Below are 131,865 nucleotides of genomic sequence, written 5' to 3'. Positions count from 1 at the left end.
AGATAAAATCTTCCGAGCTCTTAGCATGGACATAGGCCCTGTTAACTATAGAGCTGGAAAAACTCCTAGACCTTAAGAGGACAGTCTCCACCGCCACACCGTCAAGGACAGACAACCCAGGTCTGGGTATCAGCCAGGATCCTGAGACAACAGGTCCGGTCGTAGAGGTAATAGCCTCGGAGTGTTAACTGAAACACTCCAAAGATCTGAGTAATAGTGCCGTCTGGTCCACGCACGAGCTATCAGCAGGAGCGCGCCTCCTTCTTGCTATTATTGGAGGAAGAAGGGATAACGGAGGGACGAGGTACACAACTTGGAAGGTCCACTGGACCAACATACATCTACCATAAGAGTCTCATCTCTGAAAGGCTCCACTTGTTCACCAGAAGATTGAACACCTCCTGATGAAGAGGACATTTCCCTGAATGCACGTCCTGACAGCTGGGAAAGCCTGCTTTCCATCTGAGGATTCCTGAATGAACACTGCCGATGACGGCAGGGATATAGCCTTCCACCCAAGCCAGAATTCGGGACACCACTGTTAGTGTCGCCCGACTTCGGGAACCTCCTAGGTGGTGTACATAAGCCATCATGATGGCGTTGTCAGACTGTACCTGCACGGTATTTCCGTGGAGGACCTGTCCTGTATGCTGGAGAACCTTGAATACTGCTCTGAGTTCTCAGATGTTTATGGGAAGCGCAAAAACTACTGGTGTCCGCCTGCCCTGGAACAAGTGTGGACCCGTCACTGCTTCCCAGCCACGGATACTGGCATCCGTCATCAGAAGGACCCTGTCCGCAATCCCAAAGGGGGTGCCCCTTGTTTAGGTGAGCTTTCCGCAGCCACCAGGCTAGAGAGAGACAAACCTCCGGGGAAAGCACTATTCACTTTATCCTATGAGGCAACCCATCCCATCTGGAGAGGATCAATTTTTCTAGAGGTTCAGAATGACACTGGGTACTCTCCACCATGTCGAACAGCGACACCCTGGAACCCAGGAATCACATTGCCGAGTGAATAGACACTCGGCGACTCTGCAGGCAATTGCGTACCTTTGCCTGTAATGCAGAGATCTTTTCCTCAATCACAAAGATCCTCAGATGTTGGGATATGGAGCATCCTCTGTGAAGAATCAGAGAGGACCATTTCCAGTGTATCAGTCAGCCCTAACGTAGCAACACAGATATTGTCCGTTGCAGATGGCACTGAAGTATCTCTGGAGACTCTGGTAACACCAGGAGGTCGCCCGGATTGGGTAACAAGCGGACCTCCTGCATCCGCAGGTGGGCTACCATAACTGCCATGACCCTGGTAAAACTGGAAATACTTATCGACCACTGCAAACCTGAGGAAAAACACTGGTGTTATAAGAAAATAGGGACAATCAGGTAGTCACCCTGAATATATCCAACGACACCACAAAATTCCCAGGCTCCATTGAATGATGGAATGCAGGGTCCCCCTCTTGAACCAAGGAACCCTTAAGAATTTGTTGAAGGATTCGAGGTTGAGGATGTCCAGGTAAGACCCATTGGGTTTCTGTACCAGAAAGACGATGGAGTAATACCTCGTTCCCCTTTGGGGCAACGGAATAGGTACTATAACTCTTGCCTGGAGCATAGAGTGTAATGGAGCGTACACACGGTCAGATTTGTCAGATTTGTCAGACTTGTCAGATTTGTCAGATGAACGACTGAACGATTAAACGATTTGGACGATTTGACCAAAGTTTTGAACGATTTGAACGATTTTTAACTGCATTAAAATGAATGGAATCGTCCAAGTCTGACTGCAAACCCATCAGATGTCAGATATCGTTATCTGACAAACGGGAACGCGCATCGTTGATCGTCCATCGTTCAGGCATGTCAGATATGAACGATTTTTCATCAGATATAAACGACTGAACGATTTTTAAATCGTTATCGTCCATATCTGAAGAAAAAATCTGATCGTGTGTATGCACCATTACACCCTCAAAAATTACAGGGCCTTGTCTTGAATTGACAGAAGACCTGTAACGAAAAACCGTCTGGGAGGCGTTTACGGGGAGGAGAGGACATACCTTCAAGAAAATACTTCTCTTACCCCAGTGGCCGTGGAGGCCAGACACCAGCACTGGGCGAACTGGAGAAGCCGGCCTCCAACTCTGGGGTCCCCCGAGAGGAGGCCCGTCCCATGAGGCTGAAGGCTTATAGTCCAACTTGGGAGTAGGACGTCTTGTACTCCAAGCCTGTTCTTATGGTTGAGCAGATTTCCTGGCTACTGACTGTCTTGGAAAGTTATATTTTAGACTTACCCATGCCTCACAGGGCCGAAAAGACGAAGCCCCAGACCCCGATGGGACTGTAGCCGATGGCAGACACGCAGACGTAGCTGCTACCTGCGGGGCCACAATTGTGTCCAGAAGAGGGCCAAACAGGACCTATACCGTAAAAGGCAAAGCATACCAAGTGGAATCTGCGTCCGCTTTCCAAGAGCGCAACCACAGGGAGCGGCGAGCCGCTACTGCTGCCGAGGAGATTCTGGAAAGGAGCAGGCTATATGTAAGACTGTCTCATTATGAACGTAGCTAAGTCTCTGAGAATTTGCCACTATCCACCTGCTCTGCTGGTGGATAGTGGCAGAGTCAGTGTGCAGAGATCCAGTTACCTACCCAGCGCTCCATGGCTCTGGCCCCCCAGCACACGGCCATAGCCGGCCGGGAAGCCCCTCCAGCAAGGCAATAATTTGGATTTTAGATATATTTGCACCTTGCAATGTGTAACCTCCCTCAAGGAGGACCTGGAGGGCATGGGCAACGTAGCACTCCTCACTAGGCGTGTAACATGAGAATCTACCCATAAAGGTAACTCCCATTCGGAAAAATAATTATCCGCAAAGGGGTATGCAAAAGGTCAACCGTTTTTGAGGCTGGAACCGCTTACCCGGATTTTCCACGCCTCCTCTAAATGATCCACCTGACCAGATAGAGGAATTACAGTGGCAACACCCTTATCCTTAAAGAAGGCATATTTGGATTTAGCCACAGGGGATATGTAATAACCAAAGCCGCACGGACTGTCCGTATAAGGCCAGGTATATAGACTTTAGATCCAGACTACACCTCCTTTGCACTAAGGGGCTCGTGTCTGAAGAAGTCAATAATGTCACCGGCATCAGACGTCATGGCCTTACCCGTCTGAGACCCGAAAAGCCGTTTAGAAGGCCGAAATGGTGACTCCCCCTGTAAAACGTCCATCAGGTGCTATACCATTTGGACAATAAATTCACCCACACAGGCTCATGCGAGACCTGGTGGGGCGAAAAACAGGATACACTGGGGTACCATCAACTGTCCAGGGACCCGTGCATGTGATGAGACCACCACTCGCTGCGATAACCCCTATGGGGAAACGCAGGAGGCGTTGCCCACAAGGGCTGTAAGCATCTTAGCCAGTCGAGGGCAGTCCCCTTTTTGTGCAGGCACAGTGACAGAAATGGGGCGTGATATATAATACAACATGCCCTCCATAAACCCTCAGCGTCTACATATCCCTCCGCTAACTGCACATGATATCAGTACATTATAGCTGGAAGAGGATATCCTCGTTCACTTTCAGACATGAGGAGTGTGAACGGAGTGTATGTGACCTCCCACACAGAAAAACCACGTTTACTGTGAGGTAATAAACACCCTGCAACACTGCACCGCAAGGGCTGTAGCAGAAGAACAGGGATAGGAAAAAGGCTGACAGTCAGAAATGAAAGTACAGGCAAACAGCGCTAGCATTTAAGTCACATACAATGCACCGATAACATCCTGCATTACAAGCACTGCGATCAACTACACAGACCAGAGCCTGGTAGGAAACAGTGCTGCATACACTGACCTTGATTGAAGGAGAGGTATGCGGGAGACCCGGACCGCAATGGCACCTGTAACAGCTTCCAGCAGCTTTTGTCATTCCCAGCACATGTAGTGAGAAAATGGCCACCGAGGAGCAGAGAGGAGGCGGGCCTGGGGGAGGAGCGCTGACACAGCCCGCTCAGACCGCTGTGGAATGGCACTGTGCAGCGGGGGAGATGCTGGCTGTGAGACAGGGAAGGCGTTCTCCCCTGGCCTGCTATTAACCCCTGGGACGCAGCGCTGTCCCGCACATGCTGCGGTCCGCTGTCCCTGGTGGTCTAGTGGAAGGTGCAGGATCAGTACCTGGCCCCACACACAGCCGGTCCCCAGGGAGCCCCCTGCCTGGGAACCAAAAAGGACTGTGATACCGGCGGGTGCCCACCGCGGGACCCCGCCGCTTACCTTGTCCCCCGTGCAGCTGTGACCCCAGCTACCAACCAGCATCCCCGGATCGGTACCGGCGTTCTGGTAACGGCGGGGTATAAGAGTGACAGCATGGACGTCAATACTGACTGTCGTATGCTGGAGCACTCTAGTTGTGCAGCCACAGCTGCGAAGAAATCTTCAGGGGCCTTGAAAAGACCCCCCTCTGTATGGTGCGACTGGTCCGGCCAGGCACCGACGAAAACTGAGTGGCCTGAGGCTCGGGGGCAGGGTATAGGAGAGGGACCCCAGTGCATCCTGGGAGGCTGAAAATTTAACTCTGTGGTGCCTGGATGTCTGTCACCATCGCCGATACCCTATGGACCCTGCAGTAGAAATAAAATACATGTATAATTACACTGTCTTTAAGTAAAAGCATTGTAATTTATTTTAGAATCTGTAGTCGTGTGAATGATTTAATTTCTTATAACAAGTAAGGTTTATAAATAAATATAGAACAAATCGCGTTATCAGTGTATAGGAGATACGCCATAGCTCTTCAGTTTCACTTTTGGGATTCTCATGGCTCTTCACTTTCACTTTCGAAGTCTGAACAAGCACATGACCTCAACATTCCAGGAGTTAAGGAACATATTGTTATTATTAAGCACTTCAGAAATGTAAATTTTTCAGCAGCTAAATACAAAGAAGCAGGTGGAAAAAGGCTTATACTACTAAGTGACGTACGCTGGAGTACCATGACCGACTTCATCAAGTGCAGGAATTGAAAGGATTTTTGACGTAAGGTTTTGTACACCAAAACACACAACAGATTGGGAAATGAAAAAGCAGCTAAGCTGGTTGCAGAGCCTTTTCTGTTGAGGACAAACGTGAGGATGTGGACAAAGACATGTACATGTTTGACTCAGACTCAAACAACTTAATGATTAAAATTCAGAGCCTAACTGTACTACTTGATGCAACTGTTTAGTGTATATTTATTCTATTTTGTTACATGAACAATTTTTGACATGAGAACAGTATTACTAAAACAAGGTGTAGACATCTAAAATGAAACAGTTTACTTAAAAACAATTTTAATAAAAAAAAAAAAAAATCGGATTTAAATCAAATAAATCCGATTTTTTATGTCAAGGGTTTTAAGATCGGTTTGGGGGTACTCGCAGGTCCTATTTTCGCATTAGATCTTTGCTATAGCTGAATTGGCTCCAGTTTTCAAATTAATGAAAAATTATAAAATTCTATTATTTTCTCCATTTGAAGTACCTTTCTAGTCTAGGCCTGCTTTACTTAAAAAAGCAAAACTAAAGGCGCGTATCCACTAGGCGATATTGGCAGGCGATTGCACGATAATGTAGTTATCGTGCAATCGCCCGCAAATCGGGCAGGTAAATGACAAATACCACCAGCGATGCGCGTGCCCGCTGGTCATTTTTGCTATCTATCATCGCCCGTACATGTTGGACAACCTGACGATCCAGTCAGGTTCAGCATGTATGGGGAACAATAGAGACCACCTACTGTTCTCTTCTTGCTGCCGTCGGACATCTCTGAAATACACGGGAAAGGAAACAGTCACAGCCTGATGACGCCGGACACTCACAACATGCGAGTGTCCGGCGTCATCAGGCTGTGACTGTGTTTCCTTTCCCGTGTATTGCAGAGAGGTCCGTGTCTTGATCTCATGCTGCCTAGACTGAACGAGTGAACGTTCAGTCTCGGCACATCACTAGATATACAAACAAGAGCACGATTGCAAAGTCGTAATCGTGCTCTCGTTTGTATATCTAGTAGTGGATATCCGCCTTAAGTAGTTTCTGTTAACAACTACCCTCTTTCAACAATAACAAGAATTTGTTTTATTTGTGATAACGTAGCTGGTAGTCATGTGTAAGACACATAACACATTCATATCTCCTCACCAACGCTGGGAGGAGGTGTCGTAGTGCACTGCTGAAAAAAAAAAATAATTTCCTACTTCTGCCTCTCCATGTCAAACTGGGTTTAATGAAACAATTTGTAAAAGTCAGGCGATTGTTCCACGTATATTTGTCGAACATTTCCATCTTAGAAATTGAAAAAAAATGAAAGGCAGGAATTTTTGAAGGCCCACAGATACGGAAACTGGTGAAGGATCCAAATTTTACCACATCTATGACTAAAACCAAATCTGAAGCATGGCTGAGTTATGTGTCTGTAATTAAACAATTTTTTAGGCCATTACAAGACCGAAAACTATCATGAATTAGTCCACAACATGCTAAAATGTTTTGAGAAGGTAGGTGCCAACATGAGTATTAAAGTACATTTTTTGAACAGCCATTTAGATCACGTCCCGTCCAATCTAGGAGATTTAAACAAAGAACAGGGTGATCGGTTCCACCAGGATATTCAGGTAGTAGAAGAAAGATGTCAAGGAAGGTGGGATCGTCACATGATGGCTGATTACTGCTGGTGGCTGCATACTGCCCGCAACAAGAATATCAAAGAAAATCCTGAAAAAAATGGTTCTCATAGCTTCCTAACACTTATGTATGTAATTATCTTTTTATAACATTTTTCTGTATCAAATTTAATAAGAATAAAAAATAATTAAAGACATATGCATATCTCAAAAACTAGAACCAAATTGAAAAATAAGCATGGCATATTCACGATCAGGAGCACAAAATTAATCGAAAACGACTCTTAAATCCCTGGCAACAGATTGACTGTTCCCCAGTGTAATTGATGTTCATTCTTGTGATTTACTGTATTTTGTTTGAGTTCAATGAGTGCTGACATAGTCACTGATTCTTGTATCAGTCTGTAGCGCTGTGATGTTACTTGGTTAATAGCCAAGACATATGAGTGGAGTAATAGAACCAGGGGAAATGGAGCAGGTCCATTTTTACTTTCTGGGAGGTGTCTGGGTCACTCAGGCCAGGTGCCATCCTTTCTGTAGGTAACATCACTTGGGCTACACAGATGGGATTCTGTTGTATAATGCTCTGATGCAATTGTATAAGAATACAGAGCTTGTTTAATTAAGATTTCTAGGAACTATTTTGTGTCAGAGCAGTGGTGTCAACTCATTGCGGATAGCGAGAAGGTTAGTTGTTCAGGCAAAACCCCGGAATATGGAAGAAAAGTGAACAAAGACTCGGACCACGGAATGATTGGGGGGTGGTTTCAGTATTTCACAAGGTAATTGTCTCATGTGAGTTTCGCACACAATTTACGAAGTATTGTCTGCAACACAAAAACAGCCAGTGAGTGTTAGTGCGAGGACAGAGTATAAAAACCTGACTGGTTCAATCAGATAGGAAGGTGACTGGAAAGCAAATAACCGATAAACCAGTGATATGCAGAAGAGCGTATCTGAGTCTATGTAGTGCGCACGGGTTCACCAAAACTGGACAGTTGAATATTGGGGGAAAAAAGGATAAATCCATTATAAGTATAAATTCAACACTGTGTAAATGCCACAGCAGACCGAGTGCATCTCTTTGGCCACAATGTCTCATCTCCTGTCCTCAGGGAACAGGACAAGTTTCCAGGTCTCATACAGAGTTACAAGTGAAATAATTATCCCCACCTATGGATCCAGCCTTCTCCCCAGGGCCATTTTCATGGACACTTCTCCAAGATGGGTACACCCTAAACAACTGTGTACCCAGCTATGCGACCCGCGATCCCAGGCCTAAAATATAGAGCGGTCTGTACATACTGGGTGATCTGGTGCCCGACCACTCGATACACCGGCCCCCACCACAAGGGATAGTCAGGTGCATCGCCTGATATTTCTGCTTGTACAAAAGATCAGGCGATGCGGCTGACGACCCCACTGGACCGCACACTACACTGCACGCTATTGACTATTTGTTGTTCTGATACATCGGAATCGGCTAAGACGTTAGCAGTGTAGGGGCCATTACACCAGCTGGCAATTGGAGACCGTTGGGACTTGCGGAGTACTGCACGGAACCATCTCCGCCGGAAAGAGGATTCCAGCTTCCGCCGCGTTCACAGCACATGGACAGATGGAGCAAATGTGGACTGTGGGCCCGATTCAGAGCCGCTCGTAAGCGGCCGCTCATTCGCTCCAAACGATGTTCGCACATCTGCGCATGGGTCGTAATGCGCAGGCGCCAGTCAGTGCGGTCGGAAATCGCGTGCTCGCAAAATAGTGAATGCCTGCTAATTTAAGTGACAGAATGAGGCGTTTGTGGGTGGTAACAGGGGAAGGTGCTTGAAAACGGGGAGTGGAGATCCGAACGCAGGCGTGCCAAACTGTCAAAACGGGCGTTTTAAGGGTGTGCATAATTAATAAAGCAGCATCATCGACCACGTCACTTGGTTGTCTCTTAGCCTGAACTGCTCGCATGATTGCGGTAGGAAAATGCTACCACAAGAATAGCGAGCAGTTCATACGCCTTTCGATGTACTCGATTAATCTAATAGCGGAGATGACATATGATGCGAGCGGCCAAGGGGCGTCTTTACAAAATAGCGAGCGCATGTTTCGTTCGCTCGCTCAGACAGAGGCGTCAACAGACCGCAAAGAGCGAGCGCTCAATTTAAATAGCCAGCCCCTTTTTCTGAACGAGCGTCCGGCTCTGAATCAGGCCCTCAGAGAGGACTTTTTGAGTCTACATTTATATCCTAAGACTGGAGACAATGCACATGCATGTAATGGGTTTGCCAGTGAAGTTTTGTTTTATTTTCTTTAGTGGTGGTTCCACTTTTATTCTTGATTTGCTACCTACATTGATCATGACATGCTTCACTTTTCAATGACTGTCCCTATTCTAGTGTCTCCCTGCTGCTTGTGATCGTCTAGACCACATGTTCCCAAACTTGGTCCTCTGGACGGAATCGGTATGAATTACCACCGGATCGTCCCAAGGTAAGTATTAACTAACCTCCCCCCCTAACCCTCCTTAGGGGTGCCTAATCCTAACCCCCCCTTCCCCGCCGACTAAACCCAAGTCCCCGGGGGGGTGCCTAACCCTAAGTCCCCCCCAGGAGTGTCTAACCCTCCTATAGCCTAACCCTAACTTCCCAGGGGGGGTGCCTAACCCTAAGTCATCCCCCCCCTTGGAGCCCTAAACCTAACCCCCCCCCCCCCCCACGACTGTCGGCAGTGGCGCCCGGCATCACTTCGGTCGGGATGCCGGGCACCGGCAAAATGACGGGCGTCTAGATTTAGACATCTGTCATTTAACCCTTGCCGGGATAAAGCAATCGGGAAGCCGACTGTCGGGATTACGTCCGACGGCTTCCCGACTGCATACCCTCAGGACACCAAACCGTTCATGATTTCCAGGTCTCATAGAATCACAGTGTAACAACTCCTTCATACCATATTTACAGATAACAATCTGCAAAAAAAAGTGTTACATAGGAGCTTCAGGCCAGCAGCAGACGCAATCCTCAGCCACAAGAACAGCAGTGCTGCACAACCTATCTTCCAGGCACCCAAGAAGTGATCATATAGCTAAGATAAGACCGCCGAGGAGAAGACATCTGTAGGGAGTATTCCTTTCTCCCCCAGGCCAAGTGCAATGATAACCTCCTGTCCATAAGAAAAAGTCCTCTCACCCCTTCCTTCCTGGTGAGGGTTACATACAGCCATGGTCAAAAGTTTTGAGAAAGACACAAGTATTGGTATTCACAAAGATTGCTGCCTCAGTGTTTTTAGACCTTTTTGTCAACTTACTATGGGATACTGAAGTAAGATTACAAGCATTTCATAAGTGTCAATGTAATTGTCGATAAAAGCCTTTAAGTTTATGCAAAGAGTCAATATTTGCAGTGTTGACCCTTCTTTTTCAAGACCTCTGCAATCTGCCCTGGCATGCTGTCATTCAGCTTCTGGGCCACATACTGACTGATGGCCGCCCATTCTTGCCTAATCAATGATTGGAGTTTGTCAGAATTTGTGGAATTTTGTCCACCCGTCTCTTGAGGATTGACCACAAGTTCTCAATGGGATTAAGGTCTGGAGAGTTTCCTGGCCATGGACCCAAAATTTCGATGTTTTGTTCCCCAAGACACTTAGTTATTACTTTTGCCTTATGGTAAGGTGCTCCATCATGCTGGAAAAGGCATGGGTTGTCACCAAACTGTTCTTGAATGGTTGGGAGAAGTTGCTCTTGGAGGATGTTTTGGTACCATTCTTTTTTCATGGCTGTGTTCTTAGGCAAAATTGTGAGTGATCCCACTCCCTTGGGAGGTTAGGTTTAGGCTAGGGGAGGGGTTAGGTTTAGGCACTTAGAGGGGGGATTAGGGTTAGGCACTGGGGGGGGGGGGAAGGTTAGGCACCCTTAAGGGAGGGTTAGGGGGTAGAAATAGGTTAGTATTTACCTGGGGAAGATCAGGATTTCCTCCTCTGTCGGGATGCCGCTGTCGGGATTCAAACCTCCGGGCATGGGTCCTGCGGTAAATCATAACGATTCCCTCCTGGTTGACCCCCTACCTCTCTGGCTCCTCTCATGTCTCCTCCCCCCCCCCCCCGTTTCCACTAGGTGTTCCCCAAGGTTCTGTTCTGGGACATCTCCTATTCTACCTCTATACGTTCTCTTTAGGTGAACTTAGCAGCATAGAGATATTGGAGGTCAAAAGAGTTGATAATACTCAGCCCCACCTGTCCTCTCCTGACCCCTGCCCCTCTCTCCTCACTCGTATCGCCAACTGTCTCTCTGCTATCTCTTCCTGGATGTCCCAGCGCTTTCTTAAACTTAATATGTCTAGGACTGCCCACAACTTCATTATCTATTAACTGCATAACTATCTCCTCTAGCCCCCAAGTGCGCTGTCTTGGAGTTATCCAGGACTCCTCCCTCTCCTTAAAACCACAAATTCAGCATCTCTCACAGTCCTGTCGCTTCCATCTCAAAAATGTTTCCAGGATCAGACCCTTTCTCACCCTGGAGGCAACAAAGACCCTCATCCACTCACTGGTCATCTCCAGATTGGACTATTGCAACCTCCTCTTATCTGGCCTCCCTGACTCCCACCTCTCTCCAATCTGTCCTCAATGCTGCTGCTCGGCTCATCTTCCTCTCCAAACATTCTACATTTACCTCCCCTCTCCTACAAACCCTACATTGGCTCCCCTTCCCCTCCCAGAACCCAATTCAAGGTTCTTACACTCACTCACAGAACCCTCACCCAATCCTCTCCCATTTACATCTCTGATCTCATCTTACTTCACACTCCTACCCGCCCACTTCGCTCAACAAATGAATGCCGCCTCTCTTGCCAACTGATCACTTCTTCCCACTCCTGCCTCCAAAACTTTGCCCGTGCTGCTCCCCACCTCTCCCTTTCAGACTCCGCACCTCTCTACAAATCTTCAAACAAGCTCTCAAGATCCACTACTTCATCAATGCCTTCCAGCACATATCCTAACCTACTGCTCCATGCTTCTTCCTCACTGTCTGCCCCTCCCCTTTAGAATGTAAGCTCTCACGTGCAGGACCCTCTTCCCTCATGTGCTTCTCCTTCCCTTGCTCATACGATCATCTACTCCAAACTCCCCACAAGGGCACCTAACATTTGGTTGCTGACGTCCTGCTGTTTTTGTTATGATCGCTATTGCAGCAATGTTTATAAATGATGTCCTTGTCCTGCATTGTTTTGTACTGTAAGTTGATGTTTTCTTGTTTGCTCATTTGTTTATGTACTTTGTGAGGCACTGCAGAACCCTTGTGGCACCATATAAAGGATAATGACAATAGTGTATGTTATTATATAAATTAATATATGTGTTTGAAAGAAGGAAACAGCAGTGTCGTTTATTAAGTTTAAAAAAAAAATCTTTGATTTTATAGCACTATTTGCATATTTTGTATACATTTCTGCAATTACAACATATACACTTTTATTCATTTGGTGTTTAAAAGGATTAGAAGTTGCTAAATAGTCATTACCATTAAAATTAAACAAAATAATAATAATTAAACTAAGTGTTGTTTGTACATTACTTCTGCAATTCGCATTTACACCAGTATCGCTAGCTACTCAATTTTTGATTGAACAGACACATGACACAATGTTTCTGCCAGTGGAAGGTCTGGATATCGGCAGTATCGATTTTCAAGCACACAGATCGATAATTTGCATTTGTAAATAGGGTCAGGTTATGGTTAATGCCCACACACTATACAATATGGTGACATTGTAACCGACGTCTTTTGACAAATCTGAACGACTGGATAATTGAAAGTGGTTTTTTTTGCGTTTGTCCAAAACCATCATGCCTACCGATTATTGGCTGATCGGCCCGATAATTCTACAGTGTGTACCTAGCTACAACAGTACTAATAAAATACATTACTAGTGGTTCTATGCAGGTAATGGAGCCCCCAGGTGACCACTAACTGCATGCAATCTATACAAGCCTGTGGCCCAGTAAGTTGGTTCAACAATATGCTTCAGTGCTTTTGGTTATTATATCCCCCCCCCCCCCCACTACATCCACGGGATTAATCACTCATAAAACATCATTATTGGTACCAGCGTTTTATTAAGATTTATTTACAAGTAAGCGACATCAGGTCCCTTACAGACCACAGTTCTGGCCAAGATAGTTTAGCTCCATTGCTGAAGCTACAAAATACAGAGATAAAAAAAAACAAAAAAAAACCAATCACATATAAATCACAGGCACAAACATAATTGGAAAGAGGCAGGACTTTGTCATGTGACGGGATCAGCAATATGGACTTCTGAAGAGGGCACCTCTTTCTCTGGGCTGAGATGGGAGAATCAAGAGAAACTAACTTTACATGTGCAGTAACAAAGGGCATATTTCTACTCAAATTCTGATTCCTAGGGGAGAGAACTTTGGTTTTACAATGGGTTATGCTGGTGTCTTTTCATCAAATCATTACTCAGCTTTGGGTTTTGGGCGTACAATCAATATTTGAAAGGTTATGCCAGTTTTTGGCACATGGCTTAGTGGTTTAATCCTACGACCCCTATTAAACCATCTATGATGAAGTAGGATAGCCCACATTGTGAAAGCAGAAGTAATGTCCTTTAGCAGAGAGAGGATTCCGGAACGGCTGGAGAACCCCCGCCATTTGCTCCTACTACAAAAGCATACCTGTCTCACCGGAAATAGAGCTTTGTGGCTGGACTCTGCGTCTTGGGACTACATGGCTTTCAGTGGTCAGTGGGTCAGCCCCTTAAACAGATGCTTAAGGAGATCTTCCGTTTTAGGATTTAAACAAAGTCTCTCCGTCACGGATACAAACAACTGTACAAAGAATGAGAACCATCGCGCCTTCCATAAACCACAACACGAAATTTTCAAAGCAAGCTTTCACCTACAAAAGCAACAGACTCCTTCAGCTCAGAATTACAGAACACATTAGTCATGCAATAAAAAAAAAAAAATAATCTTCAGAGTTTGCATGGGTAGTACAAGTAGACATATTTGGGCGCTTGCTTATGGCCACAAGAATTTTCATTTATTTTATTTTTTCAGTTCTGGAATACTTGGATAATGAGGCATAACTGTATTGACACCTACAACGTACTAGTGGAGGCGCTGCAAAAGTTGGATGTTAAGGTCATGTTCTCCTTCGGTAACGCGCCCAAGGCCTGGAGGGCTGCAGCGGCCGCTGTGGCCTTGGCCAGTTTCTTGGAAAGGCTCGATTGGCTTGGCTGACATAAAACTCCATTGACTGTAACCTGCCACAGTAGAAGAAAATAATGTACAGGATTGTGATGAGAAATTACAAATTAATTTAAGAGTAGGAAATTCATACATGTAGACATGATTTGTCAATTAAGAGATTTTCATTTTTCTCACTCCCTTACATCTGTATCAGTCACCACATTTCTCAGTAGTTCCTTTAAAGGATGAAATTAGCTCACCAGTCTAAAAGGAAGTAACCAAACCCAACCCCCACCTGTTTCCCAATGAAAAGCAGACAGAGCTTTGATAGGGCCCAAATAAATTGTTCTAGGCTAGTGCATTCATAGCGCTCCCCAAGCACAAATGTCCATCATGCAAGTAGTATGGCTTTCATTTTAGACAGCACTCACCATCTTCGTGTCCGCTATGCAATACAGAGCGCATGCAATACAGACAGCATCCATGTGACCGCTGTACAATACAGGGAGCATGAGTGGTCACCTTAAAATAAAAAACATTATACAGACCGCTCAGATTGAAGGGGCTCAGTTCGTGATTGTGCCACGGCGGGTGGTTAAGTGCACGTACCACATGCCAGTCCAGGCTACACTATGGAGGAGGAGCAGCGAGTTCTGTTAGTAAGTAGCCAGCAGCTCTACCTGACTCTGCAGTGTCAGTGTAAAAAAATTAGCAAGGAAGGAGAAGCGGAGGAGTGTGGCCAGGGGCATGGGAGAGACAGATCAGTCGTGGCTGATACACAGCACAAAATTAGAGGGTTGCTGTTCCCTGCCGAGGGGCAGCCACAAGTGTTTAGAGACCAAATCACCCCTGTTGGTGCCTCTCCAAATCCTGCCGCCCTAAGCTGCAGCCCAACGGTTGATAAGGCACGGTTTGTGCAAAATGTGTTCAACCCCTCTTAATTTATTGGAGAGTTGTGTGAATGAGGCCTCTGATTGTTTAAGCAGATAGTACTTACCCTAAAAAGAAACCGTCTGCGATGCTCTGGGCCGGTGTCATCCACGAGCACGAAATCAGGCGGAGACCATTTCTTCTTATTGCAGAGCTCCATCAGAACAGAGATGGGATGTTTTCCTGAAAATATTAGTTTTTTAGTTACTTGATGTCTTCCAGACATGTTGGGATATGGACGCTGGCATCACACGCTAACGCTTTACATTTTACGGTGTCACAACCAAAACCATGCTCAGGTATCTTACATTAAAGCATAGTTGTACCTTTAAGCAACATAGTAACAGTTACTACCTGATGATTGACAGGTGAAGTGCTATGAGCCTGTAATAGCTCTGGGACTGTCAGTCATTGTCACGTTGTGGAGACAGCAAAAACAGGAGTCAAATTGAACAGGCATAGGCAACGAGAGAAAATTTTGCCAAACCAGAGATCCATTAAAGTGAAGCCATTTGCAAATGTTCTTGATGTAAAAGAAGGAATTGCCATTTCAAATTAAGTTGAACACATCCACTAAAAGTCTGGCAGAATACTGCTTCATTGTGTATACAGCAAATCTGGAAGTGTGCGCGATAATTAACTGCGGAACAACTCACCAGAAAGATCCTTCATTGCTGGTAATGCCAGTTTGTTGGAGGCTTTTTCTCCGTCTGCTACCAAACCTAGGAGTTAAACACATAATATATTACTGTATGATCTTGTCCTCCAGTCTTCTAATGCTAAAACTCTAGCACTCAGCTTTATCACCATACGGCAGACAAGTGAAGACTTAATGAAATGGAGTGGGAACTGCTATCCTACTTGTTCGGCAAAGCTAAAAGTCATAGTAAATTGATGGGCCACTGGTTCCTAGTAATTTGATGAGCTGTATTCTCCGCAATGTCACTGGCTTCTAGTAGCTGGATAAGCCGCATTCTCAGTGATGTCACTTGTTCCTAGTAACTGGATAAAGCCGCATTCTCAGTGATGTCACTGGTTCCTAGTAAAAGGATGGGCCACATTCTCAGTGATGTCACTTGTTCCTAGTAACTGGATAAAGCCGCATTCTCAGTGATGTCACTGGTTCCTAGTAAAAGGATGGGCCACATTCTCAGTGAAGTCACTGGTTCCTAGTAATTTGATGAGCCGTATTCTCTGCAATGTCACTGGCTTCTAGTAGCTGGATAAACGACATTCTCAGTGATGTCACTGGTTCCTAGTACCTGGATAATCCGCATTTTCAGTGATGTCACTGGTTCCTAGTAATTTGATGAGCTGTATTCTCCGCAATGTTACTGGCTCCTAGTAATTTGATGAGCTGTATTCTCCGCAATGTATCTGGTTCCTAGTAACTGGATAAACGACATTCTCAGTGATGTCACTGGTTCCTAGTAAAATGATGGGCCACATTCTCAGTGATGTCACTGGTTCCTAGTAACTGGATGAGCCACATTTTCAGTGATGTCACTGGTTGCTAGTAAAATGATGGGCCACATTCTCAGTGATGTCACTGGTTCCTAGTAACTGGATAAGCCGCATTCTCAGTGATGTCACTGGTTCCTAGTAACTGGATAAGCCACATTCTCAGTGATGTCACTGGTTCCTAGTAACTGGATAAAGCCGCATTCTCAGTGATGTCACTGGTTCCTAGTAAAAGGATGGGCCACATTCTCAGTGATGTCACACTGGTTCCTAGTAACTGGATGAGCAGCATTCTCAGTGATATCACTGGTTCCTAGGAACTGGATAAGCCGTATTCTCAGTGATGTCACTGGTTCCTAGTAACTGGATGAGCCGCATTCTCAGTGATGTCACTGGTTCCTAGTAACTGGATGAGCCGCATTCTCAGTGATGTCACTGGTTCCTAGTAACTGGATAAGCCGCATTCTCAGTGATGTCACTGGTTCCTAGTAAATGGATGGGCCACATTCTCAGTGATGTCACTGGTTCCTAGTAACTGGATAAGCCGCATTCTCAGTGATGTCACTGGTTCCTAGTAAAAGGATGGGCCACATTCTCAGTGATGTCACTGGTTCCTAGTAGCTGGATAAGCTGCATTCTCAGTGGTGTCACTGGTTCCTAGTAAAAGGATGGGCCACATTCTCAGTGATGTCACTGGTTCCTAGTAAAAGGATGGGCCACATTCTCAGCGATGGTACTGGTTCCTAGTAGCTGGATAAGCTGCATTCTCAGTAATGTCACTGGTTCCTAGTAATTGATGGACCGCATTCTCAGTGATGTCACTGGTTCCTAGTGATGTCACTGGTTCCTAGTAACTGGATAAGCCACATTCTCAGTGATGTCACTGGTTCCTAGTAATTGATGGAACGCATTCTCAGCGATGTCTCTGGTTCCTAGAAACTGGATAAGCCGCATTCTCAGTGATGTCACTAGTTCCTAGTAATTGATGGACCGCATTCTCAGTGATGTTACTGGTTCCTACTATCTGGATAAGCCGCATTCTCAGCGATGTCTCTGGTTCCTGGTAATTTCAGGAGCCGCAGGTTCTGTTTCGTCACTGGTTCCTAGTAATTTGATATCGCTGGGAATGAAGCCTGTCACTGGTTCCTAGTGAATGCCTAGTATTCAGTCAGTGATGTCACTGGCTCTTATTAATTTGATGGGCAGTATTCTAACTGAATACTAGTGAAAACCTAGTATTCAGTCAGTGATGTCATAGTTTCCTGATTTATATGCTGTATTCTCCATACAGCCGTTTTCCCCAGGGTACCATGGTTGTTCTCAAAAGTCTGTGCTGTGCGAGGCTGAAGAGGGGTGATGTGAGTGGGAAAACAAATCAGGAGGTCCAATCAGCTTCTGATTGGTCCTCGCACTCAGCCTTTTTCACAGCCATTTTGAAGTGGTGTTGAAAAATGATAGCTGGTCCTCTATTTAGCTCCACGTTGGTTTTATCCCCACAGTTTCAGCAGGTCAGTTAAACGTGGTGTCACTGTAGGTAGTAGTGACTAAGCGATTTATTAATACTTATAATTGTACAATCTTTACACCAAACTCTTATAAAGCACTTGTGCACGTAACGTACCTTTGCGATCAGTCTTAAAATCAACAAGTATGGGATTAACGTTTCCTTTATTATGACGTCCGAGCCCTTCTCCCTCTCTCCATCCCATCTTTCTCATCAGCAAAGCCCCTCTCCCCCCAGTTACGGGTGCAGCCTTTAGGAACTGATCCTAGAAGATCGACAAAAGAGAAAGAAAATAGCCGGCCGAAGTGTTAATGTAGGTTTTAAAATGCCCCAAATCCACTATGTACAATACTGCGATGCAGATTTTTCCGACCCCCTGACCAGTATTCTCTATAGATGTGTGCAAGTTACCAGCAATGTAAAACGCTTATCCCATGCAGAAAGAGTACACAGCTAAACCAAGTTATCAAAATGGTACTGAAAAGACTGCAATACAGACGTCCCTATCGTAAAAACAATCCTGAAAAGGGTGACGGGTTAGTCCTCTAAAGTTGGGCTTCCACACAAGGGGAAAAAAAAAAACAAATGGCAGAAGTTTATTTACTTTTACTACTGTACAATCAGGATTGCTTTGAAGGTAAACCAGCACGCTATTTTTACAACGCAAAGTAAATCACAGTTGTAAAAACTCTTGAAATGCTTACATACCTATGGGTCTGTGGCTGCAGTGTGGTGATAGTGGAGCAGGCAGTGACCGCGGACACAAGGCAGCTACAAGGATTTGACCCTGCAACAAGTTTCCACACAGAGTGGTAAAAGTTCACAGGTGACTTTTGTGAACTATCCCCTCTCTTGTAACCAAGTGCTTACCCCAAGCAGATAGCTGTCCTACCTCCATCCTGACACCTGAGTACTGGGCAATGGCTAGTCTGTCATCAGATCATCCTGGACTGCGGCAAGATACATACGTCTATAGACAGTAACATGTTTCCCCCAAGTTAGTGAGTTATCTAGCAGCACTATGTCACTGTAACATTGCACAATGAGGTTAATCTGCAACGGTGAAATTAAAAGCGTTTTTTTTTTTTTTTTCAGACATCAAAAAAGTGTACATGGCTAGTAAGGCACCTGGCCTCTGACCTGTCACGTCCAACCATGTCGGACTTAACAAGATCATGCAGAAGAAACTGTATCCATGCTGGATTCTCCTTCGCTTTGTACACCCGTGGGTTTACTTACTTACTTATGGGTTCCATTCGCCCTCTCAAGGCCAGGACATTTTCATAAAAGAAGGGCTGAGAGTGACATTCACCCCAGCCATAGTCACGCCAAGGTCCGATCCCGCGTTAGAACCTGCTTTGTAATGATAGAATTTTCAACATCAAGGTCTGTTTCACTGTGCCTGGCAGAGCGCAGAACAAAATGCAAGACAACAACCGCACCGCTCTGTCCGTGAGCTCGGTGTATGTCACGTCACATGTTAAGAGGCAGGAATGTCCTGGACGTAATGTTATCGTACTCCAAATCAGATCGCTCTCTTCTCACAATTACCAGTAGAAGCCAGACTCTGGGATAGATCACAGCAATGTCTGGCATGCAGAGGGGAGAGCCGAAAACCGCTGTAGCAGCACAGGAACGGTCCTCTGGTGACGCGATCAGCCTCGCCGGGTGCACAGCCTCCCCACGGTCCAATGGCACGTGGCTTCTCCTTCACCGGGCTCAACCTAGCAAGTCTTCTGCTGGCCAATCCTCTCCTTTCCTGAGCAGCGACATCTCCACTTCTCTACATGCCATCAGTTGCTGTTCTACACCCAAAGTCTAGCCTAAGGCCAAGGACAAGGGATCTGCTGTACAAATGTATATGGCGGGAATTAGGGGCCTGTAACCGGTAATTTCCGGACACATTTGGAGAGTAAACTCCTAGGCCAACTTTCATGTATCTTTGGCACAAATGGTAAATCACTTGCTTTATCCTAACATCTTTAGAGGAATTTCTGTCTCTTAACATATGAGCTACATACACCACAAAAGGAACAGTGAAACAGACAGGATTTGGGAAAGACAAGAATTCATCATTTAACCAGAGGGAAAAAGTTAGGATGGAAAATCTTAAGTCACAAAATAAGTGTACTATTGTGAGACCTAGTGCAAACATGCTCCGATGTTGTAAACAGAGCAAGATTACTTTTCCGCCTCATTACTCCAATACTACACTTCCCTGTGATGTAACTGTAGCTAAACATACACGTGTGCTGCCCTTAACTTAATGTGATAGCAGAAAGCACTGGCCATTCCCTAAGCACTAGGTTAGCATGTACTGTATAACTCTATGATAATCACAACGGTTTGCTTGATATGTACCTTTTTCAGCCAGGCTTGGGGGCCGCTGTTGCTCATTTCATCCGCTGTCAGGACCTGTGCTCCAGTGCTCCCCGTGAACTGACCGGGAATTGTAGTAGGCCAAGCCCAGGCATCAATCTATGTAGGACAAACAAACAGAAAGGATAAGACGGCGACTTTTTCGGTATAAAATTGGGAACTGGAAACTCCAGTCAATACCCCCAAATGTTATCCACACTACGAAAACTTCCAGGAGGCAGAAACTCTTTGTAATAAATGTCAATGTTTAGCACCTGTCCATACAACGTTCTGTCATTATAGCAGCCTTACTTTCTAACTCACAGCAACTAAATTACAGGTTTCTCTAGTAAAATATAAAAAAGTAAACAAAAAAAAGTGCATTTTACACTGAAGTGCCAAAAGTCATGGGACAGATGCCCTGTATCGTGTAGGATTCTCTTTAGCCTGGCGAAGTGCAGCAACTTGACGTGGCATCGATTCCACAAGTGGACGGAAGACCTCGGGAGAGATGCTCACCCATGCTTTCTGGATAGCTTTCCCACAGCTCCATGATATTTGTAGGTGCTGGATCTTGGGGGCGAATGGACCTCTCCACCACGTCCCATAAATGGTCAATTGGGTTCAAGTCAGGCGAACATGGAGACCACAGCATTCATCATAACTCTCTAGAATACTCTTTGAACAGATTCTGGACAACTTGGGACTGATGATGCAGTGAATTATCCTGCTGGAATATTTAATTTTTGAAGTTCATGAAGGGCTGCAAATGGTCATCAGGCAATGCAACGTAGCTGATACCAGTAAATTATGTATAAAGGAGGACCAGCGGACTCAACCCATGCCACGTAAGCACACCATTATGGAACCACCACCAGCCTTTACGGTGCCTAGTTGACAACTGGGGTCCGTGGCCTCATGGGGTCTGCGCCTCGCCCCAAACCTACCACCAACCTAAAACAAATTGAACCGTGACTCATCGCACCACGCCACATGTTGCCAGTCTCCATGGATCCAATTAGCGACTTCATGAGCCCAGGTGGGGCGTTGTGTCAGTTGTTGGAATGTTGTTAACAGGGGCACTCAGGTGGGTCTTCTGGTCCTATATCCCATGGAAGCTAAAGAACGCTGCACTGGATAGGCATCTGGCACCTCCTGCATTGAATGTGGATGTAATTTGAGCCAGTGTTGCTTGTCAGTTACCACGGACAATTTTGTCCAGAGGCCACTGCTCACGATCATTAAGCTCCAGTGGTCGGCCACTGTGCTGTCCACGGTGGGTGGTAATGCCTCCCATGAGGTATGCCTGGTAGACACGTGACAATGTAGAGGAATGTTGAATGTTTGCACAACTTCGGAAAGGAATGTCCCATCCGTCGGGCACCTAGTATCATGCCCCGTTCGAACTCCGATAATTCACGCTGCCTTGCCATGAGCAGCCTCACTGACTAAGGAGTGGTCAGCTTACAACTGATGCAGGTCTGGCCAGTTCCAAGAAATCACGATGACGCCACCTACTCTGCTATCCCATGACTTTTGGAACTTCACATACACAAGCCCTGTATAACACTCAGATCCAGGCTTCTTTCTCCGTATTATGCATCCCGCCCAGTCCCAGGCCTCTCTCCGCATCCCGCCCAGACCTCTCTCCGCATCCCGCCCAGACCCCAGGTCTCTCTCCGCATCCCGCCCAGACCCCAGGTCTCTCTCCGCATCCCGCCCAGACCCCAGGTCTCTCTCCGCATCCCGCCCAGACCCCAGGTCTCTCTCCGCATCCCGCCCAGACCCCAGGTCTCTCTCCGCATCCCGCCCAGACCCCAGGTCTCTCTCCGCATCCCGCCCAGTCCCAGGTCTCTCTCCGCATCCCGCCCAGTCCCCAGGTCTCTCCCCGCATCCCGCCCAGTCCCCAGGTCTCTCTCCGCATCCCGCCCAGTCCCAGGTCTCTCTCCGCATCCCGCCCAGTGCCAGGTCTCTCTCCGCATCCCGCCCAGTCCCAGGTCTCTCTCCGCATCCCGCCCAGCCCCAGGCCTCCCTCTGCATACTGCCCAGCCCCAGGCCTCCCTCTCTCTGTATACTGCTCAGCCCCAGGCCTCCCTCTCTGTACACTGCTCAGTCCCAGGCCTCCCTCTCTGTACACTGCTCAGTCCCAGGCCTCCCTCTCTGTAAATTGCTCAGCCCCAGGCCTCCCTCTCTGTAAATTGCTCAGCCCCAGGCCTCCCTCTGTATACTGCCCAGTCCCAGGCCTCCCTCTCTGTATACTGCTCAGCCCCAGGTCTCCCTCTCTGTATACTGCTCAGCCCCAGGTCTCCCTCTCTCTGTACACTGCTCAACCCCAGGCCTCCCTCTCTCTGTATACCGCTCAGCCCCAGGCCTCCCTCTCTCTGTATACCGCTCAGCCCCAGGCCTCCCTCTCTCTGTATACCGCTCAGCCCCAGGCCTCCCTCTCTCTGTATCCTGCTCAGCCCCAGGCCTCTCTCTCTGTATCCTGCTCAGCCCCAGGCCTCCCTCTCTGTATTTTGTTAACTGTTTAGCCCCAGGTCTCTCTCTGTATTCTCTATATTGCTCTGTTTCAGACTTCTCTCTTATTGCACCAGGTGTGATTATCCCTGTGTTCTGAATACCCCTCAGCTCCGAGCCTCAATCTCTCTATAAAGGCAGCGATCGCAAAATACACACTATAGTGCGTTTTTACGCAGTGCAGGAAATTGAGGGACCCATTTTTAAAACTGATCAGGTCCCACGCGACGCGCTGTGGGCAGCGCCGCAGCAACCAAATCACCGGTGGCAGCGTTTTCTCAAGTCAGCGGCGTCTCCTCAACCAATAGCTGCCAGCAGCATCTCCTCAGCCAATCGCTGCCGAAATTGTCTGATCCAAATGCCACCTATCGCAGCCTTCCTTCCTCAAAGCCCGCCAACCTGCTCAGTCTGCAGAATATTATGCAATGCCAGTAACCCGTTGGGAGTCTCGATCCTGCCGTGCTCTGATTAACATTATAGTTCATTTCCCCGGTGTGCTGTCCCCCTTTGTCTTCTTCTTAGTTTTACCCCTTTCTTTGTCACTTGTCTACCCCCCCTCCTTCTCTTTGGCCCCATTGCATTCTACAAGTGGATATTATTTGCCCAGAACCTCCAGTGCGGCAGTGTGTATCACTGCTAGATTGGCCTGCTCCCTGGCCAGTTTATAATTTGCTATACTACTATGCTGTTGGGCTGCTATTACATGTTTAGGCATCACTAACTGTGCCAGATTGGTTGTTCTCACCTGCTTCACCCTATGGCGTTACTGTTCATTTAATGCTATTGTTTATTCCCTGAGCCTGCTGCGTTTGTTTCTATTCCCTATGGGGGCCGATGTATGTGCGTGTGTGTGTGTGATTTTTTTTCCCTTTAATAAATACAATACTGCTAATAGTAATAATGGGACAGGAGAGAGCTGCAGGTAGACAACAGTGACCCGGCCGGGGGGCTCCCAGCAGGAAGAAGGAGGAAACCATTGCCCCAACTGCTATCTACCGTTGCCCTCTTCCTATCCCCAAGTACTGCCTGCCCCTAGCCCCCTTCTTACCCCCTTGCACTGTCACAACTGCTGTTGGCACCTACCCTCCTCTACCTCAAGCTCTGCCTGACCTTACTCCCCTCTTGCCCTAAGCTCTACCCCAACTTCTCTCTGCCTTTACCGCCAGCTGTACCCCAACTGCTGCACGTCCCCTCAACCACAACTGCTACCTGCCCCCAGCAGTGTCCCAACCGCTGCCTGCCTTCACCCCCCATAATGTGCGGTGGGACCCAGAAACTGATTCAGCATGATTTACCAGCGGTTCTAATCCCGACAGCGGCAGCCCGACAGAGGAGGAAATCCCAATCGTCCTTAAAGTATAATTAACCTAATCCCCCCCCCCCAACCCTCCCTTAGGGGTGCCTAACCCTAACCCCCCTCCCCCAAGTGCCTAACCCTAATCCCCCCAACCCCCCCCCCCCTTCCCCGCAGCCTAAACCTAAGTTCCCTGTGGGAGGGGGTGGCTAACCCTAATCTCTCCCCCTGAGGGTGCCTAACCCTAACCTCCCCTTTCCCTAGCCTACACCTAACCTCCCGGGGGTGGGGGGGTGCCTAGCCCTAAGTGCCCCCCGGGAGCCCCTAACCTAAAACTCCCCGCCCCCCCCCCTCGACTGTCCGCGCCCGGCTTACCTTCGATCGATAAGCCGGGTGTCGGGCTCCCGGCGTAGGTCGAATGATAAGCGTTGGGATATCGACGCCCGTCATTCGTGCCTTGCCGGGATTAGACAGTCGGGAAGATGGTGGTTGGGGTTACGTCCGTCAGCTTCCCGACTGCTTCCCCCAGAAACAGTGGTTTAGGACCCACATTTTTTTTCGCCCAGTGCGTTCACTGACAGTATCCCTCTATACTTATAGAAGCCCAGTTGCTCACAGTATTCTGTATATCCCTCAGCTCCAGGCCTCAATCTCTCTATACTGTCTCTCTCTTTTGTATATGGTCCCAGTTGCTCACAGTATTCTGTATACTCCTCAGCTCCAGGCCTCAATCTCTCTATATGTATAGGAGCCCAGGTGCTCACAGTATTCTGTATACACCTCAACTCCAGGCTTTTCTCCCACTGCCTCCTCAGGATATACATTCCTTATATACAGACTCCAGTGTACTGAACACCATTCATACTATGTACACAATCAAACAACACCCTAGTGACCATTGGTGGACAATAGGACAGCAGACAATGGATATCCGCAATGCATAATGGACTTAGTTTTCCATCACTCACATACTAGATCATCAATACGTTATCTGCATGGTTCCGCATACAGCTGCCACTCCTTAGGAAGCAAACTGCACAGCTCTAACAGACCTAGTCATCAATTCAGTTTTGCTGAAGCAGGGATTTCCCAAGAACCTGTCCTGTTGAAACTACAGAAACTAACAGTTGAGAAACCTGGCGTTCCATATTCTGCAAGACCTCCTGAAACGAGAGCTCCATGGACACTGAATATAGTTCTGCCTCCTTTCCCACTTCATCAGAGTCTAACACATGTTGTATTAAGGTTATGATCCACAGGTACTGTCTACGTGCTCTGAGCTGTATAAACCAGTGTTTAGTGTAACAGCAGCCATATTATCTAGTGTCTAAGATGGTTAAAAGGGCCAGTTATACTGTGGAGCTGCAAGGTTTAATTGGTAACATAGGTGAGGTCAGTGTGAAACCAAGTATCAATGGCTCCTTCTCCACAAAGAGCCAACAGTGACCAATCATGTCCACTCATTTTCCTATTAGTTTAAAATATGAAAGCAGACATTTGATCGGCTTATCACCCGTACACCAGATTTTTATATACATTTAACATGCATGAACATCAGGCACAGACATGCGGCTATGAATAGAAACATAGAATTTGACGGCAGATAAGAACCACTTGGCCCATCTAGTCTGCATATTACCTCAACCCTTACTGATCCTTACTTCTTCTGAAGGATATCCTTCTGTCTATCCCATGCATGTTTACATTGCTCTACTGTCTTAGCCTCTACCACCTCTGATGGGAGACTATTCCACTTATCCACTACCCTTTCTGTGAAGTCATTTTTCCTCAAATTTCCCCTGAACCTACCACCCCCCAGTTTCAGAACATGTCCTATTGTTAATACTTCTCTTTCTATGAAGAATGTCTCCAACCTTTACCTTGTTAAAACCCTTCATGTATTTGAACGTTTCCCTTCTCTGCTCCAAACTATACATATTAAGATCTTTTAGTCTTTCCTGGTACGTTTTGTGGTGTAGACCTTGCACCATTTTAGTTGCCCTTCTTTGTACAGTCTCTAATGTATTAATATCCTTCTGGCGATATGGCCTCCAGAACTGAACACAGTATTTGCGATGAGGACGCACCAATGACCTATACAATGGTACTATCACTTCATTCTTTCTGCTACTGATTCCTCTCCCTATGCAACCAGGCATCTGACTTGCCTTCCTCATTGCTTTGTTACAATGTTTGCTTGCCTTTAAGTCACCTGAAATAGTGACTCCTAGATCCCGTTCCTCTTCAGTAGTTTGCAGTATAGTGCCATTAATACTATATTTTAGCCTTTGGATTTTTGAGACCCAAGTGTATGATCTTGCATTTTTTGGCATTAAACTGAAGTTGCCATGTTCTTGACCATTCCTCTAGTCTACCTAGATTAGGGGTGAGCGGGTTCGGATTTCTGAAATCCGAACACCCCCGATCCGAGTCAGGCTCGACTTTTCCCGCCTGACTCGGATCTGAAATCGAGGCAAAACGTCATCATCCCGCCTTCCGGGTCTCGGGGATTTTGGATTCTATATAAGGTACACGCGTCGGCGCCATTTTCTCACTCGACTGCGGACAGTGAAGAGGGAGGGGGGGAGTTAGGGCTGGCTGGGCTGTGTAGTGTAGTGCAGTGTAGTGTTGTGCTGCTGTTGTCCATAGGGGCTGTGTCCACTCCAAAGTCCTGTGTAGTGTCCCAGTCCTAAAGGGGTGCTGTAGTGTTGTCCAGAGGGTGCTCTGTCCATCAGGGGTGCTCCCCCCAAGTGCAAAAAATAATTTTTTTTCTGTGTTTGTGAATTGTGTGCGCAGTAGCCGCACGTGCATCAACAAAGTAGCGCCAAGCGTGCGCCCGTGTCCAATAAGTAAAAGGCCGGCTGCCTTGTCCGTTAAAGGGTGCTGTAACCCCCAAAGTACACTCCAAACAAAAAAAAATATATTTTCTGTGTTTGTGAATTGTGTGCACTGTGGCTGCACGTGCATCAACAAAGGAGCAGCGCCAAGCGTGCGCCTGTGTCCCATAAGTAAAGAAGGGTGGTGTAACCCACAAAGTGCACTACTCTCCAGCAAAAATAAAAAAATATTTTCTGTGTTTGTGTGCGCCTTAGCCGCACGTATATATCAATATAACATAAATGGAGGACCAAACTTTCTCCGATAAAAATAAAATAGGGAAAGATCAAGAACCACTTCCTCCTAGTGCTGTTGCTGCTGCTGGGAGTTGTTCATCATCCCAGAGAGGAAGTAGGAACATCACTACTTTTACTAAACAATTGACCCTCCAACAGTCCTTAGCGAGGAGGATGAAGTAGGACAGCAGTCATCCTGAAGCAAACCGTATAACTGAGGCCTTGGCTGCTATGTTGGTGTTAGACGTGCCTCCGGTATCCGCCATTAGTGCAGTGGGATTTAGACAATTGATGGAGGTAGTGTGTCCCCGGTTCCAAATCCCGTCTAGATTCCACCTGCATCCTCAAAGCAGCAGCGACAAGCGTGCGTCTGTCTGTTAAAGGGTGGTGTAATCCTCAAAGTGCACTCCACAAACAACAAAAAAATTATTTTTTTTTCTGTCTTTGTGAATTGTGTGCACTGTAGCTGCACGTGCATCAACAAAGGAGCAGCGCCAAGCGTGCGCCTGTGTCCCATAAGTCTGTTAAAGGGTGGTGTAACCCCCAAAGTGCTACAAAAAATAAAAAACATTTTTTTTCTGTGTTTGTGACTTGTGTGCGATGTAGCCGCACGTGCATCAACACAGTAGCAGCGCCAAGCGTGCGCCTGTGTCATAAGTCAAGGGCCGGTTTGGACATCTGGTCACTGCATATGATACTGTCCTCAAAGCAGCAGTGACAAGCGTGCGTCTGTCTGTTAAAGGGTGGTGTAACCCTCAAAGTGCGCTCCACAAAAAATAAAAAATTCTTTTTTTTTCTGTCTTTGTGAATTGTGTGGGCTGTAGCCACACCTGCATCCTCAAAGCAGCAGCGACAAGGATGCGTCTGTCTGTTAAAGGATTACATCGGTGACAGCATCCAAGTAGGCATGTCAGACAGTCCGTACCTGTACTGGCAGGAAAAAGAGGCAATTTGGAGGTCCCTGTACAAACTGGCTCTATTTTTTGAGTTGCCCCCCCCTCCAGTGTGTACTCCGAAAGAGTGTTTAGTGCAGCCGGGAACCTTGTTAGCGAAAGGCGTAGGAGGTTGCTTCCACAAAATGTGGAGAAGATGATGTTCATAAAATTAATTATCAACTCTTCCAGGGAGACCAGCCTCCAGAACGTACAGAGGGACCTGTGGTGGTGAATTCCAGCGGGGACTAATTAATACTCTGTGAGGATGAGGATGTACACAACACTGAAGAGGGTGAGGAATCGGTGGATGAGGAGGATGAGGATGACATCTTGCCTCCGTAGAGCCAGTTTGTGCAGGGACAGATTAATTGCCAGCTTGTTCTGTGGGGGCCCAAACGGACCAATCATTTCAGCCACAGTCGTGTGGCAGACCCTGGCGCTGAAATGATTGGTTTGTTAAAGTGTGCATGTCCTGTTTATACAACATAAGGGTGGGTGGGAGGGCCCAAGGACAACTCCATCTTGCACCTCTTTTTATTCTTTGCATTATGTACTGTTTGGGGCCTAGTTTTTCAAACTGCCATCCTGTCTGCCACTGCAGTGTCACTCCTAGATGGGCCACGTGTTTGTGCCGCCCACTCGTGTCACTTAGCATAGTCATCCAGCTACCTCGGTGCAACCTTTTGGACATAAAAACACTATTGTGAGGTGTGAGGTGTTCAGAATAGACTGGAAATGAGTGGAAATTAAGGTTATTGAGGTTAATAATAGCATAGGAGCACAAAAACTCACAAATTCTGTGATTTTAGCTGTTTTCATGCTTTTTTTAAAAAAAATACAGATCCAAAACACAAAACCCAGAACCCAAAACACGGAAGAGTGGTTTTGGCAAAACCAATCCAGATCCAAAACACGAAGAAAGATCCAGATCCAAAACACGAAAAGTGGCCGGTGCACACCCCTAACCTAGATCATCAATCATTTGTTTTACTCCTCCTGGTGTGTCTACCCTGTTGCATACCTTTGTGTCATCTGCAAAAAGGCATACTTTCCCTTCAATACCATTTGCAATTTCACAAATAAAGATATTAAAAAGCACTGGTCAAAGTACAGATCCCTGAGGTTCTCCACTGGTAACATTTCCCTCCTGAGACTGTACTCCGTTTACTACAACTCTCTGTTTCCTATTCTGCAGCCATGATCTTATCCATTCAACTATCTTTGTATAAAACCCCATGCTTTCCAGTTTGTTTAACAGAATCGTATGTGGAAGAGTGTCAAAAGCCTTACTAAAGTCTAGATAAGCTACAGTATATCTATGGCCCCCCCTTTATCTATTTCCTTAGTCACCCAGTCAAAAAAGTCAAAAAGATTTGTTTGGCATGATCTCCCCCCAGTAAATCCATGCTGTTTGGGGACCTGCAAATTGGTGGATTTGAGATAATCTACGACTCTTTCTTTTAAGAGTATTTCCATCAATTTCCCAACTACTGATGTCAGGCTCACTGATCGCTAGTTACTTGTCTCTTCCTTGCTTCCACTTTTGTGCAGTGGGACAACGTTTGCTCTTTTCCAGTCCTCTGGAATTACTGCAGTAGCTAGTGACTGGTTGAATAATTCTGTTAATGGTGTTACCAGGAGGACCCCTTTAAGCTCTTTTAGTATCCTTGGATGTATCCCATCAGGCCTTATTGATTTATCCACTTTCAGTTTGGAAAGTTCTGCTAGGGTCTTCTCCGTAAATGTGTTTGTTCCTACCTCATTTTTCTGATTACACCTGCAACTTAACTGTGGCCCCTTTCCCTCTCCTTTCAGTAGTGAATACTGAACAAAAATAATTATTAGGATGATCAGCTATTACATTGTCTCCCTCAACAAGACTCCCTCTTTCAGTCTTTAGTCTTTTTATTCCACCTTCTGTTTTTCTACTTTCGCTTATATACTTAAAAAACGTTTTGCCCCCTTTACCCACTGACTGTGCCATTTTCTCCTCAGCTTTTGCCTTTGCACATCTGATTACTTTCTTAGCCTCCTTCTGTTTTACAAGATACTCCTCTTTGTCTTCATTACTTTGCGTCTGCTTGTATTTCCTAAAGGCCATCTTTTTTGCTTTCACAATACTTGTTACCTCTTTCCCAAACCACACTGGCTTCCTTTTCCTTGTGGTTTTTCTAACCCTTTTGATACAAAGGTCTGTTGCCTTTAATATTGCACTTTTTACATTTTCCCACCTCTCCTGCGCGCCTTTCATGTTCCTCCACTCTGTCAAAGATTGGCTTACACATCTTCCCATCCCTGCAATATCAGCCTTCCTAAAATCTAACACCTTTGTTTTTGTATGGGGTGAGTCAGTATCTGTCTTTATTCTGAACCATTCTGCTTGATGATCACTGGATCCCAGGTTTTCACCAAATTTTACATCAGATATTCTGTCTCCATTTGTAAGTATTAAGTCTAATATTGCGTCTTTTCGAGTGGGCTCCCTCACCAATTGCTGGAGGGAGGCTCCCTGCAATGAATTCAGGATGTCCCTACTTCTAGTGGAACTTGCCACAGACACCTCCCAGTTTATATTGGGTAGATTAAAATCTCCCATGATTATAACCTCTCCTTTTAATGCCATTTTAGTGATGTCCTGCAGTAGTTTATTGTCCAGTTCCTCTTCCTGACCTGGTGGTCTGTAGATCACCCCAATACGAAGAATCACTTTCTCCCCTGTTTCTATAGTCACCCAAAGGGACTCGTTTTTTTCTTCAATACTATGTATTAACGTAGCAATTATGCTTTCCTTGATATACATTGCTACTCCTCCGCCTATTCTTCCCATTCCGTCCTTCCTTAATAAAGTATATCCCGGTATAGCTATGTCACAGTCATGATTTTCATCGCACCATGACTCCGTAATAGCCACAATATCCAAGATCATCCCTTGTCATTATTACAATTAGTTCAGGGATTTTATTTCCTAAACTCGTAGCATTTGAACACATTGCTCTTAGACTTTTATTTGTTTACTTATTTCTCCTGTTCCTAGGTATGTTCATGTTCATCTCTCTGCCTGTGTGTATTTGGTTTTGTTCTGAATCATTTTCTGTTGCTGTGGATATGCTTCCTGATCCATTTGCCAGCAGAAATAATACATCCTTTATTGGGGGAGCAGATTTCTTTTTTCATGTTTGGTTCACTGTCCCCCTCTTCTACTTTAAATAGTTCTTGATGAAGCCTTCAAACTGTTCACTCAGTATTCTAGTTCCTTTTGAAGATGGGTGCAGGTCATCATATTTGTATAAGCTTCTATCGTGCTAGCTGGCATGGCTATGGACTGTCAGTCCAAATCCCTCCTCATAACACCACTTCTGTAACCAAACATTGAAGTTTCTGATACAATAATTTCTATCTTCTTACAACTAACGAGGGCAAAACTGAAGGGACCAAAAAAAATATGTGCAGGGTAGTATCAGCCTCTCTAGTGCACAACAGTGTATAACGCCCATGTGATAACATTAGGGGGAATACAGTATTTATTACTTCCATACTACAGTTATGCCATTCACTCCATGCCGAACAATCCCCATGATGGTGGAAGCACCGAGGGTTTACCCTGTAGCTTCCCCTGCATACAGTACATGGCGCTTAGAAGCACTGAGGGCTTATCCTGTAGCTTCCCCTGCATACAGTACATGGCGCTTAGAAGCACTGAGGACTTATCCTGTAGCTTCCCCTGCATACAGTACATGGTGCTTAGAAGCACTGAGGGGTTATCCTGTAGCTTCCCCTGCATACAGTACATGGCGCTTAGAAGCACTGAGGACTGACCCTGTAGCTTCCCCTGTATACAGTACATGGCGCTTAGAAGCACTGAGGGCTTATCCTGTAGCTTCCCCTGCATACAGTACATGGTGCTTAGAAGCACTGAGGGCTTATCCTGTAGCTTCCCCTGCATACAGTACATGGGGCTTAGAAGCACTGAGGACTGACCCTGTAGCTTCCCCTGCATACAGTACATGGCGCTTAGAAGCACTGAGGACTGACCCTGTAGCTTCCCCTGTATACAGTACATGGTGCTTAGAAGCACTGAGGGCTTATCCTGTAGCTTCCCCTGCATACAGTACATGGTGCTTAGAAGCACTGAGGACTGACCCTGTAGCTTCCCCTGCATACAGTACATGGCGCTTAGAAGCACTGAGGACTGACCCTGTAGCTTCCCCTGCATACAGTACATGGTGCTTAGAAGCACTGAGGACTGACCCTGTAGCTTCCCCTGCATACAGTACATGGCGCTTAGAAGCACTGAGGGCTTATCCTGTAGCTTCCCCTGCATACAGTACATGGCGCTTAGAAGCACTGGGGGCTTATCCTGTAGCTTACCCTGCATACAGTACATGGTGCTTAGAAGCACTGAGGGCTTATCCTGTAGCTTCCCCTGCATACAGTACATGGCGCTTAGAAGCACTGAGGACTTATCCTGTAGCTTCCCCTGCATACAGTACATGGTGCTTAGAAGCACTGAGGACTGACCCTGTAGCTTCCCCTGCATACAGTACATGGCGCTTAGAAGCACTGAGGGCTTATCCTGTAGCTTCCCCTGCATACAGTACATGGGGCTTAGAAGTACTGAGGGCTTATCCTGTAGCTTCCCCTGCATACAGTACATGGCGCTTAGAAGCACTGAGGACTGACCCTGTAGCTTCCCCTGCATACAGTACATGGCGCTTAGAAGCACTGAGGGCTTATCCTGTAGCTTCCCCTGCATACAGTACATGGCGCTTAGAAGCACTGAGGACTGACCCTGTAGCTTCCCCTGCATACAGTACATGGCGCTTAGAAGCACTGAGGACTGACCCTGTAGCTTCCCCTGCATACAGTACATGGGGCTTAGAAGCACTGAGGACTGACCCTGTAGCTTCCCCTGCATACAGTACATGGGGCTTAGAAGCACTGAGGACTGACCCTGTAGCTTCCCCTGTATACAGTACATGGTGCTTAGAAGCACTGAGGACTGACCCTGTAGCTTCCCCTGCATACAGTACATGGCGCTTAGAAGCACTGAGGGCTTATCCTGTAGCTTCCCCTGCATACAGTACATGGGGCTTAGAAGCACTGAGGGCTTATCCTGTAGCTTCCCCTGCATACAGTACATGGTGCTTAGAAGCACTGAGGACTGACCCTGTAGCTTCCCCTGCATACAGTACATGGCGCTTAGAAGCACTGGGGGCTTATCCTGTAGCTTCCCCTGCATACAGTACATGGGGCTTAGAAGCACTGGGGGCTTATCCTGTAGCTTCCCCTGCATACAGTACATGGTGCTTAGAAGCACTGAGGGCTTATCCTGTAGCTTCCCCTGCATACAGTACATGGTGCTTAGAAGCACTGAGGGCTTATCCTGTAGCTTCCCCTGCATACAGTACATGGTGCTTAGAAGCACTGAGGGCTTATCCTGTAGCTTCCCCTGCATACAGTACATGGTGCTTAGAAGCACTGAGGGCTTATCCTGTAGCTTCCCCTGCATACAGTACATGGTGCTTAGAAGCACTGAGGGCTTACCCTGTAGCTTCCCCTGCATACAGTACATGGTGCTTAGAAGCACTGAGGGCTTATCCTGTAGCTTCCACTGCATACAGAACATGGCGCTTAGAAGCACTGAGGGCTTATCCTGTAGCTTCCCCTGCATACAGAACATGGCGCTTAGAAGCACTGAGGGGTTATCCTGTAGCTTCCCCTGTATACAGTACATGGTGCTTAGAAGCACTGAGGGCTTATCCTGTAGCTTCCCCTGCATACAGAACATGGCGCTTAGAAGCACTGAGGACTGACCCTGTAGCTTCCCCTGTATACAGTACATGGTGCTTAGAAGCACTGAGGACTGACCCTGTAGCTTCCCCTGCATACAGTACATGGCGCTTAGAAGCACTGAGGGCTTATCCTGTAGCTTCCCCTGCATACAGTACATGGCGCTTAGAAGCACTGAGGGCTTATCCTGTAGCTTCCCCTGCATACAGTACATGGCGCTTAGAAGCACTGAGGACTGACCCTGTAGCTTCCCCTGCATACAGTACATGGCGCTTAGAAGCACTGAGGACTGACCCTGTAGCTTCCCCTGCATACAGTACATGGCGCTTAGAAGCACTGAGGGCTTATCCTGTAGCTTCCCCTGCATACAGTACATGGCGCTTAGAAGCACTGAGGACTGACCATGTAGCTTCCCCTGCATACAGTACATGGCGCTTAGAAGCACTGAGGGCTTATCCTGTAGCTTCCCCTGCATACAGTACATGGCGCTTAGAAGCACTGAGGGCTTATCCTGTAGCTTCCCCTGCATACAGTACATGGTGCTTAGAAGCACTGAGGACTGACCCTGTAGCTTCCCCTGCATACAGTACATGGCGCTTAGAAGCACTGAGGGCTTATCCTGTAGCTTCCCCTGCATACAGTACATGGCGCTTAGAAGCACTGAGGACTGACCCTGTAGCTTCCCCTGCATACAGTACATGGCGCTTAGAAGCACTGAGGACTGACCCTGTAGCTTCCCCTGCATACAGTACATGGTGCTTAGAAGCACTGAGGGCTTATCCTGTAGCTTCCCCTGCATACAGTACATGGTGCTTAGAAGCACTGAGGACTGACCCTGTAGCTTCCCCTGCATACAGTACATGGGGCTTAGAAGCACTGAGGACTGACCCTGTAGCTTCCCCTGCATACAGTACATGGTGCTTAGAAGCACTGAGGGCTTATCCTGTAGCTTCCCCTGCATACAGTACATGGCGCTTAGAAGCACTGAGGACTGACCCTGTAGCTTCCCCTGCATACAGTACATGGCGTTTAGAAGCACTGAGGACTGACCCTGTAGCTTCCCCTGCATACAGTACATGGCGCTTAGAAGCACTGAGGGCTTATCCTGTAGCTTCCCCTGTATACAGTACATGGCGCTTAGAAGCACTGAGGGCTTATCCTGTAGCTTCCCCTGCATACAGTACATGGCGCTTAGAAGCACTGAGGACTGACCCTGTAGCTTCCCCTGCATACAGTACATGGTGCTTAGAAGCACTGAGGGCTTATCCTGTAGCTTCCCCTGTATACAGTACATGGCGCTTAGAAGCACTGAGGACTTATCCTGTAGCTTCCCCTGTATACAGTACATGGTGCTTAGAAGCACTGAGGGCTTATCCTGTAGCTTCCCCTGCATACAGTACATGGTGCTTAGAAGCACTGAGGACTGACCCTGTAGCTTCCCCTGCATACAGTACATGGTGCTTAGAAGCACTGAGGGCTTATCCTGTAGCTTCCCCTGTATACAGTACATGGCGCTTAGAAGCACTGAGGGCTTATCCTGTAGCTTCCCCTGCATACAGTACATGGCGCTTAGAAGCACTGAGGACTGACCCTGTAGCTTCCCCTGCATACAGTACATGGTGCTTAGAAGCACTGAGGACTGACCCTGTAGCTTCCCCTGTATACAGTACATGGTGCTTAGAAGCACTGAGGGCTTATCCTGTAGCTTCCCCTGCATACAGTACATGGTGCTTAGAAGCACTGAGGACTGACCCTGTAGCTTCCCCTGCATACAGTACATGGTGATTTTAGGAGCACTGGGCTTCCCCTGCATACAGTACATGGTGCTTAGAAGCACTGAGGACTGACCCTGTAGCTTCCCCTGCATACAGTACATGGTGATTTTAGGAGCACTGGGCTTCCCCTGCATACAGTACATGGTGCTTAGAAGCACTGAGGGCTTATCCTGTAGCTTCCCCTGCATACAGTACATGGTGCTTAGAAGCACTGAGGGCTTATCCTGTAGCTTCCCCTGCATACAGTACATGGCGCTTAGAAGCACTGAGGGCTTATCCTGTAGCTTCCCCTGCATACAGTACATGGCGCTTAGAAGCACTGAGGACTGACCCTGTAGCTTCCCCTGTATACAGTACATGGTGCTTAGAAGCACTGAGGGCTTATCCTGTAGCTTCCCCTGCATACAGGACATGGCGCTTAGAAGCACTGAGGACTGACCCTGTAGCTTCCCCTGCATACAGTACATGGTGCTTAGAAGCACTGAGGGCTTATCCTGTAGCTTCCCCTGCATACAGTACATGGTGCTTAGAAGCACTGAGGACTGACCCTGTAGCTTCCCCTGCATACAGTACATGGCGCTTAGAAGCACTGAGGACTGACCCTGTAGCTTCCCCTGCATACAGTACATGGCGCTTAGAAGCACTGAGGACTGACCCTGTAGCTTCCCCTGCATACAGTACATGGCGTTTAGAAGCACTGAGGACTGACCCTGTAGCTTCCCCTGCATACAGTACATGGCGCTTAGAAGCACTGAGGGCTTATCCTGTAGCTTCCCCTGTATACAGTACATGGCGCTTAGAAGCACTGAGGGCTTATCCTGTAGCTTCCCCTGCATACAGTACATGGCGCTTAGAAGCACTGAGGACTGACCCTGTAGCTTCCCCTGCATACAGTACATGGTGCTTAGAAGCACTGAGGGCTTATCCTGTAGCTTCCCCTGTATACAGTACATGGCGCTTAGAAGCACTGAGGGCTTATCCTGTAGCTTCCCCTGTATACAGTACATGGTGCTTAGAAGCACTGAGGGCTTATCCTGTAGCTTCCCCTGCATACAGTACATGGTGCTTAGAAGCACTGAGGACTGACCCTGTAGCTTCCCCTGCATACAGTACATGGTGCTTAGAAGCACTGAGGGCTTATCCTGTAGCTTCCCCTGTATACAGTACATGGCGCTTAGAAGCACTGAGGGCTTATCCTGTAGCTTCCCCTGCATACAGTACATGGCGCTTAGAAGCACTGAGGACTGACCCTGTAGCTTCCCCTGCATACAGTACATGGTGCTTAGAAGCACTGAGGGCTTATCCTGTAGCTTCCCCTGCATACAGGACATGGTGCTTAGAAGCACTGAGGACTGACCCTGTAGCTTCCCCTGTATACAGTACATGGCGCTTAGAAGCACTGAGGGCTTATCCTGTAGCTTCCCCTGCATACAGTACATGGCGCTTAGAAGCACTGAGGACTGACCCTGTAGCTTCCCCTGCATACAGTACATGGTGCTTAGAAGCACTGAGGGCTTATCCTGTAGCTTCCCCTGTATACAGTACATGGCGCTTAGAAGCACTGAGGGCTTATCCTGTAGCTTCCCCTGCATACAGTACATGGCGCTTAGAAGCACTGAGGACTGACCCTGTAGCTTCCCCTGCATACAGTACATGGTGCTTAGAAGCACTGAGGGCTTATCCTGTAGCTTCCCCTGCATACAGGACATGGTGCTTAGAAGCACTGAGGGCTTATCCTGTAGCTTCCCCTGCATACAGTACATGGCGCTTAGAAGCACTGAGGACTGACCCTGTAGCTTCCCCTGCATACAGTACATGGTGCTTAGAAGCACTGAGGACTGACCCTGTAGCTTCCCCTGTATACAGTACATGGTGCTTAGAAGCACTGGGGGCTTATCCTGTAGCTTCCCCTGCATACAGTACATGGTGCTTAGAAGCACTGAGGGCTTATCCTGTAGCTTCCCCTGCATACAGTACATGGCGCTTAGAAGCACTGAGGACTGACCCTGTAGCTTCCCCTGCATACAGTACATGGTGCTTAGAAGCACTGAGGACTGACCCTGTAGCTTCCCCTGTATACAGTACATGGTGCTTAGAAGCACTGAGGGCTTATCCTGTAGCTTCCCCTGCATACAGTACATGGTGCTTAGAAGCACTGAGGACTGACCCTGTAGCTTCCCCTGCATACAGTACATGGTGATTTTAGGAGCACTGGGCTTCCCCTGCATACAGTACATGGTGCTTAGAAGCACTGAGGACTGACCCTGTAGCTTCCCCTGCATACAGTACATGGTGATTTTAGGAGCACTGGGCTTCCCCTGCATACAGTACATGGTGCTTAGAAGCACTGAGGGCTTATCCTGTAGCTTCCCCTGCATACAGTACATGGTGCTTAGAAGCACTGAGGGCTTATCCTGTAGCTTCCCCTGCATACAGTACATGGCGCTTAGAAGCACTGAGGGCTTATCCTGTAGCTTCCCCTGCATACAGTACATGGCGCTTAGAAGCACTGAGGACTGACCCTGTAGCTTCCCCTGTATACAGTACATGGTGCTTAGAAGCACTGAGGGCTTATCCTGTAGCTTCCCCTGCATACAGGACATGGGGCTTAGAAGCACTGAGGACTGACCCTGTAGCTTCCCCTGCATACAGTACATGGCGCTTAGAAGCACTGAGGACTGACCCTGTAGCTTCCCCTGCATACAGTACATGGCGCTTAGAAGCACTGAGGACTGACCCTGTAGCTTCCCCTGCATACAGTACATGGCGTTTAGAAGCACTGAGGACTGACCCTGTAGCTTCCCCTGCATACAGTACATGGCGCTTAGAAGCACTGAGGGCTTATCCTGTAGCTTCCCCTGTATACAGTACATGGCGCTTAGAAGCACTGAGGGCTTATCCTGTAGCTTCCCCTGCATACAGTACATGGCGCTTAGAAGCACTGAGGACTGACCCTGTAGCTTCCCCTGCATACAGTACATGGTGCTTAGAAGCACTGAGGGCTTATCCTGTAGCTTCCCCTGTATACAGTACATGGCGCTTAGAAGCACTGAGGGCTTATCCTGTAGCTTCCCCTGTATACAGTACATGGTGCTTAGAAGCACTGAGGGCTTATCCTGTAGCTTCCCCTGCATACAGTACATGGTGCTTAGAAGCACTGAGGACTGACCCTGTAGCTTCCCCTGCATACAGTACATGGTGCTTAGAAGCACTGAGGGCTTATCCTGTAGCTTCCCCTGTATACAGTACATGGCGCTTAGAAGCACTGAGGGCTTATCCTGTAGCTTCCCCTGCATACAGTACATGGCGCTTAGAAGCACTGAGGACTGACCCTGTAGCTTCCCCTGCATACAGTACATGGTGCTTAGAAGCACTGAGGGCTTATCCTGTAGCTTCCCCTGCATACAGGACATGGTGCTTAGAAGCACTGAGGACTGACCCTGTAGCTTCCCCTGTATACAGTACATGGCGCTTAGAAGCACTGAGGGCTTATCCTGTAGCTTCCCCTGCATACAGTACATGGCGCTTAGAAGCACTGAGGACTGACCCTGTAGCTTCCCCTGCATACAGTACATGGTGCTTAGAAGCACTGAGGGCTTATCCTGTAGCTTCCCCTGTATACAGTACATGGCGCTTAGAAGCACTGAGGGCTTATCCTGTAGCTTCCCCTGCATACAGTACATGGCGCTTAGAAGCACTGAGGACTGACCCTGTAGCTTCCCCTGCATACAGTACATGGTGCTTAGAAGCACTGAGGGCTTATCCTGTAGCTTCCCCTGCATACAGGACATGGTGCTTAGAAGCACTGAGGGCTTATCCTGTAGCTTCCCCTGCATACAGTACATGGCGCTTAGAAGCACTGAGGACTGACCCTGTAGCTTCCCCTGCATACAGTACATGGTGCTTAGAAGCACTGAGGACTGACCCTGTAGCTTCCCCTGTATACAGTACATGGTGCTTAGAAGCACTGGGGGCTTATCCTGTAGCTTCCCCTGCATACAGTACATGGTGCTTAGAAGCACTGAGGGCTTATCCTGTAGCTTCCCCTGCATACAGTACATGGCGCTTAGAAGCACTGAGGACTGACCCTGTAGCTTCCCCTGCATACAGTACATGGTGCTTAGAAGCACTGAGGACTGACCCTGTAGCTTCCCCTGTATACAGTACATGGTGCTTAGAAGCACTGAGGGCTTATCCTGTAGCTTCCCCTGCATACAGTACATGGTGCTTAGAAGCACTGAGGACTGACCCTGTAGCTTCCCCTGCATACAGTACATGGTGATTTTAGGAGCACTGGGCTTCCCCTGCATACAGTACATGGTGCTTAGAAGCACTGAGGACTGACCCTGTAGCTTCCCCTGCATACAGTACATGGTGATTTTAGGAGCACTGGGCTTCCCCTGCATACAGTACATGGTGCTTAGAAGCACTGAGGGCTTATCCTGTAGCTTCCCCTGCATACAGTACATGGTGCTTAGAAGCACTGAGGGCTTATCCTGTAGCTTCCCCTGCATACAGTACATGGCGCTTAGAAGCACTGAGGGCTTATCCTGTAGCTTCCCCTGCATACAGTACATGGCGCTTAGAAGCACTGAGGACTGACCCTGTAGCTTCCCCTGTATACAGTACATGGTGCTTAGAAGCACTGAGGGCTTATCCTGTAGCTTCCCCTGCATACAGGACATGGGGCTTAGAAGCACTGAGGACTGACCCTGTAGCTTCCCCTGCATACAGTACATGGCGCTTAGAAGCACTGAGGACTGACCCTGTAGCTTCCCCTGCATACAGTACATGGCGCTTAGAAGCACTGAGGACTGACCCTGTAGCTTCCCCTGCATACAGTACATGGCGTTTAGAAGCACTGAGGACTGACCCTGTAGCTTCCCCTGCATACAGTACATGGCGCTTAGAAGCACTGAGGGCTTATCCTGTAGCTTCCCCTGTATACAGTACATGGCGCTTAGAAGCACTGAGGGCTTATCCTGTAGCTTCCCCTGCATACAGTACATGGCGCTTAGAAGCACTGAGGACTGACCCTGTAGCTTCCCCTGCATACAGTACATGGTGCTTAGAAGCACTGAGGGCTTATCCTGTAGCTTCCCCTGTATACAGTACATGGCGCTTAGAAGCACTGAGGGCTTATCCTGTAGCTTCCCCTGTATACAGTACATGGTGCTTAGAAGCACTGAGGGCTTATCCTGTAGCTTCCCCTGCATACAGTACATGGTGCTTAGAAGCACTGAGGACTGACCCTGTAGCTTCCCCTGCATACAGTACATGGTGCTTAGAAGCACTGAGGGCTTATCCTGTAGCTTCCCCTGTATACAGTACATGGCGCTTAGAAGCACTGAGGGCTTATCCTGTAGCTTCCCCTGCATACAGTACATGGCGCTTAGAAGCACTGAGGACTGACCCTGTAGCTTCCCCTGCATACAGTACATGGTGCTTAGAAGCACTGAGGGCTTATCCTGTAGCTTCCCCTGCATACAGGACATGGTGCTTAGAAGCACTGAGGACTGACCCTGTAGCTTCCCCTGTATACAGTACATGGCGCTTAGAAGCACTGAGGGCTTATCCTGTAGCTTCCCCTGCATACAGTACATGGCGCTTAGAAGCACTGAGGACTGACCCTGTAGCTTCCCCTGCATACAGTACATGGTGCTTAGAAGCACTGAGGGCTTATCCTGTAGCTTCCCCTGTATACAGTACATGGCGCTTAGAAGCACTGAGGGCTTATCCTGTAGCTTCCCCTGCATACAGTACATGGCGCTTAGAAGCACTGAGGACTGACCCTGTAGCTTCCCCTGCATACAGTACATGGTGCTTAGAAGCACTGAGGGCTTATCCTGTAGCTTCCCCTGCATACAGGACATGGTGCTTAGAAGCACTGAGGGCTTATCCTGTAGCTTCCCCTGCATACAGTACATGGCGCTTAGAAGCACTGAGGACTGACCCTGTAGCTTCCCCTGCATACAGTACATGGTGCTTAGAAGCACTGAGGACTGACCCTGTAGCTTCCCCTGTATACAGTACATGGTGCTTAGAAGCACTGGGGGCTTATCCTGTAGCTTCCCCTGCATACAGTACATGGTGCTTAGAAGCACTGAGGGCTTATCCTGTAGCTTCCCCTGCATACAGTACATGGCGCTTAGAAGCACTGAGGACTGACCCTGTAGCTTCCCCTGCATACAGTACATGGTGCTTAGAAGCACTGAGGGCTTATCCTGTAGCTTCCCCTGTATACAGTACATGGCGCTTAGAAGCACTGAGGGCTTATCCTGTAGCTTCCCCTGCATACAGTACATGGTGCTTAGAAGCACTGAGGGCTTATCCTGTAGCTTCCCCTGTATACAGTACATGGCGCTTAGAAGCACTGAGGGCTTATCCTGTAGCTTCCCCTGCATACAGTACATGGCGCTTAGAAGCACTGAGGACTGACCCTGTAGCTTCCCCTGCATACAGTACATGGTGCTTAGAAGCACTGAGGGCTTATCCTGTAGCTTCCCCTGCATACAGGACATGGTGCTTAGAAGCACTGAGGGCTTATCCTGTAGCTTCCCCTGCATACAGTACATGGCGCTTAGAAGCACTGAGGACTGACCCTGTAGCTTCCCCTGCATACAGTACATGGTGCTTAGAAGCACTGAGGACTGACCCTGTAGCTTCCCCTGTATACAGTACATGGTGCTTAGAAGCACTGGGGGCTTATCCTGTAGCTTCCCCTGCATACAGTACATGGTGCTTAGAAGCACTGAGGGCTTATCCTGTAGCTTCCCCTGCATACAGTACATGGCGCTTAGAAGCACTGAGGACTGACCCTGTAGCTTCCCCTGCATACAGTACATGGTGCTTAGAAGCACTGAGGACTGACCCTGTAGCTTCCCCTGTATACAGTACATGGTGCTTAGAAGCACTGAGGGCTTATCCTGTAGCTTCCCCTGCATACAGTACATGGTGCTTAGAAGCACTGAGGACTGACCCTGTAGCTTCCCCTGCATACAGTACATGGTGATTTTAGGAGCACTGGGCTTCCCCTGCATACAGTACATGGTGCTTAGAAGCACTGAGGACTGACCCTGTAGCTTCCCCTGCATACAGTACATGGTGATTTTAGGAGCACTGGGCTTCCCCTGCATACAGTACATGGTGCTTAGAAGCACTGAGGGCTTATCCTGTAGCTTCCCCTGCATACAGTACATGGTGCTTAGAAGCACTGAGGGCTTATCCTGTAGCTTCCCCTGCATACAGTACATGGCGCTTAGAAGCACTGAGGACTTATCCTGTAGCTTCCCCTGCATACAGTACATGGCGCTTAGAAGCACTGAGGACTGACCCTGTAGCTTCCCCTGTATACAGTACATGGTGCTTAGAAGCACTGAGGGCTTATCCTGTAGCTTCCCCTGCATACAGGACATGGGGCTTAGAAGCACTGAGGACTGACCCTGTAGCTTCCCCTGCATACAGTACATGGCGCTTAGAAGCACTGAGGACTGACCCTGTAGCTTCCCCTGCATACAGTACATGGCGCTTAGAAGCACTGAGGACTGACCCTGTAGCTTCCCCTGCATACAGTACATGGCGTTTAGAAGCACTGAGGACTGACCCTGTAGCTTCCCCTGCATACAGTACATGGCGCTTAGAAGCACTGAGGGCTTATCCTGTAGCTTCCCCTGTATACAGTACATGGCGCTTAGAAGCACTGAGGGCTTATCCTGTAGCTTCCCCTGCATACAGTACATGGCGCTTAGAAGCACTGAGGACTGACCCTGTAGCTTCCCCTGCATACAGTACATGGTGCTTAGAAGCACTGAGGGCTTATCCTGTAGCTTCCCCTGTATACAGTACATGGCGCTTAGAAGCACTGAGGGCTTATCCTGTAGCTTCCCCTGTATACAGTACATGGTGCTTAGAAGCACTGAGGGCTTATCCTGTAGCTTCCCCTGCATACAGTACATGGTGCTTAGAAGCACTGAGGACTGACCCTGTAGCTTCCCCTGCATACAGTACATGGTGCTTAGAAGCACTGAGGGCTTATCCTGTAGCTTCCCCTGTATACAGTACATGGCGCTTAGAAGCACTGAGGGCTTATCCTGTAGCTTCCCCTGCATACAGTACATGGCGCTTAGAAGCACTGAGGACTGACCCTGTAGCTTCCCCTGCATACAGTACATGGTGCTTAGAAGCACTGAGGGCTTATCCTGTAGCTTCCCCTGCATACAGGACATGGTGCTTAGAAGCACTGAGGACTGACCCTGTAGCTTCCCCTGTATACAGTACATGGCGCTTAGAAGCACTGAGGGCTTATCCTGTAGCTTCCCCTGCATACAGTACATGGCGCTTAGAAGCACTGAGGACTGACCCTGTAGCTTCCCCTGCATACAGTACATGGTGCTTAGAAGCACTGAGGGCTTATCCTGTAGCTTCCCCTGTATACAGTACATGGCGCTTAGAAGCACTGAGGGCTTATCCTGTAGCTTCCCCTGCATACAGTACATGGCGCTTAGAAGCACTGAGGACTGACCCTGTAGCTTCCCCTGCATACAGTACATGGTGCTTAGAAGCACTGAGGGCTTATCCTGTAGCTTCCCCTGCATACAGTACATGGCGCTTAGAAGCACTGAGGGCTTATCCTGTAGCTTCCCCTGCATACAGTACATGGCGCTTAGAAGCACTGAGGACTGACCCTGTAGCTTCCCCTGTATACAGTACATGGTGCTTAGAAGCACTGAGGGCTTATCCTGTAGCTTCCCCTGCATACAGGACATGGGGCTTAGAAGCACTGAGGACTGACCCTGTAGCTTCCCCTGCATACAGTACATGGCGCTTAGAAGCACTGAGGACTGACCCTGTAGCTTCCCCTGCATACAGTACATGGTGCTTAGAAGCACTGAGGGCTTATCCTGTAGCTTCCCCTGCATACAGTACATGGTGCTTAGAAGCACTGAGGACTGACCCTGTAGCTTCCCCTGCATACAGTACATGGCGCTTAGAAGCACTGAGGACTGACCCTGTAGCTTCCCCTGCATACAGTACATGGTGCTTAGAAGCACTGAGGACTGACCCTGTAGCTTCCCCTGCATACAGTACATGGCGCTTAGAAGCACTGAGGACTGACCCTGTAGCTTCCCCTGCATACAGTACATGGCGCTTAGAAGCACTGAGGACTGACCCTGTAGCTTCCCCTGCATACAGTACATGGCGTTTAGAAGCACTGAGGACTGACCCTGTAGCTTCCCCTGCATACAGTACATGGCGCTTAGAAGCACTGAGGGCTTATCCTGTAGCTTCCCCTGTATACAGTACATGGCGCTTAGAAGCACTGAGGGCTTATCCTGTAGCTTCCCCTGCATACAGTACATGGCGCTTAGAAGCACTGAGGACTGATCCTGTAGCTTCCCCTGCATACAGTACATGGTGCTTAGAAGCACTGAGGGCTTATCCTGTAGCTTCCCCTGTATACAGTACATGGCGCTTAGAAGCACTGAGGGCTTATCCTGTAGCTTCCCCTGTATACAGTACATGGTGCTTAGAAGCACTGAGGGCTTATCCTGTAGCTTCCCCTGCATACAGTACATGGTGCTTAGAAGCACTGAGGACTGACCCTGTAGCTTCCCCTGCATACAGTACATGGTGCTTAGAAGCACTGAGGGCTTATCCTGTAGCTTCCCCTGTATACAGTACATGGCGCTTAGAAGCACTGAGGGCTTATCCTGTAGCTTCCCCTGCATACAGTACATGGCGCTTAGAAGCACTGAGGACTGACCCTGTAGCTTCCCCTGCATACAGTACATGGTGCTTAGAAGCACTGAGGGCTTATCCTGTAGCTTCCCCTGCATACAGGACATGGTGCTTAGAAGCACTGAGGGCTTATCCTGTAGCTTCCCCTGCATACAGTACATGGCGCTTAGAAGCACTGAGGACTGACCCTGTAGCTTCCCCTGCATACAGTACATGGTGCTTAGAAGCACTGAGGACTGACCCTGTAGCTTCCCCTGTATACAGTACATGGTGCTTAGAAGCACTGGGGGCTTATCCTGTAGCTTCCCCTGCATACAGTACATGGTGCTTAGAAGCACTGAGGGCTTATCCTGTAGCTTCCCCTGCATACAGTACATGGCGCTTAGAAGCACTGAGGACTGACCCTGTAGCTTCCCCTGCATACAGTACATGGTGCTTAGAAGCACTGAGGACTGACCCTGTAGCTTCCCCTGTATACAGTACATGGTGCTTAGAAGCACTGAGGGCTTATCCTGTAGCTTCCCCTGTATACAGTACATGGCGCTTAGAAGCACTGAGGGCTTATCCTGTAGCTTCCCCTGCATACAGTACATGGCGCTTAGAAGCACTGAGGACTGATCCTGTAGCTTCCCCTGCATACAGTACATGGTGCTTAGAAGCACTGAGGGCTTATCCTGTAGCTTCCCCTGTATACAGTACATGGTGCTTAGAAGCACTGAGGGCTTATCCTGTAGCTTCCCCTGCATACAGTACATGGTGCTTAGAAGCACTGGGGGCTTATCCTGTAGCTTCCCCTGCATACAGTACATGGTGCTTAGAAGCACTGAGGGCTTATCCTGTAGCTTCCCCTGTATACAGTACATGGCGCTTAGAAGCACTGAGGGCTTATCCTGTAGCTTCCCCTGCATACAGTACATGGCGCTTAGAAGCACTGAGGACTGACCCTGTAGCTTCCCCTGCATACAGTACATGGTGCTTAGAAGCACTGAGGGCTTATCCTGTAGCTTCCCCTGCATACAGGACATGGTGCTTAGAAGCACTGAGGGCTTATCCTGTAGCTTCCCCTGCATACAGTACATGGCGCTTAGAAGCACTGAGGACTGACCCTGTAGCTTCCCCTGCATACAGTACATGGTGCTTAGAAGCACTGAGGACTGACCCTGTAGCTTCCCCTGTATACAGTACATGGTGCTTAGAAGCACTGGGGGCTTATCCTGTAGCTTCCCCTGCATACAGTACATGGTGCTTAGAAGCACTGAGGGCTTATCCTGTAGCTTCCCCTGCATACAGTACATGGCGCTTAGAAGCACTGAGGACTGACCCTGTAGCTTCCCCTGCATACAGTACATGGTGCTTAGAAGCACTGAGGACTGACCCTGTAGCTTCCCCTGTATACAGTACATGGTGCTTAGAAGCACTGATGGCTTATCCTGTAGCTTCCCCTGCATACAGTACATGGTGCTTAGAAGCACTGAGGACTGACCCTGTAGCTTCCCCTGCATACAGTACATGGTGATTTTAGGAGCACTGGGCTTCCCCTGCATACAGTACATGGTGCTTAGAAGCACTGAGGACTGACCCTGTAGCTTCCCCTGCATACAGTACATGGTGATTTTAGGAGCACTGGGCTTCCCCTGCATACAGTACATGGTGCTTAGAAGCACTGAGGACTGACCCTGTAGCTTCCCCTGTATACAGTACATGGTGATTTTAGGAGCACTGGGCTTCCCCTGCATACAGTACATGGTGCTTAGAAGCACTGAGGGCTTATCCTGTAGCTTCCCCTGCATACAGTACATGGTGCTTAGAAGCATAGAGGGCTTACTGGGGCTATACAGTGTGACCAAATCCACATCTAGCAGTTATAAAGAGTGACCAGGTCCAAGTCCCTTAGAGTTATAGTGTGTGACCAAGTGGTCATGTGATCATGAGAAAACTATTATAAACATTTTGCTTGACATTACTAATACACATTGGACACAGTCTGGCTACTCCTAGAAATACAGTCTGACCACATCGGAGACAAGACATGCAGGGTAACTGACCTGCTCCTGTGCGCGGTTCAGCATAGACAAAGCTTCAAGGTCAAACGGATTCCCTGTGAGCCTGGTCTGGGCCACAGCACGTTCATTCATTGCAGAAGTGATGTCCACTGGCTACAATAAAAACAAAAAAAAAAGCTGTTTAAAAAAAGGCAGAAAGCAGCCAGTGATCATACAGTGTAACAGAATACAGAGCTATGCAGTAACACGTCCCCACAATTATTAGTGAATAGAAGAGTGCTGTATGTGTTGTGCCACCTCCCTGCACATGTAAAGCTACGGAGGAATGAACAATAGATGCCAGCAATGGCACACAAAGGGGCTGATGGAGAGTGAACACGACGCCGAATGCGTAGAGGAAGTTACCGAAATTAGCGAGTGTCCGTAATGCCGACGTATCCATACAAGATTCTGATACGACTGTAGAGGCTGTATCAAGGGGAAAAGGGACAGACTGGCAGATCTGCAACCAGACTCCTATACACCTGTCCAAGCCGCGCCATCTGCAAGCTCTCCAGCATTAGCTACCCCGCCTGTTTTTCAGCGAGCGCATTTACGCCTGTAGGTGGGGAACGATTGCAGTCAACTCAGCACCAGCCCCAAGTTATTCAAACACGGAAAATTCGGAAATATGCAATTCACCCCCCCTCCCTCATGAAACAATCTTCCACATATATGATGATGCCGGACACAGAAGAGGCACACAGCAACATATAGAGACCAGGCTCACACAACAACTGCATAATACATTTTGATTGAGTACTAGAATAATCTACAAGCTGCAGGCCACAAGCGTATTCAATGCTTCTCCTATTTCCATATTGCTTTAGGACAAATCTTTTATAACGCATCGTTTTCACTGGCGTTCGCTTCATTTCAATGGCGCTGAAGGAAGTTGAAGAGTGAAAATAAACAGATTTCACTACTCTTAAGCGGAAATTTACTAAGGTGCAGGTTTCCAAAAGTGGAGATGTTCTCCATAGCAACCAATCACAGTCTGGCAATTGTTTACAGATGTATCCTCATACACTGTGGTTTCAGTCGCGCCAAACAGCCCTCCTCTGTGCGCCAGATCCTGTGCACCTTGACCGTGCCGCGCGACTTTTTCGCTGTAAATGTGCCTCATAATATCACAGACGACAACTGGAAGCAACAAAACTACTGTTAGATTACAGTGATCACTTTGATGCGTGACCTTGGTACATCTGTGTGCGAATGAGTCTGAAGCTGCACGCGATGCGCTATGCTTGCAGAGTCCACGGCTTTCTCACACGCCAAGTTATGTTGCGCTTCATCTGCGACTTTGTACGTGTTTCAAACTAATTCCTGTGCAGTTAAAGTCAGAGCCGAGTGTCTCTAGGGCACGGTGAGTGTGGTTTTGCTGCATCTGTGATGCGAATAAAGCTGGGTATACAGTTTGCCGACACAGCAGCTGCTCAGGTAAGCTATACAGACTTACCAATCGGCCGCTCGATGTGTGTGCCCAGACGTCACACGTCCAGCTGAGGTGTCAGTCACCGGTGGTCCCTGCAGCAAGTGTATGGGCGGTCAGCTGACCATCTGTACACACAGCCAGGTGCGCAGATATATCTGCAGATATATTCGGCCATCAGCTGTGCTGCAGAGCAGATGAGATACGTTTGCGAAGGACATCGTTCACAGACATACTGGGGATACTCACCCGCCGCCGTGCTCCCAATATATCGGCCGTTCAATTGAACGGTCGATATATCGCCAAGTGTGTACCCAAAAAAGAAAAAACCCCAATAAGTTACCACACGCAGAGCGGTTGAGTCACGCCGGGGATCCCGCACCGTATTCACACTAGGTGGGACACATTTGTATCTGGTCCATTCTATAAAATGACAGCTAGTGTCAGATTGGAAGCTTTGGACAACAACTGCACTTTTGTAAACCAACTCTTTAGTACATCTACTCCTTAGACTACGAGCACATTAACAACTTCCACTCTGTTCTTTCAGCTGTACAGAGATGCGGAATCTCACATAGATGGTAAGGCAGGTGACAGAGCAAGGATCAATCCTCCAATTCCCGTCACCTGCTTCGCGGAGCTGACCATGTAAGTGGTGCTGAAGACTCTCTACATGCAGGATTCCCTCTCCCCTCCGTTCAGCTGTACAGGACTGAGGAGGAACAGAATTAACACTGATGTGTATGGAGGAATCTCTTCCCCGATTCCTTAGATGACACATCGAGAAAGACATCTGAGCATCAGCAATTTTGCAGTCAAGAACGTTCTTAAATCTGTAAGTGAAATCTCCCATAAACTCATTGTATACAGTACTAAGGCACAGCTTGACACCACCTTCATGCATACAATTGTCAGCCTTTTCCATGGCATCCATACAAACACAAAACAGGAAAAAAACATTTTATTATTATTGTGAAAACATGTTTATACACCATATACAAATCTAACATCGCAAAAGGACAGATTTCATTTAAATACTTGATTAAAGCATCTAAAAATAATGACAGCAATGAATCTTCAGGGATAGGAGTCGCCCAACTAAGCATAGATTTAAAAAAAAAAAAAAAAAAAAAAAAAAAAAAAAAATTTTATTTTATTTAAGCGATTTCAGATTTCTTGAGCTGTTTGATGGATAGCAATGCTCAAATGGAATGGGGGAGGAAAGCTCCACATGGCCACCCAGGGGCACAAGCCACAGGCCGATCCACTAGTAATGCATCAATTGTGCTATAGGCCACGGTCTTGCTCAAAGGTCATCTTCAGGTTTCAGTCTTCTTGCAGAGATCGAGGAGAATTCTGGACAGCTCCACATTCATTGCCCAAATCGCCTCATAACTCAATTCTGTCTCCACACTATTAGGCAGCTGGGATGGTGTCCTTTCTGTGACGTTCATCCATGTCCATGACATAAGGCCACAGCATGAAGAGAAATCTTCCCAATTCTCGAAGATCTTCTTCAATGGTGAAATACATGCAATATTTTATATATATATATTATATATATATATATATATCCAGAGTATTTGCCAATATAGGAGAAAACAGAGGGCACTCACCAAAGTAGTGACGCTTTTTTGGTTTAATCATAGAGAGACAATCCAAGCAGCATCATAGTATCCTCATCAACGTTTCAGTCCCGTGAGACCTTTGTCAACACTGCAGCATATTATGCATCATATAGCCAACAGCAGCATGCTTGTCACACACAGTTGAAACGTTGATGAGGATACTATGATGCTGCTTGGATTGTCTCTATATGATTAAATGAAAAAGCATCACTACTTTGGTGAGTTCCCTCTGTTTTTTCCTATATTGGCAAATACTCTGGATTTATAGAAGGACCGGTTTACTGGTTTGGGAGACTGCACCGCGCTGCTGGGACTCTATGATGTGAGTGCAGGAACATACATACATATACAGTCAGGTCCATAAATATTGGGACATTGACAGAATTTTCAGATTTTGGCCTCTATTCACCACCACAATGGTTTTGAAATGAAACAAACAAGATGTGCTTTAACTGCAGACTTTCAGATTTAATTTGAGGGTAATTACATTCAAATCGGGTGAACGGTGTAGGAATTACAACAGTTTCAATATGTGCCTCACACTTTTTAAGGGGCTAAAAGTAATGGGACTATCAACTCAAAAGCTATTTCATGGACAGGTGTGGGCTATTCCCTCGTTATTTCATTATCAGTTAAGCAGGTAAAAGGTCTGGAGTTGATTCTAGGTGTGACATTTGCAATCAGTTGCTGTCAACTCTCAATATGAGATCCAAAGAGCTGTCACTATCAGTGAAGCAAGCCATCATTAGGCTGAAAAATCAAAACAAACCCATCAGAGAGATAGCAAAAACATTAGGTGTGGCCAAATCAACTGTTTGGAACATTCTTAAAAAGAAAGAACGCACCGGAGAGCTCAGCAACACCAAAAGACCCGGAAGACCACGGAAAACAACTGTGGTGGATGACAAAAGAATTATTTCCCTGGTGAAGAAAAACCCCTTCACAACAGTTGGCCAAATCAAGAACACTCTCCAGGAGGTAGATGTATATGTGTCAAAGTCAACAATCAAGAGAAGACTTCACAAGAGTGAATATATAGAGGGTTCACCACAAGATGCAAACCATTGGTGAGCCACAAAAACAGGAAGACCAGATTAGAGTTTCCCAAACAACATCTAAAAAAGCTATTACAGTTCTGGAACAACATCCTATTGACAGATGAGACAAAGATCAACTTGTACCAGACTGATGGGAAGAGAAGAGAAGGAAAGGAACTGCTCATGATCCAAAACATACCACCTCATCAGTGAAGCATGGTGGTGGTGGTGTCATGGCGTGGGCATGTATGGCTGCCAATGGAACTGGTTCCCTTGTATTTATTGATGATGTGACTGCTGACAAAAGCAGCAGAATTAATTCTGAAGTGTTTCGCGCAATATCATTTGCTCATATTCAGTCAAATGCTTCAGAACTCATTGGACAGCGCTTCACAGTGCAGATGGACAATGACCCGAAACATACTGCAAAAGCAACCAAAGAGTTTTTTAAGGCTAAAAAGTGGAATGTTATGCAATGGCCAAGTCAATTCCCTGACCTGAATCCGATTGAGCATGCATTTCACTTGATGAAGACAAAACGGAAGGGAAAATGCCCCAAGAACAAGCAGGAACTGAAGACATTTGCAGTAGAGGCCTGGCAGAGGCATCACCAGGGATGAAACCCAGCGTCTGGTGATGTCTATGCGTTCCAGACTTCAGGCTGTAATTGCCTGCAAAGGATTTACAACAATGTATTAAAAAGTGAAAGTTAGATTTAGGATTGTTTAGTTTGTCCCATTACTTTTGGCCCCTTAAAAAGTGGGAGGCACATATAGAAACCGTTGTAATTATTACACCGTTTGTTTCATTTCAAAGACATTGTGGTGGTGAATAGAGGCCAAAATATGAAAATTCTGTCAATGTCCCAATATTTATGGACCTGACTGTAATATATATATATTAAAGCAAATTGGGCACTCACCGTTCAGTAGAAAAATGCTTTAATAGCTCAAATATCATACCAAAGACGACGTTTCGGTCCCAAAAGGACCTTTGTCAAGACAGTTCACTATCACACAGCTACCACCAGGCAGACCCATGGGTAGCTGTGTGATGGTGAACTGTCTTGACAAAGGTCCTTTTGGGACCGAAACGTCGGCTTTGGTATGATATTTATGAGCTATTAAAGCATTTATCTACTGAACGGTGAGTGCCCAATTTACTTTATTGGATTTTGGACTTTATTGTCTCTAATGGAGCACCCTGGACTTTACACTCTCTCAAGTGAATGCAGCTTATCTGGATTGTTATATATATATATATATATATATATACATATATATATACACACACATATACATACACATATATATATATCAGAGCAATAAGGCTGCGGCCCTCTTAGACTGGTTATCGAATAAATGTATTGAATGGTGTCACATAATCAATACTAATGTTTCGGTTCACACCTTGACAAAGGAGCTTAGTGCTCCAAAATGTTGGTATTGATTATGTGACAGCATTTATTCGATAACCAGTCTCAGAGTGCCGCAGCCTTATTGCTTTGCTTTAAATCCATTCGTCGCTGAGGGCACCGGAGCCAGCTGTCTTCTAAAGGAGGAGTGCCGCACCGCACCGCACACAACTTGTGTATGTAGTAAATAAAATAATTTAAAAAAATAAAAATAATAAAAAAAATATATATAATCAAAATATCAAACTCGGCACGCACTTTCCAAAAAATATATTTTTTATTGGATATATAAATATATATTTATAACAAATAAGTAAAGAAATATATATAATTTTTTTATTTAAGTGAGTGCAGAGTGTATATGATATATATATATATATATATATATATATATATATATATATACACATATAATAATTCTACTTGTGTCACTTAATTTAGGTTCACCCATTCCTTGACTTGTACTCTCAGAACAGTGTGTGTGGTATTTTTTTTTTTTAAAGTGGATTCGCAACCAGCGAGAACCAATAGGAACTCTGCAAAACAAAGTGCAATGTAAGATAATTACCTGGTACCAGACAATAATTAGCTGGTGTTTTCTTTTAATGCCAGTTGGCTAAATTTAAAATAATAACCTGTGTATATTTATTGAATGAAATCTATTCCTTGAAATAAGACAAGAAGTTAAGCTAATATGAAAGATATTTATGCAAAAAAAAAAAAAACACAAACAACTTAAGTCAACAAAAACACCCTTCTGAAAGGGTGTGTAGACTTTCTAAAGCAAAGCATGTTATTTTCTTTCAGTCATCTAGTGATGTGATAGTAGTGTAAAGTGATATTGAAGTGTTGCAACAGCCATTTTAATTGACTGATTTACAAGCAGGCCAGACTGCTCACCTTACATGGGCCAAGAGACTGGACGAGATCCAGTTGGACCAATGGGGCTGTTCGTGCCCGTCCAAAACAGGACTGCACACATAACAGACTATAAGTATCAACCACATTTACCAAGATGCCCAAATATGATCCAAACGAGTTTGATCAGATTAGTATCACAGTGCAATATCTAGGTTGTGTCTCCAGGATTAGATTTGGTGCAATAATCCACAATCTTTGGTCCTCTTTGAAAAGACTTCTAAAAGTGGTTCAACATGTGCTTAATGTACAAAAAAAAAAAAAAAAAAAAAGTGTATTTCGCAATTTAATTCCTACTCCATTTATTTTATAGAATAAATATATATATACTTTATTAATCTGTATTTATAACTGTCTGCTGTTCTGTGAAAGATGTAAATGCCCATGTTCTATCCTCCGCTATGTGAATTTCCTGAGCACCTCTTTGCGGTGCAAGGGAAAATGTGAGATGCAGATGGCGGCGTTCCTACCGTTTTTCCCGCACTTTGAGACCAACGTCACCAATTTAATTGCCCTGTAGGGCATAGGAATGTAATTAGTATGTTTAACAAATCAAGCATATAATAAATAAAGCCTATAAAAACTTTATTATAATGCATTTTAGATATGAAATATGCTGGTTCCCCGGAATACTGCGGCAATATGCGCCTTGCTTACCTTTGCACATTAAGTCCAATATCTTGTTATGAACAGCATTAGTTCCGCCCCTTCCCTGCTTCCCCTCACTCCCGATACGAACAGGGCTAAAGATAAACAGTCTGATCAGAATCCTCCAGTCTAGAACTCAAATTTTGGTGTTGCACACTAATGGAAAATACATTTGCACAGGCTACCCTAGCAGACATGCAGTATAAGCAAGTTATGACTGTCAGCTATAGCACTTGTTTGCACTAATTTATCATTGCAGAGGAGGACCTCATAAAATCGCTATAAATGGCAGGTAAGGGAGGTCATCTCATAGTCACTGGCCAACCATGAGATAAGCTGTATTGTGGTTCTCTGGGGTCAAGATTTAAATAATGCAGAGAGATAGGAGAATGCAAATTTAACCGAACCGGTAACTACCTGCAAACAGGGCTGTATATACCATATAGCCACGGAAGTCAAAAATTATCTCAGGTAGCTCTGTCTTTGGCGCACCACAGACAAAGTTTTGGGTTAGCTCAGCAAAAGCCAGTATTGTGCAAGATGAATTGTAATTAGCTAATTTAAGGTATATTCAATCACAATGCACAGAGCAGGGTCAAGGCTAAAGTCCTGCGTACAATGCAATCACCGTCATCTATGGACACTGATAAATAGATTGATCACTTGTGTATACAAATGCACAATTTGTAAAAAACAAAAACCATCATTACTAAGGCAAAAGAAATATTTAAATATGCCCCAAATTCAAGATTAAATTTTTTTTAGAAAAATTAAATAAAAATAAAACAGCATTGGATCTCTGTTTGCACCAATTATACTAGTAGCAAAGACAGCAAATGGAAGATTAACCTTTATATTCTCCAAGCGAGAGGCTGTATGTGGATAGACTAGTTACATGTGTGCACGCTACTCCAATGTGCTTACTCTTTTAGTAGCAAACAACAAAAGACAGAAAAATACTGAAATACTCAACAGAACATATTTTAAAACATGCAGAGAAGGTAAACTATATATAAATATATATGTAAAAAAAACGCTTACTTATCTTTATTTTAGGATTTTATTTGTTCCCCTCCTGCCCCAGAGTGACAGCGGCATTGGATCAGCACCATCCACCTGCATTACGGATCACACCTGGTCAGAACTTCTGAGCGCAACCGCGGCCTAAACTACACTAAGGAATCAAGCTCTGAAGTTATGACCTGATTGGAGGAAGAAAAATAAAATCCTGAAATAAAATAGAGCTTTGAAAATATATATATATTGAACAAAGGAACATATAATAGTGTGAAAATCAAATGATGCACTAAGAAGCACAATCACTTAAACTGAATACTGGAAATGCAATGCTTATTCAGTAAATCAATTTGTCTGACTGTTGTGTAATTAAATATACTTCCTGCGCACGCCCTGGACTGAATTACAGCTGTCCGTCCTGGACTAAATTACAGCTGCATAAAGCTGTAATTCACACAAGAGAAAAAATATTTTTACTCCAACTTCCATTCAGCAAAAGTACCATCAAAACCTCAATTTAAATACTTTGCTGATACTTCCTTAAAGCCCTACAGTTCCCCTAGCCAGCGCATCATCTTTTTTTTAGCGTGATGGGACAATGTTTGTGCCTCAATATTACTCAACGTAGTTACAATGTAGGTTGAGATGTATTAAACCTTTTAAAAGAAGCCAATTGGAGGTGTTGCTCATAGCAACTAGATTCTAGATATCATTTTATACTACATTCTATAAATAAATATAAACTTATTGGTTGTCATGGGCAACGTCTCCACTTGTCCTGTTTAGAGGGTTTGATAAAACTCTCCCATAGTGTTCAACTGGTCTCCGATATCTCCAACTGGGGAATAACAAACACTCATGTTGACAACTCGTCTGTGGTTATACGATAGATATGTAAGAGTCTCTTCTTCAATATCCTTGTTAACGTGAATATTTTCTCTATGTATCAAATGGAGTCTTCCTATTGATGTAAGTCTTCTATTGTGTAGTGATAATTCAGCTCAAAAAGAAAAAGAGGAAAAGCATATAGTGTAGTATGTTCTAAAAACCATACATTTTATTCATAATCATAAAACATGAAACGTTAGGGAATAATCCCAAAAATCCAACAAACATATGGACTTTCAAAATAAGTGCATATGAAATCCTCCTTAAGGAGTTGCGTGTACCCGTACCTTGGAAGCTCCAAATTGGGAGCAATGGTAAAAGCATATAACAGGGGAGCTCCGGATATCTCCACTTCGTCCTTCAGATGGAAATGAGGACGCCTGCAGTTACCATTGGTTCCTTTTTCCACCAGCTATCAGGGTAACTCTGGGTGTTGCTCTTTATGATGTGGACACAGTAGGAACCTCTAAATCACCTCCAACGCGTTTCAAATACAACAGGATTCTTCCTCAGGGCTGTGTGACACATAGCCCTGAGGAAGAATCCTGTTGGATTTGAAACACGTTGGCGGTGATTTAGAGGTTCCTACTGTGTCCACATCATAAAGAAGAACACCCAGAGTTACCCTGATAGCTGGTGGAAAAAGGAACCAATGGTAACTGCAGGCGTCCTCATTTCCATCTGAAGGACGAAGTGGAGATATCCGGAGCTCCCCTGTTATATGCTTTTACCATTGCTCCCAATTTGGAGCTTCCAAGGTACGGGTACACGCAACTCCTTAAGGAGTATTTCATATGCACTTATTTTGAAAGTCCATATGTTTGTTGGATTTTTGGGATTATTCCCTAACGTTTCATGTTTTATGATTATGAATAAAATGTATGGTTTTTAGAACATACTACACTATATGCTTTTTCTTTTTGAGCTGAATTATCACTACACAATAGAAGACTTACATCAATAAGAAGACTCCATTTGATACATAGAGACAATATTCACGTGAACAAGGAGACTCTTCCATGTTTGTGGGAAAAACATAGGACTCATTTATCCATATTAACACATTGTGAATTCTGAGCATCCACAGCGCCTGTATATGTTTTATTGTTTTATATATATATATATATATATTGTCTTTCTTACAGTAGGGGTACTGTTATATTAAACAGAATAGGCTGCAGGTGGAAAGGGCACCAACACTCTCCCAGCTTTTTAATACGATATGTAAACCTGCTGCTATCGAGTGTAAATGAATAACGGTACAATATGTCACTCTTTTCTAGTGTAAAATAAATGACATTTTTACAATAATGTCCCTATTCCAGAGCACATTTTTCAGGCTTTTGTAGTTGAGAAAGAGCGCTGATGGTGTTTGAAGTATCACTAAAACTCAAAAGGGGAATGTTCAGGAATAAAGCATTAAGTATTGACCTGACTTTCCATTCCAACGGTGTTAAACAGTAAAATGACTAAAAGTATTACCTCCCCAACTCCAGTGCAGAGAGCCGAAGCCACTTCCCACATCTTAAAAGGATCTGATGAAGGTCAAAAAAAGAACGTGAGGCTGCAGTCTGTTGAGCTGCTCTAACATCAATGGCCCCGCCCCTTTGTATGACTCCACCAATCCACATGCTGTATTTGTGCAGATATGCATGTCACTATCTGCCTCTGCAGTTAGAGAAGCATCTAATTATTAACATTGCAAACTGCTGCACAGGGGCGAGAGAATGATAGATTTGTTTAGTATGAACATGCCAATTTACTTTAGATATATCACCGAGCAGTTATTTGCTCTTGAAGACAGATGGTCCAGAGAATTTAAGATATGAAGAGTTAGAGGAAAGTTGATAGAAGAAGGACAAGAAGAGGGAAAACATGGAGGTTAAGACATGGAGACGTGTGAATAAGTCCTGTCAACTATTACCCTCTAATGTCGTTCCTAAGTATAGGTTTAAAGCAAATGCTAAGATTAAAGCTATGCCTGACTAGTGAGTTCTGCCTGTGATTAGCCACATATGACCACACCACGTGGGATAGACTACGCGTTTCGCATGGCATGCAGCATCTATCCCTGTATCTGTCGGAAAACAGTCACCCGGGAGCGATGTTCCCACAGGGTCCAGTTATTCCATCTACGTTGACAAGTCATGTGATCAGCCACAGGTCAAAAATCATTAGCATAGGCCTAAGATCCATCACGTCCCCTTTAATCGGAAACAAATCTAAAAAGTGTGTGCATGATACCGGCATACATTCATCAGTAATGAGAAAAGAGAGGACATCAACCAAATGTTTGGACCATCTCTTTATTCATATTCAAAATTACACTTCCAGGAAAAATGAAACATTTACAAGAACTTGTTATTTGGTATCTGACATGAATCAGAAATTAATTCTCAGAAAAAGTCCTCATGATGGAATATACTGATGTCGGCTTAGGTTGACTTTCTCTCCAATATAAATTGCACATTGAAGGACTGTTCTTAATTCTGGTGAGTAGGAAAGTGGTGCTATAGGATACAGCCAACCCGATGACTGATTACATTTCCCAAATTGCAGAGAAAAATGTAAGCTAGAAGCCGATTGGTTTCTACAGGCTACAGAACATATCCCTGTGCATCTGTTTTTATAAACAACCCCCACTGTGTCCTGCCTATACCAAGAATAGCTGTTGACAGAAATATATATATTTCTTTTTGTTGGTGCTCAAAAGTCCCATACAAAGCATTTAGTTCAATTAAGATTAATAATCAACAGCTATAATGGTGACAGACCCGTGGGATGTGGAGAAACGTGATGTCTTATCAAATAGTTATTAGTTATTTAAAACAACTCGATGACATTAACACCCGATAACTCAAGTCAACATAAGCGGATGTATCCATTACATGAGTAACATCTCCCCAACATAACAGACAAAGTGGATGGACTGAAAATAGGGTGCATATAGCCACACAAAACCTGTCATAGCAATTAGTGCTTTTAAAAGGTTGTATGCAGACAGAAACGACAAAATTTAGGGTGATATTCACACAGTTCTTCACAAACAAACAAAAAGAAAAAAATAATATATCATACCCCAGTAAAAATAAAACAATTTTTTTATGTTTAAAATAAAAAGCACACTAATAATCAGCCCATTATTCAACTATTTTCATACATTTTAAACATAACAATATGTATGTACAGCTGTATCTGACTTCATATTAAGTCAATTTACAATAGAAACATATGTACAAGCAGCGTTGGCTGCTCATCTACCAGAAGTGTCCATAATGAAAGGCACTGCTTACTCTGGCAGTTAATGGATACCCAGAAATCTTGTTGTGAAATTGCCTTGAGTACGGCTTTTGCGTTCTCGGTTTATTAGAAACGTCACCTGCCATTTACAAACGGTAGAGAAATCGTGTACTTCATCATCTTCGATCATTTGTACTTAACGCAAAAAGCCACCACAAATCTAGCTATGAGAGTTTCTTGAAAACAGAACAAAGTTAATTATAGCACACACAGGTGCATTAGTACATCAATGAAGCAACTGGACAGGCCACAAAAGGATCAACATCGTTTAAGAGATTTGCTGAGAGCGTGTAATCCAAAAACAGTGCAGCCTTGAAAACCACTATGAAAAGTGTTCTGGTGTCTGCGGACTCTCATTACGGGTTAGAAAGTGCCATTTCAGAAATGTACTCAAATGTTGCTGAATTTTTACATTCATGAAGCATTGTCTCGAACAATAAGACTGTCCATGTAACGGTGAGCACATCTTTACATTAAAGTGTCCTACTGCTGGTGTGATAATGACACTCAGACTTAGTCTAATAGCAATGGGGGGGGGGGCTTTTTAAACTTAATGAAAAATTAAACTGGGATTGACACGGCCTCGACTAGTTGTCGGGCAGCATAATTGTGGAGGACTAGAGGGGTCTACTGTGTGTCCGCTATAGTTCAGGGTGTAAATGTAGCTTCAAATATTTTAAGTGCAAAATAATTAAGCATAATCCATTCTCCTTTGGGTGGCAGCAGGGCTAACAGTGAGTTCTTACTTGAACCAGGTTCTTCAGTTTTCTTTTGGTGCATTAAGGAAACTTTCTCTTGACCACAAAATGTGAATCACTGGTTTGAAAATGGTTTTCTTAACTTGTCCCATAAAGATCAATGAAAAGGGACCCAAAAAACTGAGCGAAAGAAAAGTACAGAGCGTTGTTCCACTTCAGTGTCTATTAACAGTGTAAGTGATCACTGTACCCTTTCCAAAATGCAGATGGAATAAGGGTACTTCAAGTTCTCCATTCGTAGAACTTTCTTCATATATTGGAAGGAACTAACACAGAATAATACAAAGTTCTCCCTGCTTAACCGCCCATGTTTGAGACATCTTCACTTTCTAAATCAACTTGAATGGTTCATTCGGGACATTTGAGCCTTCGGGAAAATTTGACATCACTATTAAGTCTTTTTTTTTGTTGTTTTTTTTTTTAATTTTATTTAGAAACATTCTATACCGACATTCATCACAAAAATAATCTGTTACCCAATCTGTAACATCACATGACCAGTAGGCAATTTCCCTATCTTTTTAAAGTGTAGGTCCGCATATGCATGACCACATAATTCACGCCGATCTAACGCCCTGCCCCAAAAAAAAACACTCCAGCTGCATGCGATCAGTAGGCAAATAGCTTGACAGCCTTGCCAAGAGTAGGAGCAACATATATTGTAGCTTAAACACTGCTATGTACTTATAAACCATATGCTCAATAGTGTCTATAAGAACTAAGCTACTCTCCCCGCCTCTTCTAATTATAAGAGTAGACAGACAGGGCTTTATGCAGAAATATGCGGAGTATCAGATTAAACCAAGCAGTCAGTGATGAACAATGAAAACGGTCTGAAAAAGCACTTTTGTGTTGAAAGTGAAGATCCATGCAAAAAAGGAGGGACTTAAATCAAATCATTACATAAAGTACAGGAAAGAACCCAGATAATCTTTCATACGGGTATTATATACTGACGACCGGTATTTGTGAACAAGCATTGTGAAATTGCAGTAGCCAAAACAGGTCAAGCGGCAACTTTATTCAAATTTAAAAAGAAAAAGAAAAAAAAAGTTTCAATTATTATACTTCCACTTAGTGATAAACTGGTTACTGACTTTGTTTGTGGATGTTCGATACCATTACAGGGTTATGTGGAGAGATGCTGAGTGAGCTCACAACTTTGCACAGAAAAGAAAGAAAAAAAAAATATATATATATATATATGTCTATACGTCCATTGATTTGATGAACTGTACACTGTTTCTGCCCATCTGGGAGCTGGACGTCTCTGCGTTTTCCTGTAGTTGCTAGGAATCAGTCCTTAGGGCTCTTTAATGACCAGTTTGCAACCAATCAGAACTCAGGATCTGGAAGCATTAGGTCCATATGAGGCCATTAAAGAAGGGAGGGGTCTCAGCCCATCAGTACGTTGGTTTGGCAACAGGTATCTAAGTGTGGTTAATCCACCTTCCTCAAACAATTCTAGAACTGTAAAACAAGAAAACGCCACATTGCAAGATGTATTTATAAAATGTATGAATGACACACATCTAGAAACAGAAAACACTTGGGTATGATCTATACATAAACAAGGTAAAAGTTAGGCTGATTAAACGCATCATTTATACAACACCTGAAACGTAACAGTTGCACAAATCGGCTGCAGGAACAATCATTTGCACAGAGCGCCAGTATAAGTGAGTGGTCTTATTTCTATAACACAGTATAATTATATCGTCCACTGCAATAAACACATTTGCTCCATCATTCATCCGGTATATCATAATATGTCAAAGGAGAAATTATACTTTGAAGTGAAGATTATATACTATTTTATTTAGTCACATGTGGAGAAAATCTGACATTTCTATGCTTCATGAGTCATAATAAACCTGGTAACTTTCAGATACGTGAATATGTAGATAAAACCCATGCTTTTGTATCTAAATTTATACTGAAAAAGTCTTATTTTATATTGCTCTGAATATCTAACGCAACAGAGTTTTCTTATCGCCCTTAAGACACACACCTGAAAGATTGCACTGACAATCCAACAGTCTCTACGATTGTCTGAGAGATGAAAAGATCTTCATTACATCATCTTTGCAGCGTACACACTACGGAATTATCTGAAAGCCCTAAAGACGGCCAAAGATGACGTTATAGATAAACATCGGGCAGAACGGTCGGACCGATCAGGCACGCGCTACAAAATGTGCGCCAACATCGGCTCATTGCTTTGGATAAATTAAGAGTGCAGCAAACCAGATCAGGCCCGACTGGTTTTTATAAACGATAAAATCGGCACTAGGTGCTGTGTACACGCTGTGCGACAATCGGAATGACCAGCCGAAAATGGTCTGCTCGGTCCCGGACTTTTGCACAGTATCTGACTACCTTTACTGCTCTTCGCAGCCTTTTGTTCAGATCACTGCAAGTACTGAAAATAGAACTAGCTAAGAACGATTTTAGTGCAATAGATTGAAGACGTTCAATTTGCATTAACAAACGTCAACTTTGTGTTGTAAAGTAAAATGTATGAACACAGACAAGGCAGCGTCCCAAACCGAATCCACACAAATTCACAAACATTACTGAAACAACATTGCTTACCATCATTTTACCCAACACGTAAACCACACTAAGGGCGGTATTCAATTAGTTTTGCTTCCTCGAGAAAGTTTCGCCTGCCCGACTTTTCGCCTACATCGCGTGTTTTGGGCGCGGAAACTTATCCTGCGCGCCCCCGCTATTCGCCCTATTCAATTCCAAACCACCCCGAAAACGGCAAGCCGCGAAGTTGGAACAGGCAGAAAGTGCTGTCAGAAATGGGGAAATCAGCCTGAACCCCCCAAAAAGATGCACTAACATGGGGGGAATCAATGTAGATGTGCCCGAATAGCCCTAATAAAGCTGTTTGGAGCACCTAAGTTTCAATAGCTGATTATTAGCGTCTTTGCACAAGTGGTGAAGAATGGTATTAAACAGTATTTTTTGGTGAAAATTAGTCGTCCTGTCAAATTTGGGGTACCTGAAAATGGGTGCTAGCCTATTTTAATAAAAGTGAAATTCCTCAGTCATAAAAGCATCCGCAATCCCAAAAATACTTGGTGCCTTCTTAGAGCACCCCCAGAACCTTATTTCGCTAGTTTTTGAAATAATCCCCCCACTTTGTGCTTTTTCGCTTCCAAAATGAAAGTTCTTTTTTGGGGTGTTCTTAAGTTTTCCCCTGAGATTTTTGACACAGTTTTCTTTTGGGGGGGGGGGCGGGGGGCCCTGTCCCAAGGGTTTTGAGTGGTTTCCCCACCTTTGCACCCCAAAATAAAAACGTTCCACTACTTTTCTCCTGCTATACAGAGGCGAATCTTTTTCGCCCATTACATTGCATTGACTTTCCGCGTTTGCGAAACCCGGCTGGAATTGAATACGGAGATAATTTTCCTCCATGCGAAAAGCCGAGATCAGCGATACTTTTCCGCGGATATCGGCTTTTTGCGTCTAATTGAATACGGCCCTAAGTTGGATAGTAAAGTCACCTAGCTTTCATGTCATGCTGGACAGACTGCAGCGCACAAATAACTCATTTATTCTACTTGTACAGATCTTTAAAAAAGAATGATGTGAATAAATAGCGCAGGGGAAATATTCCAGGTCTAATCACCACAAAACAGAATACAATGTGGTGGAGCTCTTACCTGTGAGGGACCTGTATTTGGGAAAACGTCGTCCTTCCCTTCTTCTGTCTTTTTATCGACGGGAACCCATTCGCCGTACACTTTATCGGACTCTTTTTTCCTGTGCTGAGATCCGGAGGAAACTGGGAACTCCTTCGTCAGAGTCACCTGAGTTTTCGGAGCCGGTTTTAGGCTGGGATTCTACAAAAAGCAAAACCAAAATCAGTTCTGCTACAATCAATGAGAAAGTGGTCGCATAAATTAAATAAAACCAACGGTTTAAGACTACAAGATATCGCGGCACCCTAAAACTAAAAAGCAATCAGGGGGGGCATCATTTCTTTAAAAAGGTGGCCTTAAGGTAAACGTCATTGTTAGTCAATGGAGACTAACAATGATGTGAGCGATTCCCACTATATATGTTCCTCTGTCAAAAAAGGTTTTCCCAATATTAGATTTTAGCAAATCAGTTCAAAAATCTATTTGTAATGTTCTGTTCAAACCAATGTCATCAGATTTGGGACACAGCGAAGGTGGGGGGCAGCCAGAGAAAAGGGAATCATTACTGCCGCCTGCAGATGATTGCAAGCTCCTTAAAAACAAAACAAGAAAATGGTGTGAATGAAGAATTAATTTGGAAGAAGGTTGTGTAATGAAGGCATTTTTAGACAGTAACAAAAAAAAATAAAATAAAAATAAATATACACCGTAACACATTTTATTAATATAAATAGACATATTAATATGAAAGAAAAAAATAATCAATTCTGTATAATTAGCACCGTGGTTACACTTTGGTTTATCTGGACGAAACGCGTCAGTGAGGAAACGCTATGTAGGGCGTACAGAGTAGGGGAAACTTTGGTAGCATGGAGCGCAAAGAGGAACTTTAATACACGTAATGATCACCGGCACAAGGATTTTCACAAGTGGACCTTGAAGCGCAAAAGAAGCCCAACGGTCGTGGAATGTAAAGTGAATCACCCAAATAATTTATAGGAACATCTGGTAAATAAGCAGATTATTATCTGTGCTTATATCGCCCAGGAAATATACTATATAAAGCTTTTTAGACAGTGTTCATTCTAGCACCCTGCGACTGTCACTACCTGTGCAGTTCCTCTTTCGTGCCTGGAGTGTTTTGCTCTATGCTCTGGTGCTTCTAGCACATTCAGCGGATGCAACAAACTCCTGAGATACAGAGGAGAGTGCTAGAAGCACCAGAACAGAGTGTGACAACCCAGGCAGGAAAGAGGAACTGCACGGGTTGTGACAGGTGCAGGGTGCTAGAATGAACACTATCAAAAGCCAACAACTTGTGGGGACTGGCTAACATTTAAGTGACATGTACTGTTCTGCCTTGTGCACTGCATACATATATTATTATTGGACTTTATACAACGTCTGCCTATGTGCGATGACATTCATTTCACCACTGGATTTACAAGCGCTTTAAATATTTACAATCAATATTTTTTTTGCAGAAAAAAAACTGACCCATTACATATTGTCGCGCGTAAATATGTAACAAATATATAATATACAATAATTTGGTGCATCGAGTGCCAACAGCAATGCTACTTATTCAAAAGTGATTCATTTATATGAAGTCAACTATTGTACATTAAAGTTGTTTATTTTTTTTCCTTCATTACACAATTCAGCCAAATAATTTTTTTTATACAAACACTTAAATTATTTTTTGATTTGTTACTAAGGTTGCAATTACCTGGTGCAAAGTCACAATGGGAGAGATTCAATAAGGCGCGATATGAATAGCGCCAGGAATGCGTTCCAGGAGCTATTTAGTTGTCCCCATTGCGCCCTGCACTTAACTCAGGAGGAGATTATTTTTATTACATTTTATTTGTAGGGTGCCACATTGGGGACCGTAGTGTCGTACAGTGGGGTAATGCAGGTTAATTAGCTGCACTGAGTTGCTATAATAGATTGCATTTTGCCGGATCTGATTTTTACTTGGCATGTTCTTTAAAGATGGGTTAAGAGATTGATGTGCATGTATGTGTATAATCTATGTTTCAGTGCTCTAATTTCACATTCGTTATACACACACACTGTATAATATACTAGTTGGGATACCTGGCGTTGCCTGGGTTGAAGACTGGACACTGCAGCCTTTATTTGTTTACACTGTCCTCGCCTATAGCCCCATTCCATTGATCATAAAAAAGCACCCCATTGTTTGCTAACATTCATGCGAACAGTGGGGTAACTACCGTGAGTGCAAGGGTTGCGGCTGCTATGGTGCCCGAGCTGCCTGTGGCCCGCCGCTTCCCCTGCAATCAGTCTCGAAAGGTGGGCTGGTCAATCTGGGCCGACGAGGGGGGCCCGGGTGGCAGCGGGGTTGATTTGGTGCCGGTCCGCCAGCTGATTACAGCTGGCGCACCGGCAGGCAGAAAAGGAAAGACAGCGCCGCCGAGGCAATCAGAGCTCGCGGACTAGCAACCAAACAGCAAAGGCAGCTCCTGAATGGCTGCCAGTCCGTGAGCTCCGATTGGCTCGCGACTGTCACCAGATTCAAACTGCGCTGCCTGTCCATGTCTGTTGCTGCTTGCCAGTGCGCCAGCTGTAATTAGCTGGCGACGCCAAATCCACAACTGCTGGCTGCTGATGGCATTGGGTGAGGCGAGTTGCTGGGGGGTATAATATGTAAAGTTCATTACAGTGTGGCATAATGTGTAAGGGGTACTTCTATTGTGTGGAATAATGTGTTATATGGGGCACTACTAATATGTGGCATAATCTGTAAAGGGCATTACTGTGTGGTATGGTGTGTAAGGGGCATTACTGCATAGAGTAAGGGGCATTAGTGTGAGGCATAATGTATAAGGGGCACTACTACTGCATGGTATAATGTGTACTGTGTGGCATAATATAAAAGGGCTCTGTGTGGGGGCATATCTATGTGTTTTTTACCTATGGCAGACCCTTTTAAGATCTTGCTATGTAGCCCCCAAAGTTCTAGTTACGTCCTTGCATGCAAACAGAGGGCTGACTAGATTTAATATGAATTTGCATTGGTCATTAAGTTTGACACGGGTGTGGTATAAGAGATAGACAGTAATTACTTAGAAAATGTCTAGATAGACACCAGATGTTAAGACAGTCAATAGTTAGACAAGGATAAAAAAGTTTGACATGGAAAAAAGTCAGACACACTAAAGTTAGACATGTAAAAAGGTCGACAGGGTCAAAAGTTCGACATGAAAATGATCGATACAAAAATGGTCAACAATTTTTTCGTTTTGGTTTGTTTTTCAGCCCTAATCTTCATCCTAACCCTCCCCTTGGTATATCGGGGCATGTTGTGACTATGCATAGGGGTTTATGATTACTACATACTCTTACTACCATGTAGTTTGAAAGAATTCTCGCTTCTTCATGATGAAGCTCTTTTATACGGGTGACATTGCTAAACAATGTTTTAAACTGTACACAGCAGTAATGGTTATGATAACATTTTAAACAAAATTTTCTTGTTTTAAAATGTGAATCTTCACACACAGCAATGACCAAATATTTATAAACTAAATTAAACAAAGGTCTGTTAGCCAATTAATTGCCTCATATTTTTCCCAAAAACCGCTCAGAAATTGTTGCGATTTTTTTTATAACTGAATCAGGTCAAGAAAATCTATTTATAAAACTTATTAAGCACAATTTTAATAAAAACATTTTTTCTATAATATATATATATTATTATTTATTTATTTTTAAACACAACATTAATATCGATCTAATTTTTCAAATATTGGTCCATGTATATGTGTCGATCGCGACTTTACGACAGACAATGGGGAAGGGTGCAGGGTTGCAGAGTGACGGGAGGTCCCTCTGCCAAAGGCAGCTGCTGGAAAGTTGCCTTTCAGGAGCCGCCCAGAGGGCGTTTCTGACTGGTCGCATTGTTTGCACCCATATCAGGTAACGCACAGCCTGGCATGGTTGCAAACAATGCGACAATGCCAGCAAGTGGTTAAATCAATTTAATCTAGAGGAGATAGTAATATTTGATTTCAAAGCCTTTCACTACTTCAGGGTCAGTGGTTCTCAACCTCAACCCTCACGTTTTCCAACCAAGTCGTGTTTTGAGGATTTCTGTCTGTGGAAGTAGGTGGGATAATTACTGACCCAGCAACGTAGATTAACTCAAACAACACTGGGTGAATGGTTCACTGGCGCTTTCCTCTTATTCTAATTACAATATGGCACTGAAGACAAAGATGAACTAAATCCACTTTAATAAACACATCAACCCTCCAATAGGGCAAACAATCTTTTAAAAATACAAAAGATTTTCTGAAATCAATAATCCAGATAAAAACATAAATAACATAATCATGAATAAAATATTAAACTTAAAATAAATATATTGCTTACATACACGATGCTTCTATTACTTAAAGTGCTAGCTGTATGTTCACTGTGCAATAAAGTGTCTGTGCATATGGAATAAACAACTTTCAATTTTGAATAAAAAGGAAGAATGTTTTACCATCAAAAATACTTTTTCTTTTCAGTATTATTTGTTGTAGGTCCACTTTATATATAAAGTGTCCGTGCATACAAGATAAAACATCAATCAACTAGATTCATACCATTAGGAAAAGAATGGGGCCCCTTAACCTTCCGGACCTAGGAACTCCGGAGGGCTGGACAAGGGGAAAGATGTAATGGGCCCCAAAAGCTTATACCAGATGGTTGCAATCCTCAGTCACTGCACCAACGCGTTTCGACCGTCTCCTGGGTCTTTATCAAGGCTTAACTGACCTGTGACTGAAGTGGGCTTCAATACTCTCCAAATAGCTCACTTCCTGTTTGGGATATTCCCACCGGAAGTGGTATTAAAACACATAAATATAAAGTAGGTGTTGCTATGACGTCCCTCTATCTATGGCGTCCCATGTAGAGGATAAATACATGTTGTGTTTATGTAAATACAATACTTATAAACTTAAATAAATCAAAACAAAGTGATAAACCGGAAGTGACCTCACTTCGGGTAACCACGTTAGTCCGTTCCTGAAAGGATCCCCTCTTATTTCTGCATGTGGCTTGCAGGCCACCGAATCTCCATGGTGATGGGGAAAACTGCTTGTCCTCCCTAAGTAGGACTCCTCTCTTCCTGCTCACTGCCGCCCAACTGAAAATGGCCCAACTGAAAATGTGTGCTTCCAATCACGTGGTCCCGTTGCTCTGCCCATAAGCAATATGGCGATCCAACCCTCTATATCCATTTAGCAATAGGACATAAGGTCACTTCCGGTGGACACCGGAAGTTCGGTGAGCGACGGGACCACGTGATTGGAAGCACACATCATTTTCAGTTGGGCGGCAGTGAACAGGAAGAGAAGAATCCTACTTAGGGAGGACAAGCCGTTTTCCCCATCACCATGGAGATTCGGTGGCCTGCAAGCCACATGCAGAAATAAGAGGGGATCCTTTCAGGAACGGACTAACGTGGTTACCGGAAGTGAGGTCACTTCCAGTTTACCACTTTGTTTTGATTTAAGTTTGTAAGTATTGTTTTTACATAAACACAACATGTATTTATCCTCTACATGGGACGCCATAGATAGAGGGACGTCATAGCAACACCTACTTTATATTTATGTGTTTTAATACCACTTCCGATGGGAATATCCCAAACAGGAAGTGAGCTATTTGGAGAGTATTGAAACCCAAATCAGTCACAGGTCAGTTAAGCCTTGATAAAGACCCAGGAGACGGTCGAAACGCGTTGGTGCAGTGACTGAGGATTGCAACCATCTGGTATAAGCTTTTGGGGCCCATTACATCTTTCCCCTTGTCCAGCCCTCCGGAGTTCCTAGGTCCGGAAGGTTAAGGGGCCCCATTCTTTTCCTAATGGTATGAATCTAGTTGATTGATGTTTTATCTTGTATGCACGGACACTTTATATATAAAGTGGACCTACAACAAATACTGAAAAGAAAAAGTATTTTTGATGGTGAAACATTCTTCCTTTTTATTCAAAATTTAAAGTTGTTTATTCCATATGCACAGACACTTTATTGCACAGTGAACCTACAGCTAGCACTTTAAGTAATAGAAGCATCGTGTATGTAAGCAATATATTTTTTTTAAGTTTAATATTTTATTCATGATTATGTTATTTATGTTTTTATCTGGATTATTGATTTCAGAAATTTTTTTGTATTTTTAAAAGATTGTTTACCCTATTGGAGGGTTGATGTGTTTATTAAAGTGGATTTAGTTCATCTTTGTCTTCAGTGCCATATTGTAATTTATAATAAGGGGAAAGCGCCAGTGAACCATTCACCCAGTGTTTGCATTGCTAGATTTGTCCTCCAGGTGAAAGGAATTTGAGTGGCTCTAGGCTGCAAGAGAAACTTTGGTTTCCTATGCCCAGGAGCGCCTTTTCTCACTTTTCCACATTATCTGTTTAAACGTAGATGAACTCACCTGCACATGAGTTGAGATAAAGAAATCCACAAATCATGATTGGGGGTACATGAGCAATGGAGCCAAGAACTCCCGTTCAAGGTCATAGCACTAGTAGGGATCTTAATAGTACAATTTAAGTGAAGGTGTATTTCTCATTTGACAAAATAAACTAAAATAATGCAAAACTAAAAAAAAAAAAAAAAATAGCACACAGATTAAATAAAAGGAAGGTCAGTTTTAAAAGTTCTGCTGTTTAAAAAGAACACTATAGGCCAAATGTACCTGCGAGTTGTGGCCAGTGCCGATTGGCCATTTAGCGTAGAGAGTTAAAGCCAAGCTAGTTTTGCCCTTAAATATTGTGCTAAATCACTGAAATCTCAGCACTTGCCGCAACACGCAGATCATAACATTTGGTCCTATAAAAGGCATTTGGAAAGAGGTTGCATGATTGAGGTCCCTGAACAGATAAGAAAAAGCCGACTGAACCCATCCAAGGACATGGGCACACGGTGTGCAGGAGCTAAATATCCAATCAGCTGGCACAGAGAGCATACCCACAGTACAGGTGTACATGGATCTAGCGGACATGGGCTCTACTCTGCAGGTTGCAGAACTACATTAGGAGGAGGACGTTTCATGCTAAAAATACAGCGATTACTGATAAAAACAAGAGATATGGTAAGAACTTGCCTTTGTTATCTCTGTTTCTACGGTCCATAGGTTTGACCTTGGGGTATAGCTGGATCTGGATCCACGGGCACCAATCAGTTAAAGCTTTTGCTGCTCCCAGGATGCACTTGGGTCCATCCTCCTCTATACCCCGCCCCCGAGCCACAGGCACCTCAGTTGGTAAGCAGCCAAGGCCGAAGGAGGAGACTAAACAGAGAGAAGGAAGACTGGAACACACAAGGAACCATACTCACAGAAATGGGAGACGGAAAACCGGTGACCAGCCACACAGCCCATATGAAGCCAGGTGCGTCAGGGCGGGTGCCCTGTGGACCCTATGGACTTCGTAGAAACAGAGATAACAAAGGTAAGTTCTTACCATATCTCTTGTTTTCTACTTCAGGGTCCATAGGGGGTCCACAGGGTTGACCTTGGGGATGTCCCAAAGCAGTTCAACTAAGGGCGGGGACGCTCCTGTGCAGAAAGGAGAACCCGGCGCCCGAAGGATGCATCCTGAGAGGCAAAGGTGTCAAACGCATAGAACCTCAAAAACGTCTGAATGGAAGACCAGGTGGCCGCCTTACACAGCTGAACAGCAGAGGCGCCACATCTAGCAGCCCAAGAAGGACCCACAGACCGAGTGGAATGAGCCTTAACAGAGGCTGGAACAGGTAAACCCTCCTGTGCATAAGCCTCACAAATAACAGAACAAAGCCAATGGGCTAAAGTTTGTTTGTTGGCAGGCCAACCCCTCCTGTGAAAACTAGAGAGGACAAACAAAGAATCAGACTTCCTAACGGAAGCAGTCCGGTCCACATAAATTCTGAGAGCACGGACTACATCCAAGGAAGCCTCACCAGCTGAAAGATCAGGTGACTGAAAAGCTGGCACAACAAGTTCCTCTAGGGTTTCGGCTGCAGCTGTGTCTGCTCGTCGGTCCTTGTGGCTGTGGTCCTAGAGAGCTGACGCAGACTCTAAAAAGGGTCTGGAGGCCTTACCTTTTAATGGGAAGTTGCTATTTGGTCCAGACTCGAACAAAATAGTGGATACTCTGGCTAAATCCAAGTCAGCCTTCCTCCCTTTGGCTTCAGCACCTGCTAAGGTGAGGAGCTCCGCTTTTCGGTCCTTTCGGGTTCAAGGTAAGGCCAAAGGTCAGTCCTTCCCGAGGCAGTCCGCAATTGACGCCAGCACCTGCGAAAACATCGCCCAAGGAGGATCCTGCGCCGCAGGGGGTTTAGAGGGGCCAGGCACTAGCTGGCATCGCCCGCACAGACCACCCTGTGAAAAATTCTCCCTATCAACCCCTGCCGAACAGCGTCGACAGGAAACCGACACAGGAGGCACGGAGAGCTCAATCTCATCAGACATGACACAATAAATTTGCAATAAATATGTATCACCGAGAAGAGGTGAGGTGTATAACACCTGCGCACTCCCAAGTATGCAACACAAACAGCCCACAAAATGGTACTGTGTAGCACACCGCTGTATGTGACTGACCTCACAAATACTTTGATTTATATAAGTGAGGTACACAGAAAGAACGCCCCTCCCCCACACACCTGCGGGCCGTAGGAGAAGGAAAGGGATAGGTATAAGATGACAGTCAGCAGAAAATTAGCACAGACAGGCAGCACTAGCAAAAGTCACATACCATGCAGGAAGAAAATACTCACTGCACCTTTAGCTACAATCAACCTCCCAGATTCAGTGTCTGGGAGGTCTATAGCGCTGCAAACACTGTCCTTTTGCAGGGGAGAGGCTCACAGGGGGACCGGTCCATGCACCGCCTGGGAGATCTGCGTTTGCCACGAGAAGATGGCCGCCGGAGAGCTCTGAGGAGGAGTGGCCGCAGGAGGAGCAGTTCAGCGACGCCAGCACGCATGAGAGAAGGCGCGCTGAGCTGAGGGGAGGAGCCGCTAAACCAAGGAAGGCTGCCTCCCCTGGCTAGTGATTAACCCCAGGGACGCTGGTTCCTTTCTAGCAATTATTCACTGATGGTCCAGCGGTCACGCGGGGTATTCCTAATGAGGGGGAGCCCGCCGCCGCTACTAGTGCCGCCGGTCTGTCCGCGGCTTACCTGTCCCCGTGACTGCGGCAGCAGTCTGTGGGAGGTCCCGGAGCCCTGCTAGTACTGACTCCGGGGTCCCGCTGCGATCCCGAGATCAGTACTGGCGTCGCAGCGCCAGCGGGGTTGTTGGAGCGGCAGCGTGGACGTCCAAATGGACAGTCTGATGCTGCCGCTCTGAAGAAGTAAAAATAAATAAACAAAATCTTTTTAAAGGCCAGGGTGACCAGACTCTGGCCAGGCACCAACTAAAAACTGAGGTGCCTGTGGCTCGGGGGCGGGGTATAGAGGAGGATGGACCCAAGTGAATCCTAGGAGCAGCAAAAGCTTTAAATGCGTGGTGCCCGTGGATCCAGATCCAGCTATACCCCAAAGGTCAACCCTGTGGACCCCCTATGGACCCTGAAGTAGAAATAACCTCTTATTGCTTTCTGTAGTACTATTCACATTAGAGTCTTTAAAAAAGAATCCAGAAGCTGATAAATGAAAACTTGCTCCACTTTTCTTTCTTCAGTTTAAGAGGGGTATTCAATATGGGTGTTTTTTGCGGTAATATCGCACTTTTTAACGTTTTTGCGTTAATATCACTTGTTTTACTTTTACACCCTATTCAATTTCAAAGACTTATTGCAGTTTTGATAAGTCTTTGATAAAAAAACGGTGATAACTTTTCACCATTGAATAGGTGTCGAAAAAAAGTGCAGAATTCGGGTTTAGGGGTGCAGGCTTAAAAAATATAGTCTGCACCCCTGAGATTGACATTTAAAAAAGAACTGTGTCAAAAAAAGTTTTAAAAAAAATAGGGACACCCCAAAAAATTAATTTAAAAATTTGGGTGCAGAAAAAAAAAATGGGAAAAAATTGTTTAACAATAGGGAAATAGGTTCAGGGCTATTCTGCATGTATGCGGCAGATGTTTTCTAGAATAGAATTATAGCGGCAGGTGCACAAATACAGAATTTTAAAAAAATTACTTTACGGACACCAAAATATGCTAGTGCCCATTTTCATGTACCTCAAATTTGATGGGACCACTAAAAAAAACGAAAAAAATTACCTAAGTGCTCTTCTGCATCACTTCTTCAATGTCGGGAAAAAAAACACCTGCTGCGGCTATTTAAATCCCCGACTTTCAATTAAAGGCTAAAACGGGGGTACCCATAGTGATCCCCCATGTTTTTACAACTTTAAGGGGGTCTTACAATTATTTTAAGGAAAAATGTGTAACTTTACGCAAATACAACTTCGGAGTTGCCCGTTTTCGTTAATTTTATATTGAATACGGGGATAAGCGGGAGCGCGCACCATACCTTTAAGCAGAAAAAAATCTCCGATATGAAACTTTAACTTCACCAGGGAAGCTAACCTTTCATATTGGATACCCCTCTAAGTTTTTTAAATGTAACATAATTGTCATCTAATTTTTCTTAAATACATATTATATTGATGATAAATGAAACCAATGTGTTTATCAAACTCACTAGATGCACACTAACAGTCCAGGCTTTAAGCACAGATGGCTTGACCAAAATGACTAAGGTACTAATATAGCCACATGTGATCAAGCGTGGATATCCTTAAAAGCTGGCAAGCTGGCTTTTTTGAATCCGTTGCAATGCAGTGTCAATATTCACTGTGCAAACTGGTATTTTTCCCAAAAATTTATTTAGTGTTACTACAATTAGTTTTTGAAGAGGCAATCTTATTTGTTCATTTGGGTAAATGAATACTGTATGCTAGTATGTACGCGACAAATTAATATAATACACCTGATTTAACTAAAAATAAAACAACGGACTGTTAGGGTGCACCAGGAACCAAGTTTAAGAAGCATTGAATTAGACGACTAGGATATCTACTTACCATTAAGCTAAAGGAAATCGGTTTATGTTCACTGACTTTAAATGGATGATTATAAAAAGGTTGGTCTCCTTCCTCCTCATCGGAATCGTGAGGCTTATTCACAATCACATCATCTTCTTTGCTCTGAGCAATTTGCTTACATTTCTTTAAAAGAAAAAAAAAAAAAAACTTAACGTAAAAATGTAAAAAATAAAAATAGTACACAGGGCAATTATAAAAAAAGAATTTAATTATTTAGCTGCTTTATTAGATTATAGTTATTACTCATTGGTTGGTGTAGAACACTAACTGCTATTAAAATTGAGATGTCACAATATGTTAGAGTGGCGATAACAACAGAGAAGAATATTTACGAACAATACTACAAAATGTACATTACAATCACACCAACCAAACAAGCTATATTTCAGGGGATGCGGTCAGAATACCGGCGCAGGAATCTAGACACCTGGTAGAAACCCGGCGCTGGCATCCCGGGCGCCGGAATCCTGAAGCTAAGTACCGGGGTTAGGGGGAGGGTTAGGCACCATGGGGGGAGGGTTAGGTTTAGGTTGCGTGACGTTAGGTTTAGGCACTGGGAGGGGGGGGGGGGGGTTATGGTTAGGCACCGGGGAGGGAGGGTTAGGAGGGAGAGACGGATGGTTAGCATACGACCGACCAAGTGTCAGTATTTTGACCCAGTCGGGATACTGGCTTTGGGATTCTGACCGTCGGGATCCTGAATGCTGGGCATCCCGTACCCATCCCATTTTTTCAGTGTAGAGCAGGATAAGAGAAGAAATGCATGATTGATAGATACACATTTCCATCCTTTAGGTTAGTGAATAAACTCTAATACTGATGCAGTTTTGTATATATAGGTCACTTCTATGTGACTTGAGCACAAGCAAGTCTTCGTTAACCAAACGTAGAACTCAGATAACTGGATTTTTGTATACTCGCCATAAAATACTTTCCCCGTAAACCATCCATAATGCACTGCGGAGTGTGGGTTAGAGGTGCTGGCACAGGAGTAGGCACTGAAAGGTTAACTAAAATAGCCACCCCCCCCCCCCCCTCCCCGAGGGAATGAGGGACTGGTGAGTATGCCTGTCGGATGGTAGCAGTACACCAACACTTGGAGGCTGACTAGCCACGCTTGGGTACATCCACTAGAATCAATAGACTATCAGTATGTTGAATAGGAGATGTACAATTTAAATAGAGTCACAAAGCATGAACTACATAGAAAAAGGCAGAGTAGAAGAGGAAGACGATCCCGGCCGGGAGAATGTCTTGGTGCAAATAGAATTTCAAAACCACCTTAGGTAAAAAGGATGGTTTGATATGTAATACCGCTCTATCTGAATGAAAACAATCGTGCCTTATTACAGGGCATTTAAAGAAAAAACTGAGGTATGGTGGAAGCGGAAAGGGTTACGGGGGCGGAGCTATTTTATATAACCTTTTAGTGCCAGCCCCTCTAACCCACAGTCAGCAATGCAGTCCCCCAGACTGGATGCATGAGGAATAACTGATGTACACCTAGCTGAGTTTAAAGAACAATATTACATTTTACAACAAATTTAGAACAAATAATTTTCCCTGGAACATGCAGTCTTTTGAGTCTATGACATATCTTGATTTATACTCCCCAAATAGGGTCTTTATGAGTCCTATGCTGCAACTTTTACAAACTTTCTAAAAAGAGTGGATAAGTGAACAAGAGGGGGTGTTGCCTCTAGCAAACAAATCAGCTTCCAGCTAGCATTTTTCAAGCAGAGTCTTATAGGGGGCATCCACTAGACGATTTTATCCCTGTCCAACCTCTTAACGATTTTCCCTTGAAATTTGATCTTCCACTCTGAACAATTTGCAAAAGATTTGCAAAGGATCTAACGATAAACTATGGTGTTTCAATCTGTGATTGAGAGCTTTCAGCTATAGTGGGCAGATAGTGGTTCATCGTTTGATCGTTCAGCATGAACGATGTGTAAACGATGTGTAAGCAATCAAGTGAAATTGACCTGCATGTTCAGTCGATGGAGGAGACGATCAAACGACCAGCGGGAGCGCGCATCGTACATAGTTAGAAACAATCACTGCACAATTTGCAAACGATTTTTAAACGATTGAACGATAACGTTATCGTTCAATCGCCTGCTAAAATCATCTAGTGGATGCCCCCCACTAGTTTTAGGTAGAAGCTGGTTGCCAGGGGTACGTCTCCTCTCTAGAAGCTTTAATAGTGCAACACAGTCTCTGTGGTTTTATAGAATAGCTGAGATTTACAATTAAAGCTTGATCCTTAAAATAGTTTGGAGGGGCAGTTTCAATTAGCCGCAGTCTAGGTTGCACAAATTTTATTGTGGCAAAAAAAAAAAAAGACGGCCACGGGTTTTTGCTATTCAATAAGAAAACCGCATTAAGAGCCAGATTCAGAGATTTACGCTAATCCGATCGCAGCAATTTCGCACGGAACGCAGCTGCCAAAATATGCTGTTTCCAAAGCTTACCCAAGCATAGGGACACCCACTGCTGCCTTCTCATAGCTGTCTGACGACGAGCAATTGCTTAAACATCGGTAACATTGGCGCAAATCGGGAAGCCACGCAGCTTGTAAGTCAAGTCTACCCTAATTTATGCACGCCCATGAAACTGCAACCAACCGTTACCTCCCCAAAACGCTGACTACCTGTCACTCACTTTGCGAATTAATTTTTTGAGCGAGTGCAGTCGCGAAACAATCTCAGCTTACACGCACGTGCAATGGGGAACATTGGCTTGATTTGCGCAAAAAATATCAGCACTGCGTAAATCTCTAAATCGGGCCCTAAGTTAATACTAGTTTCAAAGAGAAATCACAGCTTAAAGATCGCAACTATTCAGTAGGTGATAACGGCGTAAAAGTCTTTATTTCAATGCAAAAATGTCAGGACACCTTGCGGTACCTCTGGCAAAGCTCTCCTAAAGAATGTAATGTTTAAAAGTGTAACGTTCAATATCAGCAGGATGGACGCTACTTGAAGCCTCTAACTGATATTGTGCAAACTGTTCCGATTATTTGTTTTTAAAATTATCACGTGATATGCGCGGACTATTAACGCAAGGTTTCACCATATGCAACTCATGGCTAAATGAATTTGCCCCATAAAGATAAACCTTTGGGATTGGTATAGTATAGTTTAAAAATCACACTAAATTTTTTTTTGTCTGCTGCGGTAGATTTAAAATGATTGTGTGTGTTCCACCAATGACCAATCCTATATTGTCATATTAGATTTTGTTATACAGATTGAGCATGGAACGCTCGCTCTATTTTGATGCAAGCGATTGGCTCTGAATGCTCGTGGTTGTCCTCTCTTTTACATAGCCCAACAGTGGGTGTTTGGACGTTGTAGGTCTGTACCTCGGTAAGTTCTTGTATTGTAACACCATAGGTCCTATGGGTAATTTTTTCATCAGTCGTCGTAGCGGGCGTAGTTACAGGTTTCAAGCTTAGTGGCAACGGCACGCCGGCCTTAGCGCACATGGCAGCTGCATTCGCTTTAGCTATTTCCAGGAGCTGTGCTTTGTCTGAGAAGAAAAGAGAGAGACACCTTTTTGTAGCATTCACGCAAAGTTATAATGGTATTTTATTACAATGTGTTCGACTGTCCATTTGAGCAAATAGTGCTTGGTGCTGTCAAAGTCAAATAATTGGATATGTTCGCTCTACAATTATTATCCGACGATATAGTCATCTATGATCTGATGATGAATTACTAGGATGCTACTTTGCGTCGGAGCAATCCGATGCACTAAACTGCGTATTCACAACACACATACGCTGATGCACATAACGCACACAAATACATACATACATATATATTAGTGTTCAATCTAGCTCCGGCGGGAGGCAGGGCCGGAGCTAGAAAGGGCATGCCCGTGCGCGCGCCGAAGGCGCACGCGCGACCGGGAAGGGGCGTGGTCATCGAAAAGGGGGCGTGTCTATAAGACGTGTCCCCTTTTCGTCACTCTTGGGGGCGTGCCCGGCACTTACGGACACGCCGGGCAGCCCCCAAGCCCTGCAGACAGGGAGAATATTCTCCGGCGGTGACCGGGTCACCGTACATTTCTTCACCCGCGGGACACTGCGACCCGCGGGTGAAGACGGTTCCCGCAGGCTGTTAGGGTAGGGCGTTTTTTGCCTTCCAGAAAGAGGGCAGGGCGCCGCGCCCCGCTAAAACAGCCTAGCGGGAACGCTATATATATATATATATATATATATATATATATATATACATATATATATACACACACACATACATACATACATACACTAGGTTCGAGTTTGCACGTTGAGTTCGGATTTTTCCCTCCAAAAAAACGGAACTCAGAAAGAGGCTAAACGTCATCTTACATGGACGAACATCATCATTCCTGTCCAGGAATGATGATGTTCGTCCATGTAAGATGACGTTTAGCCTCTTTCTGAGTTCCGTTATTTTGGAGGGAACAATCCGAACTCAACGTGCAAACTCGAACCTATCCGAGCCTGCACATCCCTAATACACACACACACACACACACACACACACACATACACGGACACTCATATATGTGTATGCACATACTTACACATGGACGCTCATCTGTATATATTCACGTACATACACAGACGCATATTTGCTATTTCAATACACAGATGCACATATGCAAACGCATACATATAGAATGGTTATTATCTATAATGTGTGGGAACCAGAGTTATTAAAGGTATTTTTAGCTAATAATTATGATGTAAGATGTACTTAAATGAGATCTAAGGTTCAGATTATAGTGGACATGTCATGTTTGGTATCATACTAAATCCCTGTTTATTTGCAGACATCCGTTTCTATCGGCAAAGAAGTCACATCATGCGTCCGCTAGTTATGGATTATAGGGAGTTATTGGTTAGAATGTTATTACTTGTATGCAGTGTTGTAGCCAGTATTAACCAGTTGTTTCGGCGGGAAACTACACAATGTGACCGTTGGAGGACTGAGACATGCCCCTGATGACACCGTATGAACCGACCAATGACCGAATTGATCAGAAGCAAGAACCAATAAGAACCTGTCAATTTGTCCCTTTGCTAACTCTGAAACCTGTAAGGTATATAAGCTGTGTGCTGACCTCAGTGTACAGGTATCTTCTTGCGACCACAGACGTCTGGATTGATGACTGTATACTGGGACCAGTGCGCACGCGTATGTATCGAGCTGTACTTTATTATTGCTTTTTACTCTAATTGTTAAATCTTACATCGTGTTACCCCTTTATACATAAATAACTTTTATGCTTTGGAACCATACGATTGGACTGGAAAGCAATTCCTTCTTAAGCGACTTGTAGCGCTAAATAGCGACTTATAGGAATCAATAGTGCCTAAAGTGGATAACTACTAAAAGATCCCAGAAAAAACTTCATCCCAAGCAGGCATCTGTAGGTCAAAACCTCAAGGTCTTCCCAATCAGCCCTGATTGGCGTCTCTAGTTTCCTACTGAAAAACAGACAACCCACCAGCAATAGGGAAAGCTGGGTAATTACCAAAAATAATGTTTTAAGTGGTGCCTGAACTAACTAAAATTACAATGATTTGATATAATTGATATTTTACGAACTCTTTATTGGAGATGCGTGTATGTTAGGGAGTCCTGATTGAAGCCTGAGATGTGCCACATAATTACCTACAACAACCCTTTTCAAAAGACATGGACACCATGCTCTCCTCCGACAGGCTCCATTAAAATTAAATCATAATTGAATTAAGTAAAGAACATCTATTGAGAATCAACCTTATTGGCCAGGTATACAAGGGGCGAAAATTAGTTGTGTCGCCCCCCTCCCACGCGCCCGACAAGAGCCATTTCCATTGTTGCGCCTGCCGGGCGCGATCAGCTGTCGGCGGACCATTTCAGCTCGCACTCACCGGGGGGTACGAGCTGAAATGGGCGAAAAGTTACCTGTTTGGGCTCCCAAACGGCACTTTTCACGATCGCACCAAGCACTTTGGTCGGTGGTAGCCATTTTACACGGCTAAACCCTACCTCTATGGGCGCATTCAGCTAAATAACATACATCAAGTTGAATAGCGCCCCGCGATCTCCTGTCACTTTAGATGCGAGATCGGGCGCGCTAAAACAACTACTTACATAAAAGAAGACACAACATACATAAACAATACACTACAACACATAAATAATGCAAAATCAATAAAACACTCCTCTAAATAAAGGACATCCTAATTAAAGCCGTAATACAATACCAGTCCAAATATTCTCTACTCAGGTATTTAACAAAAAAGAACTGGCTGAGGGGAAGAAAAAACAAACAAACAAACAAAAAAAAAAAAAAAACTTTAAATGACTTGATGTTTTTACAGTCAGCGCCTATTTAAAACTTATCAACACAACTTTATCAAAATAAATTATGCTCCTTTCTGCAACCGCTGGGTATACACAGGGGCCTGAGCAAAGCTGAACTCACTTTTTTAGGGGGCAGAGGCGCTGTGTGGCAACAACCACGGCAACCAGCAGTGACCGGCACACACTGGGCGAGGAACCGCGGGTGCAGAGGAGCCAGCAAGGCCCTCAGAGTGGAGTTTGCTGGAAGATTCTCTTCCGGAAGCTGCCCGGTGGGTTTTCTGACTGGTAGCATCAGATGCGACCATGTCAGGGAAAGCCCAGCCTGGAACGCATCTGATGTGGTCACGCCAGGCAAGTTGTTATTGGGGAGAAAGTACATGTATGCGTATAAAATACTGTAAATAATATCTATAAATTAGAAGTCAGCTCCTCTGCGACTTGTATAAATGCAATTGCAATTCCGCCTTCATATTGTCACAAACGCTACAGTGATTTCGATTATTCACTATACTGAAATAAAAAAAAAAAATCTGTATTTTGACCGGTACTCATATGAACTTATCCAAGAAATAATTTTCATTTGGAAATCAGCATGAACCATAAGACACAGGGGCAGATGTACTAAGCTCTGGAAAGTGATGAATTTTAGAGTAATCAACTGCAAACCAATCAGCTCCTAACTGCCATTTTTCAAACACTAACACGACAGGAGCTGTTTGGTTGGCAGGTTATCACTTTCCAATTTATCGCTTTTCAAAGCTTAGTACATCTCCCCCCACAATATTATTCTAAGGAGAAATTACATTTGTCAAATTGTGAAACAACTAGAAAAGTGATGTATTTTGTACCTAAATAAAAAAAAAAAAAAAAAACGACCTTCCCAAACGCTGAACACACCACACAAAGCCAAACGATGCTACACTCACCAAGATCAGTAAGACGCTTTGGTGACCGGATGGAGTCCATTGACTGGTCTCTAGATCTTGATCGCTTTCGCCGAACTGGAGACCTGCTGAAACTCTTCCTCCTTACTGGCGACCGCGACCGGCGTCTTCTAACTGGAGACTTGCACACGCTTGCTTTTCTTGCAGGAGATCTCGACTTTTTCCGTCTGGGAGGTGTTCGACTTTTTCGTCTTTGCTTAATGCTGTAGTGATCTTTAGAGCTTGACCTTTTACGCCTCTTTTCAATGGATTTGTTTTTGTCTCTTGATGAAGATCGTGACCGTGTTTTCCTCTTACGTGTAATGTTACTTGGTGAGCGACTCCGAGACCGATCAGATTTTGACTGAGCACGTTGCTTGTTTATTGGTGATTTTGGGGTTGGAGATTTGGAACCAGACAGCCTTTTTCGCGGAACTGATGAGGAACGTGAGTGCCTTTTGCGAGAAGCTGACTGAGAGCCAGAGCGTTTTCGGCGAGAAGCAGATGTGGAGCGTGAACGCTTTCTGCGAGAGGCAGATGGGGAGCGTGAGCGTCTTCTTCGAACAACAGTCTGTGAAGGGGAGCGCCTCCTACGGGCCACAGGTGGTGAAGGAGAGCGCCTCCTACGCGCCACAGGTGGTGAAGGAGAGCGCCTCCTACGGACCATAGGTGGTGAAGGGGAGCGCCTTCTGCGGGATACTGACGGTGAGCGAGAGCGCTTCCTGCGGGTAACAGATGGAGAGCGCCTTCTACGAGTGACAGAAGGTGAGCGAGAGCGCCTTCTGCGATACGGAGAGGGCGAGCGGGAGTGCCTCCTACGAGAGAGAGAATGGGACCGAGAGCGCCTCCTGTGAGCCACAGAAGGTGAACGAGAGCGCTTACGGCCAACAGATGATGAATGAGAGCGCTTTCTAAATGACAAAGAGCGGGAGCGCCTTCTACGAGCTGCAGAGGTTGAGCGTGAGGATCTCTTGCGGGCCACAGATCGGGATCGGGAATCCTTCCCTTTGGCTACTGACACTGAACGAGAACGTCTCCCACGGACCAAAGAGGCAGAGCGAGAACGCCTTTTCCTGACAGCAGAATGAGACCTCCTTTTTCTTGTATCAGAAGCAGAGCGTGACTTCTTTCTTTTAGTAGCAGATGTAGAACGAGACCGCCTTGTTCTCACCGGTGACTTGGAACGTGACTTATTTCTACGTGTTCCAGACTTTGAGCGTGACCGTTTTTTCCGTGTAGCAGATTTTGATCTGGATTTTTTCCTGTCCTCTGACCTAGAATGTGATCGTGTTCGGTTTACGGATTCTGAGTGGGAATCGTTCTTTCTAGATGTAGGCTGGGATTGTGGAAAGTCTGCTTTTGACAAAGACTTGGAGCGTGAACGTTTGGTAGTAGCTTCCAAAGTCACTACTGCCTGTGTCGAAGACATTGCTGTTGAGTTTTCAGATTCAGAAATATTCACCAACTCATTATCTGCAGAACAACCCAGTATCGCAGAAGTGGGAGAAATCTTTGATATTAAAGATGCTTGCACGGTTTGGTCTTCCATTCTAGATGTTTGGTCTTCCAATGTAGAAACAAGACAATCCGATTTCATGGGACTTTCTGGAACTAAAAGAGACTCTTCAAGAGCCTGTTCATTTTTTGTCAATGGCTGATCAGATGGTAATTCAGACAAACATGGCTGCTCAGTTGCATCGACTGGCTCATCAAAAGAAGATACAGAACAAGGTAATTCCTTGGAACTATGAGTAACTGAAGGTACCGATGCTGTATGCTCAGCTGACATTTCTGAAGTAGACGAGGTTTCCTCCTCTGAAGGATGCTTTACTATAGTGCCTTCCAAAGTATCAAACTTAAGATTAACCGATACTTCATTTACAGGAGTCAAATGATGAGGCAGAGCTTCCGTTTCAAGTTTACAACTTTCATCTGATTGATCATATATTTTTAAACTCGAACTGGAAAACTGTTCATTGTCGGACTGTTCTCTATCACTATTAGGTAGAGAGTCTGAGAAACTGTCCACAGAAAGAGCATTAAATGCTGGAGTTTCGGTTGCTGAAATTAACATGACGGGAGGATCATTTTGCTCAAGCTCATTAGTTGATTTATAGACTGGTAATTCTGCTCCATGAGAATCTGAGCTTTGTTTCGGACTCAAGATAGTAGGCTGGTCAGAATCATAGGGCAATAGCTCAGGCGGTGTATGAAAAACAGAGGAACCCTGGTCAGAAGAATAGTCTGCAATACTGAGAAAAGGGTTTGCAGGTTGCTCAGAGTCATATGGCAGAAGTTCTGGAGGTGGCTCCGAATTGAATAGAACAGGCTCATACGAAGGTTCAGATGAAGACATTCCTGTCGGTTGCTCAGAATCATACGGCAATAGGTCTGGTGGAGTAATTTTATAATGGTGATCGATTTTAAGATGGTTATCAGGATCCTCAGACGCAGATTCAACAGTCATGACTGAAACTTGGCTAGAAGTGAAGCACTGTGATTTATCTTGGTTAGAACATGGTAAATCAGTTGCACATGATGTAATTTTCCCAGGTAAAAGAATACCAGTATATTTGTTAGCAATCGGTTCTGGTGATGGGGAAAGGTTACTGCTAAGGGGGTCATCAGTTTGAAGCATGTTCTGGGCATGCTCAGAGATGCAATTATCTGGTTGGCTGGTATTGAAATATGCTCCATCAGGAAGGGTTTGGTTCATTTTGGCAGAAGACTCACAGGGCTTGCTGAAATCAGTATCAATAGTAGGATTATCTTTAGGGGAATGTTTAGGGCTAACAACGGATTCTTCTGGAATAGAATTTTTGCAATTTTCTATTGGTTCATGCAGCAGTAGCTGGTCTGAGCTGGGGAAAGGTTTGTTCACTAGCAGATGATCTTCAATTGTAGTTTGTTTATTCAACAAGTTATAGTCACGACTACCTGTGGCTTCATCTGGTAAGGGAAGGTCAGTGATAATTGGAGGTATAACTGGCTGCAACCTGTTCGACTTTCTTTTAGGGGGAATCTGTTCAAAACAGGACACAGGTGTCTCTGGCACGGGCGAGCTGGAACTGCACATGGATCGCTCAGGCAAGGGAGATTTGGATCCAGGTGACACGCTGCCTGGCAAGGGTGAGTCCACAAAAGGTGCTGCTTCACCTGGGATGGCTTCACTAGGCAAGCTGGCACCAGTTGCAACTGCAGTCAGTGTCACTTCGTGACCAGATGCTGTGTCCTCTGGCAGCGGCACATGGGGTCCGGATGCTGTTTCACCCTTCAGCAGTGGTACATGGAGATCAGACGCTGCATCGCTCATCACCAGTGGAGCACTGAGACCAGTCACTGCCTCAGTCAGCAACTGCATGTGAGGGCTAAATGGCGCTTGGTAGGAACTGCACAAGGTCCTGTCGGAATCATCTATAGAGCCATGCTGTACAAATGGATGATTAAGGCAGAGTTCATCAGACAATAGCTTGCAAGAGCTAGAATAATGATCATGAGCCAAAGATTCATTGGATATCTGCATGGATTCAATGAGTTGTGCTTGGGCACCACTAGCGCAATGTTCATCTACGTGTGGTTTGGGTGCAATGGTAAAGCATTCCTCCTGATGGGGGTGATCTAAGACATTATACTCTTTGTTTGGTTGTGGTTGGTCAATGTTGACACAATCTTCATTAGATTGGGCAGGCTTAAACATAGCAAAGAGTGGTTTCTGATCAGACTGATCATGGGTGACATACGTTCCCTCCGGCTTCAGTTGATCAGGGCTGGCACACAATTTATCAAGCGGCCGTTGATCATAAGAGTCAGAATGAGAAAGCTTTGGATGATCAGTGGTGGAACAGGATTCATCCAGCCGAGCTGAGCCAGGACTGGGAAAGTGTCCAGTTAATAGTTTGGCTGGGTTTACATAGTGTTCTTCTGACAGCAAGCAGTCAGTGCTTTCAGTGCAGTCCTCCCGGTGGAAATGTTGAGGACTGAAATTAAGTTCCTTTGAAATGTTTTTAATTGGGCTAGCAGAAGATTCTTCTAATGTTGCATGGCTGGGGCTGGAACCACTTTCAAAAGAATAAGTTTGAACAAGCATCGGGCAAGATTCCTCATGCATTGGTCCAGCAGTGTTAACAGGTTTATCGACATGGGGGCAATCAGAAATCGCAAGTTGGTCCGGTTTTAGAGCTGGCTCAGATGTAACAGAACATTCATCTAGTTGAGCAAAACTAACTCTGGAACCAGGCTGAGAATATTGTGTCATTTTGGATCTGACATTTGGATGAACTGAACAGGAGTCATCAAGACTGTCATCAGTTTTGTCTGATATAGCAACATCAACATTGCAAGGTTGATTGCATGCCAAAGGATCTTGAACAAGGTCATCAGTTTTATTTGGCCAAGGGTTGCTGGGGCTAGAACATAGTTCATCTTCAGGCTTTTTAGGGGACTTCGTAACAGATTCAGCAGGACTGCAAAAGGTTTCAGTCAAGATAAGATTGAAGTAAGGTTTACATGTTTGGACGTGATCTGGACTAGCGTATGGCTCAACAAGCTGTGGGCGGTCAGGACTGGCATATGGTTCTACCAGCTGAGGGCGGTCAGGGCTACAATACGGTTCAACCAGCTGTGGCCGGTCAGGGCTGCTATACGGTTCAATCAGCTGGGGGATGTGAGGGCTGACACACGGTTCAACCAGTTGGGGCCGTTTTGGACTGGCATATAGTTCAATCAGTTGGGGGCGTTCTGGACTGGCATACAGTTCAACCAGCTGGGGCCGTTCTGGACTGGCATATGGTTCAACCAGCTGGGGCCGCTCTGGACTGGCATACGGTTCAACCAGCTGGGGCCGCTCTGGACTGGCATACGGTTCAACCAGCTGGGGCCGCTCTGGACTGACATACGGTTCAACCAGCTGGGAGTGGTCAGGACTAGTACAAGCTTCAACCAAGTGGGAGTTGTCAGAACCTGCATACAAATTAGTCACCAACTGGCAGTCAGAATTGGAGCGTTGCTCATTCAATAGCAGGGGGTCAGGACTGGCATAAGGGGCAACCAATACTGGGTGATCTGGTTTGGAATACGATTCCATCAGTAAGTTTTGATCAGGACTATGGTGTGATTCAACAAGTAAGGTGCAATCAGGACTTATTTTGGGTTCAACAAGTGGATGGCTGTCGAGACAATCAGGGCCATCACTTGCTTCAACCTGAAAGGGATGGACAGGACTAGAATGGGATTCAACAAGTAGAGAACCATCAGAGCTAGCATGGGGTTCAATCAATAAATTTTGCTCATGACTAACATGGGATTCATTAGATATGGAACAGATAGAAAGTGTGGGTCCTACAGCTAATTTATGTTCAGAATCTATACAGGGTTCAAACAATGCGATCTCAGATGTGCTACAGGTTTCACTATCTGGTTGAGGTGCAGAATCCTCATAAGACTGTACTTGTGGGTGATTTTCAGGTATTTCAGTAATAATGGCATGGCGTTCTTGAACAGTCTGTTTGTCTAGCAGTGACGTCTTGCCATTAAGTTCACTGGACAATGGATACTCAGAACCAGTAAGTGTTGGAAACTGCACAGAGGATGAAGAAAGCTCAATATTCAATGGGTGGTAAGTACTAGCTAGGGGCTCATGGGTTGACTGCTGTGCATTAATATCAAATAGATCAGCTTCAGCTTGGTGTTCAAGAGTATGTGGTTCAGGAGATACAATGGGCTTTGACAAACAAGAACTGTCAGCATGCTCTTCAGGTGACAAAGACTGAATAAAGTCAGGGTAAATAGATGGTTTGGATGTATTGTCATCATCAAACAATGGTTCATGGGCAGACATATAAGACTGTGCAGGAACAAAATCAGACATCTGGTTTTGGGATGTAGAAGCCACATCTGGCATTGGCATGTGCGTTGTAGCAGCCACATCAGGTACTGGCATCCGTGCTGCAGCAGCCACATCAGGCAACAGAATTCCAGCAGCAACATCTGGCACAAGAGCCCCACTGGCCACTGGCACTAGGGCTTCAGCAGCCACATCAGGCATCAGATTAACTGTTTCAGGAGGTAGCTCATGCTCAGGGGGTACCTGGGCTTCATTGGCCACGTCGGAGCTCGGAACCTGGGCTTCCGTTGCCATATCAGATCCTGGCACCTGTGCTTCAGTGACTAGGTCAGATCCTGGAACCTGGGCTTCAAGGGCAAGGTCAGAACCTGGAACCTGGGCTTCAGAGGCCAAGTCTGCCCCTTGTAACTGTGCTCCAGAAGTGAGATCAGGCACAGTCCACTGTGTTGTAGCGGCCAGATCAGGCACAGCCCACTGTGTACCTGGAGTTAGATTTGTCATAGCCCACTGTGACCCAGCTGTAAGGTCAGGAACAGTCCATTGTGTTCCAGCAGTCAAGTCAGGCACTGTCCATTGTGCTCCAGTGGCAACATCAGGCATAGCCCACTGTGTTCCAGCAGCAAGATCAGGTACAGACCATTGTGTTCCAACAGTCAAGTCATGAATAGGCCAATGTGAACCAGTTGCTAGATCAGACATAGGCCACTGTGTACCATTTCCCAAGTCAGTTACAGACCATGAAGTTCCAGTGGCAATATCAGGCACAGGCCATTGAGATCCGCTGGACATATCAGGTACATGCCATTGAGTTGCAGTGGTTAAGTCAGGTACAGATAACTGTGTTTCAGCAACTAAATTGGACACAGACAACTGTTCTGCAGGAGGGACACTGGGCAAAGGAATCTGCCCTCCAGCAGTCACAGTGGGCAAAGGTACATCTGCCAAATTGGGTACTGGCATTTGTCCTACAGTCGTCAAGTTGGGCACAGGAACATTTGCTCTAGTAGAAAAATTGGGCAATTGAGCTCTGGTTGTTACAGAAGGCAAAGGTATTTGTTCCTTAATTGACAACTTTCCACCAGTCCCTTTGGACTTTGCTTGGGATAGCTGCTTCTGAATAAGAGACTTTAATCCAATACTGTGCTTAAATGCTGCAGTTTTTGACAAAGCTATTCTCTTTTGTGGTAGTGGAGAAGTGGACTTCCCCTTACTTACAGGAGATTTGTCTTTCTGCTTGGCTTGTGACCGTGAGCGGCGTCTACGAACAGGTGACTTTGACAAGGATTTTCTTTTCTTTGTTGACAAAGAACGAGAAAGTCTAGAAGATGACCTAGAGCGATCTCTTCTGGAATTTGACAAAGAACGAGATCGGCACCACCTTCCTCGAGATCTTGAGCGATTCCAGCGAGTATGTGATCTTGAACGACTACGATGACGTGGGGCTGGAGATCTGGAGAGAGAGCGGTCCTTATTTCTTGTTCGGGAACTTCTTCTTGGAGATGCAGACAATGACCGTGAGCGGCTCCTTGAGGACAAAGACTTGGAGTGTGATTGCCTTCTCCAAGCTGGCGAATAAGAGCGAGAAGACTTTCTATTACCGGATGTCTTAGAATGTGAACTCTTCCTAGCTCCTGATTTAGAGCGCGATCTTCCTTTTCTGCCTGGGGATTTAGACTGCAATCTGTTTCTTCGAGTTTTTGATTTGGAGCGTGAACTCCGCTGTTTCCCCCCAGCTTTAGAAGATCGGGTTCTCTCTGATGATTTTGAGCTAGAGCGCTTTCTTTTTCCTGATGATTTTGAAGGCGAGTGTTTTTTTTTGCCTTTAGACTTCGACTGTGAACGTCGTTTCTTTCCTCCTGACCTGGACCGCGATCGTCTCCTTTTGGCAGATTTTGAATGAGAGCTTTTCTTTCTTGTTGATGACTCGGATCGCTTTTTTCGAGGCACAGATTTAGAATGGGAACGCCTTCTTCGGGCTGTAGACTTTGACCTTGAGCGAGAAGTCCGTCCTCTGTCTAGAGACGGTGAGCGACTGTCCTGGGCCACTGACCTTGAGCGATACTGACGCTGCTTAACTCCCAATTTAGACAAAGCATTAGGCAGATGGGGAAATGCATGTTTGGTAGCAGAGTAGGATTGGGAGTCATCTGATCCCTGAATGTTATCAGACAGCAAGTTTTTTCCAGTCTGTTGTTCAGATTCACTGTCCAATTGTGAGGGCTCAGATGGTACATCTGGTGAGGGCTTTTCAAGAGTGATGGATTTTGAAGATTCTTCACAAACTTGAGCACTTGGATGAGCAGAAGGTAACTCTAGAGAACACTTTAAGCTAGACCCTGAAACATCTGAAGATGATAGAGTGGATGGACATGAAGGCTCTGAGGAAGCTGTGCTGCTTTTAGAGGTCTCTATACCAGAAGAGTCTGAGATGTTACACACGTCAGGGACAGTGACAGTCTTAAATGTATTGCTGAATTTAAAGTGCAACGGCAGAGGTATTTCAGAAGACTTCTTTGTATCATGTAGAATGGTTTTAGAAGATAATATTTGATCTGCATGAGGTTTATTTGTTATTGAACCAACATTAGCCATTTTAGAATGAGAAATAGGAGTTTTTTCACTTTGCTCAAGGGCATTGGCTTCAATGTGTTTAACTGCAGTTAGTGTGTGGATCTTTGCTTTTTTTTGTTCACGTTTCAGTGCAGTTTCATGCTTAGGTAGAAGGGTCACAATATTAAACCCAATTTCAGAAGACTTCTTCTGCTTCAACATGTGGCTACTCATTGAAGAATAAGGCTTAATAATCTTTTCATGGTCTCGGTTATCAGCCTCTAAAACATCTAACTGTGAATGTACCTCATTAATTGTATTACATGAAGCTCTGGAGATTGAAGTCGGTTCATAATCCTGGCTGACACTGGTGTCTTTCTGCTTCACAAAGTCATCAAGACAGCTTTCTGCCTTGGCTCTTTTGGTTGTATTGGACATAATAGGACTCGCTACAGTGATTAGGTTGCTATTTTCAGTTTTGCAAGACAGTCCATCATTTGATGCAGCAACACTTTTAGGTTCTTTTTCAGTCTGTTTTTTGGAACGACTATGCTGAACCACCATATCCTTGCAGACCACACCTGAATCCAGATCACTGATATTTAGGGAGCAATCCTTGATGACCTCTCTGACCTCTGAAATTGTTTGTTTAACAATTGTTTCTGATAATTCATGTATTTTCTCAACGACCAAATGGCTTTTCTCTACGACCAAATGGCTTTTCTCTACATTCACATCATCAAGTTTAACAATCAGTGGTGAATCAGAATTTTTTTTTGTGTTTGGCATAACACCTAGAGTCTCTTTTCCTGTTGCAATTCTGAGGTTTTCGTCTTCATTTGCACTAATAATGACACTGGTACTTGGGGCACTCTCAGGAGTTCGATGTCCTTCTCTTGCTTTGCTATAAGATGATTCATCGTTCTTACTTCTTATGTGTTTATCATAAATATTGTCAGACGTAAGAGGTTTACAGAGATCTTTGCTCTCATTGTTAGTGTAAGAGCCTTTGCCGTCAATGTTTGCAGACATCTCATTATATATTTGCTTTTTAATGTCTGTTTCTTTAGTTGAAGGCACTGGATGAGCGTCTGGGATGTCGAATATGTGTTCAATTACCTTGTCAGAGGAACCAAAATTGGATTCATCAGGTTTGACAGATGCAAGCGAAGACTTGACTTCTGAATCATGAAATAAATTAGACTCCAGTAAGTCAACAATCTGTTCTTCAGAACTAGGGTGCTCCTCATAAGAAATATATGGTGGAATTTTATTGTGAAGGAAAGCAGACTTCTCTTCCACACTGTAGACTTCTTTTTCGACTCCGCTGGTGGATACACAAATGTGAAGCTTATCTTGCTCAAGTGGCTGAGAGATTTGCTGCTCTGCAGCATACAAAGGTGAGAAATTTAGCAAACGACTCGATTCTTTATGCGGAGGACTACTGGAGACAGTCTTCTCTTTCTTTTGCATTTGTTGACCAACCGATTTTTTTTCTGCTGAATTTGGAACTGAAGACTTTTTATGAATAGTATGTAATCTCTCAGGCTCACTTGTGCTCTTGCGGTTACCTAGAACTTGGAGGCTCGCATTTCCTTCAGCAAATTCCAGTTCTTGGGAAACGTCTGAAAATGTTTCCAATTTGTTTGAGGAATTAGATATTTCAATTGTATTGATGTTGCCAACACAAAGATCAATATGATCATGTGATAAAAGCCCCTTCTGTACAGGTTTGTCTACTGTGTTGCTTCCAACAAGGTCATCAGATGTCATACTCTCTTCAGTTGTCTCATTAGAGACAATGGAATTCTGTTTGAGTGGGATGAACACACTTAGTTCTGTATTTTCGACAACTTCGAACTCCGTTCGACATTGAGAATCTTTTTGCATACTACTGGATTTCACAAATTCTCTTTCTGATCCACTTCCTGTATTTAAACCCCTAGGGTCAGGAATACAGTCATGTGAAATAGTGTCATTTTTTAAGTATAGCCTTTCATTTATTGCTTGAGAGCCATCATAACAATCCTCTTGCATTGCATCTTCAGCCACACTTGACGATTTGAAATTAGAAACCGTTGTATCCATCGGCTTCAAAAAATTGTTTCCTGAAGGAAAAGCAGCACTGTCTAAGATTCCTTGTTCTGTAAGCTGGGTACAGCCAGAATGGCCAGTTCTCGAATTACCAGGTACAGGCAAATTCAAGGCATCACTTGAAATTGCGGTGGCTACCAGAGACTTTGCTTGTCTATTAAATAATGAATCCAAACCTTTATGGGGAACTACTGGAGAGAAAGGGGACTTTAACATTGCTTCAGAAGTGATGACAGTGGGGGAAGCAGTGTGCAATGGTTCCATTTCATGTTTTGATCGATCACATTCATTACTGCTGATGCCTTGCTCAGGTGGAGAACTGGATTGCTCCGTGGATGCAGTAGACTCAGGCTTAAAATGTCTCTGAGAAGAACTTAATAAATCATGTACCTCGTCAGGCTTTCGCAAAACCAATTTTGAACATTTGTTGGACTCCAGCAGCTGGAAAGGTGGAAACGGGGCAGCATCCTTTACAATACACTTTGGAGTGACATGGTGACTTGTATGTTCTATGTTTGATGTGATAAAGGTGTTACCAGGAGAATTAGGCTTACTAGCAGATTTCTGGTTAAATGTGCTGTCTTCAGATTTTAAAAAGGCATTGCTTAAAGTAACTAAATTTTGGTTAGCAAATTCTAGCGTATCAATAACGGGCTTATAGTTAGATGCGGGATCAGTTGGAACAGAATCTTTAGCAGAAACAACAATGTCCCTTTCACCATAAATTTCAGATATTTGCTGTTTTGATGTATCTGTGGTGCAAGAACTTTCCACTTGCATTGGTGCAATCAATGGAACAGAAGCCTTATTTGCAAAGGGGTGACTGATGATTCCCAACTCTGGCTTATGTTCAGCTTCAATTTCTAAATTTGGAATAGGACTGGACAACCTGCCAACAGATTCTTCTTTGGAATTAATGTTGCTTGATCCATAATCTACAGTATTAACTACAGTTTTTAGCTTCTCTTCATCGACTGGACAACTAAAGCGTCCATCAGCAATGTCTGGACTGATGGCTTTTAGATATTTTAAAGGAGAGTCATTTAAAATTTCAGACCCAGAAGAGCCTTTTTGTGTAGTGAATGTATTTGTGGATACTGCTGGCAATTCTGAGCAATCGGTCTGTGTTGATGAAAAATGCATCTGCTCAGCGTCCATGCAACATTCTATAGAAGGCTTTGGAAAAGTTTGGGGTTCTTCAGAAGATGAAATAAAAGCAAGATTTTGCGTTTTGACTGGTGACCTAGAATCAGTGCATGTTGTCTGCTTCTCTTGGACAGGGGTCTTCAATGAAAAATCATTCAAATTCATAACTGCAGCAACGGTGGAGGTCTCCATTTCTGCTGTATTTTCATCACATGGCTCCAGTAGTTTTACTGATGATCTAATCTGGTCTTGATTTGTTAAGGATTTAGAAAGTGACCCTGAAGTTATATTAAGTAATTCCATCTCGTTTTTACCGACTATTGAAGATAAAGCAGAATTAGTCTCCTCAGCTGATGAAGATTTTGGAAGCTGCTTTTTATTTAAGGACATAGACCTTGACCTCCTGAGTTCAGTGGATGCTCTAGACCCCGACCTTGACCTTTGTCCTCTAGTAGATCTTGTTAAGTTTTTTGCAGTAGACTGTGCTTGTCCTTTTCTGGCAATTGAGGTTGACCTGGTCCGTCTCCTTTTGGTGGCTGAAATGGATCTGGACTTCTGTCTCTTTCCATCAAAATCAGTCCGCAACCTATGTCTTGTGACAGAGTCAGACTTGGACCTACGTTTACTGCCTGTCGAGCTGGACCTGGACCTTCGCCTCCTGGATGTCGAGACAGACCTGCGCCTCCTGGCCAAAGACCCAGACCCATGTCTCCAGCCTGCTGAGCTAGACCTACGTCTTCTAGCTGCCGAGACGGACCTGGACCTACGTCTTCTAGCTGAGCCAGATCTTCGCCTTCTGACAGCCGAGGGGGACCTAGACCTTCGCCTTCTGGTACCTGAGAGGGACCTGGACCTTCGCCTCCTGGCAGTCGAGGAAGACCTGGATCTTCTCCTCCTGGCAGCCGAGGGAGACCTAGTCCTTCTCCTCCTGGCAGCTGAGGGAGACCTGGACCTTCGCCTCCTGGCAGCTGAGGGAGACCTGGATCTTCGCCTCCTGGCAGCCGAGGGAGACCTGGACCTTCGCCTCCTGGCAGCCGAGGGGGACCTGGACCTTCGCCTCCTGGCAGCCGAGGGGGACCTCCGTCTCCTGCCTGTTGAGCCGGACCTCCGCCTTCTAGCCACTGACCCAGACCTGGACCTCCGTTTTCTGGTTGCAGATCTGGACCTTTGTCTTCTGGTAGCAGAGCCAGACTTAGACCGACGCTGTTTGCCAGCAGAGACAGACCTGGACTTCCTCCACCTGACGGCAGAGTCAGATCTCGATCTCCGCTTCCTGGCAGCTGAACCAGACCTTGATCGTCTCCACTTTGCAGATTTTGATCTTCTCCTCCTACTTGTTGATTCTGACCGTAACCTAGCTTTTCTGCTGGATGATCTTGATTTTTGTCTCCAATTTGCGGATTTGGACCTTGATCTATTCTTTTTTACAGAGGACCGTGTCCTTGTACGGTGCCTCTTATCAACTGATCTGGATCTCGACCTGCGTCTTCTTACAGGCGATTTACTTCTTGACCGGTGTCTTCTTGCAATTGACACCGACCTTTGCCTGTTTTTTATTGACTTTGACCACCAGCTCTTTATTGGGGATTTAGAATAGCGAACTGAAGTGCTGGATCGTGATCGTCTCCTCCTCACTGGAGATTTAGAGGTTGACCTCTGCCGCCGAGCTACTGAGCTGGAGCGGGACCGTCGTCTTCGACCACGGGAGCTAGAACGTGACTGTTGTCTCGTAATAGACTTGGAACTGATTTGCTGTGTCTTTGGGACCTTTACCAAAGACTTCGATCTTGATCGATGATGCATTGATAAAGATTTAGATCTTGAGCGCGACATTGCTGCAGAGTTTGGAAGCTTGTCACTGTCCAATTTCGACTGTGATCTTGAAATTAACACAGATGATTTATCTGAATGTGAAGGCAAATCTTTTATTTCAGTTAATGTACTACTGCTTAACTCAACAGCTTTTTCTTGTAAGGTCAAACATGGCTGGGACAAGGGTATTTCAATTTGCTGCAATTTTGCAGTGTCACAGTCTGTACTTTCTTTTTTGCCATCTTGTGCCTTACACCTTGTGGCTTCACTATTTTGCTGATCATTGAGAGATGACTCTTCAAGTGTTTCTGGCATTTCAGCTTCACAAGTGGCAAGGGAATTCATTTCATTTGGACATTTGGGACCAAAAAATCCAGACTCTACATCTAACTGTGGCCTTGCAGGTAGCTCTTCTTTCGTAGAACCAATATTTACATCTTGTACATTTACTAACGGTAGCACATCTATATTTACAATTTCTGTCTTGGATGGCAAGTCTTCTAATCTTGGAGGAGATGTAAATGCTGGTTTCCATACAGATTTTGCTTCTGAAATCAAATTCTCTTGGTCCTCACCGCTTGAAGCAGATTTTGATCTTTTTTCATTTTTCTCTTTTTTCTTTTTCTTTTTTTTCTTTTTACTTTTGTGCTTTTTGTGCTTTTTTGACTTCTTCTTAGATGTATCCTTTTTTACTTCATCGGAAGAACTAACTTCTACTGTGTTTAATTCTTTTGATACATGTTCTTCTTCCAGAACTGCGAAATAAAAACAAAAAGACATTTTTGAATAATAATCAAAACATACATTGAAATAAATTATATAAAATCTTGTTTGAGAGAAGTTCACAATATGGAGCATAAGGAAAAAAACTATTTTACAGCAAATAAAATGCAGTGCTAATAATTTGCCTTTGATTTTGTACATTATATTACGGTAATAGCCCACATTAGCTTTTTGTTGGTTATATACAATCTCTGGTACCCCAAATCATCCTCCTCTTCTAATCACCCATCATGTCCTGACTCATTACCATCATCTTGTCACCTTAACCAACAGCCTAGCCACCTCATCAGTTTCATATTTACCCCGCCTCCACATGGTCCTCATTAACGGCCTCATCATCAACGCACCAATACTACATAATCATTAGCGCCTCCTTACCTGCATCAATCATTAGCCCTTCTATTCTGTAACCCTACTGTCCTATCATTAACTCCCTCCATGTCACTTCACACCTTATTATAGAACAATACACAGACGGCAACAACAGCTCCATGTGATCAGTATCCATTGGCTCTCTTCCGTACAGGATTATACAATGTGAGTGATGAAGTAGCCTCCTACTGATGACTAATCCAGCCCCAGGTGTCCAGCTGCACATACAGTCAGGTGCATAAATATTGGGACATTGACAGAATTTTCATATTTTGGCCTCTATTCACCACCACAATGGCTTTGAAATGAAACAAACAAGATGTGCTTTAACTGCAGACTTTCAGACTTAGTTTGAGGGTAATTACATCCAAATCAGGTGAATGGTGTAGGAATTACAACGGTTTCTACATGTGCCTCCCACTTTTTAAGGGGCCAAAACTAATTGTAAGCCGCCCATGAAAGTATCACTGTTTCCATAATCCCTCTAGATCGTACCAGTGTTATACTGCTAAGCGCTGAGTAATGTGCGTGCTATTTAAAGAAGTGTTAATAGGTGCATTAGTCCTATGAGTGTATAATAGCTTGGGGGTGTGACTTAATGTCAGACAAGTGTGACATAAAAAAGGGCAAGGTATGATGTCATTAGTATGAAAATGTTCAAAAATATGAGAACAGGAAAGAAAACATAGGGGGGAAAATAAAGCATAACATTTAGGGTGCCTTTAAGAGAGTAATAACAGTAAAGTGCATTGACAAATTTTGCATCTTTTTAGTCTTTAAAAAGAAGGTTTATTCCATAAATGGAAGAAGGTTCCATGAAATGAAGACTCAAACACCGCCAGGTCACCTTAGCAACACAAGCTTTGTTTTCTCTGAGCTCTGTTTCTCTCAGCTATGCAATTAGATGGTGCTTTTTTACACCTCACTCCTACTAAGGCCCGTATTCAATTAGAAGCGAAAAGTCCGTTGCCGGACTTTTCGCAGTCATCGCTGGTTTTGGGCACGAAAAAGTATTGCGCGCGTCCCCGCTTATCCCCGTATTCAATTCCAAATTGGCGAAAACGGGGCCCGGCGAAACTTAAATCGGTCGAAAAGTTCTGTCAGTTTTGGGGAAATCAGCCTGACACCCCAAAAAAAGATGCACTGACATGGGGGATCACTCTGGATACCCCTGAATAGCCCTGTTAAAACTATTTGGGCTCTTTAAATGGTCTCAATAGGTGTTATTTTGCGTGTTTTAAAAAGTGGTGAAGAATAGCATTTTGGAGGGTTTTTTTGGAGAAAATAACTAGTCCCATCAAATTTGGGGTACATGAAAATGGGTACTAGAATATTTTGACGTTGCTAATGTGACGTTTTAAAAAACGTGAAAAATCCGTCTTCCGCAACCACAAAAACACCTGCCGCATACTTGGGCACCCCCCCCTGGAGCCGATTTCTCTACTTTTTAACTTTGGACCCCAACTTTTGTTTTTTTTCGCCCCCCAAAATGAAAGTACTTTTTTGGGTTGTTCTTAAATAATTTTTTTAATTTCTTTGACACAGTTTTACCTTTGGTGGGATGTCCAAAGGGTGCTGGGTGCTTTCCTTACGTTTGCACCCCCAAAACCCCAATTCTGCACTTTTTTCCGCCTGCTATTCATAGGCAAAACTTTTTCGCCGGGTCCACTGCATTGACTTTCCACCTTGGCGAAAAGTATTTGGAATTGAATACGGGGATAAGTTGAAACCGGCGAAAATGACGTCATCGGCGAAAAAGTATCGCCGAAATGGACATTTCGCTTCTAATTGAATATGGCCCTAAGTATACAAAATATTTCACTTTTAACAACAGACAGGATATCGTTTGACTAAAAGCTACTAAGTACCCAAGCACACGCCTATATATAAGCATACGTAAAAAATAAAAATAAATAAAAATAAATGAAAAAAAAAAAAAAAAATCAAGGCCACAAAAAAGCTCCTAGTTAACGACTTACCCAAATTCTGTGGTTTCACTAGTTCTTGGGTCTCCGGCTGCATTTCTTCAGCTTTCGGTGCAGTTTGGCTGCTTCCTTCACTGTGCACACAAACAGCTGATCCTTCAAGAGTGTCCTCAACCCCTGGCGCTGTCAGTTCCCCATTCTGAGAGCTTTCAGAGTTCTCACTGCAGAGAGTTACACACAAAACAGAACCTTACAAATGAGCTTTATCTCATGGGTCATTATGCTAGTTTTTTAAGTATGAACAAAACGTTGTTGCTTGGAAAAACCAAATGCTCGGTAAGAGCCAACCCAAGTATTCATTTTAAGCTGCCCATCAATAAAATGCAGAGGAAAAACTATTTTAACATCAGGCAACGAAACAAGTCTGTCTGAACAGAGGAACGTGTGTTACTCATCCATAGTAGCACAAATACAGTAATACATAGACACCACTAGTGTGCACAGAACTGTATTACAGGTACTTAGCATGAAGACGTAACTTTTCCTCCTGTCTTGTGCACATTGGTAAACCAAATACCTGCTAAACCATTTATGTTAGAAGTCCCACTTGATTACTGCAGTTTGTTACACTGCTCCACATATTCTTATCACCATTTGCTTGTATATAACGCTGTATACATCCCCGTGTTCTGCAAATAGGAACACACACAAGCTGCAGGAAAACGTAGGTTCAGTTTGATACAGGAGGTGATAAGGCACAGATGGCATATTGGCCGCACCATGGATTGCCCCAACTCCTCAACAAGCGTCCGTGTGAAACTGACAGCCCTTTAGTTCAGTCCTTGTTCCGTTACCACCTCTACCCTTTATGCAATAAGACTGAATGTGATGGGAGCAATTGGCTTCTGCATCATAAGACCTTATCGTCTTAGCTAGTACTCTCCAGACTAAGTGACAAGTCACTTGGGAGCAAGTAACATGGGGGGGGGGGGGCTTCAAATCATTATATACACTTTAAGGAGGGGGGGGGGATTTGTTCCGAAAAGGCAAATAGTGTCCATCTACAGTGCAAGTTTTGCCTTGTGACACATGGAGCTGTGCAGCAAACCTTGCAATGTTGGGGCCACCATAAGAGGCATGAACACCCCATGACAAGGTATTTCTTCTCCGATGTGAGATCTAAGCGGTATGTGGTGAGCAGACAAGACCCCTGCGGAGGTTCCCTTTAGGCTGGTTCTATTACTGCAGTAAAATAGTAATCCACGTAGCATGCAGTCATGTCGACAACAAAATATCAACAGTTATGTTAGCGCTCCCGCTAGGTTGTTTAAGTGGGGCGCCGCCCTATTTCTAAAGGGCAGAAAGTACCCTGCCCTCCTTAGCGACGCCCTGGTAGAACAGTCTGCGGGTGCCGCCCCCAAAGGCGAGTCGCAGTGTCCCGTGATTAGTGAAAACTGTGGTGTAGCGGTCACACGTATGCGCCCAGCACCCATCCACACTGCCAGCAGCGCTTGGGGCAGCCCGGCATGTCCGTTGGTGCCGAACGCGCCCGCACGCTTTCGGCATGCGCAGATGTGCCCTCTCTCTGGCTCCAGTACACTGCCTGGCGCCGGACCTAGAGTGAACACTATTATGTAGACATTATAGATGTCAGCGTCTGCAGAATGTTAACATTTTCTGTGTCGGCATTTGAAATGTCAACATGCTGCAGGGGCTGGATGGTTAGGCTGCAGTAGGGAAGGCTAGGGATACTCACCAAGTCATCATAACATCACCTCCAAACCCAGAAGACATCGTTGGAGCCATCGTACCAGATAGGTCACCACTAGACTATCAGAAACATTGTGTCGACATTCTATTCATGTCGACATTTCAACAGTGTTGACATGATGAATTTTGATGTGGTCAATGTCGACATGACGCCATTACAAACATGTCAACATTCTTACCACACCTGTGACCGGATGACTTTGCCCGCCAGGCTTATCACAGATTTTTGCACACTGACCTGAATAGAAGGTGGTAACTTGTCTGAGTAACCTGAATGGGCTTACTTCCCCACTCCTAGGGTTCCCTCTCACCGTCAGTAAGTGCCCATTACTGACTCCTAGCACTGCGTAGTGGGCAGGTAAGCTGCCACCACCAGGCTCCTACTACCAGCACCTGAAACCGCTCGTTTCACCCAGGCTCCTACACTAGCACCACTTCTCCCAGGCTCCTACCATCTGCACCTGGAGCCACCTACTTCATTTAGCAGCACACACTTAATTTAACCCTTTATATATATTTCTTTCTGTTTTTATATAAGGTGCCCAGCGCTCAGCTAAGTTAACACAGTTCTGGGGATCTGTGTTTGTCCGTAATGCAGCACACCGGGGGTTAACATGCTGAATCGCGTCCAGGCTGCGGCGTTCCTTGCTGTCCCCTTTCAGCGCAGGGGGTACCAGGAGCTGGTTTTCCTTGTCCCCCACCCCAGTGCTAGGAGGCCCTGCATTCTTCCATTCTATCGCCACAGCCATCGGGGCTTCCAAGGCTGGAGGTGCTTAATTTACACACTGACCACTGCAGCAGCTATACTTGTCCGTGCTGCGGTATACCTGGCCCCCGTCTGCAATTAGTTTCCCCAGTGCTTGGCACTCATAGCCCGGGACAATTGTCCAGGCTGTAGCGGCTCCCTGCTGTACTGTAGTACTGGAGTGTCAGGGATAAGCTCCCAGTCACAGCGGCTAGCAAACAGCTCAGGACCACGTTCCTGCAGTGGCTCTTCGCATACAGTCCCCAGTTATGTTAGAAGTAGTATTTTATACTATACTCTGTACAGTTCTGGCAACCAGTGTAAGGGCTGACAGAGTAGCAAAGAGTTGGAGGATCACTAGATGAGCACTGAAAGAGTAGGTTTCAGTAATAGGATGATTACCAAGATAGGACAGTGGCCTGAAGATCTAGGGAGTTGCAGCATTTGCATGAGAAATAATTAGTTACTAGGACCAAAAGCAGCAGAGAAAAATAGAAGCAAGTAGTGGCCTTTAGTATATCTATACTTGACACCCAGATGGGCATAAATACCATATTCCATATGCAAAACTTTGTTGTCCAAATTTGCTCCTTTATTTTACTTTCCTCCTAACGCTGAATGTTAAAAGACCAACGATGTGATGTTTTCGCCACTTTCCAAAGTATCGCCCTAATCAATTCCAGGACGTTGTCACGTGTGTGAAAACTTCATAGGCAAAAACAGACTAAAAAGTTTCTCCACCCAAAGACAGGAGAAAAGATGTGCAAAATCCCTATTTTTCAGTAAAAAATGTGGGGACTTGGTAAAGAACCCTTTGGACACCTCCCCTAATAACTTAATCAGGCAAAACAAAATGATATTAATATTCCCTAAAAATAAAAAAAGGCCTGTAATTTATGGGGTGAAAATTTAAAAAAAAAAAAAAAAAAAAGTGTTTGAAAATGGGCTTTAAATATTGGGTCGGGTATTTTGGGGTGCTGTATAGACGGGTCAGGTATTTTGGGGTGCTGTATAGACGGGTCAGGTATTTTGGGGTGCTGTATAGACGGGTCAGGTATTTTGGGGTGCTGTATAGACGGGTCAGGTATTTTGGGGTGCTGTATAGACGGGTCAGGTATTTTGGGGTGCTGTATAGACGGGTCAGGTATTTTGGGGTGCTGTATAGATGGGTCAGGTATTTTTATGGTTGCTGGTGGCTGCAGCAGGTGTATTTTTAAATGCTTTTTCTAATACACTTTAGAGGCACAAATATGCTAGGACCCATGTTAATGTACCCCCAAATTAACTATCGCAATTAATTTTCTCCCAAAAAAAAATGCTTTTCATCACTTTTCAACACTATAGCAAATAAGCATATAACAGTCCAATGACTCAATTTAAAAACCCAAAAATACTTTTATTAGGGATATTAATACTCTTCTATAATGATTCCCCGGATCAGTTAGGCTTTTTAGGGTACAGACTGATTTTCCCAAAAGAACCTGTCGTTTTCGCTATTCACTGCACTCGCACACATATGCGTTTTTTCGCCTGTTTTACAATTGAATAGGGCGAAAAGCGGGAACGCGCATTGTGTAAGTAAGCGCAAACTGCCTCAAACCAGGCAAATGAGGTGAAAACATTCCACTTATCGCCGATATCGGCTTTTTGGCGCTAATCTAATCTGGCCCATAGTGTATTCCTTTTGGTATCCATAGTCACTGATGCACATAGTTTCGGTCTATAATAAATCCTGCCAATTCCTAAATATAGATTTTATATTGTTTTGTCTAACCCTGAACTACACCTAGGGATAAATTTACTAAAGTGAGAGTTTTAGACGAGATGTTGCCCATAACAACCAATCAGATTCTAGCTATTATCTTCTAGAAGGTGCTAGTTAAATGTTAAGTGGAATCGGATTGGTTGCTATGGGCAACATCTCTTCTAAAACTCACTTCTAAAAACTCTCACTTTAGTAAATTCACCCCCTAATGTTATTTCTGACCAAACTGAATGATTTCTAACAGCCTTTCCATTGCCAACCTCCATATCAGGGACCAACTACATCCCAACATAACATTGACATATATTTAGGTCACGGTCTCTGGCGATCACAATAGTAATGTTAAGGCTCATACACACCAGACTATATGCTCCATGAGCATAGTGCAAAACACACCAAACTAGATCGGTAACGATATCGTTCAGTGACGTCATCCTGCCACATCTCTGAACAGGCAGTTCCTGAAAATATGGTCAGATTGATTTGCATGTTCGGACGACAGCAGACATCGTTAACGACCAGCAGAAGCGCGCATCGGTGGTCGTTTAGTCCATACACACTGAACGAACTTACGTTCAACTATATAGTTATGGTTCATAAAAATAGTCTAGTGTGTACGGCCTATCAGAGCTGTGATTCTGAAGGATGTTTTTTAACACACAAAACTGAACCACTTAGGCTCCTTAAAGTGTGGTGCACATCTATGGCTATACAGGTGTTAGAATTCTGCATTATACAGCCATTGCAAAAAGTTTTGAGAAGTATTGGTTTTCACAAAGTCTGCTGCTTCAGTTTTTATGATGGCAATTTGCATATACTCCAGAATGTCATGAAGAGTGATCAGATGAATTGCAATAAATTGCAAAGTCCCTCTTTGCCATGACAATGAACTTAGGCCCTCATTCAGAGCCGTTCGCTATTTGCGGTCGTTCGTTTAAAAACAAGGGGTGGCTATTCAAATGATCCGTACGCACATTGTAGTCTGTTCACACCTCTAAGTCTGAACGAGCGAGCAAAACATACGCTCGTTTATTTGTTAAAAACGCCCCCTGGCCGCTCGCATCCTACGTCATGTCCGCTATTTATTAGATTAATCGAGTACATCGACCAGCGTATGAACTGCTCGCTATTCTTGTGGTTGGTGTTTGCTACCACAAATTTGCGAGCAGTTCTGGCTCTAAATTAACCCAGTGACGTGGTCAATGACGCTGCTGTTTTAAATATACACACCCATAAAACGCCCGTTTTGACCTTTAAGCACGCCTGCGTTCGGATCTCCACTCCCCATTTTCAAGCACCTTCCCCTGTTACCACCCACATACGCCTCATTCTGTCACTCAAAATAGCAGGCACTCGCTATATAGCGTACAAACGATTTTCGGCCGCACTGACTGGTTCGCGCATGCGTACTAAAAACCGTACGCATGCGCAGATGTGCAAACATCGCTCGGAACGAGCGTACTGCCGCTAACGAGCGGCTCTGAATGAGGGCCTTAATCCCATCAACAACATTTCCACTGCATTTCAGCCCTGCCACAGAAGGACCAGCTAACATAAGGTCAGTGATTCTCTCGTTAACACAGATGAGAGTGTTGACGAGAAAAAGGCTGGAGATCATTCTGTCATGCTGATTGAGTTAGAATAATAGACTGGAAGCTTTAAAAGATGGGTGGAGCTTGAAATAATTGTTCTTCCTCTGTTAACCATGGTTACCTGCAAGGAAACAGGTGCAGTCGTCCATTGCTTTGCATAAAAGGGCTTCGCAGGCAAGGATATTGCTGCTAGTAAAATTGCACCTAAATCAAACATTTATCGGATCATCAAGAACTTCAAGGAGAGAGGTTCAATAGTTGTGAAGAAGGCTTCAGGGTGCCCAATAACATCCAGCAAGCGCCAGGGGTGTTGATTCAGTTGCGGGATCGGGGCACCACCAGTGCAGAGCTTCCTCAGGAACGGCAGCAGGAAGGTGTGAGTGCATCTTCACACAAAGTGAGGCGATTAATTTTGAAGAATGGCCTGGTGTCCAGAAGGGCAGTAAAGAAGCCACTTCTCTTCAGGAAAAACATCAGGGACAGACTGATATTCTGCAAAAGGTACAGGGATTGGACTGCTGCAGACTGGGGTAAAGTTATTGATGAATCCCCTTTCAGATTGTTTGAGGCATCTGGAAAAACGCTTGTCCGCAGAAGGAAAGGTGAGAGCTACCATCAGTCCTGTGTCATGCCAACAGTAAAGCATCCTGAGACCATTCATGTGTGGGGTTACTTCTCAGCCAAGGGAGTGAGCTCACTCACAATTTTGCATAAGAACACAGCCATGAATAAAGAATGGTACCAAAACATCCTCCAAGAGCAACTTCTCCCAATCATCCAAGAACAGTTTGGTGACGAACAATGCCTTTACCAGCATGATGGAGCACCTTGCATTAAGGCAAAAGTGATAACTAAGTGGCTCGGGAACAAAACATCAAAATTTTGGGTCCATGGCCAGGAAACTCCCTTAATCCAATTGAGGCGGATGGACAAACAAAAACCTACAATGCTGACAAACTCCAAGCATCAATTAGGCAAGAATGGGCGGCCATCAGTCAGTATGAGGCCCAGAAGTTGATTGACAGCATTCCAGGGCGAATTGCAGAGGCCTTGAAAAAGAAGGGTCAACACTGCAATTATTGACTCTTTGCATAAACTTAATGTAATTGTCAATGAAAGCCTTTGACACTTATGAAATGCTTGTAATTTTACTTCAGTATCCCATAGTAACATGTGCCAGAAAGGTCTAAAAACACTAAAGCAGCAAACTTTGTGAAACCAATACTTGTGTAATTCTCAAAACTTTTGGCCATGGCTGTACGCACACACACACACTGGTGCAATTTAATAAAAAATTATTCTACAAAAATAAAGGGGACGATTCAATTCAGCTCGATTTTGAAACACCCTAGGAGTTCCCGGAGCTATTCAATTGACCGCACTGTTAGGTCCAACTAGAACCACTTAATTCGGCCTAGTGTGTATCCAGCTTTAGGGCCTTTAGCCCAATACTGGGTACACACTGGCAGATATATTGGCTGATCAATTGATAGGCCAATATATCATATGCCAGTCGGCCAGGATGTACCAGCGATATGTCTGAACAACATCGTTCACAGACATATCGCGTCGGCTCTGCTGCACAGCCGATGGCAGATATCTGGAGATGATGGTTGTCCATACACACTGAACAACCAACATCTTCCTTCTGTCCGCGGGTCCCGCTGGCCGGGAATCGTGCAGCGACCCCCTCCCCGCGGCTGCCTCTGCAAGTGTGCAGGCGGCGGGCTGATCACCTGTACACACTGCCCGATGGACAGATATATTGGGCCGACAATATTTTTGTGAACGACGTAGTTCACAGACATATCAGCTGGTACACACTGACCCACGGGCACCAAATATATTGGGCGATCAATTGATCGCCCAATATATCTGCCAGTGTGTACTCAGGAATAGAAGAGGCTAATTATACCCCTTTTACACCAAAGTCCCTGGGTCTGACCCGGGACAACCCCCTTTTACACTGCGGCGCCGACCCGGGCTATGCCAGAGTCGGCACCATTCACACCTGACCCGGGTCAGCACTGACCCGGCTGTCCGGCGAAGGTGACCAGCGCTTTTTCCCCTCTCCCTCCGCGACCTACTTACCTTATTCTGCAGCGGTCCGGAGGCAGGGAGAGCAGGTGGGGTGCGCTACTTCGTACCGCTCGGGCAGGCGCTGCTTGCAGTGGCCGCTTGGAGATGTCATCTCCAAGTGCCACTGAAGCCGGCCAATCAGGCGGCATGCGGCGCGACCCGGGTCATCGTGAGCCGGGCCACGCCGTTTACATTGCAGGGTGACACGGGAACAACCCGTGCTCAACCCTGCAATCAAGCAGGGTCGGATCCCGGGTCACTGGACCCGGGTTGATCCGTTTACACCGACTAAAATCCCGGGGTTATGCGCGTTCACGTGCATCAACGGCATATTAGTGATTTCACCTGCACGAGGATGTTAAAAGGCTGTCAGCCTGGTCATTATCTCTCACTGCCTGGGGAAAGGGACTGCAGAGTCTCTGTAAGAGAAAACCTGCTGCTTCATACAAGTGAGCTGGACTTGCTGAAGACTGCTGAGAGTGTCTGTCAGGGATGACTTAATGTTTAGTTCGTGCCGGACAGGCAAGGTATTTATTTTGAGGTTTCATTTTTATTTTTCTGCTTAATAAAACTGGCTGAGAGCAGGAGCACCATAAACCTGGGACTTGTGTGATCTCTCGGCTGCTGTGCACTACCGTCTACCCCAAGAGATGGTACCTTTTACCCTAACACTGCTTAAATAGATATTAGATAACTAGACAGATAGAGACCGATGGATAGATCCTCCTACACAGTGTGGCTTCAGCAGCACCACACAGCCCCTCTTGGCAGGCCAGATCCCTACTCTAGTTTGCACAAATATGGATGCGACAAAACTACTTTGCTAGACTGCACTTACAAATTTGATGTACGATATTTTTACATCTGTGTCTTCTGTACACATCTAGGGCCTCATTCAGAGGCGGTCGGAGGATCAAGCGGTCGCTCAGAAACTGGGCGGCCACTTGCATCCTGACCGCCCGCCTCTGTTGCGGTCGTTAACCCACAGCCTAACACCCACAGCTCTAACGACTGCTTGGGTGATGGTCGCGATGGTCAGAGACCATCGTGACCATCGGGGCTTACGACGAGAACCTAGGGTAGGGTCTCACTTGTCGTAAGCCCCGGAGAGCTTCTGGCTCTGTCAGAGCCGGAAGCTCTCCACTGACATCACTAGTGATGTCAGTGGGGCCTCCCCCAGACGGCAGGCGTTCCCATGGGAATGCCTCCGTTTGGGCTGCCACCCCCCCGGCCCGCCTTCCAAACGGGGCGAGCTGTCAATCAACATCGACAGCTCGCCCCCTTTGGAAAGAGACCAGTTACGACCGGCGCTGTCGGTCGTAGTGGGTCTCACGCATGCGCAGGAGGGAGCCCACTCCCTCGTGCGCATGCACACTGGCAATTATTTACTGATCTTTTTAGTAGTACAATCTCAGACTATGGGCCGTATTCAATTAGAAGCGAAAAGCCGAGATTTGCGAAAATGTATCGCCGGTCGCGACTTTTCGCCTGTCGGAAACTTATCTCCGTATTCAATTCCATCTGCTTTTCGAGTACGCGGAAAGTCAATGCAATTTAATAGGCGAAAAAGATTCGCCTCTGAATAGCAGGAGAAAAGTGAAACATTTTTGTTTTGGGGTGCAAAGGTGGGGAAACCACTCAGAACCCTTGTTTGGTCCCGGATTTCTGCGTCAGGATTATGATAGGTGTCGGGATTGTGACCGGCGGCCATATGACTGCATTTTGTTGGAATCTATTGGTAATTACAGCCCATGAAGTGTGTTGGAATGGCATGTTCTTCCCCACCTGTCCTAAAGCATCCTAAAGGACTGACAGAACCATTATAAAAGAAAGCAAAAAACAACAAATGCATATATTCTTTTTATTTTTTGGACCCTTTCAGCAATATTAACAGCAGCTCCTCATTACATATCCTGCCGAACACAGAGGCGATGCAGTGAAAGAAGACTTTGCTTGTGCCTGAGCTTCCGGTTTACAACCCATTAGCGTTCCCTCTAGCCTCATGATCGGGCAGGGCACCAATCATTAGAGGGGGGCACACCTGCACGCACCAAAGGCACATGGCCGTACAAAAAGGGGGCATAGCCTAACGGAGAGGGGGGTGCCTTCGTGGAACGTCCCCTTTCCATCTAGGGGACGTGCCCACCACTCGCTGAGATGCTGGGTTGGCCCCAACTCTGTCTGCACTGTGAACAGTTGCCGTGTACATGCGCACAGCATCAATTCACCCTCTGCTCAGTGCCCCCCCCCCCTGCCCCCTCAACATTTTTCCTGTGGGGATAGGTGCAGAAACACAGCTGGGGGCGGGGTACCACGGGACGGCCGCAACCAGCCTTTTATCAGAAGGACTCCTCCATGAGGTCAGGGGGCATTTGAGTTTTAGAATCGGGCAGGGCACTACGGCCTACTGAAACAGCATTACAGGAGCGCTAGGCACCCTTACAGCAGGCACGCACACTTTCCCCACCACCAGCTGCAATTATTCCATGTACCCTATGCATGAATAATTCCTCACCCCTCTGTAAACTCATCATTACCCTCTGCATCATGTTATGTCATTGCGTAATTATCCCCTCAATTAGACATGGTTACATAATATCTTTGTAATTTATAAATAATAGATGACAATAACAATCCTAATGAGAATTTACAGAATGATTTGAAAATTGGCGTTCATCAAAACAATGACCTGACTCCAACAATACTGCAGAGAAGGAGTAGAATCAGAAGTGGCCGGAGGTGCCCAGCTGCTACACTTATGGTGCGTACACACTGGGCGATTAACGTTGACGACTGAGCGATAACGATATCGTTATCGTTCAGTCGTCCACTTTATCGTCCACTTTTAACATCAAAACCATGAACGATAATGACGAGGCGCATTCCCGTGGGTCGTTAGTCATTATCGTTCATTGAGTAAACATGCAGGCGAACCTGACGATGTCGTCAGGTTGCTGCATGTTGGGGAACGGGGACAGAGCCCGGCGCTGAGCGATATCGTTAATGACATTGTTCAGCGGCTGTGCTCAATGTCATGAAAGACATTGAGCACACCCTGCTGGGGACACACTAGACGATATGCTACCTGAGCGATATCGTCTAGTGTGTAAGCTCCATTATCTACATAGACTAGCAATTGTGTATTCATCTACAGGTGCTCCTATCCTGTACTAACACAATAGAAGGAATATCTGTAATAACACGTTGTAGGTTTTCACTTATTGTCAATTAAGAGTTTGAGGTCACGAGTTCACACTGAGTGACACCGGCTGCATCAGTAGTAATACATACATTTTTATTTCAGAATGTAAGAAACTAAACATATCGGGGGGAGAGGGGGGGGATTGCCAACAAATAGGAAAATACAATATATTTTCATACAAACTCGGCACACACACATATATACACGCACACACTTACAGTGTGCTCCAGTAGTGTTCCTGATGGGCTGTTTTAGCAGGGTTCCGCGCCATGCCTGAATTTAAAAAGGCCTCACGTGCCCTGCCTTTTTAGTGGGGCCCCGCTATAACAGCATGCCCTTAGCCTTCCCCACCCGCGGGTTGAAGAGTCCCACGGGTGGGAAAAGTTGCGGTTCACCGCCGGGTGAATAGACGCTGTGCACATGGAATCTGTTCACCGTTAAGAGAGCTTGGGGGAAGCCTAGCACCTCAGTAAGTGCTGGACGTGCCCCCAAGCGTGACAAATTGGAGGAGTGTTACAATGACACGCCCCTCCCCAGCCGGCCACACCCCCTTTTTCGGGAACGCAGAGGCTCCCTGCCCAGGCCGCAGTCTATCAGGAACACTACTGTGCTCCAGTATTTATTTATTTTTATATAAAAAATAGTCTTTCTAGTTAAGGCATTTACTACTTAGTAATAATTGAATTGTTATAAAAGCTTCGCAATTTTTCTATTTATGTCCATGACATTTAGCGCTATCTGTGCAGATAATTTTACACTGCTTTTTTTGGCCATGGCAGACACTAACTCTGGAAATGCCTGCAAACGGATTTGCTGCAGGAAGCACAGAGAACATTTAACTATACACACCAGTCTCTATCCCAGTGGAACTTACTCTATATTCCCTACAACACAAGAACAGAATAGTTAATTTAGTCACAAGCAATTAACTATGTTTTAGAGGTCTGAAAGGAGAGACAGAAAAAGGTTGTGGGCAGCACAGTTGGTGTAGTGGTTAGCATTACTGTCTCACAGCACTGAGGTCTAGGGTTCAACCCCACAACATACAGTGTGGAGTTTGTATGTTCTCCCCGTGTTTGAGTGGCGAGGCACAGACTTTATCCCACAATCCAAAAGCATACTGGTAGGTTAGTGGGATTCTAACAAAAAGTGAACCCTAGCCTGTGTGTGTGTACCCATATGCAGTAAGGAGTTTAGGGGTCTATGGCCCTGATTCAGAGCCGGACGCTCTGACAGAGTGCTCGCTCTGAATCAGGGCCAGTCTTTTTTTTTTTTTTTTTTTAGAACGGCCTCCTGGCCGCTCGCATAGCTGTGGGTGACCACCCACAGCTATAGCGAGTGGCCAGGAAGATGGCCGCAATGGTCAAGACCATCGCGGCCATCGGACTTGTGGTAGGGCCTCGTTGCCGCAAGCCCCAGAGAGATTTCGGCTCTAACAGAGCCGGAATCTCTCCACTGACATCACTTGTGATGTCAGTGGGGCCGGCCCCAAACGGTAGGCGTTCACATGGGAACACCTCCGTTTGGGCAGCCACCCCCCCGGCCCGCCCACCAAAGGGGGCATGCTGTCACACATTGACAGCACGCCCCATTTGGTACGAGACCCGGAGGGACAGATTGCCCGTCGCTATCCGGGTCTCGTGCATGCGCACGACGGAGCCGGCTCCGTCGTGCGCATGCGCTCTGGGCCACCATCGACCCGGTTGTGAGCACTCAGCGCTTGCGACCGGGTCTGAATCAGGCCCTATGTACTAAGCCTTAGAGAGAAATAAAAGTGAACAGAGAGAACGTACTAACCAATCAGCTCCTGTCACTTTACAGGCTATGGCCCTGATTCAGAGGCACTCGCTATTTGCGAGCGCTCGCTCTGAATCAGGGTGGGCCGTTTTTTTTTTTCTCCAGGCCGCTCGCTAAGCTGTGGGTCAGCACCCACAGCTTTAGTGGGCGGCCTGGCGATTATCGCGACCATTGGGTTGCGACGAGACCCTTGTGGTAAGATCTCGTCCACCGCAAGCCCCAGTGAACTTCCTGCTCTAATAGAGCAGGAAGTTCACTACTGACATCACGTGTGTCTTCAGGAATACCTCCGTTTGTGCAGCCACCCCCCCGAACCATCTACAAAGCGGGGCGCGCTGTCGATCAACATCGACAGCCGCCCTGTTTTGCTGCGAGCCCCGAGCGAGTGAAATTCTCGCTTGCGCGTGCGCACTGCCCGACCGTTGACGCGCTCACGAGCGGGTCTGAATCAGGCTCTCTGTTTGAAATGACAGTTATGAGCTGATTGGTTGGTACTTTCTCTCTCACCAAGGGTTAAGGTGCACATCCACCAGAAGACCTCAAAACGACTACACGATTATGACATTGTAATTGTGCATTAGTTTGTCAGTCTGTGCTGTGCCTACACTGAACGAGCAGTTGTTCAGTGCAGGCACATCAATCATCCCCTAACATGCACAACCTGACGTTATCGTCAGGTTGTTCAGCATGTTTGGCGGATGATAGCGGTCTAAAACGACCAGCAGGAGCGCGCATCACTGGATGTTTTAGACATTTTAACGGAACGATTTTCGAATGATTGCGATATGGTTCAATCGCTCATTTTAAGTGTAGTGGATGTGTGCCTTTAGATTGTAAAGTCCAGAGAGTCAGAAACTGAACATTCTCTGTAAAGTGCTGCGGATTGTGTGTGCGCTCTATGGGGGCTATTCAACTGTTTTATCGTACTAAAGTGACGGGAGATTGAGCTGCGATATTCAATTGTTTTTAGGTATCCATGCATATCGCACCCAAATAGACAGGGCTCATACGCATGAAACGGCTAAACCTGTTGAAAGTACTGCTCTACGGGAGCAGGGGAGGGGATCAATCCTCTTCATGGGGAAGTAGCTCCTCGTTAAGTGTCCGAAGCTATTCAATTAACTGCATCTCGCCTGGCACTTCCCATGACTGACGCCCGGAGCTTAGTGGCGGCAAACTACATCTCCCAGCTTAAGTGACGGATGTGATGCTGTTACCGCATGTAGTAACACCGTGACTAGCACTGAGAAAGTAGTTAGCGCAGATTATTGCTCATACATCAGGAAGATGCAAGCAGAAATTCCCTAGTCGCAGGTTTAACACACGAGCATTTGAATAGCTCCGGGCACTTTACCCGGGAGCTGCATCCCTGCAAAGAGAATACATTCTCCCAAATAATATTAAGAATTCTCAGGGGGGAATTCAGTTGTTTTAACGCAGCCACAGCTCTTGCCTAAAGTAACGGGAGCTATTCAATTGTTTGAGCCGCTGGACTTGATTGCAGTAGGGGCCTATGAGCAGAAATCCTCTTAATGAACTCGATTCAACTGAACGCAAATTAAATAGCGCCAGGAGGGAGCTCTCGGAGCTATTCAATTCAGCGTGCTGTTGAGGATTTCTTCTCCTCCAGGGGTGCGAGCAGAAATCCGAGAAAAGTACATGTGCGATGCTGTATTCTGCCCTTAGCGCCACGGAAACAGCATCACGCCGGGAAGTTTAATCGGAGAATGCCTGTTCTCGCGACTAACCACCCTGTTTAAGGCACGAGGGGCTGGAGAACTGGCATTCTCTACCGTAACAGCGCGCCGAACTGAATAGCTCCGGGAGCTCTTTCCCGACGCTATTTAATTCGCGTTCAATTGAATCGAACTCAATGCGGCTAATCCCGATGAATTTGGGTGCAACAGTCTAGTAACTGTGTTTTAACACTGATAGGCTGAGAGAAAAAATAATGCACTCTTTCTCTTAAGCCTCCATTGTGCGTCAATTTGAATATTGTTGCAGTGCTCACTAGTGTTCATGCTGGATACAGTATAATGGGAGGCAATTCAGTTGTTTCAGCGCAGCAATAATTAATGGAAACCTGTCGGAGCAATTCAATTGTTTTGGGCGCCCATAAGTAATAGGTGCCCGTCGACCAGTATTCAAATGCTATGCCAATGGGAGCAACTGTCACCAGAGCCCATTAGTTATTACGCCCAAAAGATGAACATTTATTCGATTTCTACTCGCCACCTTAGTAGGGGGCAAGCAGAAATAATGGGCGCCCACAGCAGATGGTTGCGATGTTTGGCTGAACACATCACCGAGAATTACAGTACCCCTGGGAAAACAACTTTGGGTGCAATTCAACTGTTTTGGCCCCTCCTCGCTTCTGACGGAGCAATTACATTTTTGCTTCTGTCGGACGCAAACAGCTGCCGGCACCGTCATTTCAGCTCACACCCCTCGGGGAGTGCGAGTAGCATTGCGCGAAAGTGACCCGTTTGAGCACCCAAACTGCACTTTTTGCGGTAACGCCCAGCACTTTGGTGTAGCCGTTTTACGCGGCTAAACCCGACCTCTTTGGGCACGATCGACACGAAGATCGACATCAACTGAATAGCGCCCTGCGATCTCCGGTCACTGTAGACCCTAAAACAATAGAATTCCGCCCGAAATGTGCAATGTTAATGGCCAAGAGGTGCCGATGTTTCAACCATTTCCCTGGCACTCTGCAGCCATGGTCACTAAATCAACTGCCCTCATGGGGGGGGGTGTTCAATTCAACTGCTTTCTCGGGCGCTCTAAGTAATATGCCCCTGATGGAGCAATTCAATAGTTGCCCTGATCAGCCTCGCACAACTATATTTCTGCTCGCAGTCTCCTGAGGTGGCGTGCAGAAATGTGCAAAAAAAATCTGGGATTTGGGCATCCAAATAACACCTTTTGTGTCTCGCCCGTTAGTTAAGAAGGGTTTACCCGTTTTGGGCGCAACAAGAACTATAATTAATGTGCACCCAAAACAATTCAATTGCTCCGTCGGGTGCTCATTCATTATCGATGCCTAAAACACAATTGAACCGCCCACTTACTGTTAATACCTAAAACAGGCATGTTAACAAGTTACTGCATTGCATCCTCCCGAGATATAATAGAGGTACCAGAATTATCTGCATCATATCATGGGATTATTTCTGGGTAATGGGGTACTAAGTAACGTGCCCAGTTATGAAGTTATGATGTTTTATAGCCTGAAAATACATCAACATGTGGCTAAGACTAATTTATTACCAGTTATTTATACAGCACATATATAAGAATATTTGGCCATTTACATCAGCCCCTGTACCAGTGGAGCTTACAATCTATGGGCCCGATTCAGCAGCGTATACAATTGCGTACGCAGACCTGCTGATTGTTCAGTACTGCGCATGTACCACAAGTGTGCTGCAATCACGCACGCAAATCGGAATCCATCGCAGAATGAGTGACAGGTCGTGAGCGTTTGGGGGGTGGTGACAGAGGACTGGTTGCAGAAACGCAGGTGTGTCCCTGTTTCAATGCCGTTGCATGGACGTGCAATAACTAGACACTGCATACCAGACTTTCTTCACCGGGCCAGACCTGTTGTAACTGTGCATGACGGGCCGATGTGCTTTGATGGTACCGATATATACAGTGGGCGTCTCTATGCTGGCTGAGATGTGGCAGACATTAGCATATTTTCGCAGCGTCATTGCGTGCGATTACGGAGCTACGATCACAGTTACGATCCATACTGAATCAGGCCCTATATTCCCTATCATATACACACCAAGTTAATTTTGGTTGAGAGCGAATTAACCTACCAGTATATTTTTTTGGATTGTGGGAGGAAACCAAAGGACCCGTATTAAACGCACACAAGCATGGACGTGGATCCGGTCAAAATCCCGAGAGTCGATATGCCAGTGGTTAGAACGCTGGCGCCGGAATCCCGACACCTGTCAGATTCCAGACCGTAAGTACTGGGGTTAGTGTTAAGAGTTAGGCACTAGCTAGAGGGTTAGGTTTAGGGTGCGGGGAGGAGGTGATTAAGTTTAGGCATCAGGGGGGGGAGGTTAGGTTTAAGCACCGGGGAGGGAGGGTTATGGGTAGGGTTAGGATACTGACCGACTAATGTCGGAATCCTAACCCTGTCGGAGTGCAGACGTCGGAATTCTGACCACCGGCCTCCCGTACCCAACCCAAAGTAGAAAATAAAAACTCCACACAGTTAAAGCCATGTTGGGAATCGAACCCAAGACCTCAGTGCTGTGAAACAGTAACACTAACCATTACACCAACCATACTAATGAATCTAATAACTGCCCTTGTGAGAAAGAGAGGGAAATTCAATTTAATGAGATGGATGCGATGTACCATTCCGTAACAGCACAACGCAGCCACCCACATCAAGTTTAGCCTCGCACCCCAAAATGGTGCACAGGAAAACCTGCGATGTCAGTGGTACGCAACTGGCTGAAACGTACACAGCTAAGCATGGCGACATATCGCCAGTAACTGAATTCCCTGAGAGAACAGAGTAGAGTGCGAAATAGCAAATACTAATTACATACATTACGGCACAACACTAAAATGTGAAAAATATAAATCCAAAATTAAAATTTACTTTGTGTTTGAACATATCCAAACTATTTCACGCATCGATTTCTAAATGCAAAGTTGTTAAATACATCAAGTTACTTTTTTTTTTTTTTTTACAAGTTCTTTGAATATCTTTAATACAGGAAAAGCCCACAAGTAGTGTTCATTCTAGGGAATCGGTATGATTTACCACCGGACGCAAGTCCGGCGGTTAGAATCCTGACAGCGGCTGGCCGACATGGGTGAAAATCCCGATCGTCCCTAAGGTAAGTGTTCACTAACCTAATTCCCTCCCCTAACCCTCCTTAGGGGTACCTAACCCTAACCTTCTCCCAGTGCCTAACCTTAATCCTCCCTCTAAGTGCCTAAACCTAACCCCCCTTCCCCGCCGCCTGAACCTAAGTCCCCCGTGGGGGTGCCTAACCCCAAGTCGTCCCCCCCGGGTGCCTAACCCTAACCACCCGGGGGGCTGCCTAACCCTAAGTCCCCGCCCCCCAGGAGCCCTAAACCTAACCCTCCCCCCCAGCGGCTGTCCACGCCCCGCGTCACTTCGATCGGGATGCTGGAGTCTAGATTTAGACGCCTGTCATTTAACCCTCGCCGTGATAAAGCAGTCGGGAAGCCGGCCGTCGAGATTACGTCCGCCGGCTTCCCGACTGCATACCTTATTCTAGCACCCTGCACCTGTTAAAACCTGTGAAGTTCCTCTATCCTGCCTGGGGTGTCAGTCTATGCTCTGGTGCTTCTAGCACACAAACTGCCGTTTTCAGCAGTTTGGTGCGTCAGCTGACTATGCTAGAAGCACCAGAGAGCGACACCCCAGGCAGAATCGAGGAACTGCACGGGTTGTGACAAGTGGAGGGTGCTATAATGAAGACTACATAAGAACGCCTATGTAAACAAGACCCTGATTTCAGAGGACAAATAAAACCTGAAAAGCTAAAATCAGCGCTGTATTAAACATACATGTGGTTAGTCATTTTCTCAGTCCAGGATGATGGGGAGCTTAACCAGCAACAAGCCACATAAGCCACCTAGTTAATAAAATGTCAGATCAGAAAATGCTCTAATAATGCCAGAGGCAAACAAACAAGTATACATTTAACTCTCAACCGTGCAGTAAAATTCAAAAATCAAAAAATAAAAAGAATACAGAGTTGCATTTATTAAACCCGATGTACAGGTAACTCAGGAAAAAGAAGTATCTGAATAACTAGCTCCCCTAATGCAATTTTAAAAATTAAAGCAAAACCTCAGACTGATTGCTCTGGGTTACAGCAGAAGTGTGCGCGATTAACTATGCATGAGATGTCAAAGCCAATACTGTATGTCACAAATCCACGTATTGTATAGCCAAGTATGATGCCTTTAATCACAAATACATAAACATGTAAAAATAGCTTTTTAATGGGCAAATACATTACATAGCAGCAGTGGCCATTTATTGTGGTTTCTATAACTTTGCAGCAAACAAAAAAAAAAAAAAAACACTTAACCATTTGCATGTTAAAATCTACAAAACAGAATTAGTGATAACACAAATTGTTGTATGGGTAGATACAAACTAAAAACCACTAGAACGGCAACAGACAATAGAAAGCAACAAGTTTGCAGCAAACTGCCAGACAACGGAGTACACTTCTATTGTTCTTGCCCTCTTCAGGTGACCAGCAGAAATCGGCAAAAAGCCCTCGTTTTGGGCACCCCAACTGCTGTTTGGGCGCACTAACCAGGACTTTAGACTGATTTAGTTGCATATGGCAGCTAAACACGTTTTACTTGAGTGCAACATGCGCGAAAAGGAACAGGGGCCCAAGACAATCGTATATCACCCCCCCGTTACTTTAGCCTGGAGATCGGGTGCAATAAAACTATTGAATTTCTGCCCAAGTGCAGTACGTGAAACTTATACACTGCTTTATAAATCTGCATCTATATGTAGCACAGACTAATATTTATTTTATTTTTTTAATTCCTCAAACAAAACTATTTTGATAAAGAGCCGGTAATACTGTAGGTCGTGAATATCTTACAATAGAAATGTAAAATATGAAGAAAAATAGAAATTCAAAAACATTGGGTGAAGGGGGTTCAGTTTTCCCATCCCTTCAAACGTGAAGGGTATGTGTACGTGGGAGTACAAGGTCTGCATCACTTCAGGGTGGTGACTGTTCACTCGCATTGTTCCAATTTTCAGGACGTGGAGCAGAAATATTGTGTTTGTTCTCATATATAAGTCCAACTTCCTGGAGTAAGCAGAGATCTTTTTTGACATCCCAAAAATCACCTCACAGCCACAGACCAATGCCTGCAGCCATCCACGGGAGACAATCCACTGTAGATGCAATATGTACACAACAGTGGCACCCAACGGCTGCAGCTCTGGTCCAAGCACTACAGAGCTCTGAGGTGCAGAAGAATTATATCACCCATCTTCTGAGATCAGAACTATCTGCTAACAGGTGGCAGGTAGATTGTAAGCTTGTGAGCAGGGCCTTCCTACCTATATATCTGTCTATTACCCAGTTTTGTAATATTAATGTTTCCAAATGTTAAAGCGCAACGGAATATGCTGCGCTATATAAGAAACTGTTAAATAAATAAAATAAATAAAAAAGGAAAGGATTGACCTTCCCCACCCCAAAAATATTTTTTTCAAAATAAGTTGCTGGTAGATGGAGGAGGGGGGAGATGAATTGTCTATGTCTTCAGGAGTAAAACAAATACAAATGGCCATATTCAATTAGCAGCGAAAAGCAGTTTTCGGCGAAAAGTTCTCGCCGGTGACGTCCCGTATATCCCATATTCAATTACAAAGACTTTTCGTCAGTGTGGAAAGTCAATGGATTGGAATAAGCGAAAAGATTAGCCTATGAAACTAGGCGTAAAAAAAGTGCAGAATTGGGGTTTTGGGGAGAAAACTTGCGGGAACCACCCTGCACCCTTGGGACAGCCCCACAAAGGTAAACCGTGTCAAAAAAAAAAAAAAAAAGTCTTAAAAAAAAAAAAAAAACTTAACACCCCCAAAATAGTATTTTCATTTTGGGGGCAAAAAAAGTACAAAGTTGATAAACTTAAAAACTAGTGAAATAGACTCCAGAGGGTCCCCCAAGTACATCCCAGGTGTTTTTAAGGCGGCAGGTGGTTTAACGATTTTTAAAACTTTACATTAGTAACTTTCAAATATGCTAGCACCCATTTTCATGTACCACAAATTTGCTGGGGCTACTTATTTTCTAAAAAAAAAAAAAAAAAAAAACTTCTAATGTTTTTCTTCACCACTTGTGCAAAGATGCTAATTAGAAGCTATTGAGAGCATTTAAGTACCCCTAATACCTTCAGCAGGGCTATTCAGGGGAATCTATAGTGATCCCCAAAGTTAGTGCATCTTTTGGGGGGTGTCAGGCTGATTTCCCCAAATCTGACAGCACTTTTTGCCTGTTTGAGTTTCGTCGGGTCCCGTTTTCGCGTCCTTTGGAATTGAATAGGGCGAAAAGCAGCCGCACGCGAAGTCTTTTCTCCAAAAACGCACGATGTAGGTGAGAAAGTCCGGCAGGCAAAACTTAACCGACTTTTCGCGGCTAATTGAATACGACCCAAAGTGTGTAACAAGTTATGTAGTTCACCTTCAGCATTTCCTCTCAATTGAAAAAACGTACTAAAGTGAAGGTACTCAGCACTGATCTTGTGACCTGAAACAATAGGAACAATGTATGCAAAAACCAAATCCAGGATTGTACACAAGGATAATATTTTCAAGCCAATGGTTATTTTTGTAGTAGAAAAGGATAATGAGTTCAGTGAGGCAAACAGTGCATAGTTATACCAAACTGAGCACGAATGATGACAATATTCTCCCAGGCTCACTTAAAAACCACAAATACAGGACAAGGTATTGGGAAGAAAACAAAATATGAAGTTACATCTTCTGCAAATCTATAAATACTGGGCGGAATTCAATTGTTTGCGGCCCCCTTCACGCCCGATGGAGCTATTCAATTGTTAAACGGGCGCGATCAACTGCCGGCACCGGCAGTCCAGCTCGCACCGCGCCGGCATTTCAGCGCGCCTGATCTCACTTTAGACGCGAGATCATGCGTGCTAAAACAATTGCCCATTGATGGTAACATGCTAAATTAATCGGCCAATGCAAATTCTACATAATTCATGAAATGCAACTCTTTGGGGTCCATTCAATTAGCAGTGAGGAGGCCAGCCTCACTGCTCCGACAATGGCACATCATCTCACCCTGGGAATTGCGGCCCTATGGATCAGCAAACAAAAAATCAGCGAGTCCTGAGCTATTGTAAGCGCAGTATAAAGCCACACTATTCAATAACGGCTTTTTTTTTTTTAATGTAAACAAACATGGCATTATAACCATGCTTTAGTGATACAGTACTGGTGCGTACACATGTAGCGATAAAAATTAACGATATCGTTCATATCGTTAAAATCGTAAATTTTTTGGTCCCTACCAACTCACTGACGCCCAGCGATGCACTGCCACGTATGGACGATAGCGATATCGTTCATTGGCTGTGCATGCAGGCCAACTTGCTCGATATCGAGAAGGTTACTATAGGCACCCGCGATCATTGATTGCGGGTTGCTATAGTCGTCGGTGAGTCGGTGGTGTGCTGGATGATCGATATCGATCATCCAGCACACCAGGGAAGGTGCAGGACGATCAGCCAGCGATATCATAACGCTGGCTGATCGCTACGTACCATTATACCCATTCTCAGTCACCAACAGGGCGGCCAAATATCAGCAGAAATATAGTACAGACTATAATGATGTTCAGCCACAATTGGATGATAGTCAATAAAAAGAATCTGACAAGCTCCCAGGATTTCCATAGCACCCAAGTACTAAACCAGTGATTTGGGGCTTATATACGTTACGATCCATGATCATGTTAATTATTACGCTTTATTTCCCATACTCCCTTCAATCAGCGCAGTTAACTCCCACTTCTGAATAGTGTTTGTGAAACACATACTAAGTCCAAAATAAACATCCAGCTCTCCCGTACTTTATGGCCAGAAAAATAAATGAGCAGCCAATGTAGAATCTGCCACAATAGAACATTTTGTCAAAATTTAAACGACGCAAAGCAGCCAACTTTTTTTTTTACTGGTCTTCCAAAAATATTGCATTTCCTTTATTATTATCATCATTATTATTATTTTATTAGCTTATTTAAGCAACTACATAATAGTATATGTTAACAAAATGAAACTTAAGGGGGGGGGTTGAATTAATGACAATGGGCTGCCCCCACATATCGGCCCCGACATCGCAAAGTTTCCTGGGCACCACTATTGGATGTGAGGGAAAAGTGGCACTGCCGGCGGGATGTGACAATCCATGACACATTGCGCCAGTCACGGAAATTGATTCCCCCCCCCCCCCCTCTCTGGTGCCAAACTTGCGATGTAGCTGAACGCAGTGTAAATCCCAGAGCGGCATGTTGCCTCCATCGCCTACAGTTGAATTCCCCCCTTTAGAGTCTATAATTTGTTTTTTAAAAAATAAATAATATAAACAAGATTATAACCTAATAAACCTCCCACCATGTAACATGTAGATTAGTGCTGACAGCCATACAGCAGCATTTGGGGCATTTATTTGTCATTCTGAACACAAATGTGACATATGCCCCCTGCCCCGCAGAGCATGCTGGGACTTGTAGTACCACAGGTGGCCGCCCCCTTCTCCCCCCCCCCCCCACCCCTCCCGGGCCGGGCCTATGCATGTGGCCGGGTGGCAGAGCGCAGCAGGTCCCGGCAGAGCGCTGAAATAGGGATCTGCAGCACCGGATGACGGCCGGGATCCCCCCAGTCCCGCTCCCTGGGCCCATCGCACAGCCAGCGGCCACCATAACTCCAGGCCGCTAGGTTGTAGTAGGCCTCAGCGGGCCCAGCGCAGGATAGAAGCCCTCTCGCCGCCGCCCGACGGTTATTACCTGATCATCTTCTCCTCCTCCTCCTGGATCTCCTTGAATTTATTGACCACGAAGGAGCGGAAGATCTCCTCTATGTTGGTCGCCATGGCGCCGCCACGGACCTGCTCCTCCTCCCGATGCCGCTGCTGGAGCAGCTTCTCTCTCGCCCCGGCCGCCGCTGTCCCGACACACTGACGTACGGGCGTGCGCGCCGCCGCCACTGAGTGACTGTGCGCGGGCCCGGCACTTCTGAGAGAGAGAGACGCTGCTGTGTGCGCGCTCCCGCTCACCCTCACTAGTCCCTACGTGTAGCCCGTATCACCCCCTGTGGTAGCCGCTGGGCCACTTTGGTGATAGAGCACGCCATAGATAGGACTAGTGCCGGCGAGGTGTGAGGTGACCCGGTGCGGGAGACAGGAGCCCGGGGTGGGGGGGGATTGCGCGCTCACGGCAGCCGCGGGCGCGCTCACTGCGGTGTTGTGTTGTGTACTATACACAAGGGAAGTCTCTGGAAGAAGCTGGCCCTCACTTGGGGGGACAGGGCTGTGACCCCCTTCACCACCCACAGGCTGTTACATAATGTCACCAATCAGCAGTAACTAGAAGTGTTAAGGCCCCTACACACTACACGATATCTTTTAACAATTTGGCCGATAGCAGCGCGTCGGGACGACAAATCGTTAAAAATGTGTAGCGTGTGTGCAGTACATTGTGTAGTGCGCGCTCCCGTGGTGTGGTCAGCCTCATCGCGGGCGGTCAGGCGCCAGATCGCCCAGTGTGTATGGGCCGCCCGATACGTTGGCCCGTTGGCGCTGGGATGGCCTGCGTTATTGCTGGGCTTTTATGCTGGGCACACATTAGACCATGTGTACCCAGCACAACATCATTTGCGACGGGCCCGGGGGGTGGCGGCAATCGGCAAATGCACACACGCTTGCCGATGCAGGCAGCGACAGCGATGGCGGGGGGCATGGCATCGCTAGCTACATCCTCAGATCTTTCTGCATGTATAAAAGATCTGATGATGCGACGGACGACCCGCAGGAGCGCGTATCGTGATAGTGGGTATGCACTACTTTGATTTGTCATTCCGATGCGCCGGAATAGTCCAAATTGCTCAACATATCGTCTAGTGTGTATCCAAAGTGCTTTCGATTTTCAGCAAATATCAATGGTTTGCTACCGATGGTTTTCATTGATGGTAGACAACAATGGTTAGAGGTATAATTAAAAATACAAATTCAAATACAAATTATCACAAGTATAAAATCAGGCTTAAAAAATAAGGCATATAAAGAAAATGAAATGCTCACTTAAAATTGCAACACGTTTCACTTCCTCAGGCTTATTTTAAAGCCTGATTGACAGGCTGCTGTTGTTTGGAGGCGGGGCAGCGTCTCAGCAAACGGGAGTGCATCGGCTTCCATTTACTGGGCGTGCTGAAGCCACTGGTTGAGTCCTTGTATGCAGCTTCACTGACTTCAGCTGCGTGAAAAGACCGGCCATCCTAAGAAACCTGCAGGTTACTAAGATGACCGACGTTCACGCAGAGTGATCCCATGCTGCTTCAAGACGCAACAGCAGTGCAAAACCCATACAACTCTAATGGTGCATACACATGGGACGACCGTCAGCGATAGCAATATAGCTGAATGATCTCCCGGGTGTGCTGGATGATCGATATCGATCATCCAGCACACCATCAACCCACCGACGGCCATCGCGAGTCCCTATAGTAACCTGGTCGATACCGACCAGGTTGGCCTGCATGCACGGGTGATGTCGTTATTGTCCATGCGTGCCCGTGCATCGCAGGTTGTTGGTGGGTTGGAAGGGACCAAAAAATGCACACTATAATCAATATTGTTCATATCGAGGATTTTAATTGTCCCGTGTGTACGCACCATAATTCAGGTCTATGGTCCTTCAATCATTTTCTAACCCTTTAATCTTTAACCATTTTTTAAGGTGTACTCTTAATGCATGGATACGACGATGAAATTCTATGTCTCGTTCCCTGTGTGAGGATGCCCTTCCCATATAAAAAAAATGAGAGATATGTCAATTACACTCAAGTGTCCACAGTAAAGCAGTGATATGGGAGAGCTTTTAAAATGGGTGAATAATAAATGCACAGATTGTTGTTACGCCAGCTATAAGGAAGTTGAGATAAACTGTAAACATCCTAAATACCTGCACAAATATCCTCTCTCTGAATCCCTCTAACGCTGGTTTGTATATAGATTACTTTTGGTCAACTAAACCTGAGCCTCAAACGAATACAAGCAGGAGTCTGTGCAAAGCTATGTGACAAGCCGTATGGAGGTCACAAAGGGCCTGGTAAAGAGATGTACGCGATTCCGCTGTTTACGCAGTTTAGCGATAATTGCAATCTGCGCATGGGTCCGAGTCGCTCAGCGCACGCATCAAGGTACATTACGGAAGTCGCTCGCAATTACTATTTACTCGCGGTGTGACTGACAGCCAGGGAAGAGTTGGCGTGAGTTAACAGCGTTTGGGGAAGTTAACGAGGAGTGGCGGCAAAGAACGCACGACCGTATTTCAGAGGGATGTCACAGCCTACTTTTGCGATCCCGTAGGAGGTGAAAGTGGCTCCGGCATCTCAGTACAAGCATCCATTTTGCGTGACCATAAGGGTACTCCAAAGTTCATCCGATGCTGCGTCTTTGTAGGCAGATGTTTGGATTTGCAAAGTGGCAGGCAGACGTCTCAATACAATCCTCGTTGTCTGCGACATTTACATATATTCGCACAGCAGCTGCGATGGCAATAGCTTACAACTCTGAGTCAGGCCCAAAGGCAGATGAATATTTAATGTTTTGTTTTTTTTAAAATATAAATTATAATATAGCTAAAATCTGTAAAATCATAGAAGTAAGCGGCAAGCTTATATGCCCAACTGCTGGAAGTTAGCAGCCCATACTGCACCTTGGGAAATGGAGACATTGTGGATCTAGAAGCTCACCCCGCTCTATACAGTGATGTTTCATATTATTTTAGAGATTCATTTACAATAAATACTTTCCAAGTGTCACATACACTACATACTAGATGGGTCCTCCCAGTTATCATAATGCAGGGTCAGAAATTAGCCAGCCAGTCTAAAGTACTGGTTTTTAGAAGTGGAGATGTTGCCCATAGCAACCAATCAAATTCTAGGTTAGCCTTCTAGAAGGTGCTAAATAAATGTTAAGTAGAATATGATTGGTTGCTGTGGGCATTTCTAAATACCCGCACTTTAGTAAATATACCGACTGGTGTGGATTTTAAAAAGACTTACAGCCATTTGTCCAGTGTGAGAATTGTGGAGGTCATTTGAGTTCTAGAGGTTGCACTGATTTTCTTGCTGTCCCCACAGCTATCAGCAGATACAATTGGTTATATTTCCTGTAAGTTTTATTTTGTTTTAGTATACATGTATTGTCTATATTTAGTGCAACATTTTTATTAACATTTTTGTAACTAAGCAGTGTACTCTGTAATTATATATATATATATATATATATATATATATATATAAACATCCAATGCTTCGGCACTCACGGGGTCCACAGATTACTGAGCCAGGTGCCCTCCACAGTCAGCCTCTAACAACAAGGCAGACTGAACATACCAATCGCAGGGCGGCACTCCGTAATAAACTTGTCCAATACCGGTAAATGGTTTTGTGCAACGTTTCAGCACCTTTATTCGGCGCTTTTGTCAAGCATACATATCAAACACATATTTAACACTTACCACATATAAATAGTCGTTAGGCACCATGCCTCACGGAGACATCACTTCCGGATTCCGAAAACGGAAGCCTGCGGACCCGGAAGTGACCTCACAGCATCCCGATAGCATCGAACGGTTGCCGTAGCAACCGCAATGCTAGCCAACATGTATAAATATACTAACAATACACATGGACATTTAAAATAAACAAATAAATGTTTATTTTAAATGTCCATGTGTATTGTTAGTATATTTATACATGTTGGTGAGCATTGCGGTTGCTATGGCAACCGTTTTCGGTATCCAGAAGCATTTACCGGTATTGGACAAGTTTGTTACGGAGTGCCACCCTGCGATTGGTATATATATACAGTCAGGTCCATAAATATTGGGACATTGACAGAATTTTCATATTTTGGCCTCTATTCACCACCACAAAGGCTTTGAAATGAAACAAACAAGATGTGCTTTAACTGCAGACTTTCAGATTTAATTTGAGGGTAATTACATCCAAATCAGGTGAACGGTGTAGGAATTACAACGGTTTCTATATGTGCCGCCCACTTTTTAAGGGGCCAAAAGTAATGGGACAAACTAAACAATCCTAAATCTAACTTTCACTTTTGAATACTTTGTTGCAAAACCTTTGCAGGCAATTACAGCCTGAAGTCTGGAACGTATAGACATCACCAGACGCTGGGTTTCATCCCTGGTGATGCTCTGCCATGCCTCTACTGCAAATGTCTTCAGTTCCTGCTTGTTCTTGGGGCATTTTCCCTTCAGTTTTGTCTTCATCAAGTGAAATGCATGCTCAATCGGATTCAGGTCAGGGGATTGACTTGGCCGTTGCATAACATTCCACTTTTTAGCCTTAAAAAACTCTTTGTTTGCTTTTGCAATATGCTTCGGGTCATTGTCCATCTGCACTGTGAAGCGTCGTCCAATGAGTTCTGAAGCATTTGACTGAATAGGAGCATATAATATTGCCCGAAACACTTCAGAATTCATTCTGCTGCTTTTGTCAGCAGTCACATCATCAATAAATACAAGGGGACCAGTTCCATTGGCAGCCATACATGCCCACGCCATGACACTACCACCACCATGCTTCACTGATGAGGTGGTATGTTTTGGATCATGAGCAGTTCCTTTCCTTCTCCATACTCTTCTCTTCCCGTCACTCTGGTACAAGTTGACCATTGTCTCATCTGTCCATAGGATGTTGCTCCAGAACTGTAATGGCTTTTTTAGATGTTGTTTGGCAAACTCTAATCTGCTCTTCCTGTTTTTGTGGCTCACCAATGGTTTACATCTTGTGGTGAACCCTCTATATTCACTCTTGTGAAGTCTTATCTTGATTGTTGACTTTGACACATATACACCTACCTCCTGGAGAGTGTTCTTGATTTGGCCAACTGTTGTGAAGGGGTTTTTCTTCACCAGGGAAATAATTCTTCTGTCATCCACCACAGTTGTTTTCCGTGGTCTTCCGGGTCTTTTGGTGTTGCTGAGCTCTCCGGTGCGTTCTTTCTTTTTAAGAATGTTCCAAACAGTTGATTTGGTCACACCTAATGTTTTTGCTATCTCTCTGATGGGTTTGTTATGATTTTTCAGCCTAATGATGGCTTGCTTCACTGATAGTGACAGCTCTTTGGATCTCATATTGAGAGTCGACAGCAACTGATTCCAAATGCAAATGTCACACCTAGAATCAACTCCAGACCTTTTACCTGCTTAATTGATAATGAAATAACGAGGGAATAGCCCACACCTGTCCATGAAATAGCTTTTGAGTTGATAGTCCCATTACTTTTGGCCCATTAAAAAGTGGGAGGCACATATAGAAACCGTTGTAATTCCTACACCGTTCACCTGATTTGGATGTAATTACCCTCAAATTAAAACTGAAAGTCTGCAGTTAAAGCACATCTTGTTTGTTTCATTTCAAAGCCATTGTGGTGGTGAATAGAGGCCAAAATATGAAAATTCTGTCAATGTCCCAATATTTATGGACCTAACTGTATATATATATATACATATATATATATATATATATATATAAAACTTTAGTTATCGGAATATAAACAAAGAGACATCAAAATAAAGTATCATCCAAGCATAGACATACAGTAGTAAGCCATAGTGAAAATAAAGGCACAAAGTTGACTGATAAAGCCTCTGCGATCCCGGACGCAGCAGCAAACCCGTACACAAAAAACATACAGTACGTAATAATGGAATAGACAGTATCTAGATAAGAACCGGAAATATAATTGGGGGATTATCTAGCAACTGTCTTGTCTCGTACCACAAGCTTCTATGGAAGCAACCATTGACTTGTCAGCGCAAAGATACTGGTAAGCATTAATGAAGGCCTCCTAATTCTCAAATAATCACACTGTACGTTGTTCTTTGTGGAGTGAGGATCTAACCAATCCATTTTTTTGTATAGAGGGGGGGAGGGTAGGGGAGGAGTGGATCCAATACTGGAGTATGTATTTCTTGGAAACTGCAGAGACTCCTGTGAGGAGTTCCTACTGCCCTTAGTGAAAAGAAGCATAGGGTCAATTATAGTGCTGTAACTAGACATTTAAGTGCCCTTAAGAAGAGGGAGCACCAGCACCCCCTAATCTTAATATACTGTACTTATATCAGCACTGAACACTATTTTAGAACATGCAAGGGGGATGTGGTGTACGTCTGATGGGCACCATGTTCATTTCTCAAGGTTAGTGAAACACTACATATTTACGTTAACATGTCTTTTGGTGCCTTGTGATGCTTTTTAGAGAAATCAGCTGTGGAAAAGGCATTTTAGAAAAAGAACTACATGTCTGTTTTTACTGACCTTTATCAACAGGCTTCTTTTTTTTTTGAAGATGAACGTTTGCACGGAATGGACATATGTACAAAATGTTGTTGACAACTAAGTGTCCTGGGCAGTGGCGTAACTAGGGTATTTGGAGCCCAGGGCAAGATAAAAAATGGAGTGTCCCCCCCCCCCTGATGTGCGCGCGTTGAACATGACAACCACAGTTTCTAGTCACGCTGCACTGCTCCAGTCCCACCCGGCAGTGGACACTATGGAAGAGACGTCATGACGTCTCTCCCTTCACCCAGTGCGGGAGCCTGGGTGCAGCAGCGAATAAGAGTCTGATTCATATTGGCTGCAGTGCTAAAACAAGCACACCGCCGTCGGCGGTGTGTTTGTTTCAGTCTGGAGTGCCGCGGACTGCACATGCCCTGGACTGTGGCCGGTGGCGCCCCCCACACTGTCGGGTCCCACCACGCTCAGATCACATGCCTTGCTCGACCCCCCCAACATTACCCCACTGGTCCTGTGGCTATATGTACAGCAGTTTTACACATCACCAAGTATTAGCATTTTTTTCTGCGCCTTTTTTTCACAGCGTGCATTGCCTATAACATAATCATCGCTTTAAATCCTGTGGGAAAGCTGCTGAAATTGGCGTTTTTTAAAACCGTCATTTAATAAAATGTACCAGAGCAGGCTGTGCATTATCCAACTGAATTCTTACACTGCCAGGAACCACCAAGGATGCCCCTGCACAAATTGTTTTTGAAGGTTTGTGCACCAATCATCCTGCTTAGAAACCTGATGCTCCAAAGGTTGGCAATGGTACCAGACTTTGCATAAAAACTCTCAAAGCCCGTGTCATTGAAGCTTCTATCATAACCGGATTTGGTACAGGAGAGGATACTGTATGTTCATTTCTCGCATCCCACTCACAGACACGACAACTCTTTTGCAATGACCATCAATAAGACCCAAGGTCAATCTTTGAAGGTAGCAGGTATTGACCTCCAAAACTCTTTGCTTTTCCCATGGGCAGTTGTATGTGGCAAGTTCAAGAGTAGCTCCTAATGGAAAAACACACAACATTCTTTATACCTCAGTGTTGAGGTAACAGTGTCTAATACCCCTTTTACACCAAAGTCCCGGGTCTGACCTGGGATTTGGAACACGTTTCAAACCCGGGACAGACCTCCTTTTACACCAGAGCTGGGTCAGCACTGAACCGTCTCTCCGGCGCAGGTGAGCAGCGCTTCTTACCCTCCCTCCGCGACCCCCATACCTTACTCCGCAGCGGTCCAGAGGGCGGGTGGGGTCTCTGCTCTGTTCTGGTCAGCCCAGTGGCAAACGCAGGATTTCTAGAGGGGGGTTTCCAAATGCCTGATTTTAGAGTGAGTGTGGCCAATCCGTGAAGAGGGCATAATTAGCACTTAACCAGCTTTAATATGCGTCATACAAAGTGTATTGTGTGTCATAATTCCAGCATATACAGGACCAGAGATCACAGTAAGCCATTAAATGCGGCAGTAGGGCCATCCTGCGTGAGCTGAATGTTTTTATTTTAGATATGAGCACTATTCCAGGGCATGGGAGCAAGTCCGGGAGTCTGGAGGAGCAGCAGAAGAACCTAGCACTGCCCTGGACATATATGTAAATATTGGGCTCTATAGCAGTGCATCCCTAACAGTGCATGTTTTCCAAATCCCCTAATTGGTGCACAGGTTATTTATTACTGCTGATACATGTTAAAAGATCCACAGGTGATGCTATTTAGAGAAGAACATGCAGCACTAGTAAAATTCCATTATATTACTATTTCTATTGTGGTCATGGTGTGGGCTGGGGAGGGGGGTTCCCAGGCAGACGGAAACCCCCCCTGCGTTTGCCTATGCAGCCCGTCAGTGGACGCTTGGAGATGATGTCATCTATGAGATGATGTCAGTGTAGGCACTGCCGGGGATGGGTAACGACGGTACGGTTGCGATGTTGTAATAGTACTGTCTTTCCATAGTCGCCTAGTAGATGTGCACCTTTAGTTTTATGACACGCCTCTCAGATGTAGTAGGACACGCCCACTTTACCACCACACTCATAGGTGCTGCTTTCCCAATCTCCCTGAAAACCTTTTTCAAAAGTAGGCAAATATTCTATATACACACTCATACAACAGATTAGATACATTTAAATGTACCTGGAAATGTTCACATTTATTTGCTGAAAGACACATGCTGGCTGTCATATTACATTCATTCATAAAATATGACAGATTCAACCCAGTGACACCTTATAACAGCCACCTATATTCTTAACAACCTCCTTCACTGTCCTTTGCCCCCCTGTTATCTTAACTGACATTTTTGGGGGGTTCAGGATGATTTACCAATTTTTTCATACACTTTACATAGGTCGCACACTGCAGAAATAACTCGCAATACCGGCGCAATGCCCACGACTTGACATTTATAAGTGACTTGCACAAGCTGCTCCAATTTTATTAGCAAAATGATCATGCGATATGCGCAAATTACTAACACGAGAACTCATAGTATGGTATTCACGGCTAATTTAATCTGTCCCTTTGTGTCTTCCCACATGCTTCATTTTTATAATGTGACTTATATTCTAAATCGTTGTATACGCCAACCTTTGTAACCCTATATGTTTTATATGTATCACCATATAACCCTGTCCTAAGATCTTAGGACCTGATTCAGACCTGCTCGCTAGGATGTGTTAGCTCGTAGCCGACCGATTTTCGCATTCTGCACATGCATACACATCGCTGTGCGCGTGCGTGAACCAGTGCGAGAGATCGGGAAGCGGTCGCTCATTGCACATAGACAGCCCAGCAGAGTGAGTGACAGGAGAAGCCGTTTGTGGGTGATGACAGGGGCTGGCCACTAG

General features: G+C 45.1%; 1 protein-coding gene across 6 annotated transcripts; it reads right to left on the bottom strand.

Moving 5' to 3' along the window:
* Positions 1-12,766: 12,766 nt before the first annotated feature.
* SON (SON DNA and RNA binding protein) lies at positions 12,767-122,589 on the bottom strand. 6 transcript variants are annotated; one of them, XM_088461671.1, is made up of 12 exons: positions 122,430-122,589; positions 98,954-99,120; positions 82,379-96,574; positions 78,470-78,636; positions 75,082-75,225; positions 64,059-64,238; positions 47,345-47,455; positions 20,141-20,257; positions 17,897-18,044; positions 15,471-15,536; positions 14,882-14,997; positions 12,767-13,958 (listed from the first exon to the last, which is right to left on the bottom strand). In XM_088461671.1, exons 1-12 carry the CDS (start codon positions 122,513-122,515, stop codon positions 13,794-13,796), a joined length of 15,663 nt encoding a protein of 5,220 aa, XP_088317797.1. In that variant the 5' UTR covers positions 122,516-122,589; the 3' UTR covers positions 12,767-13,793. The 6 variants fall into 6 exon arrangements, 4 of the variants coding, with proteins under 4 accessions (XP_088317797.1, XP_088317798.1, XP_088317799.1 ...); XM_088461672.1 differs by lacking the exons at positions 12,767-13,958; positions 14,882-14,997; positions 15,471-15,536 and having other exon boundaries at positions 17,952-19,135; XM_088461673.1 differs by lacking the exons at positions 12,767-13,958; positions 14,882-14,997; positions 15,471-15,536 and having other exon boundaries at positions 17,952-19,132.
* Between the last annotated feature and the right edge of the window lie 9,276 nt (positions 122,590-131,865).

Source organism: Taudactylus pleione, unplaced genomic scaffold (genome assembly GCF_031769625.1).
Source record: "Taudactylus pleione unplaced genomic scaffold, aTauple2 ptg001086l, whole genome shotgun sequence".
In the NCBI taxonomy this organism is placed as follows: Eukaryota; Metazoa; Chordata; class Amphibia; order Anura; family Myobatrachidae; genus Taudactylus; species Taudactylus pleione.
This window is presented reverse-complemented; position numbering and strand designations above follow the sequence as displayed.

Excerpts from the sequence above, each read along its gene's own strand:
- SON (XM_088461671.1), bottom strand. The coding sequence starts at position 122,515 with ATGGCGACCAACATAGAGGAGATCTTCCGCTCCTTCGTGGTCAATAAA. Across the intron at positions 14,998-15,470 it reads AGCAATGAAGGATCTTTCTG|GAAAACATCCCATCTCTGTT; the intron begins GTGAGTTGTTCC and ends TAATATTTTCAG. Across the intron at positions 13,959-14,881 it reads GCAGACGGTTTCTTTTTAGG|GTTACAGTCAATGGAGTTTT; the intron begins GTAAGTACTATC and ends CTACTGTGGCAG.